We start from the raw sequence: 144,179 nt of genomic DNA, 5'->3' as shown, positions 1-144,179 counted from the left end.
TTAAGCGCTTGCCTATGAAGCCTACGGATCCTGATTTGAGGCTTGATTCTCCAGGACCCACGTTAGCCAGATGCACAAGGGGGCACACGCATCTGGAGTTCCTTTTTAGTGGCTGGAGGCCCTGGCGCACCCATTCTCTCCCTCTCCCTCTCCCTCTCCCTCTCCCTCTCCCTCTCCCTCTCCCTCTCCCTCTCCCTCTCTCTCTCTCTCTGTGTGTGTGTGTGTGTGTGTGTGTGTGTGTGTGTGTGTGTGTGTCTTTCTCTCTCTATCACACTCAAATAAATAAATAAAAATGAACAAAAAATTTTTTTAAAAAATTCAAAATATGGAAAAGAATGGAGTGTAAGTTTAGAGTTTTCTATTAGTACATTTTCTCCTTTTCAAAAGCATGTTATGGGCTAGAGAGATGGCTTCACACTTAAGGTCCTTGCCTGCAAAGCCTAAGGACCCATGTTTGACTTTACAGACCCCATAGAAACCAGATGCACAAAACTGATGCAAGTGCAAGGTTGCACATGCCCACTAGATTGTACGAGTATCTGGAGTTCAACTGAAGAGGCTGAGGCCCTGGTGCAACAATTGTCTCTGGCTCTCTCTCTGTGTCTCTGTCTCTCTCTCTCTCTCTCTCTGAAAAAGCATGTTATGATCAAAAGACGTCTTTGGCCAGGCATGGTGGCACATACTTTTAATCCCAGCACTCAGGAGGCAGAGGTAGGAGGATTGTCGTGAGTTCAAAGCCACCCTGAGACTCCATAGTGAATTCCAGGTCAGACTGGGCTAGAGTGAGACTCTACCTAGAAAAAAAAAAAAAAAGATGTCTTTGTAACAGTAAAACAAAAATCAACAAGAACTGAACCAAAATAATAAGCAATGAATCAACACACTATTAGAGTAAGTTAATTATTAAGGAAGATTGTAAGAGGAAGAGAGGAATAAAACTAAAAATCTAGGCATGAAATTATTTTGTCATTTCCTTATTTACTAATAATCACATAAAGCATAAAGATTAAAATTCTCAATAATTTTGCTGAAATATTGCTTTGGAACAAAAAGGCAAGAATATGACTATTCTCAAATTACTGATGCCTCTTTATATATCCTCTTTATGTGGTATCTATTTACATAGTCATTTAGTCTCAATGTGAGAGGTAAAAAATAACTACAATTTATTGAAAATGGAATGTTCTTTTCCATAGAGTAGTGGAAAACTCTTTTGATTGGCTCATCTTTCAAACAATCATGATAACAATGTGGAGATAGAACAAGACAGTTCCTGGCTGAAGTTGATCTAGGGCTGACTTGAGCTTTATAAGATTTTGATCCTGTTCAGTCCCCCAAACTGAAAAGCCTACACATGACGTAGGATAGAACCTGCCTCTTGTGGTTACAGATTAATTCTAGTAATGTATAAACATTATGTATTAAAATAACTCTATGCTGAGTATAAATAAATATTGAAATACTCTAAAGCAAAAAAAAAAGATTAAAATTCTCTAATACAGATTGACTAAAGACAAAGCCACCACCCAACTATATGCACTGTACATTATATAAAGAAACCCACTTCAAATCTGGGAACACATATGGACTGTAATCCAAAACAAAGGAAATAATCATGCACATAAAACTGACTTCAAATAAAAAGCATCAAATCTAGAAAATGTCAATTCAGTAAACATAGGTAAGGATACCTAATACATTTCAACCCAGTACCACATCACCCAAATATATAAAGAAAATATTAATAGACCTAACAAAAAGATATACAACAATATAATAATAATTGGTAACTTTACTATTCTAGTTTTAGCATTGTACTGATTGTCTAGACACAAAATCAACAACCGAACAACAGCATTAAATTATTCTTGAGACTTCAAATACCTAATAGACATCTACTTAACATACCATCAGATAGCTGCTGAATACACATTTTTCTCATTAGGACAGGAAACATTGTTTCCAAATATGCCAGAAAACAAGTTTCTATTTTTTTTTTAATCCTGTATCTTTCTGACACAATGCAGTAAGACTGGAAATCAGTAAAAAGGAAAACTTGAAACATTAACATAAAGTACAAGGAAATTAAACAACCTGCTTTTCAACAGCCAACTGATCAAATAAGCAAAGAAACAATTTTGAAAAACCTCTAGGGAAAAATGTCAATAGAAAATCCACATATAAAAATTCTAGGGCTGGAGAGATTGCTTAGTGGTTAAGCGTTTGCCTGTGAAGCCTAAGGACTCTGGTTCAAGGCTCGACTCCCAAGGACCCAAGTTAGCCAGATGCACAAAGGGGCGCACATGTCTGGAGTTCGTTTGCAGTGGCTGGAAGCCCTGGTGTGCTCATTCTCTCTCTCTCTCTCTCTTTCTCTCTCTCTCTCTCTCTCTCTCCCCCCTCTCTCTTTCTCTCTCTCCTTCTCTTTCTCTGTCTGTCACTCTCAAATAAATAAACAAAAATTTTAAAATTCTATTAATTATAACAAAATCAGTACTAAAGGGGGAGTTTATATCAATAATTGCCAAAGTTTAAAAGAGCAGAATTATTCTAAATAAATCATCACTCCTCAGAAAAACTGGAAAAACAAGAACTTACTAAATTAAAATTAGATGAAACGGAATAAAGATAAGAACAGAAATTAAAGACTGAAAATACAGGTCAACAAAATGACATGATAGTAATTAAAAATATGAGCAAAATAGGCTAAGAAGAATGGAGAAGATTCAAACTAAATCAGAGGCAAAAGAGGAGATGAGACTGACATCAAAGAAATGTCAGGAATTGTCACAAGTATTATATATAATTACTGTGGCAGTATGAATTAGGTGTCCCTCATAAACACATTTTGGAGATGAAGCCTTTCTGAAGGATGTGTGCTGGTATGAGTACATTAAGCAGTGTTATAGCCAGCACCTCCTTGTCAGAGTTTGGCTCACTCTCTTGCTGTGGTCCATCAGTTGTGGCTGAGGTGATGTCTCGACTCTTCTCATGGCATGATTTTCCCTGTCATCATGGAACTTCCCTCAAAACTGTAAGCCAAAATAAAACCTTTAGTCCCATTAACTTCTTTTGGTTCAGTGTTTTATCACAGCAAGGAGAAGGTAACTACAACAGAAAATTGGTACCAGAGGAATGACAACTGTCTTATAGAAGCCTGACTGTGTGACTTTGCTCATTGGAAACTGATTTGTGGGAAGACTACAGAAGGATCTGAAACCTCAGTCTAAGAGATGCCTTTCAGTACTCTAAGCATAGCTTGATGGACCATTCTGGCTATAGTTGAAAGACCTAAATGCAGGAAGAACAGCAGACTGAGGTTTGGCTTATGAGGGGAAGAAAGAACTTTGCCCAGACAGGGTTAAAAGAAGACTGGGTAAGAGGCCTGTTGAATTCTATCCATGTTCTAAAAGCTTGTGCAGGGTTGTGGTACATAAAAGTTGACTGTGTGAACAGAAGGATATGGCTGTTGATAGAACCCATTTAGTTGCAACCCTTGGAAAGACTAGACCATTGAGATAGGACCATTGAGATTGACCATTGAGATTGGGCCAGTTGTTATGCATTCAGACAGTAGAAAAAATGCTGACTCTTGAAAGTATGAGGTCTGAATGCTTGTGTGTGTTGCCTAATGACCCAGGTTCAATTCCCCAGTATCCATGTAAGTGAGTTGCACATGTCTGGAGTTTGTTTGCAATGGCTATAGACCCTGGTGTACATTCTCTCTCTCTCTCCTCTCTCCCTGTTTCTCTCTCAAATCAATCAACAAAATGTTTTTTTTTTTTTTTTTTTAAGAAATAATCCTTGGATTGCAACATTTTTTTTGAAATGGTCACTGGGTGATGTGAAGCAGGCTTGTTGTACTCTCTGCATGCAGTATCAATGGAGCCATGTGGATAAACCATGGTTTGCAGTGGAGGACCCAGCCAGGACTATGGAATGGCTGCCAAGAAGAGCTGCTGGTCCAAGATGTATTGTTCTCCAGGCTTTGAGCAGACCCAGATGGAGGGGCAGAATTGAAACTCCAGAGACTTTGTTACTACTTAGAAAAATGTCAAACTTAGAGCTATAAGATTTGAAGTTTGTCATGTTTAGTTTAAATCGTGTATTGTTTCAATCCTTACTTGTTATTTTCAATGCCACATTTTGCAGTATGAAGGTTTACTTTGTCCATTATGTCTTTTTGGTTTTACAGCTCATAATTAGGAGAACTTGGATAATGGGGATGTTTGAACAGGGTTGGCCAGAGATTGGCTCACTGTAACTGCTGCCTCTACCTGCTATAGCAAAGATGGTGTCCAGCCTCTGCTAATGTCATGCCTTCCCCTGCCATCATGGAGCTTCCCTTTGAGACTGAGTCGAAATAAAACCTTTCTTCTTATCAGTTTATTATCTTGGTTTGGTGTTTTGTCCCAACAACTAGAATGTAGATCCAAAAACTGGACACCAACAAATTGGAAAATCTAGGTAAAAGAATTCCTAGAATCCTACACCCTACTATGACTTAATTATTAATAAATAAAAGAAACATCAAAAGTTCATGGGATATAACTCAGTGGTATAATGATTGCCTACAATATGCAAGCCCTTTCTGACTTCCAGCCAAGATGGCGACAGCCTAGCTGTGCTACAAATCCCGGGGAAAGAAAGGCCAGACATTAAGGGTTTTTCTGGGTCTTCTTCTCATTGGGAGGGGACAGAAGGGGGAAAAACAGGGAGTCATGGATACCCTCATGGGTGGGTAGACCAGCCATAACACCAAATAGCTATTGCAGCCCGCAGCACCGGCCCGCACCCTGCTGCTGACACGTGCACTGCTGACACCGACGCCCCACTGCCAACGTGCCCACCTCTGTGCTCCAATCGCACCCTGATCCCTGAGTGCAGAAGCTTAAAGTTCTCTGCACACTTGCCCAAATTACTGTTCAGCGATCCCAGTCACACAACAACTGCCACACAAGCCCAGACTGTGTCTCTCACTTGTGCCAGCTCAGGTACCCATCCCTACCTGTCTGCTGCACCTGCCATCCTACATTCTCCTGTGGTGGGGGAGCACAGCCTTTTCCCGGGTCCCAGTGTTCCCAGCCAGAGTTTGGGCTGTTTCAGGGCTGGTTACCTCAGTCCCCCTCCAAGCTCCAACACAGGCAGCTTTGGCGCATTACCGCATGAGAATTCAGACAACTTTGCTGCACCTGTCAGGTAATAGATAGGCGGCTATGGCAAGTGGGAGCCAAAGCCCAGGCTGCTTGGCAACTGCCCCAGGCTGCCTCAGATTCCCATTGTGCTAGAGCCCAGGCTGATCCACCCACCTATCTGCCCATACACTGTCATGGGCAGACCACAGTGCAAAAGTAATAACATGAAAAATCAAATGCAAGAAAACCCAGTTAGACCACCCAGTCCTACAATGAATGCATCGAACCAAAACATAGAAGAGTTATTAGGATCAGAACATCAAATTGAAGCTATGAGCAATGCAACCCTGACCAACCTACTGCTAGAACTGGCAGGAAAGCTACAAAGGACAGATAATCGTGTGGATGCTACCATCACTAACCTAGAACAAATTGGTAAGAGATTGGAAGGACTTCAAAGAGAGTTAAGAGTTGGAGGAAGGATGAAATAAAGAGGACCTTAAAAATCAGCTGGCCATACTAAATGAATACATAAAGAAATGCAAGGATGAATTCCAAGAATCATCAAGAAAATCAGAAAATGAGGTGAAAGGGGAGCTTGACAGAGCAATGGAAATGTTACATAGAAAAGTAGTAGAAATGCAAACTTAATCAAACAAGTCCAAAACTCTGTAGAGGCTCTCAAGAAGAGAGTCAGCTAAGTGGAGGATAGAAACTCTGACCTGGAAGACAAGATAAAAGAAACAGTTAAAGAGTTCAAAAACTTCAGTAAGTTCAAAAGTTCCTGCAAACAGAACATGATGGAATTGTGGGATACACTTAAACGCCCTAATATCAGAATCATTGGAATACCAGAAAGAGAAATTCAGACCAAAGGCATAGAGAACTTATTTAACAAAATAATTGACCAAACTTCCCCAGTCTCTTAAAAGAAAGGCCCATCAAGACACAAGAAGCCAATATAACTCCACACAGACAGGACCAAAGGAGAAACTCTCCAAGACATATTATCATTAAGACTCTAAACATTGACACCAAAGAGAAAATCATAAAAGCAGCTAGGGGAAAACAGCACACCACTTTCAAAGGTAACCCCTTCAGAATTACTTCAGACATCTCAATGGAAACCCTGAAAGCTAGAAGGGCCTGGAGTGAAACTCTCCAAAGTCTAAGATCCTATGGATTCCAACCCAAACTACTCTACCCGGCAAAAGTCTCCCTCAATAGATGGTGAAAGAAAAACTTTCCATGACAAAACTCAGCTTTAAAATTATATGAACACAAAACCAAACCTACAGAGAGTATTTCAGGAAATTGTGCACAAAGAAGAAACAAATAACCAAACTCAAATGCTTACAAGAAGAAGACCACAACAACCAAACCCAGAGTAGGCATAAAAAACTTCAAAGCCCATGAAAATACCAAAACACAACTACCACCACAATATGGCAGGGATCAAATCAAATCTCACAGTCATTACCCTAAATATTAATGGCATTAATTACCCATCAGGAGACACAAGGTAACAGGATGGATCAAAAAATTAGACCCCTCAATCTATTGCCTTCAAGAAACCCACCTCACCACTAAACAGAGACACCTCCTCAGGGAAAAGGGGTGGAAGACAATATTCCAAGAAAATGGGAAGAAGAAACAAGCAGGTGTAGCTATATTAATATTAGATAAAATAGACTTCAACCCAAAAATAATCAACAAAGATAAAGAAGACTGCTTCCTACTTAACAAGGGAATGACCCATCAAGAGGATATTACCATCATAAATTTGCATGCACCAAACACAGGGGCACAACAGTTCATAAAATGAAACCTGCTTGACAATAAAAGAGAAATAACCACCAACACCATCATATCTGGGGACTTCAATAAACCTTTATCAGTAATAGACAGATCATCCAAACAGAAACTCAACAAGGAAGTAAGAGAGCTCAACAAAACCATAGAGCACTTAGACCTAACGGACATCAACAGAACTTTCCATACCAAATCCACAGACTACACATTCTTCTCAGCATCCCATGGAACATTCCCTAAAATAGATCATATACTGGGTCACAAAGACTGCCTCCACATATTTAGGAAAATTGACATAATTCCCTGCATAATATCAGATCACAATGCTATATTGCTAGAAATCAACAACAAAAGACCCACCAAGAATCCCAACGACACCTGGAAACTGAACAGCACACTTTTAAACAACAAATGGATAGTGGATAAAATAAAAACTGAAATTGCAAAATTTATGACATTGAATGACAATGAGAACACATCATACCAAAACTTATGTGACACAATGAAGGTGGTCCTCAGGGAGAAATTCATAGCACTCAATGCCTTCATAAAAAAGACAGAAAGATACCAAATCAATAACCTAACCATCCACCTAAAGGCACTGGATAAACAAGAAAAATCCAACCCAAAGAGCTCCAGAAGGAAAGAAATAATTAAAATTAGAGCAGAAATTAATGAATTGGAAACCAAGGAAACAATTAACACAATTGACAAAACAAAGGGCTGGTTCTTTGAAAAAATAAACTACATTGACAAACCCCTGGCCAATTTGATCAGGCAAAAAAAAGGAGAAGCTCCAAATTAACAAAATTCAAAATGAAAAAGGAGAGATTGCAACAGACATAAGTGAAATTGGGAGAATCATCAGGACTTATTTCAAAAACCCTACTCCATGAAACTGGATAATGTGGAGGAGATGGATAAATTCCTGGACACATACCATCTATCAAAGCTAAACTCAGAGCAGATCAACCAACTCAATAAGCCCATCACACTCATGGGCATTGAAACAATAAAAAAAACCTTCCCCCAAAAAGAGTCCAGGACCAGATGGCTTCTCAGCTGAATTCTATCAAAACTTCATGGAAGAACTCAAACCAATCTTCCTAAAACTTTGCACACAATTGAATAACAGGGAAAGCTCCCCAAACCCTTTTATGAAGCTAGTATCACCCTAATTCCAAAACCAGGAAGAGATGCCACAAGAAAAGGAAACTACCGACCCATTTCCCTAATGAACTTATATGCTGAACAAAATCCTTGAAAACCAAATCCAACAACACATCAAAAGCATTATCCACGTTGAACAAGTGGGATTTATCCCAGGAACACAAGGGCGGTTCAACATATGGAAATCTGTCAATGTAATACATCATATATACAAGATTAAGCATAAAAACCACATGATCATTTCGATAGATGCATAAAAGGCCTTTGACAAGATACAACATCACTTCATGATCAAAACATTGGAGAGAATTGGCATGGTTGCTTCATATCTTAACACTATAAAGGCAATATGCAAAGCTCTGAAGGCCCAAATAATACTTAATGGAGAGAGACTGTAGGAATTCCCATTAAGATCTGGAACAAGACAGGGTTGTCCTCTCTCACCTCTGCTTTTCAATATAGTATTGGAAGTCCTAGCTCTAGCAATAAAACAGGAGAAGGAAATAAAAGGGATACAATTTGGAAAGGAAGAAGTTAGGTTAGCTCTATTCGCTGATGATATGATTGTATATATGAGAGACCCGAGGTACTCCATCCCCAAACTCCTGAAGATGATTAACTCTTATAGCAATGTAGCAGGATACAAAATCAATGCACAAATTCAGTAGCATTTCTATATGCAAATGACAAAGATACAGAGAAAGAAATAAAGGCCATAGTCCCATTTTCAATAGCAACAAAAAAATAAAATACATTGGAATGACGTTAACCAAGGAAGTGAAAGATCTGTAGAACAAAATTATAAAAACACTCAAAAAGGAAATTGAGGAGGACTTGAGAAAATGGAAAGACCTCCCATTCTCCTGGATGGGCAGAATTAACATGGTGAAGATGACAGTCCTACCAAAGGCAAGGTATAGATTTAATGCAATTCCAATTAAAATCCCTACAGTGTTCTTCAGAGATAGAAAAAATGATCTCAAATTTCATATGGAAAGGCAGAAGGCCTCACATATCCAAACATATCCTCAGCAAAAAAAATACCTCTGGTGGCATCACCATACCTGATCTAAAGCTATATTACAAAGCCATAGTAATAAAATACAGCATGGTACTGGCATGAAAACAGGAGCATAGACCAATGGAATAGATTTGAGGACCCGGGTTTTGGGTCAAGCAACTATAGCTTCTCGATATTTCACAAAGGCCCGAACAATATAGGCTGGAAAAAAGACAGCATCTTCAACAAATGGTGCTGGACAACTGGATAACCATATGCAGGAAACTGAAACTTGATCCACACATTTCACTATGCACTGCACTCAAATCCAAATGGATCAAAGACCTCAATATAAGACCAGAAACTCAAATACTACTGGAAAATAATTTAGGAAGTACTTTCCATGACATAGGAATGGCAAAAGACTTCCTGAACAAAACCCCAAGAGCTCATGAACTTAAACAGTCACTCAACCAATGGGAAAACATGAAGCTGAAGAGATTCTTTACAGACAAGCATACAATAAGCAAAGCCAATAGATTACCCACAGAAAGGGAGAAAATGTTTCCGGGTTATTCAACTGATAGAGACCTAATCTCTAGAATCTACAAAGAACTTAAAAATCTAAACAGTAAGAAGTCAAACACCCCACTCACAAAATGGGGCAAAGAGCTGAACAGGCAGTTCACAGAGGAAGATAAACAAATGGCAAACACACACTTAAGAAAATGTTCATCATCCCTAATCATCAGAAAAATGAAAATTAACACAAATATGAGATTCCATCTTACCCCAATAAGGATAGAAAACATCAAAATACCAAATGAAAATAAATGTTGGCGAGGATGTGGAGAAGTAGGAACACTCATCCACTGTTGGTGGGAATGTAGGATGGTACAACCACTTTGGAAAGCAATATGGAGACTCCTGAAAAAGCTGAGTATAGAGATACCAACAGACCCAGTTATTCCCTTACTGTGCATCTACCCTAAAACCTTCAAACCAAAGGCCAGAGAGATTTGCTCAACCATGTTTGTAGAGGCTCAATTCGTAAGAGCTAAGAGCTGGAATTAATCCAGATGTCCATTACTAGAATGGATAACTAAGATGTGGTATATCTACACAATAGAATTCTACACAGCAGTAAGAAAAAATGATACAAAGAAATTTGAGGAAAAATGGGTGAACCTGGAACAGATCATTCTCAGTGAACTTATCCAATGACAGAAAAAAAAAAATCGCCACATAGTCTCACTCATCTACAGCACCTATCCTGGGTCTACCCGAGATACCTTACATACCTAGTAAGCATCTCATAGACTAGACACTAGGATGGACAGGGATGGGGGGGAGGGCATCGAAGGGGTGGAAAACACTAATCTAGACCCAAATGGCAATGGTACCATAAAAATCTACTTCCTAAAAGGAAGACCAAATGGTTGAACCTTCACCAGGCCCTTACAGGAAACACCTGAACCACAAGACACTGGAGAATGTAGGATCAATTCTAACCTAAACCTTATACATCTTCCCTCCCTCTCTGTCCTTCTCCCCACTCTCCTCTCTAACTCTTGTATATTAGGCATATTTTTCCAAATTTTCTTAGTGGGCACTGACCTGTAACTCCCCGTACCAGCATGGGACTATCATCCACAATGAGCTTTTGATCAGAAAAACCTACAAAGTTTTCTAAAAGAATGACAGATTTTGGTCAGAGTACTTGATGACCCACCAAAGGTTAGTGGTAAGACCCTATTGTTGAAGACACCATATGCAGCTGACACGCAAAATGGAATGACATGGCTGGAAGCCAGGAGAGAGTCAGTCCCCAGACAGTCAGAGTATCTAGTGCCAGAAGGTGCTACATGGGAGACTGGGGGAAATGACCAATCTGTCCAAGCAACTCCTGGTCTAACCTACTTAGCAGCAAATAACCTGTTGTAATGCCCACACAAGTGCAATAGTGGCACACAGCCATGGTGGGGAACCAACTGCTCTTGATTCAGCTAACTGATCCCCTCAGTGGTACAGGGCCCATAGCTGGAGCTGGGAAACAAGTCAGAATCATATCCAAACATAAGCCCTCTCTCCAATATCAAGCTACCATCAATCATGGGCTACAAGAGGGCCTACACCTATTAAACTCTCTATTTAAAAAAAAGCAAAGATTATTTCATTTGTCCTTGAGCTAACTTACTCTCCGTTGGAGAATCTGCTTCTCTTTTTCAGATAGATGCAGATCCTATGGAGAGAGCCACCCCATCATACCTCAAAAGGGCCCCAGCTGAATCTAAGGAAAATTGGCAAAACAAGCAAGGGTGCTGTTTTCCTGATGAACCAGATACCAGCGCAAGGGGGAAGGAGACCAACACAGAGAAAAATCAACTCCTACCAAATCAGAGATCCAGACCCTCAGAGGCCCCCAACACCTCATCATTGAAGCAGACCAAAAATGAACCCAACATGGCTCAGGGAAATTTTGCAGAAGAGGGGGCGGAAAGAATGTCAGAGCCACATGTTGGGTCATGATATGTGGAGACATTTATCATACCAATAACTGTGGGCTAACTCCACAATGCATGATCCATATACCTCAACAAGGAGGGGCCAATGGGGAGGGGATACATCAAAGATGAGCCTAATAATTGTACCAAACTGCCTGTATTTGCTGAGTAGAAAACTAATTTAAAAATGCAATATATATATATATATATATATATATATATATATATATGTATGTATGTATGTATATGTATATATAAACATAAGCCCTTTGATACAATCTTCAGTAATGGAGCACCACCCCCACACACACACCATGAGCATACCACAAATATGCCATGAGAACCAATTGAATTTTTCCTGGAAATTGAAGAAGAAACATTCCAACTTAATTCAATAAGCCCAACTATACCCTAAAATAAAATGCATACAAAGACAACAACAAAGAAATAAAACAGAAAACTGCATACTAATATTCTTGGATGAACAGAATCTCAAAAATCTTGTGTTCAGAAGATGGCTCATAAGTTAAAGGTGCTTGCTTGAAAAACCTAATAGCCTGGGTTTGATTCCTCAGAACCCAAGTAAAACCAGATGCACAAAGTTCATTTACAGTACCAAGAGGCCCTTGTGTGCCCATTCTGTATCCCCCTCTCTCTCTTTGTATGTCTTTCTCTCTCTCTGTTTCTCTATCTGTCTCTAACTCTATGCTTGCAAATAAATAAAAATTACAAAACAAACACTGGCAAAGTAATTCCAACAGCAAGAGCAATTGAGAACAATTAGAGTAGCAAAGGTTGTTTATTATATATAAGTCAGTGGCACACAGCACTAAAAACCAGAAATTACTTGGTCAACTCTATAGAGACAAAGAGAATATTAGATAGAATTCAACATCCTTCTATAGTATGTAAGAAGGAATAGACCTTAACATAATGAAGTCATTTATGATAAACCCACAATTACCATCATACTGAATGGAAAAAGCTGAAAGTTATTTCTCTAAGATATTTGGAACAAGTCAAGAATTCTCATTTTTACAATTTTTACAATTGCTTATTCAACATAGTAACTGGCAATCTAGCCAAAACTAATTTTGTGAAATAAACAATGCACAGTGAAATGGGGGGGGAGTCAAATTGTTATTACTCAAACCTAATTAAGCTAATAAATGAATTCAGCAAATTTGTAAGATATAAAAATCAATGTACAAATGAAGAATGTTGTCATATTCCAACATTAAACCATCTGAACTTGATATTAGGATCTTTTGCAATAGCTACAAAAGTAAAATATCTAGGAATAAATTTAACCAAAGAGGTAAAATATCTGTCTAATGAAACCCATAAAGCATCAGGGAATGAAACTAAATAAGATACACAAAAATAGAAATGTTTTCCCATTTCCATAGACTGATAGAATTATTATTGCTAAAAGTGCTTATACTACCCCAAAAATATTCTAGAGAAGTAGAGGAAACACCAATCAAAACTCAAATGAATTTTTGAGGCAAGCTCAACAGATTGGTCTTTTTATAAGGTTTTTATTTAAAGTTTTATTTATTTATTTGGGAGAGTCAGAGAGAGAAAGAGAGAGAGAGAGAGAGAGAGACAGGCAGACAGAAGAAATTGGCACACCAGGGTCTCCAGCTACTGCAAATGAACTCCAGATGCATGAGCCACCTTGTGCATTTGGCTTATGTGGGCTCTTGGGCTCTGAAGAATGGAACTTGGGTCCTTTGGCTTTGCAGGCAAATGACTTCACCACTAAGCCATCCCTCCAGCTCCCAGACTGCTGTTTTTAATGATATAGATAGATGATTGATAGATAGATAGATAAGCAGACACACAGAAGAAAGAAAGAAAGAATTGGCATGCCAGAGCCTCCAGCTACTATAATTGAACTTCAGATGTATGAACCACCTAGTTTATATGTGCAACCTTGCACATGTGTCACCTTATGTGTTTGGCTTACATGGTATCTGGGAGGTCAAACATTGGTCCTTAGATTTTGTAGCAAGAGCCTTAACCACTAATCTATCTCGCCAGCACAAAACTCAAATGAAAGTTGCACAGAAATATGTCAATTGTCAGTACCATATTGAGCAAAAGGAACAAAGCAGGAAGCAGGAAACTATCTGATTTCAAATATAATATGTTGACTAATGGAACAGAATAGAGCCTACAAATAAACCCATGCATTTACAGCCAACTTCTTTCAATGAAATGGTAAGAACATTACAGAAAGAAAAGTCATTCTTTTCCAGTTAATAATCCTGGGACAATTAGATAGTCACACACAGATGAAAGTATACCTGTATCTCTCACAATTTGGATTAATCAACTTTAAATATATATAAGATGACTGGATAGATGGCTTAGCAGTTAAAGTGCTTGCCTGCAAAGCCTAAAGACCCACATTCAACTCTCCAGATGCCACATATGCCACAGGCACAAAGGTGAGGCAAGTGCATGTTCACACATGTCCACTAGGTGTGCAAGCCTCTGGCATTTGATTGCAGTGACAGAAGCACTAGAACACCAAAAATATAAAAATTTTAAAAAGTAGATGAAAGTTTTGACAATATAAACTTCTAGAAAAGAAGTGGAGAGATTTTTTTTCAGGACATTGGGATGGGCAAGGCTATTTATAGAGTATAAAGCTAAAAAGCATCAAATTAAAAGTTTTTTTTTTTAAAAAGAACAAAGTAATCATCAGAATGAAAAGACAGTTTCCTGAATATGAAAAAAAAAAAAATAGCAACCATATCTCTACCAGGGATTTTTTTTTTTTTTTTGAGGTAGAGTCTTGTTCTAGCCAAGGCTGACCTGGAGTTCACTATGTAGTCTCAAGTGGCCTCAAACTCTCAGCACTACTACCTCTGTCTCCCAAGTGCTGGGATCAAAGTCATGTGCCACCACACCCAGCTCTCTACTAGGGATTTTATAACAAAATTATATGAGAGGCCTAATCTCTACAATCTACTAAGAACTCAAAAACCTAAACAATAAAAAGTCAAACAACCCACTCACAAAATGGGGCAAAGAGCTGAACAGGCAGTTCACAGAGGAAGAAATACAAATGGCAAACACACACTTAAGAAAATGTTCATCATCTCTAATCATCATGGAAATGCAAATTAAAAGAACTATGAGATTCCACCTTACCCCAGTAAGGATAGCAAACATAAAAAATCAAACGAAAATAAATGCTGGCAAGGATGTGGAGAAATAGGAACTCTTATCCACTGTTGGTGGGAATGTAGGATGGTACAACCACTTTGGAAAGCAATGTGGAGACTCCTGAAAAAGCTGAGTATAGAGATACCAACAGACCCAGTTATTCCCTTACTGTGCATCTACCCTAAAACCTTCAAACCACAGGCCAGAGAGATTTGCTCAACCATGTTTGTAGCGGCTCAATTTGTAATAGCTAAGAGCTGGAATCAACCCAGATGCCCATCACTAGAAGAATGGATAACTAAGATGTGGTATATCTACAGAATTAATTCTACACAGCAGTAAGGAGGACAGTCAAAAGCATAGGTTGGATGTATGTCTGTATTTATACACAATTTATACAGAAAATTTCCTATAACAGCCTTTGCTTGAGTTACTGATCCAGTGTGAATCCTTATAAATAAGTACATTAAAAGATAAAAGAGGGAGATGGAGTGATGGCTTGGCAGTTAAGGCACTTGCCTGCAAATCTTAAGGACCCAGGTTTTATTCTCCAGGACCCGCTTAAGCCAGATGCCCAAGGTGGCACATGTGTCTGGAGTTTGTTTGCAGTCGCTAGATGCCCTGATACACCTATTCTCTATCTGCTTCTCTCTCTCTCTCACACACACTCTCTCTCTAATAATCAAATAATATCAAACATTGTTAAAAAGATAAACCAGTGGCTGGGGAATTGGTGCAGTGGTTAAAGGCACTTACTTGCAATTGCCAGCCTATGTTTAATTCCTTAGTACCTATAATAAAACCATATGCACTCCTCCAGTTCGGGCGGGTCAGGGCCAGAAGGGTTCCGAACCGCAGCCCCAGATTCTGATTTCACTCGGGGGCCACAGTCGGGCTGGATGATGAGGAAGGAAGGGGAGGTGGCCTGACCGCCATCTTACTTTTCCTCCAGAGTTGGAGCATGGATTCAATTTGAGTCTATTGAGAGTGAATTGAGCTTGGAAATTTTTCATTTTTGATTCGGGGTAAGAAGCAAGTTGGCGTTAGCAGAGCCCTTCAGAAGGAGAGGGTTTGACTTCATGCTACTTCCCGTGTTTGAAGGACGGCCAAAAGAGAATAATAAAAAACACCCAACAACCCCCAATTCCCACCTGGCATGTTTTACGTAACGTCTTCTCTAGAAAACACCAGGTATCTTAAAAGTCACGCTTGTTTCTCCGTGTGTGCCGAGCTCTGCCCCATGCTGGCAAGGCTTTAGGTCCGAAACAGATGCAGAACCCAAAGGCAGTGCAAAACACAGCCACGGACTTTGCTATGCCTCTGAGCTGTGAAAAATCCAGCAGCTAAATGGAGTCTGAGTAGTTGTTCCATAGAGGCTACTAACAGCTACAACAGCATAACCAGTGCAAGCAGCAATGAGGAGCTTTTAGGTGGAGCAGGTGTGATCATGGACTTCCAGACTTCTGAAGATGACAATTTGTTAGATGGTGGCACAGCAGTTGGAACTCATTATACAATAACAAATGGAGGCAGCATTAACAGTTCTACACATTTACTGGGCCTTTTGGACTAACCAATTCCAGGTGTTGGTACATACAATGATTTTCATACTATTGACTGGGTGCGAGAGAAATGCAAAGACAGAGAAAGGCATAGACGGATCAACAGCAAAAAGAAAGAATCAGCATGGGAAATGACAAAAAGTTTGTATGATGCATGGTCAGGATGGCTTGTGGTAACACTAACAGGACTGGCATCAGGGGCACTAGCCGGCTTAATAGACATTGCTGCTGACTGGATGAATGACCTAAAGGAGGGCATTTGTCTTAGTGCGTTGTGGTACAACCATGAACAGTGCTGTGGGGCATCAAATGAAACAACATTTGAAGAGAGGGATAAGTGTCTACAATGGAAAACATGGGCAGAGCTAATCATAGGTCAAGCAGAGGGCCCTGGGTCTTACATCATGAACTACATAATGTACATCTTCTGAGCTTTGAGTTTTGCCTTTCTTGCTGTATCTCTGGTAAAGGTATTTGCTCCATATACCTGTAGCTCTGGCATTCCCGAGATTAAAACTATTTTGAGTGGATTTATCATCAGAGGCTACCTGGGGAAATGAACTGATTCCTCCTTGGCATTACAAAAAAAGATATCCTCTGTCATATGGCCCAGACGGCAAAGCCAATGAAGCTCTTGCAACCTGGTTTGCAAGTCATACTGGTGGAGTAGAGGAATTGTTTGGAAGGGAAAGGAAAGAGGTAGTTCCCTAACTGGAGCAGCAAATCATATCATGCTTTTCTATACTGGCTACATCATGGCAGATGTGCCATGATGGCGCAGGCCTGAGCCTCTATGGAGTTGACCGGGAGTCCTTAAGCACCTGGCTGTTACTCCAGCATCTCAGAGACACGTTATTATCCCTGTTTCTGGAGGGATTACTTTGAAGTGAGCCATCTACTAAGACTGCTAGGCCTTGCCCTTTTTTTTATCAGCACTGTTCTGTTTAATTCATGAATTGTATAGTTAAGCATTACATTTCTACATTCCAGAAGAGCTTTTCTTTCTTTCCCTCTCTCCTGAGCTGTAACAAAGCCTCTTTAATTGGTGTACCCTTAAGAAGCAGTCCTTTCTAATATTGAGATGTACTGTAATTTTCCTGAGGATTCATCACAAGAAAAGAATGTTTCTTGTTCCATTAACCATAAAGTCCTACCATCAGTAAGGCTTGGAACAGTGCATACAAAGGCTGGCCAAACAGGTAAAATCCTGAAGTGTGAACAAAATCCCCAGCTTATGTGCTGTGTGGTTCAGAACTGAAAACAAACTTCACTTTGAACTGTTTTATTTTTCCTCTCAGATTTTATGGATAATGTGACCTGGTCTTATGCAAATTTTCTATTTCTAAAATTACTACTATGACATACAAGTGCTGTTCAGCATAACTAAGCTGCTGCTGCGTGACAGTGATGAGATGGAAGGATTCCATTAGCTGTGTCTGGTATTAATTGCATGTTACAACACTGGATTTTTTTTTTCCCTTGAAGCTAGATCAGTCCTTTTCTTTCAAGATTTTTAACTGCTGACACTGAAGATGAGGTGTAATTCATAACTTGCACTAAATATATTTGTTTTCTTAAAAATTACCATTCTTATTTATATTTTTATGGATTAAAATTTATAAGATACAGATCAGTTCATATCACACTTAAATAATTTTATCTTTTTAGTATGGTTTTTATAGACTAATTTGACTTACAAATATGGAGGTATGAACAACGTTAATTAACAATGGGAACAAGGGTTTCAGAAAATGTGGCTCCTTCTGTGACCAGTGTGCGCATAAATATACCTTCTTCAGATCTCTCACTGCCATCTCCTTGATTCTGTCTTCTGATCTGTCCATTCTGACCCACAAACAGAAAGCTGAAATCACTTAAATTACTTAGTAGATGAAAACCAAACCTTAGTGCTAGCCTTTTTTTTTGGAAAAATAAAACTAAACAAAATAATGGAAATAATAAAATTATAAACGTAGCAGTTAAAATTCTAGGCTGAGCATCACCTTTGAATGGTGGGTAGTTCCTGTCTGTATTTGATGGTTTGAATAGCTAGAGTGCACCATGTTTGCAGGATGAGGTAAATGCACCACAGAGTATTAAGAGTTCTGGGAAATGCCGGTCCTAATCATGCTGTTAATTCGCTATTGGCAAAGGGAGTTTGCTCAATGGGCTGGCCTAAATATCCTGTGATTATGCATTTTTGATAGGCAAATGAATTTTTTCAGACATTTTTCTGAAACAACTGGCAATGAGCCATTTTTACATTTTGAAAGTGATTTCTTCTCTTCCTAGTTCTTAACCATACCTGGAAGATCACCTCAGATCTGTGTGAACTTGAAGACTTACAAATCATGAAGCCATATTAGAATGATTGAAAGTCAAGCTAAATTTTAGAATTTCTTAGCTGTGCTACAATCTGCCAAAAAAATTAATATTTTTTCCATGGTACTTATTTTGTTTGGCAGATTCTTTTTTTATAACCCCTTAAGTGTACCTTTGGCTGTGCCCAGTGAAATAGTTTAAAATGACAGGTCTGTTTATTCACGTGAGCAGACCTGCAGTGTGCAAGGCACTGCTCCAGTACCAACTCCTCAGTATGGCTTAAGGAGAAACATGTTTCTTTGTAGATAGGTTCATGCACTAAAGCGAACTTAGGTTTTATTGTCCATATTTCCTTTTATTTCAGATTTTGTTTTCATGACTCATCTTGCTTCAGAGACTGACATTTCAGGGGGGATATTCATACATAAATTTTCTTCTTTGTTTTATGTCTATCTCTGATGTGCCTTACTACTAATACTGGAAAAGTGCCGATTTTTGATGCATTCAGAGGTTTTCTTTGGTATTAGCATCTGTTCTAGTTTTCTTTTTCATACATTAAGGTTTATCTGCTTTTCAACTAAATGAAATAGTGGAGACCATGAAATACATGTGCCTCACTAATTGGCAAACTCGTTGACCAATATAATTAGAGTAGCACCTTATTTGAGTACCTTTTTTGAGAAGGTATGATGAGAATGGGCAAGTGTGTCAGCATCTCAAATTCTTATTAATAACTGTTTTCAGTTTTGGTTCATGAAAAATGCTTAGTTTGTTAATCTGTGATGTTGCCTAGAGCTGTATTTATGTTTTTATTTGTACTAGTGTAGTAAAGCTGCATATCATTACAGTAAAAGTGATTACTGTGATGAACTAACCAGAAAATCTATTAAAATCTCGATAACAATGAAAAAAAACATATGCACAATGTGGTGCATGCATCTGGAATTTGTTTGCATTGGCAAGAGGTCCTGCTATGCCCATATATGCTATCTCTCTCTCAAATAAATGAACAAAACTACTTTAAGAAGATAAATCAGTTAAAAAGTGACATGTATACTTTATACATCTATCTACTATATAATATCTATCCATATAGTCAATTGACTTAATTTGAGGAGATGATTTAAGTATCCATATAGGAGTCCTTATGTTATAAAGATGGCGTTTGAGATGGGGAAATGTGTTTACAGTGCTGAATATATGAAATTTCCAGTGCCTTAGCTAAAAATATTTCTCCCTCGAGAATAATATTATCCTGGTTTCTAGGATTACTTGGTGTTTTTTTTTTTTTTCCCAAGTAGAAAACCCCCACTTAAATGCCTTCCAAACTAATTTCACCCATTATACAATATTTTTAAAATATCAAATCAAGGTTGGGCATGCTGGTGCATGCCTTTAATCCCAACACTCAGTAGGCAAAAGTAACAGGTTCATTCTGAGTTCAAGGCCACCCTGAGACTACATAGTGAATTCCGGGCCAGCCTGGGCTAGAGTGAGACTCTACCTCAAAAAACAAATAAAATATCAAATCAACTTTTTAAAATAATTTGTGTTAAAATCCCCATCTTGTGATTGCTTCACAGCAAGGATGATTAGCAGTGAAAACAGAAATGCACATTTTGGATTTTCCTGTTATTCCACAAAACTTCCCCCAGGAATATTTGAAGAGTAAGAAGCGTCAGAAACTAAAACTGCATGGCATTCTCACGTGTACATATATAATACTGCCATGTTGACTATTGAAAGTGGGTCCAATAATACTCTGTAACACACAGCACTGCTTGCAATGGCCAAGTAACAAAAGCAAGCTACACACCCTTAATGAATGAATGGATAAAGAAAATGTGCCATATATACACAAAGAAATAGTATGTCACCTTTAAAAAGAAAAAAAAATATCTGAAGTCTGTCACATTTAAAGCATAAGTAAGCATGGATGATATTATATTAAGGAAAATAAGACATATGAAAATAAATGCTGTATGTTCTCACTTTTTTTATGAGATCTAAAGCAAATAAACTGATAGGAGTATGATGGTAGTTTCCAAACGGTAGAGGGTGGGAAGAATATGAAGTTGTTAGACAAAGGATTCAAAATTACAGTTACACAGAAAGAATAAATAAATGTTTAAAGTAATATATATGTTAACTGATTTAATAATTCACACAATTTGACATTATAAAACTTTGTATGTAATAATAATATAGGATTGTAATTTTAAAAAACAATAACCTAAAAATACTTACCTTAATACTTATTATTATTTGCTTTAAAAAAATCTTTATTTGAGAGCAAAACCAAAAGAGAGAATCAGTTTTGGGGTTCCAGAGCCTCCTGCCACTGTAAGTGAATTCCAGATGCACATTCCAACTTTGTGTATCTGGCTTTCCATGGGTGCTGGGGAATCAAACTCAGGTGTCAGGCTTTGCAAGCAAGTGCCTTTAACCAGTGAGCAATCTCTCCCACCTTATTTGATTTTTAACAAAGGTGCCATGAAAATTCAATAAGGATAAAATGATCTTTACACCAAATAATGCTTAGACAACTTAATATCCACATGCAACATGAGTTTCCATCCCCACCCTATATTATATACAAAAACACATTAAAGTATATCATACACATAAGTGTACAAAGCACAGCTATAAAAGCATTAAGAAAAGGAAAGAAGTGAATCTTCATGACCTTGGCTTAGAAATTAGATAGGACATCAAAAGCACCAGCAGGAAACAATAAACACAGACAAAATGATTCTTTCAAAATTAAAAATTTTTGTACTTCAATAAATATATATTGCCGGGCTCGCCCGGCAGTTAGTGCTGAGGAAGGACCAGGCCCACTGGTTCCTCCTGAGGGGTTGAGGAGGAGGGTGAGTGTGGACAGCCAGGAACACACCACCAAGCCAGGAGTCTAGTCAAAGCAGGGAACGACGGTGGGGATTCTAGGATGAGGAGAGAGGTAAGGGCCAATAGTATACCGCGACTTCTGAAATGATTGGTTCTAAGCCCACGCATGCGGGAATTCCAACCCCTATGTGGAAGTAACAGGCCAGAGGTCATTAGGTGTCTTGCTGAATCATAGCTGGCCAGAGGCAGATTGCCAAACTTTAGCTAGGCTCAGGAAGTTCCACTAGGCCTCACATCCGGGCCTTTCAAGGCCCAACAATGTATCACCAGTATGCATAATAATCAAAGGTGGAAACAAGCCAAATATTCATCAAATGATTAACAAAGAAACAAAATGTAGTTTATCCACAAAACGGAATATTATTTTGGCAATAGAAAAGAATGTTATATTCATGAATGAACTGATGTATAATATAGATGAAACTCAAAAGCACAGAAACTACAGGAAACCAGTATCCAAAGACTAGAAGGTTAAGATTCCTTTAGGATGACATTTTGAGAATCTCTATGTCCACAAAGCCAAAAAGTAAGTTATTGGTTTCACAGGGCTATGGGTGTGAGATCTAATAGGTATAGAGTATATATTTTGGATGAAGAAGTGTCTTATGTTGTTTGGATAGGTGCATAATTCTGTGAATATAATGGATCCAATGAATTGTACATTTTAAGTGGCTGAAGTTTCTGTCATATAAATTATATCTCTATGAAGATGTTTTTTTTTTAAAAAGTCATCATTGTAAAATAATAATTATATTACAGAATGGTTATTATTTATGAAGTAACTTAAAACTTTGCCACATATACTAAGGGGATGACATATTCAGGGACAGGAGCTGTGGAATGGGGCAGAATACTAGAAGTTTCAAATTAATTAAACATGGATATCTCTTAATCAGTTTCATTTAAATTCTTCAGGAGAAAAATACCTATGTTAAATATAAAAAAACACGATATCAATGACAATCTTCCTATAATTTCAATATTGACAACTGGGTAATAAAATCCATGTAAACCCTGATTCTATCAAAATTTTCTGCATTTCAACTTCTCCAACAAAACTATTTCTGTTTCAAAATTCTTTTTCTCCCTACACTCTCATTTCCAAAGAAGCATTGACATTTAAAAATATAATTAACAACTTGTTTGCATTGTAGTGAAGATGGAAATCTTCCAGAAGACCAAAACTTCCAAAGGACAAATCAGCTCTGAAGTATGCAAATAACAAAGCACAAGGTCTGAATTACAAACACAAATATGCCAAATATAACATAAAAAGTAGTGAGAACTATATTTTCCCCAGGCAAATATTGTGGAAGTTATTTTAAAACTTAATTTAATAGTAGAGATTTCCTTTGTTTTGCTCTGCTCTACTATGCATGTTTCTCAGCTGACAAAACAAGGGATTTGAATTTGAGAAGACACAATCCAACCTTTGATTTTAAATTACCGAAATGTTCCTTTCAGGGTATCATCCAAGAGATACAAACATCCCCAAAATGTAATTTTTTATTAATATTTGTTTTATAATGCTCAATTAGTTAAAACAAGGGTAAGTGTAAATACAGAATTAGTGCAAATATTATCTCCAGCATTTAATGAAAACATTTTTTGATTGGTCCAAAGTACCTATTTGTATTATCAAAAGTACCTTGTTTCCCATAGCACTCTCTAGAAAATATCTTTGTCAACAAAACAACTGTATCTTTTGTTTGACTCTAATATATGGCATAAAAAAATGCTAGCACAAAAAGAAAGCTTGGAAAATGCTTTCAAATTTTTTTTTTCTGTTATTTATCTTTTTCTCCTTCCAAAACATCTATAAAAGACACTACTCATTAAAATGACTGTTATTTAGAAACCACAGGAACACATGAATTATGTTTCTAAAAATAGTTTATTTGAAAGCATTGCATCAAGTTTGAATCTCAATAAACAAAGACATGGCTTCATCATATGTTGAATTTGGCAGAGTATAGTCTTGCAAACAGGAATGATAAAGTAATTTAAAGTAAAAGGTGTTTGTTTTTAAAAATAGCATGAAACTAAACTACAATATCTGTGGCAAGTGATTTGGGTCATAGTTTCTTATCCTTTTTCAAAAGTATTCCAACAGTTATCCCTTTGTTTCTGACTTGTGCTTTTTAATGAAATGGAGGACAAATGAAGATTCTTTCTTCTTGGATGAATATGCTCATACAATCTGTGGCTTAATCCCAACAAAATGATTATATATCAGGAAAAGGAAGTACTTATAATTCAGAGTTTCATTAAAGGGGGTGAGATATTAACATCTCATATTGAAAACAAATTTCTGGCAATAAACGCCAAAGCACTGTATAATAAAGTCTGAGCTCCTGGCAATGGACCATTTTCAACTTTACTGCCATCCTAATTTCATAACTTACACATGTCACAAAGGTAAGAAAATTAGAAACACGACTATGTCATAGCTGAGTAGTTGAAGAAGGAATCTGTCAATGGAATGCATTTGTTTGTTGAAAAGTCTTCTAGTCTGATCATTGAATATGAAATGAAGAGCTATATTTAGAAGACTAGAAAATTTGTTGTTCAGTACACATATATATCTTCTACAAAAAAATGGGAATGTTATAATTACCATAGGAAATTAAAATGTTCAGTATATCATACACATTACCTGCAAGTACATTTTAGTAACAGTAACATCACACCTAAAAGGTACACATTCACATTCACTAAAGTTATTTAATGAGGCAATTTTAGAATGAGTCTTTGAACTTTCTCTCTCCTTTTTTCTCTCTCTGTCTCTCTACCCTTTAAATTCTGCAATGCTGGGCTATAGATATGCTGAAGCTGAAATAATAATATCAAAAAGAGGGGTATTTTCTCTGTAAAATCCTTAAAAGCACATAAAATGACTTGGGAGGTAACAATACTATTCAGTATCTGCTTAAAATTTTAAGTTCACTTCCCATTCTCTTCACTATAATGTTCACATTTTTATTATGTATTTATTTTGATTGTTTGCATGCAAGAACACCAACTAATCTATTATTTTAACATTAAACCCATTTTGAAGCCAAGATAATTTTGCTATTTTATAAAAGCAATGAAGATACATTTTTCAAGACGCTGAAAGACAAATCTTTAATGTTCACTCTTGCTGCTTTGCCTGGGCTTCTGCTTCCTGAAATGATAAACAAAACAGATATATTTAAATATCATGAAGCCAAAACCCAGGTGTGTTTGGTTCAAACAAATTAGCTCAAATTACTAACAATATTCAAAAACAAACTAATGATCATCACAAAATGGCTTTAACATACTTAAAAAAATCACCTATGAAATGAAAACTGCTATCGGGAAGCATAGAAGAGAATACTTATTAATAATGGTGGAAATAAATCCATAAAGCAAGTGACTTCTAGTTTATAACTGATATTTAGAAACAAGCATCTTACTTCCTTTTTGGGCAATTTTTCATAAACACTGAGTTTTGAAAACCATTGCTATGCAGTTTACAGTAGTTAGTTTTTTAAAGTAAGGTTTAAACTACTTAGAACATGTGATACTCATTAAAATACTGTGACATTTATGATTCATCAAAGTAGACAGAGAAGACATCAGGCTATTCCTCCTTTGTATATTGGTGGGTATCTCCAGCATAGGACCTCTGGATGGTGTGTGGCTCCCAACATAATGCGACACAAAAAAGAAAGACTTTTTTTTTTCTTCAAGAAAGTTTCTTAAAATAAAGATGAGATGAGTATGGAGTGAGTATGCCAGACCTACCAGTTTCTTCCCCACTTCCCAGTTCCCGGGTCCCGGCAGCCCTGCTGCTGGCTTGGAGCTGCCTAGATTCTGCAGACTTTCTGCAGGAGGAAGCCTAGACCTGCCTCTTGTCCCCAAATCTCAGATTCCCTGCTCCAGAGGGTGCATGCATGGAGTGAGTAAGCCAGTTCCCCACCTCCCAGTTCCCCCAGGTACCTTTTATGTACTTGCAAACTCCAGAATCTGTGCATCTGTTGTTATAACTCCATTGTATAACAAACCAATTCACATTTTAAAAAGAACACCCTCTAAAGATCCTACAAGGACAAAAACTTTCTTCCTGCTCAATAGAATGTTTCCCCAAGATTGGTAAACCATGAAGAAAAAAAAAAACCTCAGAAAACCAAGAGTTGTCCACCAAGGATGCTCACTATAGCATAATGGACATCGCCAATGAAATAATAACAGAAAACAACAGAAATTGAACCCCAAAATGAAAACACAACAACTTATGTGACTCTGATCAAAAGAATTACTGAACTGGAAGCAAAGGATCAAAAAACCAACAAGCATATAAATGAAATTGAGCAGAAACATCTCTTAGAGCACTCAGCTATTGTCACTAGGGTTAACTTAATTGAAGAAAACAAAGACGCCAACAAAGAGTCACAAATGAATAGAAGATGATTTGATTAGAGATTTGCAATGTGGGACTGGGCAGCCTTGTTGGATTTACTTCCATTTGATTTTTTCTTTTTGTGCTGTGGTTTGCCCATCACAGTGTGGGAGTCTTATTTAATTTAGGAGGAAGCTGTGGTCTACCCTTGATGTGCCTTCAGTGATTATTCCCTTTTATGTTTACCTTGATTAGGCTTCTGGTGGCAACAGGGCCTGCCTGCTTAGAGGGGAGTTGTCCATGAGGCTCTGGTGGGGGCCCGAGGACCTGGTGAAGGGGCTTCTTGGTCAGTGCTTTGGCGTTTTGCTGTATGAGACTGCATGATCAGGTGTACTGAGGGCTCTGGTGGGGGAACGAGGACCTGGTGAAGGGGCTTCTTGGTCAGTGCTTCAGTGTTTTGCTGTATGGGACTACATGATCAGGTGTACTAAGGGGACAGGTGGTAGGGGGGAATGGGACAAAGCAGACTGGTGTTTCAGCAGGGTGAGGAAGGGGTCAGGATAGGATTGAATGGTCCTTTGAGAGGTGGTGTGAGGGGATGGAACAGAAGGATCAGTTGGGACCATGTAACAGGGAATGTATAGGACTGTGGGGTCCTGTGACACATTGTGGTGTCGGGGATTGGAATATTGTGGGTAAGGTGACTCAGCATTGCAGTGGGGATAGGTGGTGGTCCCAGTTGCAGAAAGAGGTAGGAAAACTGAGGGAAGGAGGGGGGGATGCAAGCCTGCTGGTCTGGGTCCACATAGCCTACAGAAAGTGCAGGAGGACCTAGTCCATGCTTGGTGGTGAGGTGACTAGGACAGGAGTTTCAGGGTGGTTCTGGTGGTGGGAAAAAAAGAGGGAGGGAGGGGGGAATGCTAGCCTACTGGTTTGGGTCTGAGTAGCCTGCAGGGAGTGCAGGAAGACCTGGTCTGTGCACAGTGGGGCAGCAGCTGGGAAGGTAGTCATGCAGAGGACCTCCCTCCAACTCCTTTTATGAAGCTAGCATCATCCTAATGCCAAAACCAGACAGAGATCCAACAGGAAAAGAAAACTATAGGCCTATATCTCTGATGAACTTAGATGCAACAATCCTAACCAAAATCCTCACAAACTGACTTCAACAACACACCAAAAGCATTATCTGTCCAAGCAACTCATGGTCTAACCTACTTAGCAGCAAATAACCTGTTGTGATGCCCACACAAGTGTAATAGTGGCACACAGCCATGGTGGGAAACCAATTGCTCTTGATTTGACTAACTGATCCCCTCAGTGGTACGGGACCCATAGCTGGAGCTGGAAAACAAGTCAGAACCATATCCAAAAATAAGCACACTCTCCATTATCAAGCTACCACCAAACATGGGCTACAAGAGGGCCTACACCTATTAAATCCTCTATAAAAAAGTAAGTGTTATCTCATTTGTCTGGTGCTAACTTACTCTCCATTGGAGAATCTGCTTCTCTTTTTCTAGATGTAGACCCTAAGGAGAGAGCCACTTCATCATACCTCAAAAGGTCCCTGGCTGAAACTAAGAAAAATTGGCGAAACAAGCAAGCGTGTTGTTTTCTTGGTGAACCGGGTACCAGCACAAGGGTGAGAGATCAACACAGAGAAAAATAAACTCCTACCAAATCAGATATTCAGAGACCCAGAGGCCCCCAACACCTCATCACTGAAGCAGACCAAAAATGGAACATAGCATGGCTCAGGAAAATTTTACAGAAGAGGAGGTGGAAAGAATGTCAGAGCCACATCTTGTGTTATTATATGCAGACATTTATCCTACCCATAATTATGGGCTAACTCCAGAATGAATGACCCATATACCTCAACCAGGAGGGGCCAAGGGGTAGGTAATGGATGAGCCTAATAATGGTACCAAATTGACTGTATTTGCTGAGTACAAAACTAACTAATAATTAATTAATTAATAAAAATTAAGTGAATAAAAAAAAGCATTATCCAACTTGATCAAGCAGTATTCATCCCAGCAATGTAGAGATGATTCATCCCAGGGATGTAGGGATGATTCAACATACAGAAATTGGTCAATATAATACTCCATGTAAATAACCTTAAACACAAAAAACACATGATTATTTCAATAGATGCAGAGAGGGCCTTTAACAGAATACAATATCACTTCATGATAAAAACACTAGAGAGGAGCCAGGTGTGATGGCAAATCTTTAATCCCAGCACATGGTAAGCAGAGGTAGGAAGGTCACCATGAGTTCGAGACCACCCTGAGACTACATAGTGAATTTCAGGTCAGTCTGGGCTAGAGAGAGACCCTAACCCAAACCCCCCCCAAAAAGAGAGGGAATACTGCAGAGAATGGGCATGGACAGTTTATATCTCAACACAATAAAAGCTATATATAAAGCACATAAAGCCCAAATAATACTTAATAGGAAGACTCAGCGAGTTCCTTCCCACTAAGATCAGGAAAAAGACAGGTGTGCCAACTCTCACCAGAGCTGGTCAACATAGTGCTAGAATTCAATTAGTAATAGAAGTAATAAGAGAGGAGACAGAAATAAAAGGGATATATATTAGAAAGGAAAAATTCACATGATCCCTACTTGCAGATGACATGATCCTATGCATACGGGACCCAAAAGTCTCCATCTCAAAACTTCTAAAGGTGATTAATTCCTTCAGCAAAATAGCAGGATACAAAATCAACACACAAAAATTATAGCCTTTCTATATGCAAAGGACAAATATACAGAGAAAGATATCAGCAAGGCTGTCCCACTTTCAATACCCACAAAGACATGAAGTACCTTGGAATACCGCTAACCAACGATGTGAAAGACCTATATAATGAAAACACAAAAACCTTCAAGAAAAAAATTGAGGAGGATTTGAGAAGATGGAGGAGGAGTTGAGAAGATGGATAGACTTTCATGCTCCTGGATAGGTAGAGTGAATTTTGTGAAAATGGCAATTCTACTAAAGGCAATGTACAGATTTAATGCAACACTAATAAAAATTCCTACATCATTCTTCACAGGGAAAGAAAAATGATCTCATAATTCATATGGAATGACAGCAGTCCTCAGATATCAAAACTTATCCTCAGCAAAAGCAACACCACTGGAGGTATGATCTAAAGCTATACTATAAAGCCACTGTTATAAAAGCAGTATGGTACTGGCATAAAAACAGAACTATAGATAAATGTAAGTGAATTAAAGACCTGAACCTTAGGTCGAGTAGCTATAGCTACTTGATCACTGACTTAGATGCCATGCTAATAACGTAGAATGCAGAAAAAAATAGCACCTTCAATGAATGGTGTGGGACAAATTGGAAAACCACATGTACAATGAAACTAGACCTATTCATCTCATTATCCACACAAAATCAACTCCAAATGGATTAAATAACTCAATGTAAGACCTAAAATCCTCCAACTACTGGATGGAAAGAAAAGAAGGAACCCTCCAAGATGTAGGTATGGGAAAGGAATTCCTGAACAATACCCCAGTAGCCCAGGAAATTAAACAACCTCTCAACCAATGGTACCTCATCAGGCTAAAATGCTTTTGCACAGACAAACATACTATAAGCAGAGCCAACAGATTACCCACAGAATGGGAGAAAATATTCACCAGCTATAAAGAGCTATACAGAGGCCTAATATCTAGTAAAGAACTCAAAAAAACTAAATAAAAAATCAAACAACCCACTGAAAAAAATAGGGTACAGAACTCAATTGAGAGTTTTCAGAATAATTAAATACAAATGGATAACACACACTTAAGAAAATATTCAGTATGCCTAGCCATTAGGGCAATGCAAATTAAAACAACTATGATATTCCACCTTACTCCATTAAGGATGTCAATCGTTCAAATATCAAACAAGGTCTGGAGAGATGGCTAAACACTTAAGATGCTTACCTGCAAAGCATAAAGACCCATGTTTGTCTCTCCAGATCCTATGTGAGCCAGATATACAAAGTGACACAATCACAAGGTCCTACATTCATACCAGGTGGCACATTCATCTGGAGTTTGACTGCCATGGCTGGAGGCCCTGCTATTCAAATTCCCTTTCTCTATTGCTCTTGTCATTAATAAAAAATAAATTAATTAATTGAATTAAATAAAATGAAGGTCCCCTGAGTAGACTGTATGCAGGGGGGAATGGAGGTATATATAGAGAGTAAGTAGGCAAGGCCCCTGTTTCCTGGCTCCTCATAGCATCCATGTCTGGGTTCCCTGCTTGGACTGTGTGCAGGCAGGTGCAGCGGTCTGGAATGAGTAGGTCAGACCCCTGGCTCCCCCTGGCTCCTCCCAGTGCCCTGGTCTAGGTTCCCTGCACAAACTGTGGCCAAAAGTAACTGCAGTGTGGAGGGAGCAGGCTATACTCCTGTTTCCTGGCTCTTCCCAGTGGCTTGTGTGGATGGTGTGCGGGCTGGAGCAGCAGGAGCATCAATGTGGAATGAGTACGCCAGACCCCTGTCTCCTGGATCCTCCCAGTCCTCTGGTCCAGGTAGGTCTTATTGTTCCTTGCTTGGGAAGTCCTGTTTCCTGAGTGAGCTGTGGAATCAGGCCTTTTCCTCTGGTATCCTTACTGGCCACTGGATACCAACATTCCTGTTCACCCAAGTCAGAGGGTACACAGGCCAAAGGATAAAAACTTGCTTCTTCCTCAATAAAATAAATAGTCTCCCTAAAATGGTTAGACAACAATGCAAAAAAGCCAATGAAAGTCAAAATCTAAGGGCCCTCACCAAAGATGCATAGGCCTACAAAGGAAGCCTCCAATGATATCATAGAGAGGTCAACAGAAATTTAATGCCAATAAGAAAACATGACAACCAATGAGACCCTGATCAAGACTCACTGAACTGGAAGCAAACCATCAGAGGATCAACAATTGTATCAATGAAATAGAACAGAATCATCTCTTAGAATGCTCAGCTTTGACAGTAGGCTTAAATTAATGGAAGAAAATGTCAGAACCCTCTAAAGATATATGAATAAATTAAAGGTGAGTCAAGAAATGGAAGATCTCAACAACCAGTTGATGCTCAGCTTTGGCAGTAGGCTTAATTTAATGTAAGAAAATGTTAGAACCCTTTAAAGATATATGAATAAATTAAAGGTGAGTTAAGAAATGGAAGATCTCAACAACCACTTGAATAAGCTTAACGAAGAGTTGATCAAATGCAAGAATGAAACTCCAGGAATCAACAAGAAAATCAGAACTCAAATTAAAATTTTACATCCAAAAAGAGATGGAGACAATGCAAAATAACACAACAGAAAACAAATATCAAATAGAAATTACCAAAACCTGTCTAGAACCACTCACCAATAGTTACTCATGTGGAAGATAGAATCTCTGACCTGGAAGACAAGACAGAAGAAATTGATAAGGAGGCCAAAAACTTTGCTAACTTTAAAAAAATCAAGTGAATAGAATAGAAGGGAACTGTGGGATACCCTCAAATGACCAAACATGGGGATCATGGGTAAACCAGAAGGAGAGGAATTCCAAGCCAGAGACAAATAAAACATACTCAACAAAATTGTTGAAGAAAAATTTCCCAATCTCTCAAAAGAGGCTCATCATCCAGATACAAGAAGCCCACAGAACACCAAACAAACACAGTACCAAAGGAGAAACTTTCCAAGACACATCATAGTTAAAACTCTCAACAATGAAACAAAAGAGTGTTAAAAACAGCAAGAGAGAATCAACTCACAACATACAAAGGCAATTGTCCATGGAAACCCTGAAATCCAGAAGGGTCTAGAATGGGACACTTTAAAGTCTGGAAAACTATGGCTTCCAACACAAGCTACTCTATCTAGCAAAAGTATCCCTCATAATAGATCTCAAGAGCCAACAAGAGGATCACAATAACCAAAATATACCAGGTTTAAAATAGTATAAAACACAAGAAAGCACCAAACACCAAAAACACCTCATCATGCCAGGGATTAATTCAAACCTTACAGAAATAACCATAAATATTATTGGACTTAACTCACCCATCAAAAAACACAGGTTATCAGGGTGGATCAAAAAATTGGACCCCTCTGGACACATCCTCAGGGTGAAAGGTTGGAAAACAATATTCCAAACAAATGGAAATAAAAAAGCAAGTGAGTATTGCTATATTAAAATCTGGTAACATAGACTTCAAACCAAATATAATCACAAAGGACAAAGAATGCCACTTTTTATTCATCAAGGGAAAGGTCCAACATGAGCACATCAGAATCATAAACAATATGCACCAAACACAGAGGCACCATAGTGTATAAAACAAAATCTACTCAACAATAAAATAGAAATTAAACACCAACACCATTATAATTGGAAACTTCAATACTCCATGATCATCAGAGAAAGATCATCCAAGCAGAAAATCAATAGGGAAATAATAGTGCTCAACACATCATAGATCAACTAGACCTAACAGATATCTACAGAACTTTCCACCCAACTCTACAAAATACACACTTTTCTCAGCAGCCCACAAAACATTCTCTAAAATTGAACATATATTAGGCCATATAGCATGTCCCCATAAAGTCAGGAAATGAAGTAACTCTCTGCATCATGTCAGATCACAATGCTTTAAAGCTAGAAATTAACACGTCAAGAATTCCAAAGGTTCCTGGAAACTAAAAAACACACTTTTAAACAATAAATGGGTCATGGAAAAAACAGAAAAAGAAATTGTGAAATTACTAGAACTGAACGATAATGAAAACACAAACTACCCAAACTTATGGGACACAAAGAAGGCAGTCCTAAGGGAAAAATTCATAGCCCTACATGTCTTCATTACAAAGATAGAGAGATTCCAAATTAATATCTTGACTATAGGCACTGGAAAAACAAGAAGAAATCAACCCAAAGAGCTCCAAATGGAAGTAAAAAAAAAAAATCAAGATTAGAGCAGAAATTAATGAATTGGAAACTAATAAAAAAATTAAAAATAAATGAAATGAGGCATTGGATCTTTGAAAAAAAAATAAACAAGATTGACAACCCCTTGGCCAATTTGATCAAGCAAAAAAAAGAGAAGTCTCAAATTAACAAGATCAGAAATGAAAAAGGAGAGATTACAACAACAGACATCAATAAAATTGGAAGAATCATCAGGGCATACTTCCAATCCCTCTACTTCACAAAATTAAATAATCAGGAAAAAATGTATGAATTCCTAAACACATATCACATACCAAAACTAAACTCAGAAAGTATTAATCTTCTAAAGAAATCTATCACATCCATGGAGATTGAAAAGCTAATCAAAAATGTCCCCAAAAGAAAAGTCCAGGACTGGATGACTTCTCAGCTGAATTCTATCAAGCCTTCACTGAAGAACTGACACCAATATTTCTCAAACTATTCCGCATAATCAGAGACCATGGAATCCTCCTTGAATCCTTTTCTAAAGCAAGCATCACCCTAATATCAGACAGAAAAGCAACAAGGAAATAAAACTATAGGCCTATATCCCTAATGAACTTAGAAGCAAAGGTCCTGAACAAGATCCTTGCAAATTGAATTCAACAACACATCAAAGCCATTATCCATCTTGATCAAGTAGGCTTCATCCCAGGGATGCAGGGATGGTTCAACATATGGAAATCGGTCAATGTAATACACCACACAGATAAACTTAACCGTAAGAAATATAATCTTCTCAATTTATGCAGAGGAGGCCTTTGACAAAATGCAATACCACTTCATGATGAAAACACTGCAAAGAATAGGCATGGAGGGTTTATATCTCAACACAATAAAGGCTATATATGAAGCTCCTAAAGCCCCAATAATACTTAATGAGGAAAAACTCAAAGGAGTTCTCACTGAGATCAGGAACAAGACAGGGCTGCCCACTCTCACCACTGCTCTTCAACAAAGCACTAGAAGTACTAGCTCGAGCATATCCAGAGGCACTGCCCCCCAACAAAGACTAACTGCTGCTAATGATGAATATCAGAAATCCCACTGAGGATGCCCCTCTCAGTGAAATGGAGGATGGGAGGAGGGAAATGATGGAACCGAGTTGAAAGAAAGAACTGAATGTAGTAAGAACTATAGATTATGACATTTGGCTTCTGAGAGTGAGAAATAGCTTTGCCTAGACTGGGCTAGAAGCAGTTTGTGTGAGAGGTTTGCGGTTATGCCCATGTCCTGAGAATTTCTGCAGGATTTCTTTGTGTAGAAATGAATGGATATGAGCAGGGGATATGACACAGAAATGAAATCTTTCAGCCAAAACTGCTGCCTGTTCAGCTGCAATTGTATGAGAGATTAGAACCATTGAGATTGGGCCAGCTGACCTGCACTGGAGCAACAGCAAGAATGTACACACTTTTGAAGTGGCCTGAATGCTAAAGGAGGGTCCTGTTCTTCAAACTCTGATTTATTCCCCCCTGGATTAAACTGGCATCCTATCTGGTATTGTGACATATAAGAAATACAGGAAAGAGGGCTGGAGGGATGGCTTGACAGTTAACATGTTTGCCTGCAAAGCCAAAGGACCCAGGTTTGATTCCCCAGGACCCAAGTTAGCCAGATGCACAAGGGGGCACACATATCTGGAGTTCGTTTGCAGTGGCTGGAAGCCCTGGCATGCCCATTCTCTCTCTGTACCTCTCTCTCTCTTCCTCCTTCTCTGTCAGTTAAATAATAAAACATTTACAAAAAAAAAGAAATGCAGGAAATAGAGGGTCATTGAATTTGCACCATGATCCTGTGTTTTGGAAATGGTACTGGGCAGTGAGAAGCAGGATTGCCTGCATGGAGACCCAATGGAGCCATGAGGCTGAACCATGGGTTGCAGTGGAGATGCTGCTATCATGAAATAGCTGTTAAGGAGTGCTGCCAGCCCCAGATGAAGTTTTCCAGGACTGTCAGTTGCCTAGCTGGTGGGGCAGAATTGGAACTCCACAGAATTGTTACTGGTTGGAACTGTGAGACTTGGAGATTTTTCACTGACTAGAGTTGTTGAACTTGGATCTAGAGTTTGATGTTTTCCCTGTTTAAATCTTGTATTGGTTGAATACTTCTTTGCTATGCCCAATGCCATCTTTTGCTGTGTGAATGTTTATTCTGTGCCATTATGGGTTTTGGGGGTGTTGCAGTCTGGTTCGCATTGCTGGTAGAAATCACCCAACCAAGAGTAGCTTCTGGGAAAAAGAGGTTTATTTTGGCTTAAAGGCTCGAGGGGAAGCTTCACGATGGCAGGGGAAAGCGATGGCATGAGCAGAGGGTGGACATCACCCCCTGGCCAACATAAGATGGACCACAGCAACAGGAGGGTGTGCCAAACACTGGCATGGGGAAACTGGCTATAAAGCCCATAAGCCCGCCCCCAACAATACACTCCCTCCAGGAGGCGTTAATTCCCAAATATCCATCAGCTGGGGAGCTAGCATTCAGAACACCTACGTTTATGGGGGACACCTGAATCAAACCACCACATTCCGCCCCTGGCCCCCATAAACTGATATCCATACATGGTGTAAAATACAATGCATTCAGTTTGACTTTAAAAGTCCCCATAGTTTTTATCAATCTCAATGATGTTCATACATCCCCATAGTTCAAGATCTTTTAACTGAGCCATAATACCAAAATATAACCTCAAAAAAACCCAGAATGGCACAGAATAAATATTCACACTGCAATAGATGGCACTGGGCATAGCAAAGAAACATTCAACCAGTACAAGATTTAAAATAACCAGGGCAAACATCAAACTCTATAGCTTCAAGTCCAGCAACTCTAGCCAGTGACAAGTTTTCAAGTCCGATAATTCTAACCAGCCACAAGTCTCTGGCATTCCAGTTCCGCCCCTCCAGCTAGGCTACTCACAGTCCTGGGAAACTTCATCGGGGCCGGCAGCTCCTCGGCAGCCATCTCATGGTCCCGGCATCTCCACTGGGTCTCCACTGCAAGCCACGGTTCATCTTCATGGCCCCATGGGGTCTCTATGCAGGCAACGAGCAAACCTGCTTCACACTGCCCATGGCCATTTCCAAAACACAAGACCGTGTTGCAAACTCAATGACCCTCTTTCCAGCATTTCTTATACTCCACAATACCAGGTAGGATGCCAATTTGTTAATCCAGGGGGGGATTAAAGCAGACTTTGAAGAACAGGACACTCCTTGAGCACTCAGACCCCTTCAAAGAGTTGACATTCTTCTTGTTGCCCTAGCGCAGGTCAGCTAGCCCAGTCTCAAAAGTTGTAATCTCTCAGTTGCAGCTAAACGGGCAGCAGTTCACCCAAAGATTTTCCTTTCTGTGCCATATCCCTCTGCACACACCAGTTCATTTCTACGCTAAGCAACCCTGCACAACTTCTCAGGACATGGGCACAAGAGCAAGCTTCTCACACAAACTGCTAGCCCAGTCCAGGCACAGCTCTTTCTCACCCTCATAAGCCAAACCTCACAGTCCATAGTTCTTACTGCCTTCAGGTCTTTCAGCTCTGACCAGGATAGACCACCAAGCTGTACTTACAGCACTGCAAGGCATCTCTTAGGCCAAGGTTTCAACTCCTTCCACATTCCTCTTGAAAATCAGCTTCAAAAGGCCGAAGCCACACAGTCAGGTGTCTAGCAGCAACCCCACTCCTCGGTACCACTTTACTGTTGCAGTCCGGTTCGCATTGCTGGTAGAAATCACCCAACCAAGAGTAGCTTCTGGGAAAAAGAGGTTTATTTTGGCTTACAGGCTCGAGGGGAAGCTTCACGATGGCAGGGGAAAGCGATGGCATGAGCAGAGGGTGGACATCACCCCCTGGCCAACATAAGATGGACCACAGCAACAGGAGGGTGTGCCAAACACTGGCATGGGGAAACTGGCTATAAAGCCTATAAGCCCGCCCCCAACAATACACTCCCTCCAGGAGGCATTAATTCCCAAATATCCATCAGCTGGGGAGCTATCATTCAGAACACCTAAGTTTATGGGGGACACCTGAATCAAACCACCACAGGGGGGATGTTTTTTTGGTATTATGGCTCAGTTAAAAGACCTTGGATTATGGAGGTGTTTGAACATCATTAGGAGTGAAAAAAAAACTATGGGGACTTTTAAAGTTGGATGAATGCAGTGCAATTTACCTCATGTAAGGTTGTCAGTTTATGGGGGCCAGGGGCAGAATGTGGTGGTTTGATTAATGTGAATACTAGGTTTGTAGCTGATGAAAGTTTGGGAAATAAAGCATCCTGGAGGCAGTATATTGTAAGGGGTAGGCTTATAGTTATTATAGCCAAAGTCCCCTTGCCAGTGTTTGGCACATTCTCCTTTTGTTATTGTCCACCTGACATTGGCCCAGGGTTGATGTCCATCCTCTGCTCATGTCATCATTTCCCCCTGCCATCATGTAGCTTCTCCTCAAGTCTGTAAACCAAAATAAACACTTTTGTCCCATAAGCTGCTCTTGGGTCAGGTGATTTCTGCCAGCAATGTGAACTTGACTGCAACAGATGGCTTACCAGTTAAGGCAGTTACCTGCAAAGCCAAAGGACCCAGGTTCAATTACCCAGGACACATGTAAGCCAGATGTACAAGGTAGTGAAGGCATCTGGAGTTTGTTTGCAGTGACTGAAGGCCCTGTTGTGCCCAGTTTCTCTCTCTTTCTTTGTCTTTCCCTTTTTCCCTCCCTCCCTCTTTCTCTCAAATAAATAAATAAATAATAAAATATATATATACATTGCAAAAAAATAGAATGGGGGTTGGAGAGATGGCTTAGTGATTAAGGCACTTGCCTATGAAGCCTAAGGACTCAGGTTTGATTCCCCAGTACCCAGATAAAGCCAGATGCACATGGTGTGCATGCACCTGGAGTTTGTTTGCAGTGGCTAGATGCCCTTGCACACCCCCCCCTCTCTCTCCCTTTCTTTCTTTTTCTCCCTCTTTAATAAATAAAAATAAATATTTTTAAAGATCTGGAAAAATACAACAGAATATTAAAAAAAATGACCGAGTCTAAGGGTCCAAACATTCAAACTATCACACCCCCTTTCATCAATCCATACTTATTATATAGTTTTGAATTCCAAACATCTTGTTAACCCAATGTATTAGTTCTCCTTAGTCAAATCCTTAATAATATCGATTGTTACTTTACTCCATTGCTAACCCAGGCTTCAACAATAACAAGGGCAAAACTATTCTTACCAAACTGACTATTTCTACATATTTCTAAAATATATTTGTTATATATTTAACCTGAGTTAGGCTCTTACCTTCTTCCATTCATGATTATATCATACTCCTTTGCCTTGTTTGCAACAAGTGAATGCTTTCAATGCTCCTCAAATTTCTCATGTTCCAAAATTTCCCTCATTCTCAATAAGTAACTTTTCTTTCTATGTCAAACTAGTAGTAGAATACTTCCAGTCAATAAGTATGCCTAACTTTCCTGCACATTAAGTTTTCTATTTGTAATCCTTCTCTCCTCATTCATTCTACTTCAGAAGATCATATATCTTTTTCATATCCATGACTAACTCCCCCTCTCACTGAGTCACTTCTGTTTCCTCCACAGCTTTGTTTAAGTTCCCATTACTCTAGTTATAAGCTTCAAAGATAACTTTAACCCCTTTGAGTTCCTTAGATGCACAAGTATCTCTTAATTGTTAAGTTTTATAATGTGATCTTTATGCAACCTAAACTCAGCTTTCCCTTTCCTAGCTATTTCACTTAGAGCCTACTCAGTTACTTCTGTAGATCCTTAAAAGAGTCTATAAAAAATCTGCTGTCTATATCCTATCTCATTTCTCTAATGTTTCACAATGCTTGCAACTGCCAAATTCAGATTCTCCAGACACAGATAAGCTGAGAATAGTAATATCTGCCTGAAATCTTAGTACTAGGGAGGTTGATTCTGGAGGATCAGAATTTTAAGGTTATCCTCTGCTATATAGAGAGGTCTAGCTAACTTGAGCTAGAAGAAATCTTGTTATCACAATTTCTCAAGCTTAGAAAAAGAGCAAGAGATTGGAAACATTGTTTAACATGAAATCAAATGCTAAGAGCATAAGACAAATGAGTATAGTAAAGGAAGATATTTTGATTAAGCCAGCTTGAATGTACAAGATCCAATGATTAAAAAAAATACAGAAAGGAAAACAAAGGTCTGATAGCATCCATAGTTGTGGGACATTTCACTAAACAGTAAATTTATTTTTTTCTTTCTTTCTTTATATGGTCTTCCCTGGTGAAAATGTCATGTGAAAAATTAATTTGTCTTGGCAAGGAAAAAATACCAGATTTAGACTGCAATTTAGTGTCCAATCCTGTAATTCATATGTTCTTAGTTGAATAGTTGACTCTATCATTTCTCACACAATGGTCACAAATGCTGCTAAGGAGAGTTCCATGGATTAAGACATCTGCTCTCCATGTAGAACTGTGCAATTCAATAGAAACTTTTAAGTTGCTAGTCATTGTTTGTGAACAGAAAATGATAAATTTGCTGCCTGAAGAAGCTTGAGCCCTCTAGGGATTAAGTTCATGCAGAACAGAAATTTTACTTGAAATTCTGTCTTTAATATAATCTGAATATTTAATAAAGGTAGAAATCCTAGTGATGAAAAAAATGCAGCAGCAATAAGATGGTCAAGAAAGTAGAAAGAATCATACCTTTGACCCAGGTGGTGCTGTCAAGCCTAAAAAGGCATAAACTGCATTGTTTTCCCTGGCTTCAAAGAAGGCATCATAGTCCTTGGTGAAAAGAAGAAGAGAAAAGTTAGCAATCTCCAACCCAACAAAAGAAATAAAAGTTATTTGTTCACAGTGATATGACTGATTGACAGTATCAGATACTCCCTTGGGGGAGATGGACTAACTTTCACAGTGGTGGAATTCTGGAAAGAGCTAGCAAGACAAGACTTCCAAGAGCACATATCTGTAATCTCAATTTGGGAGGCTGAGGAAGAAGGATCACAGGACAGATTAGGTTACCTAGTAAAGGAAGAGGGGAGAGAGGGAGAAGATGGGAGAATTTCCTTCAAGCTTCTAGCAAGCACAGCAAAAAAACACCCCCCCCAAAAAAAACTCAGCAGTACAAGAATTCAAAGTAAGAAATTCTGTCTCAAATGAGGTAAGAGGGCAGAAGACTGACTTAATAGGTATTCTCTGACTGTCATACATTTCCCATAAAACAAATACACACATACATACACACACACACACACATACTATACACACAGAAATAAATAATAAAATAGGTCTATTATTTATACATGGCCTTAATTTGTCTTATAATGGAATATACAGGGAGAAGTTTGTCATTTTGATGGATTTATTAAAGGTGAAGTTCCTATGATTTGCTGGTTTCTCTAGAAAGTGCCTTGCCATGAGATTATCAATTACAGGGTTCTTTCCAACTTCTTAGTGTGGATAAAGAAGACAAATGACCATACACATACAGATTTGGAAGTCAGTTTGAAAGAAGTTGGTATGTTTGGGGCAATCTGTTTCAATAAATAAGAATGAGGGCAGAAGATACAGCAAACCAGTTAAAGGTACTTACTTTCAAGTCAGTGGGACTTCAAACCCCCAGCATGCACGTAAAGCCACACACAAAGTGGCGCACATGTCTAATTGTAAAATGCATTTGGCAATAAGAGGCAGGGCCAAGAGACCCCAAAGCTCAGAAAGCCAGCCAAACTGGCTTTCCCAGAAAAAAAAAAAAGTGAGACCTTGTCTTATAAAAAGATGTAGGGCTGGAGATATCGCTCAGTGGTTAAAGGCATTTGCTTACAAAGGTTCCATTCTCCAGTACCCCACATAAACACAGATATACTAACTGACAAACTTATCTAAAGTTCATGTTTGCAGAAACAAGAAGCCATTGTGTGCCCATTCTCTCTCCCTCTCTCTCCTTCCCTCAGTCCCTCCCTCTCTCTCTCTCTCTCTTATAAATTAAATTACAAAAAAGTAGAAAGAAAGGACGATCACCCCAAAGTTGTCCTCTGACCTCCACACATGTGTCATGGCATACACATAAACTCCCCCCCAAATAATAACTTTTATAAAATGATTTTTTTTCTTACCCCACGGTACTGGCTTTCATTGAAAATCTGAGGTGGCAGGGGATACCCTGTGGCTGGTCGACTATCTTCAGGCACATTTTCTCTCATCCACTTGCGATTCTCTTCATTGGCTGCAATGTCTTTTTCTTCAAATCCTATTTTATTAGCTTCTAGGAAACCAAGCACATCTTGCTGTTTCTTCTTAATCTAGGACCCAAAGTACAGGAGACCACATTGCTAAGCAAATGAATTTTGTTGTTTTTTGGTTTTCAAATTCAACAAAGTCAGAGCTTATGAGGTTTTGGCCCTTAGGTCCTATTTTCCTATAAAATTTTTATTTATTTACTATTTTTAGTTAGCATATGAAGTGTTAGGTATCATCATGATATTTTTAATGCAGCGTAGCTGATTCTCTTCCCCACTCATCTCCCATGTCTCTAGTATCCCCTCTGGCTTTCTGTTTATATCACAGGTATAATTTTTCCTACTCCATCCCCATTCATTGTATTATTTTATTATCCTGCTTGGTTGCCTTTCTAGCTTTGCAGTATTGAACCATCCTTGCTATCCTTTGTATACAAGTATACAGACATTACAACCTAAGATCCACATATGAAAGAACATGTGGCTTTGAAACCACCTTGAGACTACACAGTGAATTCCAGGGCGAAAGCAAGACCCTACCTCAAAAAATCAAACAAACAAAAAGAATATTTTCCTTAAATAAAACCGTCAACATACCTACCACAAAGCACTTCATCAAGGTAGGGATTTTATCTTGTTTTACAACTGCCCTCAGTCATACTGACACTTTAATGAATACTGGCGGAGGTTTTAACTTCAAAATGCTCAAATTTGAAATGATGGGGATTGCACTTAATAATTCTTTTTGTTTATGTAGGGTCTAACTCTAGCCCAAGCTGACCTAGAACTCACTCTATAATCTGAGGCTGGCCTCAAGCTCACAGTAATCAACCTACCTCAGCCTCTCAAGTGCTGGGAATAATGGCATGTAACACCATGCCCAACTTTTACTCAGTACTTCTTGGATGCTTCATGAATAAACACAAAGCATTTTACTAAGTTCTTTAAAATGTCCTTTTAGGTGGGGAGATTGCTCAGTGGTTAAGGTGCTTGCTTGCAAAGCCTAAGGACCTGAGTTCAATTCCCCAGTACCCATGTAATGCCAGAAATACAAGGTGGGACGTGTATCTAGAATTTGTTTGCTATAGCTAGAGGCCATTGAAGCACCCCTTCTCTCTTTCTATCAGGCTGTTTCTCTCTATCTCCCTCAAATAAATAAGATAATTAATTTTAAGAAGTCCTTTTTAAACAGCTGCACAAACCTCCTTCCCCCAAAAGCCTGGTGTGGTGGCACACACCTTTAATACCAGCACTTGGAAGGCAGAGGTAGTAGGATTGCTAAGAGTGTGAGGCCACCCTGAGACTGCATAGTGAATTCCAGGTCAGCCTGGGCTAAAGTGAAACACTACCTCAAAAAAAGGGGGGGCTGGAGAGATGACTTAGTGGTTAAAGCACTTGTCTGCAAAGCCTAAGGACACATGTTTGATTCTCCAGTACCCAACTAAGCCAGATGCACAAGGTGGCACATGTTATCTGGAGTTCATCTGCAGTGGCTAAAGAGGCCCTGGCATGCCCATTCTGCCTCCCTCCCTCCCTCTCCCTCTCCCTCTCCCTCTCTCTCTCATTTACCTCTTTCTCTTTCTCAAAAAAATAAATATTTTAAAATATTTATTTTTATTTATTAGAGAGAGAGGGACTGGGTACAACAGGGCCTCTGGCTACTGCAAACGAACTCCAGATGTATGTGCTAACAATGTGCATCTGTCTTATGTGGGACCTGAAGAATCGAACCTGGGTCCTTAGAATTCATAGGCAAGTGCCTTAACTGCTAAGCCAGCTCACCAGCCCTAAAATATTTTTTAAAGCTGCAATATAGCTTTCTAATATTATAACCAACTTGGAAAAATTAGACGTGGGCATATTTAAAAGCTCAATTGCAGCATGGTACTGAAATGAGCAGCAAAGACAAACATAGTGAGATGATTAAGTGAGACAGACTCAGCACATGGCAAAGCCAATGAGGGAAGGAAGAGCCAGCACTTACTGCTTTTAGCAGTACCACTTAGGCTAAACTTGATAATGACAGTGCAAAGGCTTTATTGCAAGTAATTTGTAGTTTTAGTGAAAGCTTGTGCTCAGGAAGTATTTATAAAACTGACCAGCTATGAAAACAAAGCAGACATAGGTGACAACATACTGTACTAAAATAATGAAGGCACAGTGTTAACAAAACAACTTGGGAATATTTTAAATTTATGTTCAAAAATTTTACTACCAAATTTCTATAAACAACTGTATAGTTATATAGATTTTTGTCTTTTTTTTAGACAGGTTGTAACTTGAGAGCAGTCAACTTCTTCAAGGAGAAATTCAGATATGTAGACTCTAAATAGTTCAGTTTATTTCAATGTTATTCGAGACAGGTCACTCTGCTTTTTAGAAAAATAATAAGACAGTCTTTGTCTAGCCTGTGCCCAAGGATTTAACATTGCAGTGGGAAAAAAGTAAACAAATAGCATTTAAAGATGACTTTTCTGTTTTGCTTTTGTAATCTATTCACAACACATAGATCAAAGGAAAATGAAATTTTGACACCTCAGTTATCCTGGGTGACCTTGGCCCAGGGCATTATAGCTACTTGAGTAGTGTTCTGATAACCAGAAAGATCACAAAGATCCATTAACATTTTCAAATGAAATATGTCAGGAGTCCTTAAGTGACTGGTACCTAATATGAATCTAATGGTACAGCACACAGATAAGAGATGCTTACTTTTAGCTTTTTACAATATTTTAATTTTAACTTTTAGATGAACTCATGATAGAACTTATGATCTATTTGCCTCGGGCAACCAAGTGCCTGGATTATAGGCATGTGCCTCTATACATGGCTTGGTTCACAGTATTTTCAAATATAATTTGGTCATAATCACCCATGTAAAACATGTAATTCATATCTGCTTTCCAACAAAGCAATATGAGTTAATATGACTATTAACAATTTAAGGGGTGGGAGGAGTGTTAGTCAAAATGTGAGATGTTATGAATAAGCTACATGGAAACCTACTTCAGGGGCTGGAGAGATGGCTTAGCAGTTAAGGCACTTGCCTGAAAGCCTAGTGACCTGAGTCTGATTCCCCAGAATCCATGTAAAGCCAGATGCACAAAGTAGCACATGCATTTGGAGGTTGCATGCAGTGGCTGGAAGGCATAACATGCCCATTGTCTATCTTTTCTCTATCTCTCTCTGCTTACAAATTTTTTTTTAATCCAAGTAAAGGAGAGTTTGGGCAGAATTATAGAGATTAATAATGTGTCCAGAGGAGCCATAGATTGTTAATAGAAAAATTTTAGTTAGCCAGGGTACTCCTGATGACCCCAAAACATTACAAGTTATTGTTAAGGCTCTTGCCCACCAGAAGTAGATAGTAAGACCCTATTGATGAAAACTCATGCTTTGGCTATAGGTCACTGAGAAATCAAGCTGAAGCTAAGGTAAAAGCCTTCTCCCTGTTGAGTAGCTGTCAGTATGCTGCAAAGAGCACACAACCTTTGGGAGGAAGAAAGTCATCAATGGTCTTAACTAACAGTGGACCCTGCATGCTTTACAGTTCTCCAGCCAGGCCAAATGTACCAACTGCTCTCTGTAGCTGTCTGGATTTGAGGCCTGCTCCATGGGAGGAAATTCCTTCCTGGTACTGAAAACCTAATGAAAAGCCTATGGCTTGACCATCTTCCCCAGCCCTACATGAACTTTTTTTTTTTTTTTTTTTTTGGTTTTCCGAGGTAGGGTTTCACTCTAGCCCAGGCTGACCTGGAATTCACTATGGAGTCTCAGGGTGGCCTCAAACTCACGGTGATCCTCTTACCTCTGCCTCCCAAGTGCTGGGATTAAAGGCGTGCGCCACCACACCCAGCTTACATGAACATTTTTATGTAAGCTTTCCACTGATGCATTTTTTTTATTTCTCTTGGTTATATATGTAAGAATAGAATTGTTTGGTATATATGTTACCATAACAGGAGTTATCAAAATGATTTGCACAGTGACTGAATCTCCCCACAATTCCATTCTTAATGTAGTCTGCTTTCAGTCAATTTTAAGGAATGTCTCCTTTCTATAAGATTGCAAAGACTTGCAGGTATTTTCTTCTTTCATGCTGTATGTTTAGGTTTGTGACACACTTGCAGTTAACTATTATGTATGATTTCAGTCATGGATCCAAGTTTTTATCTGTTGACTGTAGAAGTTATTCTGGCAATATTTATTGAACAGATTATTCTTTTTTCCACTGGGGTAACTTTGTGCATGTATCAAAGATTCAGTTGTCTACTTTTTAGCATTGGATTTAATGGTAATTCGTCATCCATTATATAACACAATGTTCCAGCATTGGGGATATATATCGTAAGTGTTCTTTAGTTCCAAAGACTGGAGATGAAATACTGCTAACTTAAAAATAATACAATATGGCATACAAAATGATATAATAGAATTAAAGGAAAAACTGAAACATAAGGTGTTTGTTACCCTGAATGGTAAGCAGTAGTTTCCCAGAGGACAATGAGACTGCACTGACAAAGAAGGAAATGGTGACAGGCAAGTGTCTGCTAGAGCAGCGCACCCTATGTTTCTAAACCTGCATTCAGGATAAACAGTTAGAAATGGGCAGCATGTAGTGGTAAATTAATAGATATTAAAAAGTATCTACATGGAGGATGGAGAGATGGCTTATCTGTGAAGACTAAGAACATTTGTTTGAATGTCCAGGTCCCATATAACCAAACACAAAAATAATGAGAGCATGCAATGTTGCACACGCACACAAGGGGCTGCACGCATATGGAGTTCATTGACAGTGGCTGAAAGGCCCTGGCGTGCCCATTCTCAATCTCTCTTTCTCTCTCTCTCTCTCTGCCTCTTTCTCAAAAATAAAATAATAATAAAAAGTGTTTTACAAAACATGTATATGGGGTTGATATTGTATATGTGTAAGTACAATGATTGTGATGGGGAGGTAATATGATGGAGAATGGAATTTCAAAGGGAAGTGTGGGGGGGGAAGGAATTACCATGGGATATTTTTTGATAATCATGGAAAATGCTAATAAAAATTTAAAAGAAAAAAAAAGCCTATGGCTTGAGAGGTCATAATACATAGTGGGAAAACTACTAGTATGGTTTGGCTAAATTGATATATTATGCTCACCAAACTGTCTTCTAAGTACTTATGTTTATGCCCTTATATTAATGCTACTTTCACTTTTCGTTAGAGGAGCTTTTCTTTTTAGATGTCAGTGTCCACTGTGGTGACTCAAAACTCACCAATGTGCTGAGAAGTGACAGTGGAGTGTTCAGTACTAAGTCAGACATCTCTATCACACTCTCCAAGGCTCAGGAACCATTGGTGAACAGGTGGGTGAAAGAACATAAGAGCTAAAGGAAGAGGAATGCTTTCAATACTGTCTTCCAGATACAATATGGACTAGATTTCACATTACCACAGTGGCTGATGCCACCTAGACAGGTCCCACATAATAGGAGGAAAAAATGATGGCATCAAAATAGAACAGAGACTAGTTGGGAAGAATGGTTTCAGTGGGGGAGGGTTGGAAGGGGATAAAGGAGAGTTGTAAGAGGGTTTATGATCACAGTATATTGTCTATATTTACAAAAGTTGTCAATTAAAAGTTCAAAGAAAAAAAGGCCAGGTGTTGTGGCATATGCCTTTAATCCCAGCACTTGGGAGGCAGAGGTAGGAGGATCACCCTGAGATCGAGGCAACCCTGAGACTACATACTACATAGTAGTAGTAAAGGAGGTACAGTTATGCCCAGTGTCTGGGTTAAAAAGGCTTTCTTGATTATCATGTGGATTCTGAATTACATTATTTCTCTGGTCTTTTTATATGTTTTTACTACATACTAAGTGTACAAGGGGATTTCATGTGCCATTTATTACATACATAATGTACTTTGTTAATAATCCTCTTTCTCTCTGTTGTTCCTATCTCCACCCATCTCTTCTTTTCCTTCCCCAACCCTAGTAGTCCATTCTTTTAGTTTCATGTCATCCTCCCCTTCATTTCCACATATGATGACAAATACACAATACTTTTCTTTGTCGAACTGGCTTATTTAACATAACATGAAAACACTAGTTCCATCCATTTTCCTATAAGTGACATAATTTCCAATTTATGGCTGAACAAGCCTCTGTTTAAAATGTTAAATAACATATTTAATTATCTATTCATCCACTGATGGACACATAGGTTGATTACATATATTGGCAATTAGGTGTGCAGGTATTTCTACAGCAAGTTAACTTTGATTTTTTTTTTCATACTGTCATTTGATATTCGGAACTCATAGTTGTCCATACTTTTCCCCCAGAGGCAGAATGAACTCTAAACCATTTATTAAACCTTTTTGATATTGCTACAGTTATAGATCCAGAAGGCTGTCAAGTAAAAAGCACTCTGAATATCATCCTACCTACCAACCAACCCTAAAATGCAATTCTTCTCTTACACCTGAAACCCTGCAATTACTGATTAACAGCTGATGTCTTAATAGAAAGGGCAGGTTGGATACTGGGGATGGGGTAGGACAATCTGGAAAAGCAGTAGAGGAACACCATGAATCTTCTGTCTCTTTAGGATTTGCCTAGAGTTGTCCCTATAAGCATTCTAAATGTCATGTGAGGTAGGGACAGGAAAAGCCTCTTCACAGGAGATATTTCTGCAGTTGGTATAGCTACTGGTAAGTTGCATGTGCTCTGGTAAATAACCCCCACCCATGTTCATGTAGGTATATCTGATTAAACTCAGTGGGATACACATACATACATACATACACACACACAAAGAGAGAGAGAGAGGGGGGGGATACACAAGTAAAAAGACTAGTTGGGAAGAAGGGGTTCAGTGTAAGGGGGAGGGGAAGGTGGACAGCAGACAGTAATGGGACGATACATGTATAAACATTGTCAAAAATTAAGTGAAATTAAAAATAAGTTAAAAGCCAGGCATGGTGGCATACACCTTTAATCCTAGGAGGCAGAGGTAGGAGGATTGCTGTTAGTTCAGTGTAGCCTGAGCCTACATAGTGAATTCCAGGTCAGTCTGGGCTAGAGCAAGACCCTACCTCAAAAAAAAAAAAAAAAAAAGTAAAGTAAAAAGAACAGAGAAAAAGGAAAAGCCTCTCATGCAATGCCAAGAGGCAATTTCTAACCCTTACTATATGTGAGTACTTAGTCAACCTTTGCACAAAATGAAGATTTTTGTTCAAGGAGATAGGCAGACTGTTGCTATGCCTCTCTCCACTGATGTCATTCTGACCTATTCATCCAGGCCTATCTTCCCTGTAAAGTCCTCAATGGCCACTCTACCCTCTCTCCCTATGCCTTCCAGCAGTCTATCACCAGCTTGGAGCAGTCCTACCTTGTGGCTTGTGGAGTAATCCATCGGGGATAAGGCCCCAATTGTGTGCCTGAAATTATGTGTAGAATTGACCCTTTATATAATATATTTTTCTGGTATATATATAACTATAATTAAGTTTGCCTTATAAGATGTACACAATAAAGTACAAACAACAATAATCAGTAATAAAAAATAACAATTACAATAGACTGCCATAAAAGGTATATGACTACACTTTCTCAAGCTACTCAGAGTTATTAGTGCACACAGCATGGATATGCTGTATCAAGAGATGACTCACATCCTGGGTAAGATGAATAGAATGGATTGAAATTTCATTGTGTTACTCTGAATGACAACTTAAAACTTATTTATTACTTTTGGATGTATTAATGTATTTGTATTCCATTTCACCACAAGTCACTGAAATCATGGGAAATGAAAGCATGAAATCAGAGGACTACTGGTAATAATGCATACTAATCTTTTCACTTGTCAAAAAACAATTCTTAGGCTGGAGAGAGGCTTAGCAGTTAAGGTACTTGCCTGTGAAGCCTAAGAATGAATGTTCAAATCTCCAGGCCCCACATAGCCAGATGCACAATGACAAAAGCATGCAATGTCACACATACACACAAGGGGGCACACACATCTGAAGTTTCATCACAGCTGCTGAAAGGCCCAAGTGTGCCATTCTCTCTCTCTCTCTTTCTCTCTCTCTCTCTCTCTCAAAAAAAAAAAAAAAGGTAAAAGCCATTCTTTTGGTTAACTGATAAAGCACCTGGATGTAGAGGCCATATCTTTAGCTTTTGTTCGCCATACAATGTTAACTTATAGGACTGGAAACTTAAGATACTAAATTCTGAATGATCCTATTTTAAATTCATCAAAACCAAGCTACTTGCTTTAAGTTTTTAATTTAATTCTGGCATATTCTTAGATGCACAGAGATAGAGTTCCCATATATCTGTCACCCCGTTTCCCCTATTATTGACACCTTACCTTAAAATACTTCATCTGTCATTAAGAAACTAACATTGGTACAATGCTTTCAACTATACCCCAGCTTTTCCACTAATGACATTTTTCTGTTCCCCTTCAAGAAACCACATTACATTTAGTCATCATGTATCCTTAGGTTCTTTTGGTCTGTGACAGTTTCTCAGATTTTCTTGTTTTCCATGACCTTGGCAGTTTTGAGACGTACTGGTCAGATATTTCATAATGCCTTTCAAGTCAGATTTTTCTTTTTTTCAATGATCAAAGTAGGGCTGTGGATTCTACAAACAGATATTATAAAGGATAAGTATGGGCTTCAGAGATGACATAGTGGGTAAGGCACTTACCTGCGAAGCCAGGTTTGATTCCCCAATATTCACATAAGACAGATGCACAAGGGGGTGCAAGCATCTGGAGCTTGTTTGCAATGGTTAGAGGCCCTGGCATGCCCATTCTCTATCTGACTCTTCCCCCCCCCTCCCTCCCTCCCTCTCTCTCTCTCTCAAATAAATAAACTAAAATATTAAAAATTTAAGGATAAATACCTATCCTATTACATCATATCAGAAAACATAGGAACATGACTTATTAATAGCCATATAACCTTGATTACTTGGGGGAAAGGAACACTTGCCAGGTTTCTTTATTATATGCGTTCCTTTCCACCCTACATATTTTGTTGAAGTAAGTAGAAGTAAGTCATTTTTCCTTTCCATGCTATACTTGGAAATAAGTCAGTAAGTCCAGCCTACACTCATGCAAAATGTTTCTTTTTTTAAAAAAAAAAAAAAAAAAAAAAAAAAAAAACTCCAACTTCATACTGGGTATCTGGCAGTTCTTTTTTCCCACAAAGACTGTGGGTAATTTGATAAAAGTTAGGTGCCTATATTCAGCAACCTAGAAGAGCATATTAAAAAGTGATGTAATCCATCCTTGGTGATAACTGGAATGGGTTTTTCATAATTAAATTTTTATTTGGTATTATGTATTCAAAAATTTCCCTGGATTAAACATTTCAAATATCATATTAAACTGATTCTTAAAAATGGATTAAAGAAAAATGTCTATTGAAGTTTAGTTGTGCCTCAATCTCAGATATTCCTGCTACACCATATATATATAATTTTTTTTTTTTTTTTGGTTTTTGGAGGTAGGGTCTCACTCTAGCCCAGGCTGACCTGGAATTCACTATGTAGTCTCAGGGTGGCCTCAAACTCTCGGTGATCCTCCTACCTCTGCCTCCCAAGGGCTGGTATTAAAGGCATGCACCATCATGCCTGGCTCTTGCTACTCTTAAAGTACTAAAATTTGTGGAATAAATACACTATCATATGTTCCTTATATACTAACATACATCCACTTATTAAATATTTGTATACAGGGAGATACTGGTAATGGTTAGTCTTTGCAAACAGATTTTTCCTCCATCCCTACATTCTTGAACTAACAAATCCTAGAACAAAACTGGTCAAAAGATAGAACCTTTAGAAATCTCCAGAGCTCTACAGAGTAAATAAATTTTTACATATCCCATGACAGGGAGATAGAAGCTGTTCTAAGAAAAACACAGAAAGAGTGAAGGCCAAAAGATCTTAGAACTTCTGTGGCCTGATGTGGCTCAGTGGATAAAGCACATGTGGCTCAATCCCGAGGACAGGAGTTTGATACTCAGAATCCTTGTTAAAAAAAAAAAAAAAAAAAAAAAACAACCTGAAGTTCTGGCAGGCTTTTGTAATAACAGCACACTGAGTGTGAGAAGGAGGGTGCAGCAGGGGAAATTCCTGGAAGCTCCTGGGAGCACTGAAAAATACAATAGCTGAGTGAGTTCCAGAAAAAAAAAAAACAGATCAAGTAAGATGGACTTGGAAGCTGTCCTCTGACCTTCTAATGTGTGCCCGGCCATTCAGGCATGCAAAAATGAGAGTACACACACCCCCGCACGTGCGCACACGCACACACACATACACACACAAGGGGGGGGAGATAAGGAAGGAAGGAAGGAGGAAGGGAGGGAGGGAGGGAGGGACAGAGGGAGTAAAGAAAGAAAAGAAGGAAGACAGAGAGAAAGGAAGGAAGGAAGGAAGGAAGGAGGGAGGGAGGGAGGGAGGGAGGGAGGGAGGGAGGGAGGGAGGGAGAAGATGAAAGAGAAAGAAGAAAGAAAGAAAAGAAGAAAAGAGAAAAAGAAAGAAGGAATGCAGACTGTCTGGAGAGATTGCTCAGAGGTTAAGGAACTTGCCTGCAAAGTCTAGCAACCAGGGTTTGTTGGGCCTTGAGAGGCCAGGACGTGAGGCCTAGTGGAACTTCCTTGGCCTAACTGCCTCAGCCCAGCTATGACTCAGCAGGGGGCCAAATGGCCTCTGGCCTGCTACTTCCACACAGGAAATTAGAATTCCTTCCCATTGGCACTTAGAACTCAGCAGGGGGCTAAATGGCCTCTGGCCTGCCACTTCCGCACAGGAAGTTAGAGTCCCCACTGGTGCCTGCTTAGAACCAATCATCTCAGAGGTCTCAGTATGTTATTGGCCTTTACATCTCACCCCACCCTAAAGTCTCCGCCTTCGTTCTCAACATTATATAAACACCCGCCTGTAACAATAAAGTGAGTTCAGGTTTCTGGGTCTTCAGACGCTCATCATCCAACCTCAACCCCTAGGGAGGAACCAGCAGGCCTGGTTCTTCCCTCGGCACTACCTGAGCCGGAAGGAGCCCAGCAAGGGTTTGATTCTCCAGTACCCACATAAAGCCAGATGCACAAAATGGCACATGAATCTGGAGTTCATTTTCAGTGGCAGGAGGCCCTGGCATGCACCTTCTCTCTTTCTCCCCCCTCCTTGCAATTAAATAAAATGAAAGAAAAAGAGAGAGGGGGGTGAAGGGAGTGAGGGAAGGGAAGGGAGGGGGGAGGGAGGGAGGAAGAAAGGAGTTTCTGGTCTCACCACATCTATGGGCTCACCCAGATTAGAGAAACACTTTGAGCTATGAGATGGTGCTCTGTATTTACTCCCAAATTCACGAGATTATCAAGTTGCAGCTGTATTTTATTGTACTCGTAAGTAACCAATTGCTATAGTTTGCATTTTAATATATTATTTTATTATATTTACTTGCATGTATATTATTATTATTAATATGCAATTAACATTAATACACAATATAAAGGAGGAATACTGACTTCTATGTTGTGTATTATACTACTAAGGGTCTAAAGAGATTAAGAAAATTTACTGAAATTCACAAAACTAGTAGATAGCAAAACTACAATTCAAATTTACATACTCCTCAGTTACAATTCCTCAGCTGTGCATTTCATTTCATTTCCCAGTCTTACTTCATCCTACTTTGCACAATGGCCTGTACATGTAGTTTTGGGTACTTAAGAGGCTGAGGCAGCAAAGTAGCTGAGTAGCACAATAACACCCTATCTCAAAAAAGTATGATATTATCAATCTTGTATGTGTTCTTGCTATATAAGCTAATTCTGAATTCAATAAATAGAATTTTACTTATTTTACCATCCTGAGTATGTAAACAAATGACTCCATTTTCAAGCCAGGCAGTGGTGGTGCACACCTTTAATCCCAGCACTTGGGAAGCAGAGGTAGGAGGATTGCCAAGAGGTCAAGGCCACCCTGAGACCACATAGTGAAATTCCAGGTGAGCCTGGACTATAGTGAAACCTTACCTCAAGAAAACAAATTTTAAAAAAATCAATTTTCAGAGCATATGAAGGAAAAAAGAAATAGTATACCCAATTTTCCTCTAGGGTCCTCTGCTGGTAGAAAAAGGATTAAGTATTTGACCCTTATCTAGTCATGTTACAGTCTATCAGTCCATCAAGGATGGAGCTCTTCAAAGAACATATGCTTATAGCAGTTTTCATTAAATAAGAAGAATATAGCTCCTTGGGAGCTTGGGAATAATCTTTGTGAATAAAGTTCCTGCCCCATTGGCATGAAGACCTGGGTTTGATCCTCAGTTCCCACATAAAATGTCAGGTCTGGTGACAAGTGTTTATAATCCCATGGCTAGGGAAGTGGAGACTAGCAAAACCAGCTGATGTAGTGAGCTACAGAGAAATTAAAGAGCCCATCTCAAAAACACTTGCAAGGACTGGCTAAGTGATGGATCCATGAATAAAAGTACTTGTTTGCAAATCCTGTTGACCTGGGTTCAATCCCCCAGTACTCATGTAAAGCCAGATGAACAAATTGGCTTTCTCAGTCTCTCACTCTTGCTGTCTCTCTCTCTTCCTCTCTCTTTCTCTCTCTCCCTTCCTCCTAGCAATAAATAAATATTTTTTAAAAGAAGTGGAGGGCATACGAGCTTGTTCTCTGTCCTCCAAATATACATGTACGTTCATCAGCACCTGCACACACAAGAATATATACACATACTCAGGCACATGCAAAAAATAAACAGAATGCAGCTTTGCAATATAACAGACCTGAAGGTCACTATTACTACATTAGTAGAAGTAAAAATTCAATAATGGGATCATTTATGGCCTGAAGGAAATTGTAAATTATAATTCTACAGTTATAAATTTCAAAGGAATACATTAATTTAAATGATTAGCTCTAATCACCTCTGAATCAAAAGTCTGGCCTAATTCTGCTTCAGAGAAGTAAGCATATTAGGGTTAGCATAATAAGGGGGAAGGAAGAGACATGTTGAATATGCTTGCAGTAGGCTGCAGAATATTGCATGTGTCAGGTCCCTCTCTGCATTACACCACATGTAATCTCATTGTAAAATATAATGTGGTAATTATTATGTATTAAGTGCTTCCTGTGAACTAAGCACTGTGCTAAGCTCTTTACATGCTTATTTTACTTAATTCTCACAATGATCTTATGAAGCTGCTGCTATTATTTCCATTCCAGATGCACCGACAAAGACACTAATGCTTGGATGGATTAAGGAAACTTCCAAATCACATACTTGCCCAATCTCTGTCAGAGAGTAGAAAGAACCACTTAAAACTAAGTATACACAACAATAAAGTAATGTATTGCCATGCTTGAATTCTCATGCTAATTAGACTGTCAACTTTCTTAATCTTTCTTGAGCACAGATGTGGTTTATAGTACTTTGAAAGCCTGGCAGAAAGCACAAGTAAGCAAACCTGTGGATTATGTAAATAAATTGTGTCACTGCTGCTGCTGTGCCTTGCTGAGCATCAAACTCTGCCTGAGGCATGCTAGGCAAACACAGAGTCACATGCCCAGCCCTCTTGTTTACTTTTTTTGAAGACAGTCCCAGTCAGTATATAACCTAAACTGGCCTCCAACTCATGATTCTCCTGCCTCAGTCTCCCAAGTGTTAGAATTACAGACATGCCCCACCATGTCCCTCTAAAGGATTTTACGAACAGAGGAGGCAGCTTTGTCTGAGGTTCCATGATAATGAAATGAACAAACAAGCCAAAAACAGAAAAAGCCTTCTGGATTTTTTTTAATTTGCTAAGAAAGTTATATGAAGAAGATATGATTCATATTTGTTACACTGATTTTACAAAAAATATGTTATCTCTACTTGAAATCTTTTAACTACACAAATAAAAGTATTAAATTAAGATCATTACTGCATGCTTCCACAGTAGTGTGTGTTGTGACAGGTGACTACAGAAAATGTCTACTCAGAGGAAAATAAGGTTAACCAATCTCTTGGGCTATTCTTGCAGCTTGGGAAGTGTCATTTAAAACAAAACTGTGGGGGGGGGCTCTTTTGAAACAAAAACAAATCACACTGTTAGAAGTACCAAAGCTTAGTTATCATGATAGTGTTAGTCTAATGTATGTGGACTTTACATTTCAAAACCTTAAGAATAAAGTTTCACTAAGACTTTCAAAATAAACCATTTCATCTGTGTCCCCCACCTTTCTGCCTTAATCACTGTCATTATCAACTCAGTACAGTGAATTTCCATATAGACCTTAATCCACTGTCATAATAGAATCAAGGGATCTGAATGGTTATGAGGAGCAATAGAAAGTATAAAACATGATTTTTATAGTCAGTAATGATGTTCTTCAACCCCTGACCTTCTCTATGTAACAAATTCCAACAATAAGGAAACTTAACTAGACAAACCCTTTCCTAAAGCCACACTTTCTGCAAATGCTGGAGAACTTCTAATTCTGGTCAAAGTCACCAGGCAGCCTTCCCATATAAGGATAAGTAAAAACACAAATCTTCAAACAGGCTGAAGTAAGGTCACAGGGCAGGCATATGAGATCCAAATATGGTAGCTAAATTCTTCAGCTCACAAGATGCTTTTTATTTTTTTAAAGAAGTCTGTAACCACCAACTATATCAGTTTTTGAATCACAAGAAAAGCATAAGCTCACTAGTGTAACTGGATGACAGATATGAACCAGTCTACGTGGGACTACAATTAGCTGACCATTTTCTTCATTTCATTTTCTATTATGAAATGTGGTGCTGATCCAACTGCAGAGTCTTGTAGCTGAATAAATAGATTCATTGAGTCTATCCCTGTAAGAAGGAAATACAGATTTCCCAAGTGTTTCATGAGGATAGCTCTGCCATGCTGTAGGAAAGCTGCGCTGGTTAGGAAAAATGATCACAGATATGATATAATTTGAATAAGTCCTACAGAATCCATGCAATCCTCTTTAAATATAAGGTAGAACTGTTTCCTGAAAGCTATCACATAGCTATGAAGAGAAGGCAATCCCCATATCACTTTCTAACAAAACCCCAGAATTAATAACACAAGAGAAGCCATGCTTGGTGCTGCACGCCTTTAATCCCAACACTCAGGCAGCAGAGGTAGGAGGATCACCATGATTTTGAGGACACCCTGAGACTACATAGTTAGTTACAGGTCAGCCTGGGCCAGAGTGAGACCATACCTGGTGGGGGGGGGGTTGGGAAGAGCATAAAGAGATTCTTGGTCTAGTCACTTCCCTTTCAGATTGCTCTTTTAAAAGTAAATAATTCAAAAAAGGTCAGAACTATATGCAAGAAAAAGCTGTGTGACATTTTGATATGCTTTCTTGTTTGTTTATCAACAGTAGGGATTTGAAATTTGCCTACACAATGGGAAATTGCTCATTGATTAAAGCCACTCACTACTTTAAAGTTTCCTTTTCCACTTGCTGAAATATTTGGGAGTTGGTTGATCAAAACAAGCACGTACTATATAAATACAGTTATAAGATTAAAACAGAAAATCTCTAGAAAATCATATATTTTTTCTCATTCCAAGGGTCAGAAGGAGAAACCAGATATATATTTTAAAAAAGACTAGCAGGAATTCAAACACTATTAATACTTCGTATGGGCTGGAGAAATGGCTTAGTGGCTTAGGTGCCTGCCTGAGAAGCCTAAGGACCCAGATTCAATTCCACAGAACCTACATAAGCCAGTGGCACGTGTGTCTGGAATTAGTTTGCAATGGCTGCAGGCCCTAGCAAGCCAATTATCTCCCTCCCTCCCTCTCTCTCTCTCTCTCTCTCTCTCTCTTTCCCCCGCCCCTCCCTCTCTCTTGTAAATAAATAAATGTTTTTAAAGACTTCTTAGGGATAACAGGAATTGAAAACATAGAACCTTGCTCATTATATCAACAGATTTATGTTGGTATCATTCCATTATGGGAAATAATAACCCCCTAAACTTTACCAGTATTTTTCTACTGCATTATAGAACTTAAAAAATACACATATATTTGAGCTCTTGCTAGCAGTAGCATGTTATAGAGGAAAGGTGGTGGGTTGTGGAAACTATGGAAGATACACTGTACACTGTCATGGATGGGTTGCTTCCCAAAAAACTCTACCTCTGAACAATCAGTTCCTTATATAATCTCTGCACTTGGAGTGTGTGTTAGGATTTGTTACTGGATTATATTGAAGAGAACATGGCAAAGGTGATGAGAAGTTATTCTATTGATGTTATGTAGACAAAGTTTTCTTTAGAACATTCACACTACACTCTCTCCTTATAACTATAAAGAAGCAAACTGCCACAAGTTCTAGAGCCTCAAGAAAATGAATTATATCAATAATCACATGACCATGAAAGTGGATTCAGTCATAAGGGAGCTTCCAGATTAGAAATCAGCTTTAGTGTACACTTTCAGTGTAGTTTTGCAATGAATTCAGGTAAGTTATTCAAGGACTGTTGACCAAAAGACACTGAAATATAATAAATCTGTGCTGTTTCCAGTAAATATATATATATATATATATTTTATATATATATATATACACACACACATACATATATATACACACACATATATACACACGTACATACATACATACATATGTATATATATACATATGTATATGCATATATATGTATATATACATATATGTACATATATATACACACACACATATATATATATATATATATACACACACATATATATATACACATATAGTTACTATACTTCACAGAAATCCATCACAGAACCAACCTGACTTGAGATTGAATCCGACATCTTCCACTTATAATGTGTGTCTGAGCAAGGCAATTAACCTGAGTCTCAAATTCTTCATCTATTCATTAAGAGTACTAATAGCCCCCATGTCTCAGAAATGTTGCACAGAAAATTATAGACAAGAGAAGCTATGTGCCTATCACATTGTCTACTAGGAAACAGGTAGGCTATGGACACTATAAGCTCTCATGTCTTCAACCTTGTGTATTTGCTAATCACATTGTTCAGTGTCTGATATCATTGGTGATCCTCAACAGATGGTGAAGAAAAAAAAAAAACAAAGAAAAATCTACTGCTGCAAATATACACAGAGAATTAGATATACAATAAGTGAGAGAGAACCACTGCTCTCAAGGTACTAAAAAGTAATGAATGTCATGACAGTGCATAAACCAAAGTACAGAGAAATCTTTCTGGAACTTTGTGGTAGTGCAGGGATGTAGATGAAGAATCAGACGTTTTAATCAAACATAATACTGATGTGTACAATTCTGTTAAATCTTTCTATACTGATGATATCAGTATCAGTAAAACTACACATGAAGATGAAAATATGTTGAGAGAAATAAATGTAGTCACAAAGAAGCCATTATAAAGGAAGTGATATGTAATACATTTAGATGATCCCCATTTTCATAAAGCCTAGTGACTTTCCTCACTCATATTAAGGAGCTCTGAGAAACAGAAGGAACTACTTGGTACTCTCAGTAAGTATCTAAAGGACCATTAGGAAAATAAATTTCTCCTTGTAAAACACAGGAAGATGCAACTACTCCATAACAGAAAAACTGTACAAGTACTACGCTCAGAAATTACATCCTAATTACAGTCCAGAACAGGCTACTTGTAAAATAGACTACCAGAAACTTGACTGGTAGATCAATATTCTCAAACAATACATTGCTTGAGCCCCAAAGTAAATTGCCCCCTGAAATGTAATCTACCAACATTGAAAATGTTAATTTTTTTCTAAATTGGCTACATTATGTTGTATCTATTTAATTATTCCAAAAACAGAAGGATTGTCACTCTAGGCATGTAGTAAGTAGGAAGCAGTAAGACAATTTACTAACCTAAGTCTATCTGAACACCAATCTTAAACCCAAAGCCTACCCATTTAATTACTTAGCATGCATTTGCTGTAAATATCCAATATTTGGGGTAGGGAAGACAGCTCCACAATTCAAAGCACTTGCTTGCTAAGCCTGCCAGGCTGAGTTCAATTTCCTAGTACCCCGTAAAGGCAGATGTACAACATGACTATTGCACATGTGTCTGGAGTTCATTTGCAGTGGTAAGATGCCCTGGCATGCCAACATTCTCACTATATCAAATAAATAAATAAATATTTCACAAACCTAACATTTATTTCTAGAAAGAGAAGACAGAAAATAGTGTGAAACAATTAAAAGTTAGGAAGTCATTGACTTATGCTCTCAAAATTCCCCAACCATGCTATGAATAAGACCAATAATAAATACACAAAGGTATATGCACTATCTCAAAAATGTAGTTTCTGGCCTGGAGAGATTGGTCAGTAGTTAAGGTGCTTGACTGCAATGCTTAGCAACTGGAGTTCACTTCCCCAGTACCTACCCACATGAAGCCAGATGAACAGTGATGCATGCGACTGGAGTTTTGCAGTTGCTAGAGACCCTAGTGTACCCATCCCCCCACCACTGTCATCTGTCTGTCTGCATCCCATTCTATCTGTGCTTGAAAATAATAAATAAATAAATAGAAATGCAGTTCCTAAATATATTCTGTTGGGAGGAAATTTTCACTGTCCTTTAACTTTTTTCAAGAGGAAAGGAGGCCTTTTTATGCATGTCCTGCTACATTTTTTTGTTGCCAAGCAAAATGCCTTCTTGCTGCTACCAAATTTTATCTCAATATAAGAAACATATCTTGGGCTGGAGAGATAGCTTAGCGGTTAAGCGCTTGCCTGTGAAGCCTAAGGACCCCGGTTCAAGGCTCAGTTCCCCAGGTCCCACGTTATCCAGATGCACAAGGGTGCGCACGCGTCTGGAGTTCGTTTGCAGAGGCTGGAAGCCCTGGCATGCCCATTCTCTCTCTCTCTCCCTCTATCTGTCTTTCTCTCTGTGTCTGTCGCTTCAAATAAATTAATTAATTAAAAAAAGAAACATATCCGAAGGTAATAACGTTTGTCAAACTCCAGAGTAGTATTGTAGAGGAAAGAGGGGAAAAAAGAGACAAAACAGAAAAAAAAAAAAGTCATGTAGATTTGACCATTTGTATCAATCATGTCAGTAGATAATCTCAACCTATCTCTCACTTGGAAACAAACCATCAAATGTAGAAAAGAATAATAATCCTTTGACATACTTATCAAATTCCTGGAAATGGTACAGAATGTACCAACTGTACATGTTTTGTTGTCAATTTTTGAAACAGAATTTCATTAAATAGCCTTGGCAGGCCTGGAACTTGCTATGCAGCCCAGGCCAGCCTTGTATTCACAGCCATCCTGCATCAGGAACTGCCTTAGTGCTGAGATTGATGGTGTGCACTACTACTCAACTCAAGGTCCTTTATTCAATTTATGTACACTTAAAATTATCATTTTATTAAGTAACTAAATAAATGATATCAAATCTTTTTATGTACTTTAAAACTGGGTAATATTCACAAATAATTCTTTCAGAATTTTTAGAATACATAATCAACTGCCAAAACAACAGAAACCCTGTCAAATTACAAATCATGCCATGGGCTGGAGAGATGGCTTAGCAGTTAAGCGCTTGCCTGTGAAGCCTGAGGACCCTGGTTCGAGGCTCAATTCTCCAGGACCCACGTTAGCCAGATGCACAAGGGGGCGTACACGTCTGGAGTTCGTTTGCAGTGGCTGGAGGCCCTGGGGCGCCCATTCTCTCCCTCCCTCTCCCTCTCCCTCTCCCTCTCCCTCTCCCTCTCCCTCTCCCTCTCCCTCTCTTTCTACCTCTTCCTCTCTCTGTCTGTTGCTCTGAAATAAATAAAGAAAAATAAAGAAAAAAAAAAGAAGAGATCTAAGTCACTTAAAAAATAAAAATAAAAAGCATACCATATGAATTTCAAATAATTGAGATCATAAGCATGCTTTATTTTTGCATAGTGGAAAATTAAAAGTAGCTGCCTTATTAAAGACGCATCCTCAGGTACAGTCCATTCAAGGTAAAGGAGTTCAAGTGTCTTTACACAAGCTTAAAACATTGTACTTTGTTTCATTTTGAGAAATTTTAAGAACTCTCCCTAAAAGCAAACATAAATAAAAGTTTAATAATAAATTTGTTTATTGCAGTGCTTCTTCAAAACATTACAGGCTTGTTTGAGAAATAATTCGTGTTCAAGTTACACACATGAGTGAAAAGAAAAAAGTACTTAAACCCTTCTGGGGAAATAACTTGCTAAACACATACAAGTTAATGCCATGTCTCTATTATAATCTTCATACCTCAAGAGCTGCTCATTACTGCAGAAAAAACATTCTGTATAAAAAAAAAATCATGTCTTTTCAGAGTACGTTAGAGTACTGTTTTTCCCTCCTGGATAATTGGTAGGTGATGAGATTTCATTACAAAGAAAATTAAACACTTTTCCTTGTAATTAACCATAACAGCTCAGAAAATTCTGTATCCTGGTGATAACAAATTAATTTGCCACAGGAAAAAAGAACTATTCTGAAGCCTTAGCTGAACACTGTGCTCCAGATGACATTCCAGAGAACACTGTGAATGTACTTTCAGACTCGAGCCAATAAAGCACATTCCAAACTGTCCAACTAAGAACAAACTGCCATATATCACATAGTAAACTAGGACCAGAACCAAATGGCACAGTAAGTAAACTAGTACATTAAAATTACTGAACCAAAAAGAATCTGGACATAAAATTCTGAATTTTTGTGCAATTTTATTGCTGACAGTTATTTGGACTATGGCTGTCAAAAACAACAACAAGGCTAGCAATAAATACTGGTGTCAAGTAAGCCTGTCACAGTTTTAAGAATGCTGCAAGAAACCATGAAACACTTGATACCCAGAATTAGTCAGAGTATTAGCATTTTCTTGGACCCTGTTCTAAAGAGTAACAAAAGAGCCAGACTAAGGAATTTGTATTTTTTATTATTAAATTATTATCTTTATTGAGGGAAGTACAGAGCCAAGGAGAGAAAGAATATCCCATATAGAGGGCCTAAAAAAAAAAAAAACCACACACACACACACACACACACACACACACACACACACAGAAAGAACAGAGACAAAAGAAATTCAAGGAGCTCCTACCATGTGGGGAACTGAAGGGGATGAAGAACCCATGTGGAAAGTCAGGGCTATGGGGACCTCCTGGCTGGGCCTGGACCTAGCCAGGCCAGGCGCAGCCAAGGAAAAAACTCACCCACAACTGGAAGTTCCAAGTCCCAAGGTAGTCAGAGCGAATCTGTATTATTATTATTATTAATATTGTTTTGGTTTTTTCAAGGCAGGGTCTCACTTTAGCTCAGGCTGACCTGGAATTCACTATGTTGTCGCAGGGTGGCTCGAACCCACAGCAAACCTCCTACCTCTGCCTCCCGAGTTCTGGGATTAAGGGCGTGCACCAGTGAATCTGTATTTTTTATAATGGGCAACAAGCAAACTTGGACTTACAGAGGTGCAGCATTTTTCAAAATTTGTGTCTTTAAAAGGATAACACAGGGCTGGAGAGATGGCTTAGCGGTTAAGCACTTGCCTGTGAAGCCTAAGGACCCTGGTTCGAGGCTCGGTTCCCCAGGTCCCACGTTAGCCAGATGCACAAGGGGGCGCACGCGTCTGGAGTTCGTTTGCAAAGGCTGGAAGCCCTGGCGCGCCCATTCTCTCTCTGTCTTTCTCTCTGTGTCTGTCGCTCTCAAATAAAAAAAAAATTTCAAAAAAGGATAACACAGAAGTCAGTGGCTCTACTTACAAGATGTAAAAAGGCAAAAGTACAATACAAGATTCTGTGTCAACACCTACCACTTACAAACTATTTTGACAATAATACTGTTTCTATTTCTTGCCTTACAGGTTTCCCAAAGGGCTGCTAATCTGAGCATCAACTGGAGTCTTGGGTGATGAATGCCTGTAATTTTACCACCTAGTTGAACAAAAACATTGTGGGGGTTAATTTGTATAACAATTCTATTAAAAATATGAATTCGGCCAGATGTGGTGGCACACGCCTTTAATCCCAGCACTTAGGAAGCAGAGGTAGGAGGATTGCCAAGAGTTCAAGGCCATCCTGAGACTACATAGTTAATTCCAGGTCAGCCTGAGATAGAGTGAGACCCTACCTTGAAAAACAAGAAGAAAAAAAAAAATGAAGTCAGGGCTAGAGATGGCTTAGTGGTTAAGGTACTTGCCTGTGAAGCCCAAGGACCCATGTTTGACTCACCAGGTTCCCCATAAGTCAGAAACACAACGTGACCCAAGTGTGGAAGGCTACGCATGGGCACAAGGTGGCACATGTGTCTGGAGTTTGATTGCAGCAGTTGGAGGCCCTGGCATGCCAATTCTCTCTCTCTCCCTCTCTCATAAGAAAAAGGCCAGTCTATTGGGCTTGCCTCAGAAAAAAAATATTAGGTCAGGAACATTTCAAGAATTCACCAAGAATACTGAACTCTTCTACCTCTAGGTATGATAATGCATTCACTAAACAATCCTTCATGAGGTGAACTGTTTATGTGTGAAGTCAATTCTTGTGAGTGATGGTATACCTTTAACGTTTCTGACTACAAGGCCAAATCTTTTTATGTATGCCAAAAGACAAAAAGTAAATCATGACCTCATTTGAAAGTCTAGACAACCTGCAAAACATTTATTCCTCTCTATAAACATGCTTCTGCCTTAGGCATTTTGATCCTGATTCAGGAGAGATTTGTTGTAATACACATAATTCCATTCAAGTTTCAAAAAGAAAAAAACAACTGGCAAATTATCCGAACAGAATCCTTAATGAAAGTAAAGCACAGGGGCTTTAAAGTAAAGCATAGGGGAAGCAACTCTGTGGTAAAACACTAAGCGTAGCATGTTCAAGTTCATGGGATCAAATTCTAGTGCAACAAAAAAAGAAAGCATAGCTGGGCATAGTAACAAATGCCTTTAATCTCAGCATTTGGGAAGTAGAGGTAGAACTCACTGTGAGTTCGAGGCCACTCTGAGACTACATAGTGAACTCCAGGTCAGGGTGGGCTAGAGTGAGACCCTACATCGAAAAACCAAAGAAAGAAAGAAAGAAGAATGGAAGTAGGGAGGGGAGAGAAAAAAACAATTAAAAAGGTAGCACAAAGAATTTAAGAGCCAAAGGATAGGAAGGACTGTTTGTGGACAGGATTTAGCCATTACTTCATAACATCATAGCAGCTGTCATTACCTCCACAAGACATCCATGATATTGAGCTCATCAATTTTTTGATGTGGATGATGGAGGCAGGCCAAAAAAGCTAATTAAAATAGAAGTGGGACTGTTGGAAACAAGGGGTTCAATGGAAAGATAGAGGGGGAGGGGGACAAAAGAAGGTATTGGGTGGGGATAATGCTTAAACTACATTATGTTCAAGTAAGAAAATTGTTAAATAAGTAAGAAAATAAAGCACAGGAAAAAAGACCATGTCAAGTATTAGTGCTGAAATATTATGTAAGTAGAACTATAATTTAGTTTAGTTTACTTTAGTTTGATTTAATCAATAATGAGGCTAAGCAACCAAGTATGATGGCTCATACCCTATATACCTAGCACTAGGGAGAGTGAGGTAGGAATTCTATGAATTTTTTGAAGACAACCTGGCTACAGAGATCCAGGTCAGCCTAAACTAGAGGGACACAGTGCCTCAAAAAACAAACACAGACTTCCGGTTAAGATGGCGGCGTAGGTACCACGCCAAAACAGCCTGGGGGGGGGGGAAGACCAAAAAAAACTCAGCAAAATACACACTTTTACTAAAAAGTGAGGTGTATAGGAAGTTGAGGCGGCAGCGGAGAAGTAGAAGAGTTCCAGAGCATCCAGAGCCTGCACAGCCGGGAACAGCGGCTCCGGGGCGGCTCAGCTACCCGCCGCAACCGCGGAGCGGCAGAAAAACCGCCGGTCTCTCGGCTCGAGCCGCAGGACAAGCCAGGTGCGGGATTTGCCCCTCACACCGCGCTCTCCGCAACTCGGGAAACGTGAGGGGAGAGCGGCAGCGAGCAACGGAGGGAGGAGCAGACCGCGAAGTAAAAGCACACGTGGAGAAACGATACAACCAGAACAGCGCGGCTCCCTCCCCTCCCCTGCCGCCTGAACCCAGCTCCAGCGAACACAGCAGCGGCCCGGGACCCGACCACGCCAACTTGGGCTGACGGCGGGACCCAAGCAGGAGCAGAATTTGGCAGCAACTTCAGCGGCTCCAGCACCGGTACCAGTGGCCCCAGCAGCAGCGGACCCAGGAGAGCAGCGGCTTCGGGGTGAGCAGCAGCGGTGGACACGACAACGGCAGCTTCAGCAGTGGTGGGGGCTCCGGCGGTGACACCTACAACAGCTGCAGAGGCGGCGGCAGCGACTCAGTTTGCCCCGTAGGAAAAGCAAGTGCCCAGCTCCAGAAATCAGAACAGCAGCCCGACGACCCAGGCAGCAACTTGACTGAGACCACAATCACCCAAGGTAACTGGGATTGCACCAGGGAAGGGTCTCACCTGGTCACAAGCTGACTTGGATACCTCAACAGACCAGAAATCTAAACCTCTTTGTTGATAGAGGATCTGGTCATTATAATAACTACTCTTGCATACATACTCGGGGCTGTTTTTGATGGAATGGGTACAGTGTTTAGCTAAATTTTAGAATCTACCAGTATATTATTCCACTCAGCCTGCTTGAATACTCCTATAGCAGGGAAACTCAACCCCTAAGAACATCTTTGTAGATACTCTGAGAGTCTTAAGAGCCACACCTAATACCTTAAGGTCCTACCCTGAAAATATTTTACACCAAATCAATTGATACAGCTAAGAATACACAGCTAGCTAGAAAATCCAAGCATTAACTTAATCCAAGATGCAAAAATATATACATTATAACACAAGAAACACTAAAAAGCAAGACGATATAAATCCACCTAAAAGTATTAATGCATCAGAAATGTCCTCCAGTGAGAAAGAGTTAGAGGAAATGCCTGAGAAAGAGTTCAAAAGAATAATTATAAATATGTTCAAAGAGGTCAAAGAACACATGAAAACAATCAAAGAAGAAATCAAAGAGGAAATCAAAGAGGAAATCAAAGGAATCAAAGAAGAGGCAGGACACCAATTTAATGAAATAAAGAAGGCAATACAAGACATAAATAGAGAAATAGAAATAATAAAGAAAAACCAGTCAGAATTACTAGCAATGAAGAACACAGTTAATGAAATAAAAAACTCTGTAGAAAATCTCACCAGTAGGATGGATGAGGGAGAGGACAGAATATCTAAGCTAGAAGATCAGGTGGCAGACCTAATGCAGTCCAACAAAGAGAAAGACAAACTTATAGAAAAGTATGAGTGGGAATTTCAAGATATTCGGGACACTATGAAAAGATCCAATATAAGAATTCAGGGCATAGTAGAAGGAGAAGAATTCCACTCCAGAGGCATAGTAGGCATCTTCAACAAAATCATAGAGGAAAATTTTCCCCAAATTGGGAAAGAGGTGCCAATACAGATACAGGAAGCCTTTAGAACCCCAGCCAGACAAAACCCAGAAAGAAACTCTCCTCGCCACATTATACTCAAACTTCCAAACACACAAACCAAAGAAAAAATATTGAAAGCAGTTAGAGAGAAAAATCAAGTTACCTACAAAAGCAAGCCCATCAGGATTACAGCAGATTATTCAACACAAACTTTTAAAGCCAGAAGGGCCTGGAGTGATATATTCCAAGTTCTGAAAGATAACAACTGTCAACCAAGGTTACTTTATCCTGCAAAGTTATCCATCCAAATAGATGGAGAAATAAAGACATTCCATGACAAAAGCAGGTTAAAGGAATATCTGAAGACAAAACCAGCTCTACAGAAAATACTTGATAGAATCCTCCATGCTGAACAAAAGGAAAAGCACACATATAAGGAACCTAGAAAAAACCAGCCATACTCAAATACCAGTTAACAGAAGAGAGCACAGGTAGAACCAGTAACACACACACACACACACAAAAATGGAAAACATAAATACATACCTTTCAATAATATCTCTTAATATCAACGGTCTCAATGCCCCAACGAAAAGACATAGATTTGCAGACTGGGTTAAAAAGCAGGATCCTACAATTTGTTGTCTTCAAGAAACTCACCTTTCTACAAAGGATAGACATTATCTTAGGGTGAAAGGTTGGAAGACGGTGTTTCAAGCAAATGGGCCTAGAAAACAAGCAGGGGTTGCTATCCTAATATCAGACAGGGTGGACTTTAGTCCGAAGTTAGTCAAAAAAGATAAGGAAGGTCACTTTATATTGATTAAGGGCACACTCCAACAGGAGGACATTACAATCCTAAACATATATGCACCTAACATGGGGGCTCCCAAATTCGTCAAACAAACACTATTAGAACTAAAGTCACAGATAACACCAAACACGGTGGTGGTGGGTGACTTTAACACCCCACTCTCATCAATAGACAGGTCATCCAGGGAAAGAATAAACAGAGAGGCATCTGGACTAAATGAGGTCATAGAAGATATGGACCTAACAGATATATACAGGACATTTCATCCAAAGGCTGCAGAATATACATTCTTTTCAGCAGCACATGGAACATTCTCTAAAATAGACCATATATTAGGACACAAAGCAAATCTTAACAAATTCAGGAAAATTGAAATAATTCCTTGCATTCTATCTGACCACAATGGAATTAAACTACAAATCAGTAGCAAGAAAGGCTATAGAGCATACACAAAATCATGGAAGCTAAACAATACACTACTAAATGATGAGTGGGTCAATGAAGAAATCAAAAAGGAAATCAAAAAATTTATAGAGTCAAATGATAATGAGAACACAACATGCCAAAATCTCTGGGACACAATGAAGGCAGTTCTAAGAGGTAAATTTATAGTCTTAAGTGCCTATATTAAGAAATTAGAAAGGTCGCAAGTAAACGACCTAATGCTTCGCCTTAAAGCCTTGGAAAAAGAAGAACAAGGCAAACCAAAAAGTAGTAGACGGGAAGAAATAATAAAGATTAGGGCAGAAATTAATGAAATAGAAACAAAAAGAACAATCCAAAGAATTAATGAAACAAAGAGTTGGTTCTTTGAAAGGATAAACAAGATTGATAAACCCTTAGCAAATCTGACCAAAAGAAAGAGAGAAGAGACACAAATTAATAAAATCAGAGATGAACAAGGTAACATCACAACAGATTCCAGAGAAATTCAAAAAATTATAGGGACATACTATAAAAGCATATACTCCACAAAGTATGAAAATCTGAAAGAAATGGATGATTTCCTTGATCTATATGACCTACCTAAATTAAATCAAAATGAGATTAATCACTTAAATAGACCTATAACAAACATGGAGATCCGAGCAGTTATCAATAATCTCCCAACTAAAAAAAGCCCAGGCCCGGATGGATTCACTGCTGAATTTTACCAGACTTTTAAGGAAGAGCTAACACCATTGCTTCTTAAGCTTTTCCAGGAAATAGAAAAAGAAGGAATCCTACCAAACTCCTTCTATGAGGCCAGCATCACCCTGATACCAAAACCAGGCAAAGATAGAACAAAAAAAGAAAATTACAGACCAATCTCCCTCATGAACATAGATGCAAAAATTCTCAACAAAATATTGGCAAACAGAATACAAGAGTATATCAAAAAGATCATTCACCCTGACCAAGTAGGCTTTATCCCAGAGATGCAGGGATGGTTCAACATACGCAAATCTATAAATGTAATACATTACATAAATGGGTTGAAGGACAAAAATCACATGATCATCTCATTAGATGCAGAGAAAGCATTTGACAAAATCCAACATCCCTTCATGATAAAAGTCCTACAGAGACTGGGAATAGAAGGAACATATCTCAATATAATAAAGGCTATTTATGACAAGCCTACAGCCAACATATTACTAAATGGGGAAAAACTGGAAGCTTTTCCACTAAAATCAGGAACAAGACAAGGGTGTCCACTGTCTCCACTTCTATTTAATATAGTTTTGGAAGTCTTAGCCATAGCAATAAGGCAAGAGACACACATAAAAGGGATACAAATTGGAAAGGAAGAAATCAAGTTATCACTATTTGCAGATGACATGATTCTATACATAAAGGACCCTAAAGACTCTACTAGCAAGCTGTTAGAGCTAATCAAAACCTACAGCAATGTAGCAGGATACAAAATAAATACACAGAAATCAGTAGCCTTCATATATGCTAACAACAAACACACAGAGGATAAAATCAGAGAATCACTCCCATTCACAATTGCATCAAAAAAAATAAAATACCTTGGAATAAACCTAACTAAGGAAGTAAAGAATCTATACAATGAGAACTTTAAGACACTCAAGCGAGAAATTGCAGAAGACACTAGAAAGTGGAGAAACATCCCTTGTTCCTGGCTTGGAAGAATCAATATCGTGAAAATGGCAATCTTACCTAAAGCAATCTACACATTTAATGCAATCCCTATCAAAATTCCAAAGGCTTTCTTCATGGAAATAGAAAAAACAATCCAAAAATTCATTTGGAATCATAAAAAACCTCGAATATCTAAAATAATACTGAGCAACAAACAAGAGGCTGGTGGTATCACCATACCTGATTTTAACCTATACTACAGAGCCATAGTAACAAAAACAGCATGGTACTGGCACAAAAACAGACATGTAGATCAGTGGAACAGAATAGAGGACCCAGATGTAAGCCCAAGTAGCTATAGCCACCTGATATTCGATAAAAATGCCAAAAATACTCATTGGAGAAGAGACAGCCTCTTCAGCAAATGGTGTTTTGAAAACTGGATAAATATCTGCAGAAGGATGAAAATAGATTCTTCTCTCTCGCCATGCACAAGAATTAAGTCCAAATGGATTAAAGACCTTAACATCAGACCGGAAACTTTGAAACTGCTAGAGGAAAAAGTTGGGGAAACCCTCCAACATATTGGTCTTGGCAAAGACTTTCTAAATACAACCCCAATTGCTCAGGCAATAAAACCACAGATTAACCACTGGGACCTAATGAAATTACAAAGATTTTGCACCACAAAGGACACAGTGAAAAAAGCAAAGAGGCAACCTACAGAATGGGAAAAAATCTTCGCCAGCTATATATCTGATAAAGGATTAATATCTAGGATATACAAAGAACTCAAAAAGATAACTAATAAGGAATCAAACAGGCCAATCAAAAAATGGGCTAAGGAGCTAAATAGAGAGTTCTCAAAGGAAGAAATACGAATGGCATATAAGCACCTAAAAAAATGTTCTACGTCACTAGTCATCAGGGAAATGCAGATTAAAACTACATTGAGATTCCATCTCACTCCTGTCAGATTGGCCACCATCATGAAAACAAATGATCATAAATGTTGGCGGGGATGTGGAAAAAAAGGAACCCTTCTGCACTGCTGGTGGGAATGCAATCTGGTCCAGCCATTGTGGAAAACAGTGTGGAGGTTCCTAAAGCAGCTAGAGATTGATCTACCATATGACCCAGCTATAGCACTCCTAGGCATATATCCAAAGGATTCATCTCATTTCCTTAGAAGTACATGCTCAACCATGTTTATTGCTGCTCAATTTATAATAGCTGGGAAATGGAACCAGCCTAGATGTCCCTCAACAGATGAGTGGATAATGAAGATGTGGTACATTTATACAATGGAGTTCTACTCAGCGGTAAAGAAAAATGAAGTTATGAAATTTGCAGAAAAATGGATGGACCTGGAAAGTATTATACTAAGTCAGGTAACCCAGGCCCAGAAAGCCAAGCGCCACATGTTCTCCCTCATATGGGGATCCTAGCTACAGATGACTGGGCTTCTGTGTGAGAATGAAAATACTTAGTAGCAGAGGCCAGTAAGTTGAAAAGGAGACATAAAGGGTGGAGAAAGGAAGGGAGGAGGATACTTAATAGGTTGATATTGTATATATGTAATTACAATGATTGTAATGGGGAGGTAATATGATTGAGAATGGAATTTCAAACGGGAAAGTGTGGGGGTGGGGAGGGAGGGAATTACCATGGGATATATTTTATAATCATGGAAAATGTTAATAAAAATTAAAAAAAAAAAAAAAAAAAAAAAAAAAAAAAAAAAAAAAAAAAAACAAACACACACTGCTCATGGTGGTGCACACCTTTAATGCCAGCATTTGAGAGGCAGAGGTAGGAAGATCACCATGAGTTTGAGGCCACCCTGAGACTACAGAGTAAATTCCAGGTCAGCCTGGGCTAGAGTGAGTGAGACCCTACCTCAAAAGACCAAAAAGCAAAATCAAAAATCAAAAACAAAAATAAACACCCACACACCTAAAGAATAATTTGGAAAAACATTGCAGGAGTTAAAAATGGTCATTTTATATTATGGTTTTTAACAGTGTTCAACTGCTCACTGCAAATGTGCCCCAAAGCATTTTTTTTAATTTCTTTTTATTTTATCTTATTTTTTCTCAATTTTTAAACATTTTCCATGATTATAAAAACTGTCCCATGGTAATACTCTCCCGACCCCCTTTTCCCCTTCGAAATTCGATTCTCCATCACATCCCCTCCCCATCTCAATCAGTCTCTCTTTTATTTTGATGCCATGATCTTTTCCTCCTCTTAGGATGGTCTTGTGTAGGTAGTGTCAGGCACTGTGAGGTCTTGGATATCCAGGCCATTTTATGTCTGGAGGGAGCACGTTGTAAGGAGTCCTATCCTTCCTTTGGCTATTAAATTCTTTCCGCCACCTCTTCCACATTAGACCCTGAGCCTTGGAACATGTGATCGAGATGTTACTCAGTACTCTAGTCACTTCTTTCCAGCACCATGATACCTTCTGAATCGTCCCAAGGTCACTGCCATCTGAAAAGAGAAGATTCTCTACCAAAAGTGAGAGTAGCATTAACATAAGGGTATGGATATTAAGAGAAGTGCTTAATGGGCAGTTTGATAAGTATAGTATATACACTTATTGAGCAGCAATAAAAATGGTTGAGCACGTACTTCTAAGGAAATGAGATGAGTCCTTAGGATATATGCCTAGGAGTATGATAGCTGGGTCAAATGGTAAATCAATCTTTAGCTGTTTTAGGAACCTCCACACTGATTTCCACAATGGCTGGACCAGACTGCATTCCCACCAACAGTGTAGAAGGGTTCCTCTTTTTCCATATCCACGCCAGCATTTATGATCATTTGTTTTCATGACAGTAGCCAATCTGACAGGAGTGAGATGGAATCTCAATGTAGTTTTAATCTGTATTTCCCTAATGACTAGGGACGTAGAACATTTTTTTAGATACGCCATCTTTATTTCTTCTTTTGAGAACTCTCTATTTAGCTCCATACCCCATTTTTAATTGGATTGTTTGATTTGTTATTATTTAACTTGTTGAGTTCTTTGTATATCCTAGATATTAATCCTCTATCAGATACATAGCTGGCAAAGATTTTTTTCCCATTCTGTAGGTTGCCTCTTTGCTTTTTTCACTGTGTCCTTTGCAGTACAAAATCTCTGTAATTTCATGAGGTCCCAGTGGTTAATCTGTGGTTTTATTGCCTGAGCAATTGGGGTTGTATTCAGAAAGTCTTTGCCAAGACCAATAGGTTGAAGGGTTTCCCCTACTTTATCTTCTAGCAGTTTTAGAGTTTCCGGTCTGATGTTAAGGTCTTTAATCCATTTGGACTTAATTCTTGTGCATGGAGAGAGAGAAGAATCGATTTTCATCCTTCTACAGATATATATCCAGTTTTCCCAACACCATTTGCCGAAGAGGCTGTCTCTTCTCCAATGAGTATTTTGGGCACTTTTATCGAGTATCAGGTGGCTATAGCTACCTGGACTTACATCTGGGTCCTCTATTCTGTTCCACTGATCTACATGTCTGTTTTTGTGCCAGTACCATGCTTTTTTTGTTACTATGGCTCTGCAGTATAGGTTAAAATCAGGTATGGTGATAATACCAGCCTTATTTTTGTTGCTCAGTATTATTTTACATATTCGAGGTTTCATTGTGATTCCAAATGCATTTTTGGATTGTTTTTTCTATTTCCATGAAGAATGCCTTAGGAATTTTGATGGGGTTTGCATTAAATGTGTAGATTGCTTTTGGTAAGCTTGCCATTTCCACAATATTGATTCTTCCAATCCAGGAACAAGGGATGTTTTTCCACTAGTGTCTTCTGTAATTTCTTGCTTGAGTATTTTAAAGTTTTCACTGTAGAGATCCTTTACTTTCTTGGTTAGGTTTATTCCAAGGTACTTTATTTTCTTTGATGCAATTGTGAGTGGGAGTGATTCTCTGATTTCATCCTCTGTGTGTTTGTTGTTAGCATATATGAAGGCTACTGATTAATGTGTATTTATTTTGTATCCTGCTACATGGATGTAGGTATTTATCAGGTCTAACAGTTTCCTCTAGAGTCTTTAGGGTCCTTTATATCAAGAATCATGTCACCTACAAATAATGATAACTTGTTCTCTTCCTTTCCAATTGGTATCCCTTTTATGTGTGACTTTTGCCTTTTTGCTATGGATAAGACATCCAGAACTATATTAAATAAAAGTGGGGACAGTGGACACCCTTGTCTTGTTCCTGATTTTAGTGGAAAAGCTTCCAGTTTTTCCCCATTTGTCATAAATAGCCTTTATTAGATTGAGATATGTTCCTTCTATTCCTAGTAAATATAGGACTTTTATCATGAAGGCATGTTGGATTTTGTCAAATGTTTTCTCTGCATCTAATGAGATGATCATGTGATTTTTGTCCTTCAGTCCATTTATATATTACATTTATGGATTTGTATATATTGAACCATCTCTGCATCTCTGGGATAAAGCCTACTTGGTCAGGGTGAATGATGTTTCTGATATATTCTTGCATTCTGTTTGCCAATATTTTGTTGAGAATTTTGAATCTATGTTCATGAGAGTGATTGGTCCATAACTTTCCTTTTTTGTTCTTTCTTTGCCTGGTTTGGGTATCAGGGTGATACTGGCTTCACAGAAGGAGTTTGGTAGAATTTCTTCTTTTTCTATTTTATGGAAAAGCTTAAGAAGCCATGGTGTTAGCTCTCTCCTGAAGGTCAGGGAATATTCGGCAGTGAATCCATCTGGGCCTGGGCTTTTTTGAGTTGGGAGATTTTTGATAACTATTAGGATCTCCATGCTTGTTATAGGTCTATTTAAGTGATTAATCTCATCTTGATTTAATTTAGGCATTTCATATAAATCAAGGAAATCATCCATTTCTTTCAGATTTTCATACTTAGTGGAGTATATGCTTTTATAGTATGTCCCTATGATTTTTTGAATTTCTCTGGCATCAGTTGTGATGTTACCTTTTTCATCTCTAATTTTATTAATTTGTGTCTCTTCTCTCTTTCTTTTGGTCAGATTTGCTAAGGGTTTATCAATCTTGTTTATCCTTTCAAAGAACCAACACCAGAGGTTGTCCTCTGGCCTACACACACACACACACACACACACACACACACAAAGATGAGTAATTTAAAAAAAAAAAACAACTTGAAAGCAAACAAAGAAGAAAGAAAACCATCCCTGGGGGTGGTGGCACATGTCTATGATACCAGCACTCAAGAAGGTGAAACAGGAGAATTTTGAGTTCAAGATGGACCTGGATTACATAGTAATATCCTGTGTCAAAAAGGCCAAGGGGCTGGGGATAATGCTCATTTAGACTTCAATTGCCAAAGCCTGTGTATTCAGTCCTAAGTATTAAAAAAAATGAACCTAAACAGTAGTTTATTAAATAGTGCACTGAATGGAAGATAAAACAGTTCAGCAAGTGATGGGCTAGGAAAAACACATGTCTCAACAGGATATTCCAAAACACTGAAGCAATTAAGTTGTGTCTGCCAAATGAGGAAGTACAAACGCAAATAGTTTCTAATTTTGGTGCACCCCAGGCTTACCAGTTCCAACTCATGCTTGTATTTTTTTTTTTTTTAAATATTTTATTTTTTTATTTATTTGAGAGAGAGACAGAGAACGAATGGACACACCAGGGCCTCTAGCCACTGCAAACAAACTCCAGATGCATGTGCCACCATGTGCATCTGGATTTAGGGGGTACTGGGGAATTGACCCTGGGTCCTTAGGCTTTGCAGGCAAGCGTCTTAACCACTAAGCCATCTCTCCATCCCACATACTTTTGTTGTTTTTTTTTCTTGTTTTTACTAGCATTTATAGTGACTGATTTCAGTTCTTACTAGAATGGCAATGCCGAAGCATATAGAACCTGGCTCTGCTATTAGGGCATAGAAGACCTTGGAAAATTTAAAATAACTACTCTAAAAGTGAGTTTCTAATATATATATATATATATATATATATATATATATATATATATATATATATTCAATAGAAGGACTTTCTGCCCTCATTACTCTTCTCCTACCCATTCTTCAAACTAAAGCCAAAGTCTCATTGCTAGCCACAAACAAATATATTTAAAAAAATTGTTGGGCTTGAGAGATGGCTCAGTGGCTAAGAGCACTTTCTCTTTAAGCATGAGGGTCTGAGGAGGCCGGAGAGATTGGTTCAATCCTTAGGACACACATAAACAGCTGGGCATGGCCATGTGTCTGTAACCAAAGTCACATAAGGGACCAGAGACATAAGAATCTAGACACTATGGAACTCATGAAAAAAATGGCAAGCTATGGGATCAGTTAGAGACTCTAGCTCAAAAATAAGCAAGGGTGATGTTTTCCTGTGAACTGGATACCAGCACAAAGGGGAAGGAGATCAACGCAGAGAAAAATCAACTCCTACCAAATCAGAGAGCCAGAGCCTCAGAGGCCCCCAACACCTCAGCACTGAAGCAGACCAAAAATGAACCCAACATGGCTCAGGGAAATCTTGCGGAAGAGGGGGCGGAAAGAATGTCAGAGTTACATGTTGGGTCATGATTTTCAGAGACATTTATCATACTAATAACTGGGGGCTAACTCCACAATGCACGACCCATTTTCAATAATAAGGAGGGTCTAATGGGAGGTGGTAGATCACAGATGAGCCTAAATAATGGTACCAAACTGCCTGTATTTACTGAAAAGAAAACTAATAAATTAAATTAAAAAAAAAAAAGAATGGGCAGAAGAATCATACAGCTGGACAAAAACCTACACTCTTGCCAGCACAGAGGAGCTCACCCTGCCACAAGCAAGCACATGGGGTAATGCATGCGTGCATGCACACATACACACACACACACATACATGCAACAAACAAAGTAAATTGCCTTAGGATATTCTGTACTGTGTTAATAGAATATCACAGACTAAGTAATTTATGAACAAACTCAAATCTATTACTGTTCTGCAGAACAGAAAGGGCAAAATCAAAACACTAGCACCTGGTGAGCTGTGCATTGTCATTTCTGTGCAGAAGAAAGAAAGGAGATGGGAGGAGAGGACACAGACAAGAAGATAGACAGAAAGGGGCTGAATTCATCCTTTGTAAGGAACCCTCACTCCTGCCAGAATAAGCCCATTGCCCCAGCAATAACTGCATTAATCCATTCACGAGGGTGGAGACCTTGTGGCCTTTATAAAGGTTCTACTTCTGAGAACTGTCACAACAGCAATTAAGTTTCAATATGAATTTAGGAAACAGCAAATACTCAAACAATAGCAGAAATTTTAAAATAAAAACTTAAAGCAAAACTATACAAGGAACAGAATTATAAAATTTTGAATAAAGATCATAAAAAATTAGTAAAAACATGGTCTGACAAAGCCAGCATTAGAATGAGCTGAGAGGTGAGTCATACAATAACATAATTCTATCCTGCTTTATAAACATATTGAGGATTTGACCTTGTATGCCTACAGAAGAATGAAAGACTTGGTCACATTTCACAATACAAAGTGTTCATTAAAACATACAGCTGGAGCATAACAAAAAAAGCAAGCTGATTCACGGAACAGGTGCTTTCACAAAGAAAAGACTTATTTGGCAAGCAACGGAACAGGAGAGAGATGACAGAAAGAGGAGGCATGAGGCGGGAGAGCTGGATATGTATGCAGAAAGTCTGAATTTTATAACAGCAATAGTCCACAGTGTCGAGTGGCAAAAACATTGTTATGAGAAAGGCTGCCAAGTCACAGCCATGTTATTTTCTCTATCATGATCATTATCCTCATTATTCTTTACTGAGTGCTTACTGTGGGCCACAAATCACAGGAAGCTTACCCTTATTGAATCATCACAACAATGCTGTGATATATAACAGTATGTGATCCACATTTTATTAATTGAGCTTTAGAAGGACTTAAATAATTTGTGTATGATGCTGCATCTAGTGAAATATTTAAGGGACAATATGTATTTATTGAGAGATACTAGTAATAATAACAAAAACAAGAGTAATATCAAAACTATTGTATAGTTACTGTTTTCACACTGTGCTAAGCAGTCATGACATTTCATGTCACATTTAAAATATTTTATTTAGATATTTGAGATAGAGATATTATTGGTGTGCCAAGCCCCCTTGCCACTGCAAACAAACTCCAGATACATGCACCACTTTGAGCACCTGGTTTTACATGAACACTGGGGAATGAACCCAGACCACAGGCCTTGCAAGCAAGTGCCTTTAACCACTAAGCCATTTTTCAAGTCCTCATTTTACTTAAGAGTGAGGTGCTCTCTTCATTTTTACTGAGGTTTAGTGGAGAAGGCAACAAACAAATATAGAGAGAAATATACATACATGTATACGTATATGTAAAATATTTAGCATTTCCTATAAGCCAAGGAGTAAGCTAAATACCTTATGTATAATCTTGTTTCCCTTCATTGGATAGAGCCTAGTGAATATTGCTGCCAGAGCCTTTACCTAAAGCTGTCACTTCCACCACAAAAATTTGCTAGTAGATTTGCATCAATCTTTTTATGCTGCTTTTCAAAGACATTACCACTATCAACTATATAGGCCAATAAAGGCAAGATGAGTAGAACTGAAGAAGACTTGGAATTAAAATGCAAAACCTACTGGGTCTGGTAGCTCAAGCCTGTAAGCACACCTACTCTAGAAACTGAAGCAGGAGGCTCACAAGTTCACAGCCTGCCTGTGATATAGGACAAGATCAAGGATAGCCTGAACAACTAAGCAATACTTTGTTTCTAAATAAATATATAAGAATTGAAGGGCTGGGGATTGTTCAGCAGTTAAAGGTGCTTGCTAGCAAAGCTGTGGGCCTGAGTTTGATTCCCCAGACCTACATAAGACAAGATGGAGAATGACACACCTGTCTGTGATTCCAAAATACCTTCTTCAATGGGAGGTGTGTATCCAGAACCTGGAAGCTTGTCCAATACAATAGCAAAAGTGGTTGACCTTGTCTCAAAGATGAAAAACACATCAAGATTGTCCTCTGTCCTCTTTATGTATGTCTTAACAGATACATCCACATACATACACATTATACACATCCACACATACGTGCACACATAAATAAAATAGATGATACATACATATATACATATACACACAGACACAGACACACACACACACACACACACACACACAAACACACCAGGGGTATAGCTCAATGGTGGAGCCCTGACATGTGTGAGGCCCAAAATGTACCAACACAGCATAAAATAAAATAAAATGTTAAAAAAAATCCAAAACAAACTGATTACATGATTTTTTTCACTCTGTAACTCCAAATATGTTATTTTTATACACTGAAGGACAATTACCTTTTCTCAACTACCAAATGGTTTAGCCAAGTATTCAATTTTGGCACTACCTGAGACTCTGTAAGTATAGAGATGCAGATTCAAAACATTTGCTCCACTTAAATGTCAGCCCAAAGTAGAATCCCCTTGTGAAGTACACTTCTGCCTTATCAAGAACAAATTCAGAAGTTTCTGGGATCAGTCATTATCAATACAACTCATAAAACTGATGAAAATGATCTACTTCCTATTATCATTTTCTATAATGGATAGAAACAGCCAGGTGAATAGGTACAGAAAGGTAAGTCTAGATAAGTACCAGACACAAGAGCCTTCTGTATCTGTGGCATCAGGGTACTGCAGTCTCCTGGCATGTAGATGCATTAAACTCAGAAGATTCCAGAACTAAGTCACATAGGGCTTTCTGAGACCAGCCTCCATCTAGATAATATACAATCATACCTCAACTCCCTAAGCATCACATTATTAGCAAAAACTCACAGTAATTAAAAGACACACCCCTCTATATTCTTATCGCTCAGGAGATAACAAATGTTTAGGAGCTTTGAGCCAGAAACCCGACAAAAAAATTAAAAGTGTGTGTGTGTGTGTGTGTGTGTGTGTGTGTGTGTGTGTGAGAGAGAGAGAGAGAGAGAGAGAGAGAGAGAGAGAGAGAGAGAGGAAGGAGAGAGACAGAGAAAAGGGGGTAGATTCTGAAACCAAGTAAATTATTTTGGAAACTGTTAGCACACATTAATTTTGTAAAAATTGTACATTCTATTTTGAATATAACTACATTTAACTTTTTAGCAAAACTTTGGCTAGTTCATCAAAAATTTGGTCATTACCATTTAACAGAAAATGACTCAGAATTAACTAAATACTACTATTAAAACATGTGTGCCGGGGGCTGGACAGACTTAACTTAGCGGTTAAGTGCATGAAGCCTAAGGACCCCCATTCAAGGCTCAATTCCCCAAGGACCCACGTTAGCCAGATGCACAAGGGAGCGTGCGTCTGGAGTTCCTTTGCAGTGGCTGGAAGACTTGGCGCACCCATTCTCTCTCTCTCTCCCCCCCTTCTTTCTCTGTCTGTTGATCTCAAATAAATAAATAAAAATAAAACAACAACAACAACAAAAAAAAAAAACATGTGCAGCGGGTGTGGCGGTGCACGCCTTTAATCCCAGCACTTGGGAGGCAGAGGTAGGTAGATTGTTGTGAGTTCGAGGCCACCCTGAGATTACATAGTGAATTCCAGGTCAGCCTGGGTTAGAGTGAGACACTACCTCGAAAGTCAAAAAAAAAAAAAAAAAACAAGAAAGAAAGAAAAGAAAAGAAAAATAAAACATGTGAACCTACATCTACATGAAAAATTCCCATGGGCAATTTAACATGACTTTGTTTACTTCTCCCCGAACAGTAACAGAACATCAACTAATGAGTGGTTTTTCCCCTCAGTTCATCACATTAACATGTTCTAAATACCACCAACTCAGTGGCCTAATTAGGAATTCCAACATGTCAAAAATCTGGGATAAAGTAACTACAGAATAAACACAGGATACCTTTAAATTTACAGAAGAAGCGAGGGAAACTCAGTTTTCCCTGACTTAAAATTAAAATTCAAACATAGGAATTCACAGGTTTTCCTACTGTGTCAAGAATCAGCTGGTATCAAACATTACAGATAATAAAAGAACTGAGGGACTGTGTGTGGATAGCAAGGGTACTATCAGCACTTTAAAGTGGTAAATTTTAGAGCTTGTAAAGTTTACAACTGGGCTCTCAAGGTTCTATTCATCTCTCCTGTGATATCAACTCCAATCTTCTTGCATATTTTCAGTGTGTTTCAATCGCACAAGGAATCACTGGTATTCCTCAAATATGCCAACACATTTCCTCTCATACACTTTTTCAGCTGCTATTTTGTTGCCTGAAATACTCTTTTCCTTTGCATGTTTTTTCACCTGTTCCTTCTTTCAATTTCACCTCTACAGAATGACTTCCCAAGCTACATTATCTAAAGTAAACCTCTTATGTTCTCCCACTATTGTCCTATTCCTTTGCAACACTTATTACAAGTTGGAATTAAATATCTATTTATTCATTTACTTATTATAATGGCTATGTTTTACATTGGAACGTAAGCTTAACAAAAGGCTTTATCAATCTTGTTTACTGAGGAATCCCCAGGGCTTAGCACAAAAGCAAGCACACATAAAATGCTTAAAATATACTTGCTGTCTATGACAAGAATTTCATGGAATAAGCAGGGTAGTTGTGAGCATTCTCATTTTCAAGTTGAAGTCATAGAGGTTAGCAGAAACTAGGGGTACTATGAATCATGGACTTGAAAATTAACCACTAAACTTCCTACTCCCAGTCTACTGTTCTTCCTACCACATCACATGGCTAAAATATCCCAAATTACTAGTAACACCTCTTATCATATAATCACTGACACATTTTTCCAAAGTTTCTGAAAACAAATTCAAGTTAGTAGATATGAATAGAGATCATATAAAAAATAAGAGTTATATATCTGTCTATGTTATTTTCAAAAGACGGATGCAGTTAGATTCTCAAACTATCTGGGTCTGGTGGCACACACTTATTATAATCCTTAGATTTGGAAGGCTAAGGCAGAATTATCTCAAGTTTGAGCCCACCTTGTGCTACACAGTGAGACCCTGGCTCAGGAAGAAAAAACACACCAAACATCCATAAGAGCTAATCTTATGACTGTTAGCTTCCATTTCATAACTCATAAACTAGAGTTCATGCTATGGCAACAAGGTATTTGTGTCAGAAAACCAAATGTCCCTATTTTGGGAAATTGAGGTTAAATAATACACCTAAAACATATGAATAAAGTAATGTAGAATTATTATTCATTATAGATTAAAATGGACCATTCTTCTGTGAAATTTATTAGTAACAATTACCATTAGGAGGCAGAAGTAGGTGGCTCGCCATGCATTCGAGGCCACCCTGAGACTACATAGTGAGTTCCAGGTCAGCCTGTACTAGAGTGAGACCCTACCTCAAAAAAACAAACAAAAAAAGTAGCCCAACTGTTCTCTTCTACATACTTTCACCCCATATGCCCTTACCCTCCTGGGTTTATTTCAGAGCAGACAGCCTGACTTGCAAAAAAAAAATATATATATATATATATATGTATATGTATATATTATATATATGCACACATATATACATGTATATGTGTATGTATATAATATATATACATATATATGTATATATATATATTTTATATATACACATATATATACACACACACGTACATATAATTTAAGTAATTATAAGTACAATTATTATTATTTATACTTTAGAAAGTAAATGCAATTGTTTTTAAAGACTTATTTAACATTTAAAACACAAGACAAATTCCTTTAGGTTATGAAGCTATTAATGGTCCCAATTGATAGTCTGTTCAAGAATTTTTGCATATTCTTCACATAGACTTCAACCCCAAGGTTTTACAAGTAAGGAGAAAGGCTTTCTGTTTTGAAATAGACTGCACAGACTAAGGGCAAGTATGATAGGAAGTATGCAGAGGAGAATGTGTTGGTTGTTTTAAGTAGATAAACAAAAATGGAGCTCCTAAATGGGAGTGGCTCCAGGGCTCTCCTTCATATCAAAAGAAAATGCACTTTTAAACACCTGAAATAATTGAAAAATAACAATCCTGATTGTTGGTTATTTTCTATTGTCTCTCCATTTTTCACAATAACATTCTTTTGTAAAGCCAAAAATATTTACTTCACGTACAACTTTACAAGTTTCTTAACAAGCTTGCAATCTGTATTGCAGGCAATATTAAAACCAACCTCACTTAGAGGAACAAAAGTGCTAACAGAGGGCTGGAAAGATGGCTTAGCGGTTAAGCGCTTGCCTGTGAAGCCTAAGGACCCCGGTTCGAGGCTCGGTTCCCCAGGTCCCACGTTAGCCAGATGCACAAGGGGGCGCATGCGTCTGGAGTTCGTTTGCAGAGGCTGGAAGCCCTGGCGCGCCCATTCTCTCTCTCTCCCTCTCTCTGTCTTTCTCTCTGTGTCTATCGCTCTCAAATAAATAAATAAAAATTTTTTAAAAAAAGTGCTAACAGATTAAAGTGTCCAAGGACACTTGAGTTATCTATAGCATATAGATAGAGAACTGCTATTATGGTCCTTATAGCAACATAAAGCAAATTACCACAAACCATGGGGCTTAAAACATAGCAAACTAACTGTAACCTTTCATTCTCCCTCAGCAGAAAGATCTGTGCCATGAGAGCGAAATAGAGGAAGAAACAAATGCACGGACTGAAGGGCAAATGGAGAAAGATGAGGCAGAGGTCTAAATGAGTGGCAAGTGTACCCAAGGGAGTAGGAATGAGGAGTGCTGCAGGCTAGGAATGGCATGTGCTGGGACCTCATGCCCAAGACGACAAGTTTGTGTCGCTGCATCTGGAGCTTCTACCACGAGCGTCAGGAGCAGGGTTAAGCATGGGCCTGGCTTACAACCTACACGTCCAGGTTGATAGATGATGCTTTGATCTGGACCTCTGGCAATCTGGATTGGTTCTATTCTCATTTGTGACCAAGAGTAACTCATGTACAATGAACCACCTCTTTCGCTGTCTCAGCTAGAGAATCAAAACCAAAAATAAAATAAATAATAAAGAAACAGTTTCTAAAACTGGGCATTTTGGCACACACCTTTAATCCCAGCACTTGGGAGACAGAGGGAGGAGTATCACTGTGAGTTCGAGGCCACCCTCAGACTACATAGTGAATTCCAGGTCAGCCTGGATTAGAGCAAGACCCTACCTCGAGAACAAACAAACACAACATAGTTTCTATTCCCTTACAGCTCTAGAGGTCACAGTTTGAAATTAGGCTGACAGGACAAAATCCAGGTGGGTTGCATTTCTGCTTCATTCTGACAACTCTGGTGGAAATGGAATTTTTATTTATTTTTTACCTTTTCTGGTTTGTAGCAGTTAACTCTACTCCTTATCTCATGACCCCTTCTTTACATCAATCCAATCCCTTACCTCCATAGTCACATCACATACTTCCTTTCTGTCAATAAATTCCCCTCTGCCTTTGTTATATGGACTTTTTGGTTACATTTAGAACTACACAGATAATCCAGGGAAAGCTTCTCATCTTAAAATATTTAATAAAACCTTCAAAGTTTCTTTTTCCATATAAGGTATATTCATAGATTTCAAAAATTAGGACATATGTATTGATTCATCTTAGCTAAAGAATAACACTGAATCTATTCCAGTTCATGATTTACCCACTAAACTAAGTCAGTAGTCCATAGCTCTATGATTGCTGTTCGTTGTTACTGATTGCATGTGTGACCCTGGGTTCTCAATGAAGAAATGATGCATGAGGCTGGGAAGATGGCTCTGGCAGTAAAAATCCCTAGCATTCATGTAAAAACTAGGTATGAGCCTGGTGTGGTGGCACACTCCTTTAATCCCAGCACTTGGGAGGAAGAGGTAAGAGGATCACTGTGAATTTGAGGCTACCCGGAGACCACATAGTGAATTCCAGGACAGCCTGGGCTAGAGTGAGATCCTACCTCAAAAAATCAAATGAAATAAAATAAAAAACATGAATTAAGAAAGTAATATTTAAAAGCTGTACGGTTCAAGATATAGAGTAGCTCATGCTTCCTGGCACTTAGGAGGCTGAAGCTGGAGAACTATGGGTTACACAGTGAGTTCCAGCATGTCTGGACAACAAAGTTAAGACCTTGTCTCAAAAAAAAGTGGCCCTTAGCGTACACCTTTAATCCCAGAACTTGGGAGGCAGAGGGAGGAGGACTGCCAAGAGTTTGAATCTCCCCTGAAACTAAATGGTGATTTCCAGGTCAGCCTAGAGCAAAACTCTACCTCGGGAAAAAAAAAAAAAAAAAGAAAAAGAAAGACAGGAAGGTTCAATTCCTCAATAACTACATAAAGCCAGATGCACAAAGTAACAAATGCATCTGCAGTTTGTTTGCAGCGGCAAGAGGCCTGACCTATCCATTGTTTCTTTCTCTTTCTGCCTATCTCTCCTTGCAAAGAAAGAAGGCCTGTAAATTAGATTGTTCCATTTTACCTAAAAGCAAGATTCTTTGGGTGTAGAATTATCCTTTTACAAGTACAATTAATTATTTCCACATAGAAGTTCACACTAATATTGCTCAGTCTATTAAGGTAGCAACATCATCAAAACGAGTTAAACAATTCATCAGCAACAAGCATTTCACAAACATTTCTTCACTATTAGTGATGGATACTGCATATAATGACACAGTATCTTCAGTGTTGAACAATTTTAATACGCTGACTGGAATGTAATCACAAAAGATAAACTGTCCTTCCTTTTTGAAAGGTATAGACCATATGCATGCATGACTTCTGCTTGAAAACACTGTTCCTCTAAGAGGTTGTTGCTCTTTCCTAGGGAGGTTCCTGGCTTTCTCTACAAATCTCTTTTTCCTGTAGGGGACGATGTGGTGCTTTCGCGTTTCCTGTTTCCTTAAGAGCTTGTGCTTTCTAGGACACTCAAGCTTATCTCAGGCATGCAGTTAGCCCCAAGGATGCACCACACACTTTCTCTATTCAGCTTTTCTTCTTACCCGGCTTCTAATCACCTACCAGGTGTCCTACTAGCTAAGGCTCGAGCTTTCTTTGGACGCTGAGGAGACGCACCCGATGGACCTGGAGGAGGCTGTTCTCCTTACAGCGAGGCCAACCACCGGGCTCAGGGAGCGAGGCAGCCACCACCCCTGTCCTCCTCACCACACGCTGCAGCCCTTGGGCATCAGCAGCCAGGCCCACGGAGACCACCTCAGGGAAACCATCACCCTGCCTGCCGCTGGAGACGGACACACACTGCACTACTGCCACACAGACAGCTTGCTGGACAGCTATTTCATGGCAGCCCCACTGCCCTCCAAGTTCAGCCGTGACTTGGAGGCCCAGCTGCTCCCCAAGTTCACCCAAGACTTGGAGGGCCCACTGTTCCTCAAGTTCAGCTGCAACTTGGAGGCCCAGGTACGCCCCATGTCCAGCCCAGACTTGGAGGCCCTGGTGCTCCCCAAGTTCTGCCGTGACTTGGAAGGTCTGCTGGTCCCCAAGTTCAGCCGCAACTTGGAGGCCCAGCTGTCCAGCCCAGATTTGGAGGCCTTGCTGCTCCCAGAGTTTGAACACAACTAGGAGGGCCTGTTGCTCCCTAAGTTCAACCATGATTTGGAGGCCCAGCTGCTCCCCAAGTCCAGCCACAACTTGGAGAGCCAAGTAGTCCCCGAGTCCAGCCATGATTTGGAGTGCCAGATGTTCTTCTAGTTCAGCCATGACTTGGAGGGCCAGATGCTCCCAGAGTTCAGCCATGATTTGAAGGACCAGGTACTCCTGGAGTTTATCCAAAACTTGGAGGGCCAGTTGCTCCCTGAGTCCAGCCACAACTTGGAGGGCCAGATGCTCCTGGAGTTCAGCCACCACTTGGAGGGCCATCTATTCCTTAAGTCCAGCCACAACTTTCAGGGCCAGGTACTCCCCAAGCTCAGCTGCAACTTGGAGGTCCAGGTACTCCCTGAGTCCAGCCAAAACTTGCAGGGCCAGATGCCCCCCAGCTCAGCTATGATTTGGAGGTCCAGTTACTCCTTGAGTCCAGCCACAACTTGCAGGGCCAGGTGCTCCCCAAGCTCAGTCATGACTTGGAGGGCCAGGTCATCCTCCCTGTCATCAACAAAGACTACTTCTTTGGCAAGAAGGACTCCTGGTCCACCTTCACATCTTCATCAGTCTACAGCAAGTACAACCTCTTCACTGGGATGCTCAGAGGTGAGGACACCAGGACCAGTGTCATGGTAGGAGGTTGTAGTGGCAGCTTTGACCTTCAAAGCAAGTGGGAGGAAGAGCTGGTGCCAAGCAAAATCGAAGAGGGATAGCCCTCCCTTACCATGCTGTTCTCTAGCAGTAAAGGAGATGAGGGGACAGTGGACAAAAAGCTACTCAAAGCTCACCTCCTGACTATTCAGAGTACCTGACAAGGAAGAAAATGCCTCCTGAAGGAATACCTGTCCTTGATCTGTCCAATCCCCAACACCTGGCAGAATTTGCCTAAATGAAGTCCAAAAAACCCAATGAAGATTATTTACAAGCAATACTGTCTTCGTAAAGAGTGCACTAAGATGTTCACAGATAATGATGCAATGAGAAAATATCTGCACATCCACAGTCCCTGACTCCATATCTGCAAGCTCTTTGACAACGTGTTGAGAGCTCAAAACTAAAACAACATCAGCTGATTCATACTGGAGAGAAGCCTTACTAGTGCAGCCATGAAAGCTATGGGAAATGATTTTCCCTAGAATTCAATCTGCACAAATGTGTGTGGCTCCATACTGGAGAAAAACCCCATGCATGCCCTTTCACCACCTGTAGTAAAAGGTTCTTTCAATTAACTAACATGAAAACTCATATCTTAACACATGTAAAGAAGAACAAGTGATGATAGAAGATCATTCTATTCAAACCTGGGTAAGTATCTTATAGCAGTTAATGTACAAAAATATAACATACTTCTTATTTACATATTGTTTCTTGAAGTTACTTTAAATATCTTCTACATATATAATGATCATGTTTTAATAGAATAGTGAAAATTTAAAGTTTTTCAAAAGTAAATTTTGTTTAACGATAATGTTGTTGAGATACCTTATGTTACACAGTGACAATGTTTTTATGAAGCCTGGTTGCAATGGGAGAATAATTTCTCCAACACAATTAATACAGTATGGCTAAGATGCTCTATTTGGTTGTTCATAGTGTTATGGGGAACAACTTACGAACCTCACATAGAAAGATAGCTCCTTATACAACTAGGTTTAAAATGTGACTTTTTACATTCTTATAAATATGAAGTTCATTTATTGTTTACATTTTTAAAATTTTAGTATGATTCTGGTGGTTTGGTTTAAATGTGATCATTTGAATGTGAATGCATTCCCCCCCCCCATAACTTCATGGATTTTTGATTATGGCTAATATTCCTACTTGTCTCCAGCAGCCTGCTGGAGGAGATGTCACTGGGGGTGTATCTTGTAGTCCAGCTCTAAGGTGTGTTCAGAGCAGTTTGAGCTCTGACTGTTCATATTTGCTGGCTGGTTGCTGGTATCTTTCTGCTATAAATCTACGGTAGTTACCCAGCTTCCACTGTAATGGAAATTCCCCTAGATTCTAAAAGCCTGAAATAAACCCTTTCCTCCCATAGGCTGCTTCAGATTGGATGTTTGTTCCAGAAAGGAGAAGGTAACTATAACAATGTTCCAAATGTTTTATTTATTCTTTTAAGAAAATGCTTAGGAATTTAGTTTTTTCTTAGATATTGATATTCATAAAAGTGTTTCTAAAAAATAAAGTTTAATAACATATGTATTTTATTGCCAAAATTTAAAGGTTTTACTGTCTCAATTTTGGTTGTATTTCTTGATGTTAACACATTTTGCATACCTATGTTTTAGCTATATTGAATCATAAAGTATTGAATGTTGGATGACTTAACATCATCCTTCAAACTGAGCCTATTTTATTTTTCATTAGTACTACCAAGCACTGTTGATTATAATTTCTTTGAACAGTTAAAATAATGCTCAGTTGCTGAGTATACTGGATAAATATTAACACCTGATATGTACATCTTATATAATAAAATTAAAAAAATAAAAGATGTAACTTTTTTACGCAGGGTTACACTGCAGCCCAGGATAACCTAGAATTCACCCTGTAACTCAGGATGACTTCAAATTCATAGGGATCCTCCGGCTTTAACCTTCCCACTTCAACCTTCCAAGTGTTAGGATGAAAGGAGTGAGCTATCACATCCAGCAAAAGTCCTTATGACCTTGGTTTCTCCAGAAGTGATGCATGACAAAAGTCAGACAATAAGCCAGAATCTGGAAAAAAAATGTTTTGACATGGATTCTAGGGATCAAACTCAGGTTCTCATACTTGTACACCAAGCACTCTTATCAACTGGGCCACCTAACCAGCTCACCCATGCCCCATTCTTGAATAAGCTTTAAATCTGTGACATTGGAAAATCCCAGTGCCAGTAATGAGACACCCCCATCTCTGATGAGTGGTTGGCCAGAGAGGCCCCTGAGGCCCCCCAAAACAGAAGTTATCACCAATTCTCTTGGTTACCTACCATAACAAGACAGTCAGACCCTATTGCTGAAGAAACTACATGCTATATCTGCATGGCACTGAGAGATCAAGATAGAACTGAGCTATAAGCTATCTCCCTGCTGGCTAGTTGCCATAGAGCTGAAAAAGTGATATGTTGGCTTATAGAGGGACAGTTATCAACAGCTTTAACTAGAAGTAGATCCCGCAAGCTACACAACCAATCAGTCAGGCAAGGTGTGCGCACTGGTGCAATAATGGCATATAAGTTGTGGGGGTAACCAACCGCTCACTGCTTGGATTTGAGGCCCACTTCTTGGGAAGGAATTCATGTCTGCTATCAAAAAATAAGTCAAAAGCCTATGGCTTAGAAGGTTATAGGCCCAAAAGGAAAAATACTGTTTTTTAGTTAATAACAATGGATAAGATTTATTTGTTATGGCCATCAAATTGCCTTCTAAATGTACATGTTTATGTCAATTGATCAGTGCTGTTCTCCCTTTTGGTGAGAAAAGCTTCAATTTGCAGATGAATGGGGGAAACCCAAGACTTGTCAAGGTGATGAGAACAAGTGACAGCTTAGTACTACAACAGTGAATGAGACTTCACTATCACACCAGCCAAGGTTCAGGAAACACTGCAGAGGAGATAGAAAAAAGGAATATTAGTGCTACTCTCACTGCTTGTCAGAGAAGCTTCACTTTACATATGGCTATGGATAATGGGGAGGCTCAAACACTCATCAAATTACTGGGAAGAAAAGGCTATGAATAGCTCAGCAATACATGTGACTTCTCTATTGTGCCTGCCACATAATGCAAAAGAGAACTATAATAACTTCATTCAGATTTTAAAGATTGTATATTATTAAATTATTGTTTCATAATACAAATTTTCCTGTTTTTATAGAAACATAATGATTTAGTTATCAAAACAAAGCCTTTGAATATTTCCTATAGTCATTCTTTAGCATGTTCAGTATATTAGAGTATTATTGGATTATATTGGGTTAGAATATATGATTTTTAAAATTGCTGCTTGGGTTGATGATTTGAGTTTCATAATAAAATTGTGAAGTGAATTATGACTTGAGATAAGGCCAAAAGTTTAAAAATTTTTGAAATTTCCTTAAAAGTGATCTTACTGTTGTGTACATATTGAGGTGAAGTGATGTTCTCAATACCAAAAATTAAAAAAAATATATTAATATACTTTTAACAATGTTGAAGATGTTCTATATCTTACAGTATCAAATATTCAGTGACAATTTAGTTCCTCCTATAAAAGTAAATGAACATATTAGTATGCATATTTGCTTTTGTCTTTAATAAATGATAAATTTTAATGTATGTGAAAAATATATTTAAAATAAAATCCTTTGTGACTTATTACCAGTAAATGTTTCAGCATTTTTTTCTTTTTTAATGAATAAAACAGACTTATTAAGTACATTGAAATGGGCAGTGGGCAGTAACAGTACTGCTCTTATCCTAACTGTCTGACATTTTATATATCCAGAATCATTTAGAAACTCAAAAATCTTTATATCTCACAATGAATTTGGAAATGAGAATGTCACAGCATCCTGATAGTTGATTTTCTGGAACTGCCAATCCTATATAACCTTCTTAGCATCTTTTTCCTTACCTAATTTTCAGTACTAGGGACTGAATTTAAGGTCCTATATAAGCACTCTGCCACTAAACTGCCTTCCCTCTTTTTACTTGTTATATTTCTTATGAAAAAGGGTCTCACTATTTAGCTCTCACTGGCCTGGAACTCAGCTATATAATACCATATTGAGCTTGAAGTTGCTTTAACACTCCTGCCTCTACTCTCTAACATCCACAGTGCTAGAATTGCAGGCATATGCCACCATACCTGGCTTTCTGCTTTTGCTTTTGATAGAGAATCACCAAGTTAAACAGAATGGACTTTGATTTTTAAATCCTCCTTCCTAAGCCTCATGAGTAGGTGGTATCACAGGCCTATGCTATCAAGCATGCTTGCACTGTGCATTCTTACAAGAGCATAGAAAAAAAACCATCGCAAAAGATAAGGAGGAACTGGGGAAAGAGAGACCAACATACACAGAGAGATAGAGGGTAAGAGGAAGTATACAATTTCTTTCCCATGAAAATAAAAATTTACTTGAAATGAAAAAAAAATTAATGGAACAGTGTATTGTGCTAATATTAGGATTTCCAAACCAAACAAGGAAATGTTGTCTTGAAGCCTCCCCCAAGAATGACTAAAACACATGCAAAATTATAATTTATAAAGAGATGTTGGAAAATCATCCTGTCTTAACAGCTCTATCTAATTACTTGAGGGTGTTAATTATAGATTCCTTTCTTTTAAAATAACTTAAAGTAGTTACAATAACTCATATTTTCTGAAACCTAGCATGCTTAGTGTTGTAGGTACCTTATCTTTTCTGGGACATAGCACCAAACCAAAAGCATCTGTCTTGGAAAGGTTTTTATTTTGTTTTACAGTCTCAAAGGGAAGCTTCATAATGGCAAGATAAAGCATGGCATAATCAGAGTCTGCACACCACTTGTAGCAATTTGAATGGATGTCCCCCAATAGGTTCAGGTGTTTTATTCAAGCTGTAATTTGGATATCCAGCTTCCTGGCTGGATGAGGTGTCACTGGGGAAGGATCTGAATTCCAGCCTAAAATATGCAAATTGCCTGAGTTCGGCCTGTGTTCCTGGAGTGTGCTTGCTTGTGATTCTGGTAGTGGCATTTCCCTCTGTGTGTTTGGTCCTGTAAAAGCAGGCCAGCTTCTACTGCCATTATGGAACTTCTCCTCCATCTATCTGTAAGCTTCAATAAACCCCTTCCTCCCATAACTTGTGCTTGGTTTGAAAGTTCATCCCAATGACCCAGTAATGTGAGGCTGACTGTGACATCAACTGCCACAGCAGATGGAAAACAGCACGAGGAGAATAAGGCAATCTCTAGCAAGGGGGAGCTGGTTATAACACTCCTAAGCCTGCCCCCAACAACAAACTTCCACAAGCAGTAAGGCTCTGACTTAAAATCCCAGCAGCTGGGGACTAAACAATCAGAATACATGAGTTTATGGGGGATATTTGATTCAAGCCACCACATTCCTCCCCTGGCTTCCATAAACTGATGACCATCTGTTGCAGTCAGGTTCACATTGTTGGCAGAAAACATCCAACCAAGAGCATCATGTAAGAACAAAAAAGCATTATTTTGTCTTACAGACTCGAGGGTAAGCTCCATGATATCAGGATAAAATGACGACATGAGCAGAGGGGTGGACATCATTTCCTAGGCAATATCAGATAGACAACAGCAACAGGAGAGTGTGCCAAACACTGGCAAAAGCAAGCTGGTAATAACACCTATAAGCCTACCCCTAACAATACACTGCCTCTAGGAGGCTTTAATCCCCAAATTGTCATCAGCTGGGGACATGAAATTCAGAACACCAAAGTTTATGGGGATACCTGAATCAAACCACCACATTCTGTCCCTGACCCGCATAAATTGATAAACATGCATGATGTAAAATGCAATGCATTCAGTTCAACTTTAAAAGTCCCCACAGTTTTTATAAATCCTTAGGATGTTCAAACATACCCCTAATCCAAGGTGTTTTAACTGAGCCATAATAACAAAAAGAATCCCCCCAAAACCTGTAACGTACAGGATAAACACTCACATTGCAAAATATGGCATTGGGAATAGCAAAGAAATTTTCAACCAATACATGATTTAAAATAACCAAGGCAAACATCAAACTCTGTATTTCCAAGTCCAACAACTCTAGTTAGCGAAAAGTCTTCAAGTCTGTTAATTTAGTCACTGACAGGTCTCTGGAGATCCAATTCTGCCCCTCCAGCTAGGCTACTCACAGACCCAGAAAGCTTCATTTGGTGCTGGCAGCTCTCCTTGGCAGCCATCCCACATTCCAGGCATCTCCATTAGGTATCCACTGCAACCTATGGTTCATCCTCATGACTCCATTAGGTATCCATGCAGGTAATCCAACCAGCCTGCTTCACACTGCCCATGGCCATTTCGAAAGTATAAGCTCTTGTTGCAAATTCAATGATGCTCTCTTCCTGAATTAGTTATACTCCATAATACCAGGTGGGGTACCAATTTGTTAATCCAGGGGGAAATAAGGCACACTTTGGATAACAGGACCCTCTTTCAACATTCAGTCCCCTTCAAAAGACTATGTTCTTTCTAATGTCCCAATGTAGGTCAGCTGGCCCAATCTCAATGGTTCTAATCTCTCATACAATTGCAACAGAATGGGCAGCTACATTTTTCTGTTCTATAGCCCTCTGCTCCCATCTGTTTGTTTCTATGCAAATTAACCCTGTACAAGTTCTTAGGACACGGGCATAAAAACAAGCCTCTCACACAAACTGCTTCTAGCCCAGTCCAGGCAATGCTCTTTCTTACCCTAAGCCAAACCTCACAGTGCTTAGTTATTACTGCATTCAGGTCTTTTAACTCAGAGCAGAATAGTCCAGCTAGCTGTACTTACAACATTGCAAGGTGTCTCTTAGGCCGAGGTTTCAAATCCTTTCACATTCCTCTTGAAAAGCAGTTTCAAATGCCAAAAGCCACATAGTCAGGTGTTTAGTAGCAATAACACCGCTTCTTGGTACTAACTTTACTGTTGCAGGGAGGTTCACAATGCTAGCAGAAAACAAACACCCGACCAAGAGCAGCTTGTGGGGGGTAAAACAGGTTTATTTTAGCTTACAGATTTGAAGGGAAGCTCCATGATGGCAGAGGAAAATGATGGCATGAGGGTGCACATCACCTCCTAGGAAACATCAGATGGACAAAAGCAACAGGAGAGTGTGCCAAACAATGGCAAGTGGAAGTTGACTATAATACCCATAGCCAACCCCAAGATTACACTGCCTCCAGGAAGGTTTAATTCCCAAATTGCTATCAGCTGGGAACATGGCATTCAAAATACCTGAGTTTATTCAGGACACCTGAATCAAACCACCACACCATCCAAGATATAAATGATGTGCATGTAGTCAAATTTAAAGGTCCCCATAGTTTTTATCAATTCTTACACTGTTCAAACATCTCCTGGCCCAAGGTCTCTTAAATATGAGCCTATAAAACCCATACCAAATAATGGCATAGAGGAAATATTCATACTGCAAAAGGTAACACTGCAAGGAAAGATTGAATTAATTCAAGATCTAAAACAAGTAGGGAAAATATCAAAGTTTGAAATTCAAAGTCTAACATCTATCTCTAAGCAGCGATAAAGTCTCTGAGGTTCCAATTCCATCACTCCAGCCAGACTGCTCAAAACCTCAGAAAACTCCATCCCAAGCCAGCAGCTCTACTTGGCAACCATCTCATAGTCCTGACATTTCCAAATTCCTGGAGTCTCCACTGCAACACATTACATTCTCATTGTTCCATTTGATCTCTACACAGGAACTCCAACAACCCTGCCGCATATCATGCAATGGTCAAAAAAAACAAAAAAACCTGCATTGCAAATCCAATGACCTATTTGTTCCTATATTTGCTGAACTCCCATAATACCAGATAGACAACCAAACTTGCTAAGCCAGAGATGGGTATAAAACAAACTTGAAGACCAAGAAAACACTTTCTGAATACTAGCTTTAGGCTCCCTGCTTTCAAGAGAGAGCATGTTTCCTGCTGTTCCAGTACAGAACAGTTGGCCCAATTTCAATGCAATTGAAACATGCTGCTATCTCTAGTACAAAATACTCATTTCTTTCTGCTTATATCAGCCAATGCCATCTAAATTCAAAACCCTGTTCAAGTTAACATGGCACAGGCATAATGCAGCAAGTCTCTCACACAAACTGCTTCTAGCCTACACAATCCATTGTTCTTTCAGAATTTAGGTCTGTCTGACCAGAATGGGCAATCAAACTCTGCTTCTAGTACTTCAAGCCAAGATTACAAAGCCTTCACATTCCTCCCACGAATCAGTTTCAAAAGGCAAAAAGTCACAGATTCAGGTTTCTAGAAGTAAGGCTCTCTCTTCACTGGTTCCAATTTTTCTGTTGTGGGTACCTTCTCATTGCTGGGACAAAGCACCTGAACAAAAGCAGCTGTCTTGGAAATATTTTTATTTTTCCCTACAGTATCAGTGGGAAGCATCATAAACAGAGGCCAGACATCACCTCTTCCACAACCAGTGAAAATCAGCAGCAGTAGAGTGAGCCAATCTCGACGAGGAAGGGAGAGCTTGATATAACACTCCTAACCCTAACCCCAATAATACATTTCCTCCAGCAACAATGCTCCACCTCACAAAATTTTACCACCTTTGTGCCAAGCACTCAGAATACATGAGTTTATAGGGACTATCCAGTTAATATTTGAGAAACATGTTTAAGGCCATTTCTTTTAGTATATAAGAGAAGGAATGGGCTGGTCAAGATGGTGACCACCTAACTGTGCCACACCTCCCCAGAAAAGAAAAGAAAAAAGCCTTAAAGAGTTCACTGGGTCTTTTAGGGGAGAGCAATCTCAAATAAATCACCAGTGGGAGGGCAGAGAGAGTAAAAAAAAAGGAATCACTGATGCTCATGGGTAGCCCACCAGTCCCCCAATCCTTCTAAGCAGCCTCCATAGCCATAGTCCCAGCCTCAAAATACTCCCACACTTACTGTAGAAAAAGGGACCCAGACCAGCATAGTCCCACTTGCCTTACTGGACAGGGGTGATCCCCCTGCTACCCCAACCCACCTGTGACCTTGGGCAGGCTCCACCCACTGGCTTGCTTGGGCTCAGGCTTGCTCTGTCCATCTGCCCACCACACATGCGCCACCCATCTGCTCATGCAAGCTTAGCATGCTCTGCCCATTTGCCCAATTAATGCTCCAGCAGCCCGCCCATCCAAGGGTGAGGTCAGGCCCATTCCACCTGCCCACGCGAGATCAGGGTCACTCTGCCAGTCTACCCACGACAGCTCAGACCCAATCCCCCATCTACCGCACCAGCTGCCCATCCATCTGTCTGCCGCCAGTGCCCCACTGCGCACGAGCTCAGGCTGCTTTGGTGCTTCAGTGTCCCACCGAGTGCGAGCTCTGGCTGCTTCGGTGCCCCACCGGTCAAGAGCACAGGCTGCTTTGGCATCCCTGCCAAGTGCCAGCTCAGGTTGCTTTGGCATTCCCCTAGTGAGAGCTCAGGCTGCTACAGCATCTGGCCTCAGGCTGCTTCAGCTTCCTGCTGTACATGAGCTCAGGCTGACCCCCCCACCCATGTGTTAGCTCAGGACCACTCTGCCCCTCTGCTTGCTTGCCGCCTAGCCTAGGCCAGCTCCCCCAAGAGGCACCACTGCCCCCACCCATCGAGACCACAGTCCTACTCTCCCCACCAATACACTGTGATGGGCAGATCACAGTGCAAAAGATATAACATGAAGAATCAAATGCAAGTAAATCCAGTTAGATCACCCAGCCCTACAATGAACATCTCTAATCAAAACATAGAAGAGTCATTAAGATCATAACACCAAAATGAAGCTATGAACAATGCAAGCCTGGCCAAGCTACTGGTAGAACATGCAGAAAAGCAACAAAGGACTGATAATCATGTGGATGCTGCCATCAATAGACTAGACCTAACAGATAAGAAAATGTAAGGAGTACAAAGACAGTTAAAAGATATGAAGGACAGTAAAAACAGAAAGAGGACCTTAGAAATCAGCTGGTGATTCTAAATGAAGACATAAAAAATACAAGGATGAATTCTAAGAAGCAGCAAAAAATCAGAAAGTGATGTGAAAAGGGAGCTTGACACAGGGATGGAAATTATACATAGAAGAGTAGTAGAAAATGCAAACCTAACTGAACAAGCCCAAAACTCTTTAAAAGCTCTCAAGAATAGTCAGCCATGTGGAGGATAGTAACTCCAATCTGAATGACAAAACAGAAGAAACAGTGAGAGTTCAAAAGTTTCAATAAGTTCAACAATTTCTGTGAACAGAACATGAGGGAACTGTGGGATACCATTAAACGTCCTAATATCCATTTCATGGGAATACCAGAAGGGGAAGAAATTCAGACCAAAGGCATGGAGAACTTATTTAACAAAATAATTGAAGAAAACTCCCCAGTCTCTCAAAAGACAGGTCCATTAAGATACAAGAACTTAACAGAACTCAAAACAGATTGGACCAAATGCAAAACTTTCCAAGACATATTGTCATTAAAACTCTAAACATTGGCACCAAAGAGAAAATCCTAAAAGCAGCTAGGGAAAAACAGTATATCACTTTTAAAGGTAACCCCATCAGAATTACTTCAGACTTCTCAATGGAAACCCTGAAAGCCAGAAAGGCCTGAAATGGAACACTGCAAAGTCTAAGAACCTATGGCTTCCAACCCAAATGACTTTACCCAGCAAAATTATCTCTCAAAATAGATGGTGAAAGAAAAACTTTCCATGACAAAACTCAGCTTTAAAATTATATGAACTCAAAACCAAACTACAGAATATTTCAGGAAATTCTCCACACAGAGGAATAAAATAATCAACCTCAAATGCCTACAAGAAGCAGATCACAATGCCCAAACTCAGAAAAGGCACAAAAAACTTCAAAGTCCATAAAAACAGCAAAACACATATACCAACACAATATGGCAGGAAGCAAATCAAACCTCACAGTCATTACCCTAAATATCAATGGCCTTAATTCACCCATCAAGAGACACAAGCTAACAGAATGGATCAGAAAATTAGACCCCTCAATCTGTTGTCTTCAAGAAAGCTACCTCACCACTAAAGACAGATACCTGCTCAGGGTGAAAGGGTGGAAAACAGTATTCCAAGCAAATGGGAATAAGAAACAAGCAGGTGTACCTATATTAGTATCAGATAAAATAGACTTCAAACTAAAAATAATTTAAAAAGACAAAGAAGGCCACTTCCTACTTATCAAGGGAATGATCCACCAAGAGGATATCACAATCATAAAGCTTTATACACCAAACCCAGGGGAACCACACTTCAGAAAACAAAACCTACTTGACAATAAAACAGAAATAACCACCAAAACCATCATAGTTGGGGACTTAAATACACCATTATTAGTAATGGACAGATAATCCAAACAGAAACTCAATAGGAAAGCAAGAGCGCTCAACAGGGAAAACTCCCTAACTCCTTCTATGAAGCTAGTATCACCCTAATTCCAAAACCAGCCAGAGATGCCACAAGAAAAGAAAAATACTGGCCTATTTCACTGACAAACGTAGACACAAAGATCCTGAACAAAATACTCACAAACTGAATCCAACAACACATCAAATGCATTTGGAATGATTTTACCAGATCACTTTTGTCAGACATTTAGATGTTGTGAGCACCACAAGAGCATCTTCTCAGCAAAAATTAACAGCTGGTTCTATTTTTTTTTTTTTTTTGGTTTTTCATGGTAAGAGTCTCACTCTAGCCCAGGCTGACCTGGAATTCACTATGGAGTCTCAAGGTGGACTCGAACTCACGACAATCCTCCTACCTCTGCCTCCCAAGTGCTGGGATTAAAGGCATGCGCCACCATGTATAAAGTTGATTTTTTTTTTAAAAAAAAAAAAAGCAATATTCAACTTGATCAAATTGGATTCATCCCAGGAATGCAGGGGTGGTTCAACATATGGAAATCTGTCAACATAATACACCACATAAAGAAGGTTAAACACAAAAAACCCATGATCATTTCGATAGATGGAGAAAAGGCCTTTAACAAAATACAACATCACTTCATGATCAAAACATTGGAGAAAATTGGCATGGTTGGTTCATATCTTAACATAATAAAGGCAATATACAAAGCTCTTAAGGCCAAATAAGACTTAATGGAGAGAGACTGAAGAAATTCCCATTGAGATCAAGAACAAGACAGGGTTGTCCACTCTCACCTCTGCTCTTTAATATAGTTCTGGAAGTCCTAGCTCAAGCAATAAGACAGGAGAAGGAAATAAAATGGATTCAATTTGGAAAAGAAGAAGTTAAATTAGCTGTATGCGCTGATGACATGATTGTATATGTAAGCGACCTGAGACCCTCCATTCCAAAACTCTTGAAGGTGATTAACTCCTATAGCAAAGTAGCAGGATACAAAATCAATGCACAAAAATCAGTAGCCTTTCTATATCCAAATAACAAAGATACAGAGAAAGAAATAAGGGACATGTTCCCATTTTCAATAGCAACAAAAAAATGAAATACAAAAACCTTCAAGGTCCATGAAAACACCAAACCACATACGCCAACACAATGTGGCAGGGATCAAATCAAACCTCACAGTCATTACCCTAAATATCAATGGCCTTAATTCACTTATCAAGAGACACAAGCTAACAGGATAGATCAGAAAATTAGATCCAAGGAAATGAAAGATCTATACAATGAAAACATAAAAACATTCAAAACAGAAATTGAGGAAGACTTGAGAAAGTGGAAAGACCAGCCATGCTCCTGGATAGGGAGAATTAACATTGTAAAGATGGCAATCCTACCAAACGCAATATACAGATTTAAAGCAATTCTAATTAAAATCCCAACATTGTTCTTCACAGAGATATAAAAAATGATCTCAAAGTTCATATGGAAAGGCAAAAGACCTCGGATATCCAAGCATATCCTCAGCAAAAGAAATACCTCTGTATCACCATACCTGATCAAAAGCTTTATGACAAAGCCATTGTAATAAAAACAGCATGGTACTGGCATAAAAACAGGAGTATAGACCAATGAAATAGAATTGAGGACCCAGACTTTGGGTCAAGCAACTACAGCTACTTGATATTTGATAAATGCCCTAACAATATAGACTGGAAAAAAAAGACAGCATCTTCAACAAATGGTGCTGAACAAACTGGATAACCATATGCAGGAAATTGAAACTTGATCCACACATCTCACCATGCACAAAACTCAAGTCCAAATGGATCAAAGACCTCAATATAAGACCAGAAACTCTGATAGTACTGGAAGAAAAATAAAGGAGGAACTTTCCATGATATAGGAATGGAAAAAAAGACTTCCTGAACAAAATCCCAGTAGCACAGGTTCTTAAACAGTCATTCAACCAATGGGATCACATGAAGCTGAAGAGTTTCTTCACAGACAAGCATACAATAAGCAAAGCCAATAGATTACCCACAGAATGGGAGAAAATATTTGCTAGATATCCAACCGACAGAGGCTTAATCTCAACAATCTACAAAGAACTCAAAAACCTAAACAATAAAAAGTCAAACAACCCACTCACAAAATGGGGCAAATAGGTGGACAGACAGTTCACAGAGGAAGAAATACAAATAGCACACACACATTTAAGAAAATGTTCATTATCCCTAATCATCAGGGAAATACAAATTAAAACACTATGAGATTCCACCTTACCCCAGTAAGGATAGCAAACATTAAAAACTCAAATGAAAATAAATGCTGGTGGGGATGTGGAAAAATAGGAACCCTCATCCATTGTTGGTGGGAATGTAAGATGGCACAACCACTTTGGAAAGCAATATGGAGACTCCTAAAAAAACTGACTATAGAGTTAACAACAAACCCAGTTATCCCCTAACTGGGCATGTACCCTAAAACCTTCATGCCTCAGTCCAGAGAGATTTGCTCAACCATGTTTATAGTGGCTCAATTAGTAATAGCTAAGAGCTGGAATCCATCCAGATGTCCATCACTAGAATATTGGATATCTACGATGTGGTGTATCTACACAATACAATTATACACAGCAGTAAGAAAAAAATACACAATGAAATTTGAAGTAAACTGGTTGAACCTAGAACAGGTCATTCTCAGTGAAATCACCAAATCACAGAAAGATAACTGGTGCATAGTCTCACTCATCTATGGAACCTAACCTGAATCTACCCAAGATGTTGATATACCCAGCAAGCATCTCAAGAACCAGACAATAGGGTGGGTGGGGAGGGCAAGGAAGAGTGTGGGAGACACAAATCTGGACCCAAACGGCAATGGTACCATAAAATTGTACATCCTAAAAGGCAGACCATATGGTTGAACCTTCACCAGGTCCTTAAAGGGAACACCTGAGTAACAAGGCACTGGAGAGAATACAAATAAGGCTGACCTTAATCTTCTAGAGCTTCTCTCTCTGTCTCTTCTCTCTAACTCTTTTATATTACTTATCTTTTTCTTCCTTCTTTTAGTTGGCACTGACTTGTAACTCCCAGTACCAGCAGGTGGCTATCACCTACAATGAGCTTTTGATTAGAGAGACCTACAAGGTTTCCTAAAAGAATGACATATTTCTGTCAGAGTACTTGATGACCCACCAAATGTTAGTGGTAAGACCCTACTGCTCGAAGACACCTTATGTGGTTGACACAAGGGTGAAGGAGATCAACAAAGAGAATAATCAACTCAGAGATACAGAGATACAGAGGCTCCCTACACGTCATCACTGAAGCAGACCAAAAATGAACCCCACATGGCTCAGGGAAATTTTGCAGAAGAGGGGGCAGAAAGAATTTCAGAGCCACACGTTGGGTCATGATATGCAGAGACATTTCCTCCTACCCATAATTGTGCTCTAACTCCACAATGCATGACCCACATACCTCAACAAGGAGGGGCCGAGGGGAGGGGTAGGACATGGAGGAGGCTAACAATGGTACTAACTTGACCGTATTCACTAAGTACAAATCTAATTAATAAAAAAGTGAAATTTTTTTTAAATTTTTTTTTAAAAAGAAGAAGGAATGGGGCAACATAGAATATAAATCATTTTCTTGAGGTGCTTTAATCCCCAAACTACACAAGTATCCTTTATTAGTGCACTGATGAGAGGAAAACTTTCTAACAAATTATAAAAAATATATAAATATATAAAATATATAACATAATATAGAAATATTAAAATAATACTAAATTACATTTATTTTTATAAATTATAATAATAACATTTATAATACTAATAATATATTTAATAAAATAATACTAAAATAATAAAATATATAAAAAATATAAAAGTTTAACTACCTTAAAAATTCACAGGCTCAGGCTGGAGAGACTGCTTAGCAGTTAAGGCATTTGCCTGCAAAACCAAAGGACCCAGGTTTGATTCCCCAGTATGCACCCAGATGCATAAGGTGGTGCATGCATCTGGAGTTCATTTCCAGTGGCTGGATGCCCAGGTAAGCCCATTCTCTCTCTCTCTTTCTCTCTCTCAAATAAATAAATAAAAATAAAATGTTTTTTAAAATAAAATAAAAATTCACAGCCTCAGGCTGGAGAGATGATTCAGCAGTTAAAGGTGCTTGCTTATAAAGGACCATGCCCTGTGTTTGATTCCCCAACACCTGCATAAAGCCAGGTGCAAAAGTGACACATGCATTTGGAGTTTGTTTGCAGTGATAAGTAGCCCTGGAGTGCCCATTTTGTGCCCATTTTCTCTTTCTTTTTTTTTTCTCTTTTTCTTTCTCTCTCTTTCCTTACATATAAATAAAAATATTTTTTTTAAAAACTCATAGCCTCCAGTTCAGAGTGGTAAAGTAGCTGTTGTCTCTACAACAGCAAGCAATTTAGTTCAAAATTTTAGGAGATAGCTCGCTTGTTTAAAAAGAAAAATGCCAAGCATCAGGACCTGAGATTTGGAGCTCCAGAATTCCATGTAAACAGGCCAAGGGTGGTGATGCACACCAGTAATTCTAGCACAGGGAAGGCAGAAACAGTCTGGCCTTGTGAGCTCCAAACCAATGACAGACCCTGTGCTTTTTTGAATTAGGTGTCCCTCATAAACCCAAGTGTTTTAAATGCTTGGTTCCTTGCCAATGGGAGTTTGGTAGATGGAGCCTTGCTGGAGAATGTGTGTCAAGATGGATAGACCTTGAGGTTTATTTGCGCTTAGCTTCCCAGTGTTAATTCGGCTCGCTCTACTGCTGCTATTGTCTACCTGATGTTGACAGGTAGGTAATATCAAGTCTCTTCTTATGCCACACTTCCCCCTTTCCTATGGAGCTTCACCTTGAGACTGTAAGCCAAATAAAAATAATTAAAAATAAAAAAAAACTTTCCCTTAGGCATGTTGGCACACATCTTTATCCCAGCCCTCTGGAGGCTGAGGTAGGAGAATGGCCATGAGTTCAAAGCCAACCTTGGCTACTGAGTGAGTTCCAAGTCCGCCTGAGCTAAAATGAGACCCTGCTTCAAAAAAGAAAAAAAAAAAACAAAAACAAAAAAAAACATACAACCATACAATCAAAACCTTTTCTCCCATCAGCTCTTTGGGGCAAGTGCTTTATTCCAGCAACAAGAAGGTAACTACAACAGACTCTGTCTCAAAAAAGGTAGATGCTATTCCTGAGGATTGCACCTTGGGTTGTCCTCTGTCCTCCACATGTATGCACACACCCATTTCCACATGGACATCTGAACACACAAGAACATCCACACATATATACTGTTGCAGTCAGGTTCACATTGCTGGCAGTAATCACACAACAAAGAGCAGCTTATGGGGAAAATCAGGGTTTATTTTGGCTTACAGACTCGACAGGATGCTCCATGATGGCAGGGGAAAATGATGGCATGATCAGAGGGTGGACAACAGGAATAGGAGAGTATGCCAAACAATGACAAGGGCAAACTGGCTATAACACCAATAAGCCCACCCCAAACAATAAATACACTGCCTCCAACAGGTATTAATTCCCAAATCTCCATCATCTGGGAACCTAGCATTCAGAACACCTAAGTTTATGGGGGACACCTGAATCAAACCACCACACACATACACACGTGCATTAAAAATTAAAGAAAACCTTTTTTTGCCCTAGAAACTGAATCTTTTAAAGGCATTACACTGGATTTTAGTAATGTCATGTGATTTTCTCCACTAATAACCCTTTCAATTATGCCCAATGTTTAAGCTTCAGGGAATTACAGATTTTGAAATATTTAAAATATTGATTTTGAAACTTACTTCTTTCCGTAAGTTGTAAGCCTCATGAAATAACCATCATACTGGAACATTCTTTCATTCTATGGTCTTATAGCACAACTGATTAATAGGCATGAACAATATTGACAACATGTTCTAGAAAAACGGACATGGAAGAAAGCTGATAAAAACCATTAGATTCATTTTACACTTTCCACAACAAGACAGATTATAAACTCTTAGGAGAAAAAGAACCTCATGGCAAGAAAGATGGCTCAGCAGTCAAAGGTACTTGCTTGCAAAGCCTGGTGGCCCAGGTTTGATTCCTCAGTACCCAAAGTACTCACAAAATGTTGTCCATGCATCTGAAGTTTGAAGTCACAGGAGAGGACCTTGGTACACCCATTCATTCATTCTCTCTCACATAAATAAACAAATACCTAAATAAACTTTGAATCTATAGAGATGCACATTTTTAAGTAGTGGATGGCTACTTGGGAAATACATGTTGAACTGGTAACAGGTAAATCTGTACGTAATGCATAGTGCTTTACTTTCTGTTTCCAGCTGTAAGAATATGATTTCTCTTCCTAACACAAAAATGGTAAAATATCCTTTACTAGTCATACAGCTTTTTATAGTCTTAGTTCCAGAGTCTAGGCAAACAAGGAATAGAAAACGGTACTCCAGTATATTACCAAAGAATGTCTTGTGTTTCCTTTTTTGGAGAGATAATGAAGAGAAAATTGATTACAATCTTTCTGGGACAGCTCACAAGCAGTCATTAGGTGGATAGGTTGGATGACTTCCCAAGACACTTCTTGTAGATACATGCTTCCAAGTTGATGCTGACAAAAATGGAAGAAGCCAGGACCAAGGATATTAGCACATGTCTGTAATCCCATCATTTGGGACATACAGGTAGGAGGGTCAGAAGTTAAAGGGTAGCCCCAGCTAGATAGCAAGTTCAAGACCAGCCTGGGATAAAGCACACCTTATTGCTAAAAAAGAGCCTGAAATCCATTTATACAAGGGAAATAAAACATTCAATTATACGGCTTAGGTTTATTTAGTCCAATTTGAATTTTATAATGCTATGTTAAAAGTAGAACCTTTATACTATAAGAAAACTTATTCACAATAACAACTAAATCGTGATGCTTAATTGAGTCTCATTTTTCTCAGAGTTGAAATAGTTGTGCTGAGTTGAATTAAAAACATGTTGGAGAGAGGGAAACAGAGAGGAGCTAAAATATCTTTAGTTATCTAATTATGTTGTGGAAACCTAAGAAAATACAATTATTTCAGCCTTTTTCATACAGTTGGCAGCCAACTATAGACAATCATATTGGAAATTCTGGCTCAACATATAATCTTTATTAAATTTAGCAATGGCATAAAGAAAATACAAAAAAATTAAATGGAAATTCAAAACCATGAACTAAACTTCAAACCAAACTGTTGGCAATCCTGTAATTCCTAGAAAAGCAAAGGACCAGGGAGAGCAAAGACAAAAGACAGTGTAAGAAACAAAGTAGTTAATGAATGCACCTCAGATGTTTATAAGACATAAGTTTTACACAAACTATCAAAGCAAGCTAATGCCAAGGTGAAGACATTATACGTCTAGAAGGCATTTTTCAGACAATGAAAGCTTAGTGTGTTCTTCCCCTGCCCCACCCTTGCCTGGAGAATCCCAAAAAGTAATGGAAATTGCTAGGCAGAGAAACCACAACTTTTTTAAATATTTATTTATTTATTTTTATTTGACAGAGAGAGAGAATGGGCATGCCAGGGCCTCCAGCCAGTGCAAATGAACTCCAGACGCATGCACCCCCTGTGTGCATCTGCCTAACGTGGGTCCTGGGAAATCAAACCCGGGTCCTTTGGCTTTGCAGGCAAATGCCTTAACTGCTAAGCCATCCCTCCAGCCCAGAAACCACAAATCTTTCGACTTGTCAACACAGCTACACTTGGTTTTAATCAGAACTACATAATCACCATGCCTCTGAAAAATGTTCAAGTATAGAAGAAATTGCAAGTTATGCTTAGGAGTTACTTCCCACAACCCTCTAATGAACTGGCAGGAAAACTGGGTGCTGTGGTTTAAATGTAAATAAAAACATAAAGGTTCAATTGAAGTTATAAAATTATAAGTGCATTTAGAATAACTATTCAGAGACTATTATTTGGGTGACTAGAAAAGGATGGAAAAATATATTTGAACATCTGTTGGGGAGCAAACCATCAACTAGTGTGACAAAGCTTTAGCAACATACCAGCAAGATAGTCCCAAATGCTCCTCTTTCTTTGAGCCCCACACATGCTTCCTTATTTGCAAACCATGGAAGCTAGCCTTCCAAACTGATACCCCCTTAATTTTTCATTCTGGTTCATGGAAAAGGCTGAGAAACGCATATTTCGGGCCCTTTCTTGCTCTTGAGTATCTAGGTGCATAATCTAGCCCAATGGCTGCTATAAATATTTTCACAATGAATGTGTAATTTGGGGATGGATGTGAAAGGGAAAAAAAAGTCCATACCACATATCAGATACAGTGTCTACTCTGTGCTTGGTTCTTCATTTGCATGTTGCTGCCAGTTGTGTGTATGGCTTTGCATGTGTGTACATACCATCAACATAGCTCCTTGCAGAAGTATGCTGTCCAAAAATCGTAAACATCAGCTTGTTGATCTCCTGAACCTTACATTCTTTGTAGCCTTCTGAAGTGTAAACTAGCATTAGGAATGAGAAAAGGGGTAAAAGATTGGATTGAAAAGAATGATTTAATGGTTATAATTTCTTAATATAATAACTCATCTCACAAAAAGAAGTTTTACTTGTAAAACATTACTTATTTGCTTTCAGATTTTCAGGGCTGGACATAGAATCCAAGAATATGCCAGACAAACATTCTGCTACATGTCTATATCCCCTCCCAGAAAACGTTTTTTGTTTTGTTTTCTTTTTCAAGATAGGGTCTCACTCTAGCCCAGGATGACCTGGAACTCACTCTGTAGTCTCAGGACGACCTCGAACTTACGGCGATCCTCCTACCTCGACCTCCTGAGTGCTGGGATGAAAGGTGTGTGCCACCACACCTAGTGAGAACATATTTTTAAAAAACCAAATTGTTTTCTTTTAAATGTTTTCATTTCCTTGAGAGAGAAAGACAGAGGGAGGGAGGGAGAGTAATGGGCACACTAGGACTTTTTTTTTTTTTTATTTGAGAGTGACAGACAGAGAGAGAAAGAGGCAGATAGATAGAGAGAGAATGGGCACGCCAGGGCCTCCAACCACTGAAAACGAACTCCAGATGCGTACGCCTCCTTGTGCATCTGGCTAATGTGGGTCCTGGGGAATGAAGCCTCAAACCGGGGTCCTTAGGCTTCATAGGCAAGCGCTTAACCGCTAAGCCATTTCTCCAGCCCCACACTAGGACTTCTTGCCACTGCAAACAAACTCCAGATGCATGTGGCATGTTGGGCATGCAGCTTTTCATAGGTACGAGGAATTAGAACCTGAGTTGGCAGGCTTTGCAAGCAAGCACCTTTAACTGCTGAACCCTCTCCGCAGGCCATCAAATTGGTTTTTACAAAAGTTTATCAAGTAGAGATAATAGAAATTGCCCCATTACTCATTCTTTCTAGAAGAACTGTGGCTTTCCTGATCATTTTCTTACAAAAACAATTTAAATTTTGTGAGTAAAAATAAAGATTCTGGCTACATGGTTAACGTAGGTAAGTTAAATAAGTATTTATTTGTTTATTTATTTATTTACTTACTTATATGAGACAGCGAGAGGAAGAGAAAAGGAATGGGCACACCTCTAGCCACTGCAAACAAACTCCAGACACATGTGCCACCTTGGGCATCTGGCTCACGTGGGACCTGGAGAAATGAACCTGGATCCTTGGGCTTTGCAGGCAAGGTACTTAACCACCAAGACATCTCTCCAATCCAAAATATTTATTTATTTTTTTTTTTGTTATTTGAAACAAGGTCTCATTATATTGCCCTGGATGACCTGGTGCCCACGTGAAGCCCAAGATTGTGGAAGTACCCCTGTCATAGCCTCCAAAGTGCCGAGATTATATCTGGTTTTAATGTTTTTCTGGGCTGGAGAAATGGCTTAGTGGTTAAGGCATTTGCCTGCAAAGCCAAAGGAACCCGGTTCAATTCTTCAGGACCCATGTGAGCCAGATGCAAAAGGGGGCGCATGCATCTGGAGTTCATTTGTTGTGGCTGGAAGCCATGGTGCACCCATTCATTCATTCATATTCTCTCTCTTTCTCTCTCTCAAATAAATAAGTAAATAAAATATATTTAAAATTTAAATATTTGCAACATTTTTTCTCCTTTCTATCAAATTACCCAAGGATTAGTCTATACACATCTCTTCAATGCTAAGGCAAGCACTCTTCTGCTAGGCTAAATATCCAACTCCTGTACTTTTTCTTAATCCTTCCAATCAAGTTATTGCATTTGTCATGCCTTTGAAACTGCTAATTCCAAGATCATTAAGAATTTTCTTATGTGGAATTCAATGACTTTTATCAAGTTTCACAATTCCTGCTTGAGTTATTAAACAACGCTCACCCTCTCTGAAAACTCTTCCCTATTCTAGTTTTCTGATCTTCCTTGATGAATCTTTCTCTGTTTCCTGTTCCTTTCCTGTGGTCCTAAATATGAACTTTCAATAACGCTCTACCCATCTATCCTTGTCCTTAGCCTTCATTGCTTTCTGTAATTACCCCTTCTGAGTGAGCTCATCCCTTTCCACAGTTTCAAGTAACCAAATATGAATGACTCCCACACTTACTACTTTCTAGTCATTATTGTTACCAAACTCTAGTTATAGATTTCCAATTGATGACCTGGATGTACATGACTTTCAATGTGCCATATATGCATGCATCACCAAATATTTAGAAACCTATTCTGGACAGTAAAAAGTGGAGAAGGTAGACAAATAATTGTTCATGGCTCTGTTGAAATTTAAAACAGTTCTTAAAGTATGACTTTACAAACTGTCTTTAACATTTGACAGGCCCACCCATAGGGGAAAAGGAAATAAACTTAAAAATATTGATCTGTCTGGGTGGGGTGATGCACACCTTTAGTCCTAGCACTCAAGAGGCAAAGGTAGGAGGATCACTGTGAATTCAAGGCCAGCCTCGGAATACTTAGAGAATTCCAGGTCAGCTTGGGGTAGAACAAAACCATACTTCAAAAAATAAATAAGTTGATCTGGCCTCAAAAACTGTTTTATTAGATCCATCAAACTTTTTTATATGATTTGAAACAATTATAGTAGAAGCAATTTCTACAGCTTGAGAAAATGTTTAGTGTTATTATAAGTTAGATGTCATCTCTTATCATATGCTTTTATACAGAATGACTCCTAACTGGGCTGGGAAGATGGCTCAGTGGTTAAAGATGCTTGCATGAAAAGCTGGCTGGTCCAAGTTTAATGCACAAAGTGGTACATGTGTCAGGAGTTTGTCTGTAGCAGCAAGAGGTCCTGGCATGCCCATGTTCATCTCCTTCCTTTTCTGTCTGTCTGTCTCTCTCTCCCCTCCTCTCCCCTCCCCTCCCCTCCCCTCCCCTCCCCTTCCCTCCCCTCCCCTCCCCTCCCCTCCCCTCCCCTTCCCTTCCCTTCCCTTCCCTTCCCTTCCTTTCCCTTCCTGCCCCCAGATAAACAGAAATATTTTTAAAAGAATGACTCACAATTACTCATGAAATATAAATTTCTATTGTACACACGCATACACACACACATATGCCTGACATGGTGGTTCACACATGTAATACCAGAACTTAGGAGGTGGAGACAGAAGATCAGTAGTTCAAGGTCAGTTTTGTTTACATAGTGAGCTAGAGGCCAGCCTGAGGTATATAAGACCTGTCTCTAGAAAAAAAAATTAAAAAACTAACATTTCAATTTCAAATAGTATTAATAAAACATGACATTAAATGATAGTCCTTCCTTTTGCAAGAGTGGGTACACACAAAATTGAAGTAACAGTTACCTCACTACTGGGATATTATTTTGGTTCTTTTCCTTTGTTTTAGAGCAATTCATGTTTTAATAGTTCAATGAGTCCAATTTGATTCATTTCTCACCAGAAATATGTATGTGCTAAAACTATTGTTCCAATAATCCCTATTTAGATGTTATCTCTTTAAGTATTATGTTTACATAGTATTTTATTTAAATTAACCTCAAAGCAAAATGATAAGAGTTTCTTACTTAACCATACTATGCAAAGGAAAAGAAAATCAAATCCATCTCCCTAAAGGAATGATTTCAAACTTTACTGGATACTGATATGTAGTAAATACACATGGATAGGCATAAATTATTTAGATAAGACTGTGTTATCTTTTTGGGTTTTCATGAAATGTAAATTCACTATCTTTAAAGCATGCAATGCTGTGTGACTGACAGGACCTCTTACCCTAAGCCACTGAAATTTACACAATGTAAAGTATGAAGTTTAGTTCTTAAAATAAACTTTTTATAGAGTTAAATTAAATCCTAAATATCATATACACTTTTCTCTGAAATTCCCCCTACAGAACTTTGACATAGCAGCTACAATACACTAAACAAAGCTCATTCTTTAATGTCAACTTGAATATCAAATCATAAATCCTAATCTGATAATCTGATTAGACAACATAAATACAAAGCTTTGTCACAGTTTCTTCATATTTTTAGATAAGCATTTTTACACAACAGCCTTTTCTTAAATAAATAAAAAAAAAAAAACTGTCCCATGAATTCAAAGTCTGGAGTAAGTTTGGCCTTCTTCTGGGTCTTTTCACACTCCTGCTTCTTTGCTTTTCAACTCTTAGGTATTTATCTTAGCACCTACCACCAATAACTCTGATTAGCTCCTCAAAATTGCTTAGATAATTTAAATGAAAGATATTAATTCTTGGTTTTTAAATAGAAATTCATTAGAAAAGCTTAATCATATCTATTGTCCCTTTTGAGAAGTTCAAAATAAATTTAGTTTGGGCTGGGAAGATGGTTTAATGGTTAAAGGCCTATATAAAGCCAGAGGCAAAATAGTGGCACATGCATGGGGTGTTTGGGCATGTCTAGCACTCGCGTGTTCATTTGCAGTAGCAATAGACCCTGAAATATGCCCTCCCAAACATAAACATGAACACAGGCAAATAAATAGATATTTTTTAATGTTAATACAAAGGACCCGTTATGTGTAATTTCTGAAAATATGAGAACACATTTCCTAACATTCAGTAATGAATTCTCTATCAAAACATTTGTAGACACTTTCTTCCATGAATCTTCATTTTACATAACTCATATTCTGCTTGTGAGAATGGAAGACAAAGAAAGTGACCTACTTCTTTTATCACATCGGCAACAGACAATAATATACCTCACTTTTAAAGTTACTTGCTCTACCTTAAAAACCCTTCTAAAACAACTTATCTAATTTTTTATGTTGATTTGCATTAGGTAGATTTTATCATATTGAAATAAAACTACATACTCAACATTCTAACAGTATAGACTATTATCTCATTAGATTTGCTGCTCTGAATAATTCTATATTCTCTACTTCATATAATACACTATTAGAATTCTCTTTGGTACTGTTGTAGGGCAAATAATTGTGAAATACTTTCCTGATTTTCCAAGTATATAATTAAAGTAATATTGCAACAACTTATAAATTAGTTTCAGAACCTCACTCATGTAAAAACTATATATTGTATCAGTAGGTTAGACTAACACAAAGGTTAAGGAGCATTATAGCTTGAGTTTAGAGAAAACTGGAGAGGGGTGCTTTTATAGCTCTGTGAAATCTTGCTAGTTCTGCCTTCTGAAAAGTGGGAACAGTAAGGTTGAGAGTGGTGTGACAGGTTCCTAATCTGTACAATGAAGATGCTAAGACTAAATAATGGCAAATTCAAGACCACGCTAGGCCAAGAAGTATGACTCTATCTAAAAAAAAAAAAAAATACACAGGGAGTTGGAGAGATGGCTTAGTTGTTAAGGAGCTTGCCTGCAAAGCCTAAGGACCTAGGTCCAACTCCCCAGAACCCACATAAGCTGGTGGCACATGAGTCTGGAGTCCAGTTGCAGTGGCGACAGGTACTGGTGTGCCCATCCTCATATTCTTTCTCTTTCTCTTTCACTAAATAAATAAAATTATTTTAAAAATACATAAACAGAGCTGGGGAGATAGCTCAGTGGTAAAAGGTCCTTGCTTGCTAAGGCTGACAGCTCAGGATCCACTCGCCAGTACCCATGTAAAGCCAGATGCACAAAGTGGTGCATGCATCTGCAGTTAGTTTATAAAGGCAAAAGGTCCTAACATGCATTCTCTCACATGTGCTCATGCACACGCGTGCGCGCTCTCTCTCTCTCTCTCTCTCTCTCTCTCTCTCTCTCTCTCTCTCTCTCTCTCTCTCTGTATCACTTACTCTCTCAAATAAATTACAGTAAAACAAAAAAAATGGGGATTATAATATTATTACTTCACTGAATTTTCACAAGAGTTAAACAATAAGATACATGTAATGTTCTTGCTTTTATGCCAGGCATATTATAAGCATTTGATGAATGAGAGCCCTTAAAATTACTGTCAGGATTTTTGTTTTCTTTGTTTTATTTGGACCAAAACTTGGGAGGGCTTCACCTATGTTAGGCAAGCACTCTCACCACTAAACTGCATCCTTAGACACCTTTAATATAACTACCAGGTAAAGCTGACAAATATTTTGCATTAGAAATAGAATAAGTTGATTTATCATGTTTTTCTTAGAATTAAATAATTTTCTTTTTTTTTCTTTTTTTATTTATTTTTTATTTTTTTTAATTATTTATTTATTTATTTGAGAGCGACAGACACAGAGAGAAAGACAGATAGAGGGGGAGAGAGAGAATGGGCGCGCCAGGGCTTCCAGCCTCTGCAAACGAACTCCAGATGCGTGCGCCCCCTTGTGCATCTGGCTAACGTGGGACCTGGGGAACCGAGCCTCGAACCGGGGTCCTTAGGCTTCACAGGCAAGCGCTTAACCGCTAAGCCATCTCTCCAGCCTATAATTTTCTTTTTTAACATTTTATTTTTATTCACTTGACAGAGAGAGTTTAATATTTTATTTTTATTTATTTGACAGAGAAAGAGGGAGAGAGAGAGAGAAAATGAACCTGCCAGGGCCTCCAGCCACTGCAAATGAACTCCAGACACATGCACTCCCTCATGCATCTAGCTAACGTGCGTCCTGGGGAATAGACCTGGGTCCTTTGGCTTTGTAGGCAATCACCTTAACTGCTAAGCCATCCTTCAGGCCCTGAATTAAGTAATTTTCTATCCTTGTCTTCTAAATCAACTTTAAATTGTTATACTGGAGAAAATAATTTCTAATTTTATACAACTACAATTAAGCACATACTGTTAAAACGTTGAGAAATTTATGATGAAACAAATGTATAAGAAATGGTGTTGAAATAAACAGACAGTATCGTATCCTATAGTAACTGTTACCTGAGAAATACTCTTTGGTGTTTCAAAAGTGAAATTCTATTTGTCTTGACTCATACTTGGAAATCTTCCAACCAGAAATGTTTGGCTTCTATCCAACTCTATAATAGGTTCTTATTTCCACAGAAGACTAAATCAAGGAACTCAAAGGCTAGAGTATCAAACCAGATTTTATAAGTTATAACAATACTGTTTTCCAGTTTAGATTTATAGAATTATAAAAACTAACTTTTCATTATATTGGTGTATAGCCACAAGACAAGCATTTTTTGTGCTTTACTGTGTGTGCATGTGTGTGTGTGCGCGTGTGTGTTTCTTTTACTTTTTTTAGAGACAAGGACTGGCAATGTAGACCAGGCTAATATCAAACTCATTTTACTCCTGCTACAGCTTCTAGAGTACTAGGATTATAAGTGCGCACCAACACACTGGACAAAAACCAATACTTTTCAATGAGGGGAATAAAAGTTCAACACATAGTACAGACCACCGTTTAAAAGAAAGACAAACAGTACTTTAAAAAATGAACTTTGGGAGCTGGGGAGTTCCATCATAAAGTGCTTACAGTGCAAACATAAAGACCCAGTGCTGGGATGGCAGCGATAAGGGGAAACCTGTTCACTGACCTATTAGTCTAACCTAATTGGCAAGACTCTGGCCAATAAAATACCTCATTTCAAAAAAAAAAAAAAAAAGGCACATGGCATTCTTGGGGAATGACACCCAAGGTTGTCCTCTTGCCTCCATATGACATGTGCACATGCATAGACATGTACATACACAAACACACACACACACACACCCCCCACATACAAATGAATTGGAACTTGGTAAGGCAATTATATATATATATATATATATATATATATATATATATATATATATATATATATAAAGATAAGTTAGGGCTGGAGAGTTGTCTCAGTGGTTAAAGATGTTTGCTTGCAAAGCATGATGGCCCAGGTTTGATTCCCCAGTATACACATAAAGCTAGATGCACAAAGTGGCACATACATCTGGAGTTTGTTTGCAGCCAAAGGAGGCTCTGGTGGCCTGTGCCCATATACACACAAATACACACTCCCTATTTCTCCACCCCCCCCAGAAATAAATAATAGCTAGGCTATAAAAGAAAATGATGCTACTAACCTTTCTACTTGTCTCCTATTTTCATCCCTACCTCATGAGAACGTTTCCCTAATTAAGAATTCTCACAGCTCAAACGGTAATTTTATTTCTAATCAGAGGATACAATTTCACTGTACTATAAGCATAATTTCTACACAATACCCGCACACAGAGGATGTGTAAAGAAAAGTGATTAGGGTTCTGAAGGCAAACAACCTGGATTCTAATCCCCATTTCTACCTCCTTGGTCTTGGCCAGCATAGCTATTGCTGCTTCTAGATCTCAGAAATAGTATCTTCAAATTACATAAAATAGATCTAATAGTAGCACTTACATCACAGTGGTATTGCAAGGTTAAATTAAACGTAATAATGGGGCTGGAGAGATGGCTTAGCGGTTAAGCGCTTGCCTGTGAAGCCTGAGGACCCCAGTTCGAGGCTCAATTCCCCAGGACCCAGGTTAGCCAGATGCACAAGGGGGCGCACACGTCTGGAGTTCGTTTGCAGTGGCTGGAGGCCCTGGTGCGCCCATTCTCTCTCTCTTTCTCTCTGCCTCTCTCTCTGTCACTCTCAAATAAATAAATAATAATGAACAAAAATTTTTTTAAAAAATGTAATAATGTCCGCAAAGCATTAAACACAGTGCCTAATGCATGTGCTATATAAACACATGCTAGCTTTTCCTATTACCTCAGTCAGCCATGCTAATACAAAGGCAGTGCAATGACAACCAAAATCTAGCAGCATTCAACAATTTAAATTTCTCATGGCATTTTTAAACATATATTATTTTTTTTTTTTGTTCCGGCAGTCTACAACATTTAAACAACCAAAGATGCAAACTGTAGAGGATGGGCTCAAAACCAATTCTCTTGTTTAAAATTCTTTTGGACTGGCCAAGTGTTAACTGTCAGCTGTATACATTATATTAATAAAAAATCATCATAAACGATCTGCCCTTTTTCTCTAAATGTATTTTTGTTTAATCATGGTCTGGATTGAAGGAAGTAATTAAATTTCAGATCTAAAAGGCCTCTCATCAGGGAGCAAAATAGAATTAAAAGCAAACAGATGGTCAAATAGTGACAGATTCTCTTTTAATCTGTTTGATTTTTTTCAGTAATATATAGAATATAAAAGTAACCCTTGATAATTCAGTTGAAGCAGAAAATATCTCTATAAAATACATAGTTATTGTCCAATAAATATTTTAGAAAAGACATTTGAGAATAGCCACAAAGAGATCATTCATGGCTAGCACATACAGTACTGGAAAGTACTACATGAGTTACTGAGGAAAAAGAGCCACAAACAGAACAAGCAGAGGACCCTGTTATATGAAATCAACCAGCCAGACAATATGTACATACCTGTACAATAGTGACACCCAGCCTAGGTGGTTTACAAATGGTTCTCTGTTTAGCTAAGAGACAGGCTCAGTGGAAAGGAACTTATAGCTGGTACTAGGATCCAAGTCAAAATCCAATAGAGAACCATAGCCTCCAATGAGACGCTCCTATTAGTTTTGGCCAGTAGAGAGTCTACACCCACCAAAATCTTTCTTAATTAACTATGCTTATCTCCTTTAACCTATGCTCTTCTCACTTTCTACTGGAGATTCTGTTTTCATTTACAGAACGCAGCGAAAACTGGGGAGAACCAAAATCTATCAACATGACAAAAAGAAGATACCTGACACCCTAACATCAGATGAGCTACCTCTTGTACATCAGCCAGGGTCCAGGAGACACCACAGAGAAATTGGAGAGTCAAGCAAGAGTGCTGCTCGCACAGCAAGGGTGACAACCTGCACCAGGGTGATGACAATAGACAATGAGGGCTTTCAAAATGTATCAAAGCAGAGCTCCAGAAGTTGCTGAGAGCTTAACATTAAAGTAGACATTTAACACACCCACCAAGGCTCAGGGAACATTGTGGAAGAGGGGACAGAAACATTATGAGAGCCACAGGGTTGGAAGGAATAGCGAGAAGCCGTACCCCTCCACAATGACTACTGCTCTCACAACTCATAATCCATAAACCCATGGTGAATACCAGTAATCACACTGAGGAGGGCTCTCAGTGGAATGGGGACAGGAAGGAGGGGAATGGAACGGACATATGACTTGTCCATACAAAGTGTGCATTTAATAAAAAAGAGTTAGATGATTCAGCCTGAATGCTCCTAGGCTTTTTTTTATTATTTTTTGTCACAGGACATTCTGGGGGGAGGTTGACATTAAGTTGTTATTCTTCCTCCACAAAATAATGTCTAGTCTTTGTGCCAGAAAACAATTCACATTACACTTCTCTTCTATGTTGTTGTTAATTTTTTACTAAATTTCTGGAATATTGTTATTTTTTTATTTGCATGGGGTGGGACACAGCAGGATCTCTTGCTACTGCAAGCCAACAGTGGATGCTTGTGTCACATACATGGGAGTCGGGGAAATTGATCCCAATCTGTTAGGCTTTGCAAAGCAAGTGACTTTAACACAATGAGCCATTTTTCTAGCCTCCACAATATTTTGACAATATATTCTCTCCTATATTCATTTGACTCTTATATTTTTTCAATACACAAAATCACCACTATTTAGATCTGCGTTTCCCAAGCCTCTAATTTCAAGTGAGCTAAATAATTCCAATGTATGTGCCACTATTCTAATGAAGATTAGGAAATCAGCCATTAAATACTGGTTACCAAAATGCAAGCACTGATCCTCAGTATTTGCATCTGTCCCCTGAAGGTTGTAATTCCCCACTGCTTGGAGTTTCCAAAATGCACATCCAGACATTCAGTGAATGGTTTCTCATTTTGATCTTCTGAGGAGTTTATTAATAACTTTAAGTATCATTTAAACAAACTTCAGCAGTTATGACAAGCATGCCAGCATGCATCAAATCAGTATTCAATTCATATATACAAAGAGCAACAAAACATATATTTTAAAAATAAAAAATACAATGTGACTAATGATTCATGATAGCAACAAAACATATATTTTAAAAATAAAAAATACAATGTGACTAATGATTCATGATATGGTGATTCAGAGGGTTCAGTTAATTCATTTGTTTTATAACTTGTACCCCCTTATCAGTAAATTACACATATTTTACATTGAATATATGGACAATCCAAATTACAACTAGGAACTGTATGTAGCAGCTATAGAAGAAACCATTTTATATAGTAATGCATATTTAAAACCTCAGAAACCATCAATCTACAACAATCTTCAAGTTTCTACACCAAAGCACATACAGAACACATGGAAGACAAAATGAAGCTCATTATTGATCAGAATGAAAGAAAATTTGGAAAACTTACAAGCAAATTATAATTTCTATCCTAAAAATACTGATAGCAATTCTGACCAAAGGGCAATGTTGGTTTTTGTTAAAAACTTATTGCATTTATCAATTAAAATAGACATTGGCTTTACCATGCTTTTTACCTTAAATGTACATTCACAAAGCATTACAGTCTCAAAAGAATTTTGTGACATGGAAGCAGGTCAATAACAGGTACAGAAAAATTCTAAGCATAACTGATAGCCCAGAGTGGTGGCACAGACCAATGGCTCAAGCACTTGGAAGAGAAGCAAAAGTATCAGGTGTTCAAGGTCAGCCTAGGTCATATAATGTGACTATCTAGAAAGAAAGAAAGAAAGAAAGAAAGAGAGAGAGAGAGAGGGAGGGAGGGAGGGAGGGAGGGAGGGAGGGAGGGAGGGAGGGAGGGAGGGAGGGAGGGAGGGAGGGAGGGAGGGAAAGAAGGAAGGAAGGAAGGAAGGAAGGAAGGAAGGAAGGAAGGAAGGAAGGAAGGAAGGAAGGAAGGAAGGAAGGAAGGAAGGAAGGAAGGAGAGAGGGAAAGAAAGCAGGCAAGCAGGGAGGGAAGAAGGGAAGAAGGGAAGGAAGGAGGGAGGGAAAGAAAGTAGGAAGAAAGGAGGGAAGGAGGAAGAAAAAACTCTCAAAAAAGAAAAAAGGAAAGAAAGAGTGAAACAAAGCATATATTCAACTAAATTATTAATCAATAAAATATAAACAGGCAAAAAATAACTTCCTATGGACAAATCAATGGTAATTGCACTCCTGACAGATGATTCCCATCAAGGACAGAATTAAAGTTTGAATTTTCATAGCTTCGCCTATAAAAGACCACTCCAAGCTTTGCAAAGTGTGCATGCCTCTTTACCTTCCTGGCCTTCAGCAACTAAGCTATGTATACCACTTACTGACATTTACCTGTTCACAGTTTCCCTCTGCTACACTAGCTCTCTATTTCACTGTTCTCATACATGGACATGCACATGCTCAGACAGTTCTTCAGCCACCTCCAGGACTGAAATCATTCCTAACCTCTAATCCCACGTTCACATTTACTGTCATGCCTGTGAGCTGCTTTGTACCACTATGAACATTTTTTTCAATGTTTAAGCACATGCTTTTGGATGTAGGCAGCTTGCAATGGATTCAAACTCTATTGGTTACAACCTGTGGGACACTGGGAATGTGTCTTAACTTTTCTACATAAGCATTTGATTTTCTGTTTAAAAAAAAAAAAAGATAATCATGGGTGTAAGGGGAGACTCCTCAATGGTTAAAAGTGATTGCTCTGCCAGGTGTGGTGGTGCACGCCTTTAATCCAAGCACTCGGGAGGCAGAGGTAGGAGGATTGCTGTGAGTTCAAGGCCACCTTGAGATTCCATAGTGAATTCCAGGTCAGCCTGGGCTAGTGTGAGACTTTACCTCAAAAAACCAAAAAAAAAAAAAAAATAGTGATTGCTTACAACAGGTTCAAGTAACCAGTGCCTATGTAAATCCAGATACAAAAAGAACCCATAATCTGGGGAGATGGTTCACCAGTTAAACAATTAAAGGAACTTACTTGATGGCCCAGATTCAATTCCCCAGTAAAAAAAAAAAAAAAAAAAAAAAAGCCAGACATACAAAGTGCAGCATGCACTGGCAGTTAGTTTGCAGGAAGCCCTGGAGTATACCCATTCTCATTCATTCATATTCCCTCTCCCTTCCTCTCTCTCATTAATGTTTTCTTAAGATGGCACATGCATCTGGTGTTCCTTTGCAGGGGCTAGAGACCCTGGTGCACATGTGTGTGCACATACATGTAGAAATAAACAAATATATTGGGAAAAGATAATCATGCGATTACTGTCAGAAAAGTAAGGCTGGGCTGGAGAGATGGCTTAGTGGTTAAGGTGTTTGCCTGCAAAGCCAAAGAACCCATGTTCAATTCCCCACAACCCACATAACCCAAATACACAAGGTGGCACATGTGTCTGGAGTTCATTTGTAGTGGCTGAAGGACCTGGCACACCCATTCTATCTCTATCTGCCTCTCTCTCTCTCAAATAAATAAAAAAAATTAATGTAAGACAGTATCTGGAATATTTAAACATTCCTACTGGATATAATTCTACCACCAAGGTACCATTGAAAGACTTGCACTGGGCTGGGGAGATAGCTCAGCAGTTACAGGCACTTGTTTGTAAAGTCTGATGGCATGGGTTCAGTTCCTCAGTACCTACATAAAGCCAAATGTACAAAGTGGTGCATGTGTCTGGAATTCATTTACAGTTTCAGGAGACCCTGACACACCCATACTCACTTTCTCTGTCTGCTGCTTTCTTTCTGTCTCTGTCTCAAATAAATAAATAACAATATTTTTTAAAAGACTTGCTTTGGTTCCAAAACGTTTTTTAATATGTCGTTTATTTATTTATTTGAGAGAGTGAGAGAGAAAATGGAAGAGGCATAGAGAAAGATAATGGGCACACCAGGGCCTCCAGCCACTGCAAAGGAACTCCAAACACATGTGCCCCTTTATGTATCTGGCTTATGTGGGTTCTGGGGAATGGAACCTGGGTCCTTAGGCTTCGCGGGCAAACACCTTAACGGCTAAGTCATTTCCCCAGCCCCATGGTTCCAAAACTTTAGAGAAGCAAGTGTTATTTTCTTTTACTTGGAAAGAGTTAAGATTTACAAGTATAAAAACGTTGGTCTTTTTTTTTTTTAATTGGGATATAAAACACGGGAAGTCTTGAGCTTCAATAAGATAATACTGTCATGCTTACTATCACCAACCTAGCTCCTGCCCAGCTCAATATAGGTTTAATATAGGTTATTGTTTTAGGATCCAGTAGGAAGAATAAGAAAACAGGTCTATATTACCAATCCAAAGGCTAGAGACTTCCTCAAACAACTGCACTTTACAACCTACAGGAATTTTCATTTTGTGTAATTCTTGGGTTATATCAGAACACATGTCCCCAAATTTCTGAATCTTTTGGTAAACACAGCATTTTAGCAATCATAAAGGAAATATTTAACACTGCAAACTTAAAATGCCATTTCTGAAGTAAATAACCATCATATTGTTTAAGTTATAAAGAGTTGTCCTTAATCACACTCACTTTATACTAGTCTTGGATTATTTGAAAAGTACTGCACGATTTTAATAAAACAAGGATGAATTTTAGCATTATGAAGTAAAATATTGACAACAGATTCATAAAATGTTATAATTACTACAATAGCGGTCAAATATTTAATTATGCATGAAAAAATAAAACACAAATACCATAGCTGTCTTTTGAACAGTCTTCAATGATGGGAGTCCAATAAAGGAAATGCTAAAATCTCAATCACTTCTAGGGAACTTAGAAACTTAAGTAACAAAGAGAGAGATGTACAGTTGTTCTTATTTGAAAAGAAATTCTGGAGAGTTTCTTCCTGAATTGACTTCTCCAGAGAAGTAGAAGTGAGCTCAGAAAACAAACAGCAGTATTGATACTGGATGGCCTCCACAGGGAAACAACTGCTTGACAGATTCAGTCTAATCTCTAAATGGGGGCTTGACGATAGTCATTAAGCTCGACATTGAAACTTTACAGTTAACGCAATAGTAACTCAATTTTTACTTTGAAATTGCAGAATTAATGTATATGGAAGATAGTAAGGTAAGAAGCTTATAAAAGAGGTTCAAAGAAATAAAAATCTGTTGCCTGTTTTTCAAACACAATGTTCAGTAACTGCAAGATTAAGTTTTCTATCTTTTGAAACTGTCTAAACACAACCCCACACATACTTACTGGCCACAGAAAATAAAGGTTCCTTCAGTTATTAAGGATTTGGAATTTCATCTCTGATGAAAATCTAAACAATCCAAAACAAGGACATCCTGAGTTCTAGGCTGCTCCAAATATAATCCAACTTCCTGAGTCTACACATTTGCTACTGCCACTGCTGACTACTTTCTGGGGATAAGAATAGTCTCTTTCATTCAACACCAGCATGCACCCAGCTTTCACCTCAGTTTAGCTTATCCTCCCAGATCTACTAAAATTGTTATTCTAAATTAACAATTAGCAACTGAGTCAGGAAAGGGCATATTATCATTTGAAGAGGCAATAACTCTTATTGACACTTCAGAAGGCACTGGTCAGTAGCCCAGTTCTCAAAAGATTTAAAGCAGTTAAGAAATTTTTGTAGTAAAATCTTTTGGAGAAAAAGAAAAAGTCAAAATTAGAGCCAATATGGTTAAAAACGTCTCTCACACATTAAGTAAACGCAAAACAGGAGAAGCAAGGACAGAAAACGTTTGTAACGTCCCCAAGGCCTCTCTCATTTTGTTTAGTTCTACCAGACCTTCAAGTTGAAGTTCTGTCTCTTCTACAAACTCTTAAAATAATTCTATTGCTAGGCTCTCCTTCTCCAGAGAATCCCAGTATCTCAGCAGGGTTCCACTCCATTTCTGTCCCCATCCTTTACAGAAATGCACTTCTTCCCCTTGACTCGGTACTTCGGGCATATTTGTCAAATGTGTCACTGTTGAAACTCACCAGCGTGATTTGACTCTACTTCACCTAACCTTACGTCTCTAAACCATCCTAAATCGGTAGTTTTATTTATCCTTCAGACGTGAGTGGCCAAAGCGTCATAAGGCAAACAAGGCTTAGTTCATGGAAAAACGAAATCGACGCAACAAAGGAAGAAAGGGAAGCAGAGGGGCGAGGCGGGGATTGAGCGCGTTCCACAGAAGAAGCTTCCAGAGGAACTTCTGCAATTTTAACGGTTCTGGGGCACAAGAGGGACGTGTGATTAGAAAAATAACAACAGTGAACTCCCCACTCTCCTTACCGCTGTAGAGCCAGAAGAAGATGCAATGTACACACGGATCACCATCCTGGGCACCACGGCAGGCGCTGCGAGGCAAGACTACTAAGAGGGCTGGCGGAGCAGCTGCAGCAGCGTCTGGAATGGAGCTGGGGGCCTCGGGAGGGTGGGAGCGGACGCTGGGGGAGGGAGGAGGGAGGAAGGAGGAGGGCGCTGGCGGCCCCGCCCCCGCCCCGCCCCGCCCCGCCCCGCCCGCGCTCACGCTCGCGCTCGCGCCCCGCACCGCCCTCCTGGCCCCAACCCCGGAAGGCTGGGGCTCATTTGCATCATTTCCAAATTGTTTTTTTTTTTTTTTTTTTAATACGGAATCTCGAACAGCACCGCGAGATCTGTTGAAACAATTTTTTTGGGACTATTCCTTCTCCAGCAATTGGGGGAGGTGAGAAAGAAAAAAGGGCGGGGAGTACTTGAATTGCTTTAAATTAAAAAAAAAAAAAACATTTCCCCACGGAGACAAGTTTCGTGTGTTATTTCCTGCTCAGGAATGTATGCAAATAAACCAGTCTTCCTTGAAAGAGAAAGCGCTGCGGTGAAATCAGGCACTAGTAAGAAAAACCCAAGTTTTCAAAGCTCTAGATTTAAGTCTATACTGTAGTGATTTTTTTCTGACTAGAGCTGATTGTAGGAATCCGGCTCTGGAATGCTGTGTGAAGGGGAAGACACTAAAGAGAAGTTTTACGTTTCCCTAAGCCAAGAAAAAAAGGCCGACTTAATTTTCCTTTTGTTTCGTGTTTTATTGAAACAGGGGACCATGCTTCCATTGGAATTTCCAATGTTCTGGTTGAAAAACTCAAGAATGGACAAGGAAATTGAAATCATAAAATGTAAATTGAAAATCTCTTGTAACAAATTACTTTGTGCCTGGCTTGGTGGCTCACATCTGTAATCCCAGTACGTGGGAGGCAGAAACAGGAAGTTCACAACTTCGAGGTCACCCTGAACTAATAGTGAGTTCCATGTCAGCCTGTGTAACAGACTAGGGTTCTGTATTTAAAAAAAAAAAAAAAAAAAAAAAGGAAAGGGAAAGAATTTAATATACAGTGAAACAACTTTCTGTAGACAAGTCAAAAGCTCCCTACAAATGAGGAAGACCACCAAATCAGGATGATCTAGCCTCTTTTATCATTTCAAGCAAAAGGACTATTGTGGATTTTGCTTCCCAGACCACATAACAGAAAAATCTTTCTGGTTTTGCTTTTAGTAAAATGGACATCATTTTCTTACACTACAACAGTATACCTTCCATCCTTCCAGTGGTTCATGTTAATTCTCTTTGGACCTATAATCTCTTTTAAAAATGATGAAGAAAATAAACAGCAAAAAACTTTTCTGTTTATTCATCATATTTACAAGATGAAATTAATTATCCCTAGAGAATAGTAGTATTATCAGAGAGACTATTAAGACTTATTTGGACTTTGAAGCATGGGAAAACATGATTTTCTAAGCTTCTTTCTTTTCTGGGGATCGGGTGTGTAGTTCAGTTTTACATCACACAAGATATGAGGTTCATTCACCAACTCTGTACACACACACACACACACACACACACACAAATTAGATATATTAATATTGGAGAAAATGGGAAAATGTCCCCATCCAAAAATTGTTTTATAAATAAAATCTGCTGTTCCTTATTGATAGGTATTTGGAAACATTTGAGGGGGGAACTTTTACCTGTGTTATTATTCTAAATGTTAACATTTCAGATATGATTGGATTTGTTCCTCATTACATTCAAACATCCCTAGAATTGATATTCTACAATAGAATGGTAATTCTAGAATGATTATTGCTGATTCATTTTAATTATTCATAGAAAAATCTCCATAAACTATAGATTATAACATTTAGCTAGAAAGGTTAAGGCCTGAATAAAGTACAGTGAATCAAGGTGATTTCAAATAAGACTTATGGTGTATTTCCATAGAAAATCTTGTCAGTCAAATAGTAATAAACTTCAAAAATTGCAAAAATAAATCTATGCTGTGTGAAGAAAGTTTAAAAAATGAATATGATGGTATACATTGTATTCCCAAGGACTCAGGTAAGAAGATTGCTTGAGGTAAGGAGTTGAGGGTAGTCAGGACATTAGTCAGAAAGAACTTGTATCTTTAAAAACATTAACTGTAGCTCCAGCAGCTTAAAATAATAACTGTTAACATATTACTGTAAGCCTTCCCAGACATAGTTATAAATTGATAGATAAAACAAGTAGGAACAAGGAGTTGAGGGTAATGGCAGGGAGAGAGAGAAGTAATCTATTTTTAAAATATTTTTATTTTTATTTATTTATTTGACAGAGAAAGGGAGAGAGAGAGAGAATGGGCACTCCAGGGCCTCCAGCCACTGCAAATGAATTCCAGATGCATGCCCCCTTGTGCTTCTGGCTAACGTGGGTTCCGGGGAATCAAACCTGGGTCCTTTTTCTTTGCAGGCATGTGCCTTAACCGCTAAGCCATTCCTCCAGCACAGTAATGTATTTTTAAATTATGAAGTGCTATGTTATTTAGAAAAAAAATAAACTGTTGCATGTCAGGAAGTATTATTTTGAATGATTTTACATGATTCCATTTTATAGACATACCAAAAGCTGTGTAAACAATTCCCTCTTATTAAGTGCATTATTTTCAGTTTTTCTAGGTTGTGATAATGCTGTAGTGCATATCTATTCACCATTGTCTGCATCTATATTAATTTCTTTTTCTTTATTAATTTCTTATTACTGTAGAAAATTAGCTCTGATTATCTTATATTTCAAATAAGTTTATTTTTTTGTTTCCCTTCCCACTGTCTCCCCTTCCCTTTGTGCTCTCCCTGCTCTAGTTTCCTTTCCACATCCATACTACATAGTTCTATCGCCTCTTTTTTCTCTTGTGCTATTCTGTCTCAATTCACAGTCTGTAAGCTCTCACATCTCCTTATTTTCTTATATAGAAACATTAAAAGTTAGGATTCTCATATGAGAGAGAAAATGCAATTTCTGCCTTTCTGGGCCTGTGTTAATTCATGTAGTATAAATTTTTCAACTTCCATCCATTTTCCTGCAAATTTCAAAACTGTGCTTTTATTTACAGCTGAAAAAAATTACATGGTGTATATTACCACATTTTCATTATCCAGACTTCAATTGATGGACAGATAGGCTAATTCCATTTCCTAGCTATTGTGTATAGAGCTAGTTTCTTAGGACTAAATTCCTTAATGTGGAGTTGATATCACACTGAATATGCACTCCAGCCTATAGTTATAGTACGATAATGCAGGCCAAATATTGACCTTGACCAAGGTAAAAGACAATATTGATTTCATTGAAGAACTAGTAGATGCTACATCAATCATAATTGGCTTGTGGAGGTTTATGCTAAGGCCTATGATGCTGATTGTAAAGACTAGCCTGATGACAATTCTTACCTTCCAAAAACATCCTATGATTTACCTCTGTAAGACTCAACAATTCTGTGCTTTTCTGAGGTACAGGGTGCTATTTCCCTACCCTAAACTTTTAAAAAATATTTTAATTGACTTTTTCTGTTTGCTTTTTTTGAGGTAGGTTCTTACTCTGGCCCAAGCTGATCTGGAATTCACTAAGTAGTCTCAGGGTGGCCTTGAACTCATGGTGATGCTCCTACCTCTGCCTCCCAAGTGCTAGGATTAAATGCACATGCCTGGCAGAATTGACAATTTTTATACATATGCATAAATACATTTTGATCATAATTCCATTCTATTACATAACTTTCTTTTCTTTCTTCTTCCCCTTCGTCTCCTTTTTGCTGAGCCTTTTCTTCTATCTACATACTCTTCTATTTTTTATTAATTATAAACTTTGCGTTATGGAAAAATCATGTGTTGATTCGATTCCCCTCCTCCCTGCCCACATTCCACCAAGAGGTAGGGTTGATGTTCACCATGGGGTTACAGGTTATGAGTTATGAGAGTAGCAATTAGACATGGGGTGGTGATTGGATACTCCTTCACACCTTGTAGCTCTTATAATTGTTCTTCTCCCTCTTCTACAATATTCCCTGAGCCTTGACAAGTGGGTTATAAGTCTACTTTAGTGTTAAGCTCTCATCAACTTCTGGATTTCGGCTTTGATATGCTTTTTAAAGCCCTCCTGGGTCTCTTTTTTTGGCTTTATTTTATTATTATAATTCTTTTGTATTGCCATTCATATTTTCTTTCTTTCTTTTTTTTTTTGGTTTTTTGAGGTAGGGTCTCACTGTGGTCCAGGCTGACCTGGAATTAACTCTGTAGTCTCAGGGTGGCCTTGAACTCACGGCGATCCTCCTACCTCAGCCTCCCGAGTGCTGGGATTAAAGGCGTGCGCCACCACGCCCGGCCCCATTCATATTTTCAAGGACAATAATCATGAACCACTTCCTGCTGCTGATAATTAAATACGAGATTTAATAGTAATAGAGTCAGTGTTCCCAATGACAACTAACATACACTTGGCCCTAAAGGTCATGCTTACTCAAGACTCTAGTGGTCTTACAGCTGATATACCCCGGATCTTGGGCGTGCCCACTGTGTGGACTACATGGGGACACTGGCTAGTGCTTTGATAAGTTTTGACTGTACTCAGTATGTATTGCCATCTCCCTAACTCACCAATTTCTCTGTGGTTACACACGGACCCTGGCTGATACACAAGAAGTGGCTCATCTCATGATATGGAGTGAGCTATCTTTCTTGTCATGTTGATGGACTTTGGTTCTCCCAGTTTTTGCTGCCTTCTGTAAAAGAGAATACAGATTCTTCAATGGAGATTGAGATCAGAATGGGCCAAAGTGGGTAGTTATAGCTAATTAAGAGAGATTTTTTGGTGGGTGCGTTGTCTCTTTTAGCCAAAGACCAGTGGGAGCTTCTCACTGGAATCATGACCCTCATCTCCCTATATAGGGATATTGGATGAGCTGCTGAGCTGGAGGGTAGGAGATAGTTTCAATGACCTTGATATACACCAGTTCAATTGGGGAGTACAACATGTGCTCAGGTAAACAGAGAATAAGAAAACATCAAGACTGAAAATCTCCATATGGGGAGTTTCCATCTAGAAGCTCAATTATCCATGCTGCATAAGGGTTAGACAGATGGCAGAGAATAATAACTAGAAAGGATATCCTTCAGGCTTTAAACTCCTTCATATGTCTTCTCAAACCATTCTACTGCACTAGCCTCAGATTCCACTTCACAGTTAGATAAATTTCCTTGTATTTTCAAACTTTTCTCTCAATATTCTTCCATTCCACTTTCTAAACTGATCATTGTCTCTTCAGGTCAGCACTTTCCCTTCTCAAATAGGCACCTCTTATGCTTTCATGTCATACTCAGGATTCAAAGTCTCTAGGACACACACATATACACACATACACACACATGGGGGTTGGGGAGAGACAGATTGAGAGAGAGAGAGAGAGGGAGGGTGGGAGAGAAAGAGAGGAAAGCTTAATATCACCACTAAGGAGGTGGAGGTAGGAAGATTGCTCTGAGTTTGAGGCCAGTCTGAGAATATAGAGTGAAATCCAGATCAGCTTTGGGCTAGAAGTGAGGCTCTACCTTGAAAAAAAAATCTCCAAACCCCGGGGCAGAAACAAGTCTAAATAATCATCTATTTCCTGTAGTTACAATATACTGATTTTATTAAAAATTTATTTATTTATTTATTTATTTAAGAGAAAGACAGAAAGAGGGAGAGAGGAAGAGAGAGAGAGAGAATGGGAGCAGCAGGGAGCCCTGATATTGCTAATGTAGTCCAGAAGCATGTATCACTGTGCTTATGGCTTTACCTGGGTACTGGGGAATAAAACCCAGGCCATCACTTTGCAAGCAAGTGCCTTTAACTACTGAACCACCGATCCAGGCCACAATCTACTCATTTTTTTGCCTCCATAATTCATCACTTCCTTACTTAATTCTTTGATATTTTAAAGAAGATTTGGTTTTGAAATAAAATCTTTACAAGGAGAGTTTTTCCAGATAATCTAGTCCACCACTTCTAGAAGCAGAACATTTATATTTAAACTTTTGAGAGAGTAAAACTATCATTTACCACATAAGGCAAAAGACTACAAAATTACAATTAAAATTTTACTTCATAAAAATATTTCATTTTAAAAAATAATTAATTAATTAAAATATTTTATTTATTTGTTTGGTTATTTATTTATCTATTTGAGAGAAAAAATGGGAATATCAGGATCTCTAGCCACTGCAAATAAACTACAGATGCATACACCAACTTGTATATCTTGCTTTATGTGGGTACTGGGGAATTGAATCTTTGTCCTTTGGCTTTGTAGGCAAGAGCCTTAACTGTTAAGCCATCTTTCCTGACCATGTTTAATTTTTTTAATAGCTACAAAAAATACCACGTCAACTGTGTTAGCTCTTAAAATTTTTATTAATAAAAATTTCATCCAAACATAGTTTTTTCAGGAACGTATAATGACTGTGCAGAAATCACTAACAACCATAGTTTAATAAATTGCTTATGAATGAATATTTTTTAGTTTAAAAGTGAATATTTAAGTATTAATAACATAAATATTTAACTTTTATATTTAAGCACAATTGTGGGTTGGTACACTGTGGAAAGGTTTTCTCAAAATAAAAATGGTGTTAGTGGCCTCCAAAGATGCTTGATTGTTGGATGAACTATGAACAATATCAATCAGAAATAATTTGATGTCAATAAAAAGCCTGATAGAAAGATAGGAGACCAGGCATACAACATGCTGACATCAACACAAAAATATCTAAATTACACACACAAATTTTCTGTACGTAACATCCTGAATGACTTCCTCTTGTTCCTGCTAATGATCAGTAACGAGGCAATATTGACAGTGGAGATAATGTAGATTAACATCACATATTGATATTAGTAGTTTTTAGCCTGTATCAGCAACAGATTATGAAGTAAAACAGTAGAAAGCAACTTTAGAACTATGGGCCACAAAGTATCTTGGGTTCAGAGTTCTGATCACATCCGGACTGCGGCTCATTGGTATGACCACTAGAGGGTGCCACGGATCCATAAAACTGGTCCTGGGTTTAGTAAAACTTTTGGAGACTTTTTTTTAACCAGACCCGAAAAATATTCCATCAAAGAGATAGACTGTCATTTCATCCATTGTCCAAAAGAAGTTGTAATAAAGCTCTCAGCAAACAGTAGAACTTCAAGCAAGACCAACGTCTGTTTTCAAGTATCTTAAAACTTGGGCAAAGGAGGGGGGTGGTAAGTGCATGAAAGAGCTATTTGGCCCAGTCTTCTTTCATTAAGTCTCACTGATTCCACAAAAGAAGTGTGTAAATCAGTTATCTTAAGAGATAAAATAAGGTTATGTTGTGAGTCTAACCATTAGAATATGAATGCCTACTCCCAAAGGCAAACATTTTTCCTTATACTTTTCCTGGACTGGAACATACAAAACCAGAGCCAAACGTTTTCACCCTTTCCTAGTACCCTGAAGGTACTTTTCATTGCTTTATGCCTAAATTCACAGTCTTCCCCTACTAAGAGGTAATTCTTCTTCTAGTAGATTCTAGCTAACTAGCAAAGATCATTTTAGGATTTATTTTCTGGGGCTTCTGCTTCAGTGAATCAATAGTTGGAACCTCTTCCAATGACTCCAACCCCAGCCCTGTTTTTCTTAATGAAGTTATCACATAGATTGCAATATTATTCTTTTAGCCTTGCAAGAGATAAAAGGTTCTTGAAAGCACAGATTGAGTCCTTTTCATTTTTAAATCTATTCTTCATGTCTCTGAACATTTTCTATACCATGCTTTAGATTTTTATTTAATTATGTTATTGTTGTCATTATTTGTTTCACTGGATATTATGTTAAAGCAGTGGTTCCCAACCCCAGCTGACATGAAAATTACTGAGGAAGCTTTTAAAAAAATGAAAAAAAAAAAAAGATACTCTGACATGGAGACCAAGCGTTAGTGCTGCTTGAAACTCCCAAATGTTGAGAAGAGTGCTAAGTTAAGAAATGGAGACTGGAGAGATGGCTGAGCAGTTAAGGCACTTGCCTACAGTGCCTAATGCCCCAGGTTTGATTCCCCAGTACCCACGTAAAGTCAGATACACAAAGTAGCACATGCATATGGAGATCCTTTGCAGTGACTGGAGACCCTGGTGTGCCCATTCTCTCTTTCTCTCTATTTCTTCTTGCTGGCAAAAAATTAGAAAGAAACTTTAAAAAGAGAAATAGGTAAATTAAATAATGGTAACCCACTGAATTTTAGTCAACTGAAAATATTTTTAGTTTGCTTTGCTTAGATTTGCACTGAGATGGGATTTTATGCCACAGTTGATATGGTGTGCTCTTTCAGAAACTGAACCTGCCTTTCAGGAGTTTAGAAGCTGTGACTGCAGCTCATTATTTAAGTTTAAAAGATTGGAGTAGGGCTGAGGAAATGGATTAGCAGTTAAGGCGTTTGCCTAAGAAGCCCAAGGATCCAAGTTTGATTCCCCAGGACCCACATCAGCCAGATGCACAAGGGGGCACATGCGTCTGGAGTTCATTCACAGTGGCTGGACACCCTCGAACTCCCATTCTCTCTATATATCTGTCTCTTCCTCTCTCAAATAAATAATTTTAAAAAAGACTGGAGGAATGATATTGCCACTACATTCTTGGTTGACTTTGAAGGGTTGTATAGTAGTCTAAAGAACACATTTAAATAAAACAAAATTCTAAAATAAGCTTTTATTAAAGTAAGATCATGTTTGAGAACAATTGAGGAATTATGAAAAGAGGCCTTCAAAAAGTGGACTACTTTGAGATATCACACACACACACACACACACACACACACACACACATCATGATTTATGAAATTATAAACCAAAAAAGCTCCTAAAAGGTCATTCAATCTTGATCCTTAGAAAAATATCAGGGAAATAGTTCAAGAGATTGGCATAAGCAATGTGCATTTTTTTTCATGTATCTATTGCAACTTGAGTATTTTCTTTTGCTTAAGAGGCAGACATGCTGGCATATAGCTATAATCTCAGAACCTAGGAAGCTGAAATAAGTAGATTTGAGTTCAATACCAGCCTAGGCTACACTAGACTGACACCATCCTGGCCTATATAGATAACCCTGTCTAAAAACACCATAAACGAATGAAGGAATGAACAACTAAATAAATAAATGGAGTGGAGAAGAATATTGGTTTAGAACTTTTCCATTTCACCATCTCTATTTCTTAAAGAAATCTTCTGACCTTACATGTTTCACACAATTTCTTCCAGCCTAAGGCTGCCTTTGTACTTTCTAATGATGTCATTTTATGCATGTTTTAAAAAGTTAATGTGTTTTATTTGACATATTTATATAGTGTGTGTATATGTGTGTGTGTGTGTGTGTGTGTGTGTGTGTATATATATATATATATATATATATATATATATATATGAATGAATCATTACATTTATTGTTAATTCTTTAGTGAACTGTTTAAGAAGATTGACAACATGATGATTCTAATACTCATTTATAAAAACAATTTTGGTGCTTTCACTTTCTAGTGTAAAATCACTTTGAATTGTTTTGTGTTTGTGTATAAATTATCAGATATATGTAATTTTATTTACTTATTTAAAATAAGCATATAGTTATTCTATCACTAATAAATAAAAATAAAACAAACTATATTTTCCCACTGCTTTGCAATAACTGCATCAAAGATTAAATAATAATGCATGCATAGGTCCATTTCTGGCCTCTCTATTCCACTTGTCTGTCTACCATTTTCAGTCTATCTTAGTTACTATAGATTTAAATAGCTTAAAGTCTGATACAAGCCAATCATGGTGATGCACACCTTTAATCTCCGCATTTAGGCATTTAGGAGACAGAGATAAGAGGATTGCTGTGAGTTCAAGGCCAGACTGGAGATGCATAGTGAGTTCAGGTTGGCCTTGGTGAAAGTGAGACCTTGCCTTGGAAAAAAAAAAAAAAACAACAAAACTTAATCTGGTACAGAAAGTTCTTCTACTACCTTGATCTTCAATTGTCTTGTTCATACCCTTTGTATTTTCTTTTTATTTACTTATTTATTTTTATGTTTCAAAACCTTTTATTGACAGTGTCCCTAAGTATAGACAATAAAACCATGATATTTCTCTCCCTTCACTCTTATTGCCCCCTCTATATTTTCTTTTGCAAGGTTAGAATGTAGAACTACAATAGAAATACAATTGATTTTTTTCTTAGTAACTTGCATTAGCAATTCTTCTAAATTTTCATGTCAATATTAATAATGAATAACACATTCTTTTGCCTTTTTCTATTCATACACTTATATTTTCCATGAAAAGTGGAAGTTCTATTTTTTTAATTTATTTTTATTTATTTATTTGACAGAAAGGGAGAAAGGGAGGGAGGGAGGGAGGGAGGGAGAGAGAGAGAGAGAGAGAGAGAGAGAGAGAGAGAGAGAAAGAGGACGTGCCAGGTCTCCAGCCGCTGCAAATGAACTCCAGACACTTGTGCCCCCTTGTGCTTCTGGTTTATGTGGGTCCTGGGAATTGAACCTGGTTCCTTTGGCTTTGCAAATGCCTTAACTGCTAAGCCATCCTTCCAGCCTGGCAGTTCTTTTTTTTTTATTATTTCTAATCTTTTTATTTTTCACTTCCTCCAAAACATTCATTTCTTTCCTACTACTATGTATTAAAGAACTCCAAAGTTTAGTGGCATGAAAGAACAATTTTATTATATTTCATACTGTGGATCAAGGATTCAGCCCCAGCACCATGTTGCTAATATAACTGGAGTCTCAGCTAGAAGGCCTTGAAAACTGGAAGTCACTTAATGAATGGAGGCTGAAACCACCTGGAGGCTTTTCTATTTTTGTGTGATGTGCATGTTGAGATGTTTCAAAGTCAGCTCAGCTGTAGACACACACAAGAATACCTGCATGTGCTTTCACTGTGTGACCTAGCCTTTGTAGTGACATGACAGCCTCTGAGAGTTGGGCTTCTTTTACTTCAACTAATAACACTGCAAACAAGAAACAAATCATGTCACCACTATGGTCTTACCTCGAAAGTTCTTCAAAGAGCTATACTCCACAAATAAGAAAAGCATGACTTCAAAACATCCCCAATGTACCTCTAAGGTAATTACAGATGGAAGCTGAGATTCTGTGGGAAGTGAAGCCGACAAAACATGAGAAATATTTGCCGAAATCCAAAGTAATCAAGGACTGTGCTGAGTTGTTATAATAATATTTTGTATATACAACTAAAATATAGGTAGAACTAAAATAATTTACAAAATTTAAAAATTACTTGTATAATTAAAAAATCCTTCCCAGGAAGTAAAATATAAGATCAGATGATTTCATTGGAAAAATTTACAAAACACTTAAGACATAAATAAAAACAATTTGACACATATTCTTCTAGACCATAGAAGAAAAAGGATACAACCCTATCAGTTCTAAGGCCAGTTTTGTATAGACCTCAAACTCTAATAAGTATGGTATGAAAAAAGAGTAACATTCTTGAAAAGTAGAAGCAAAATTGCTAAAAAAAAAAAAAAAGTACCACTAAAATTTAGTAGTATATAAAAATGGCAATTCAGTTTTTACCATTTTCTTTTTAATTTGAGACAGGGAATTATGTATCTCAGACTTATGTAGCTGGAAGGCAACCTTGATCTTGACCCCATCTCCTGAGTTCTAGGATTTCAGGCTTGTGCCGCCCCACCCAGTTTATGTGGTGCTGGGATCACACTCCAGGCTTAGTTCATGTCAGGCAAGCATTCTTCCAACTGAGCTATATCCCCATCCCCCAAAGTGAAGTTCTTTACATATGATCAAGTAATGACATTCTAACTCATAAGGAGGAAACTGCACAACAATTACTAATCTCAAAAGAGGACTATAATCTCCTTCGCCCATTGCATTTGCGTTTTGAGTTGCCAAGGAAAACACATTGCAATAAACTACTGAATGGAGTAACATTTTAATTACAAATACAAAGAAAGAGTATGATCTGCTTCTGTGGTGTGTATCTGTGTATTATTTTCCCGATTCACTGTGACTACTACATCTTTACCAACCAAAGCAGGACATTTGGCTAAGCATGAACCTCTTGCACTGCTGTGAAAGTTCTCTGCCCCGGTGTGCCCCTCTCTAGATGAAATAGTATACTAAAAGCTGGAGCTTCACTGATGGTCATTGATGCAGGCACTTATCAGAACAAGGAACACTCACTGTGATTTTAATAGAGAAGGGATTTCTCACACAAGATAATAAGCCTAACACTATCCACATTAACATTTTGTATCTATGGATAAGGAAATGTTCTGCTCTCAAGGCCCATTTTTATTACATTAATAGGGATCAAAAAGACTGTTGGCACCTCGATGTGGTAGCTCTCACATAAAGTCTCAGTACTTGGGAGGCTGAAGCATTAAGATGGCCATTGCTCTTAGGAGCAAGCTCATCACTGAAACACACTTAAAACACACCCACCACAGCTCAGGGAATTTTGCAGAAGAGGAGACAGAAAGATTATAAGAGCCACAGGCTGAGACATACCCAGAGGCATTCCCTCCCCCCCAAAAATAACTGACTGCTGCTCCCACAACACATAACCCACAACCTCATGAGGAATACCAGCAGCCCCAATGAGAAGGGTCCCCAGTGGAATGGGAGAAGGTAGGAGGAAAAAGATGGTACCAACACATGATGTATCCATACCAAGTTTGTTCTTAATAAAAAATAAAATAAAAAGATTTCCATTGCTTCAAGGCCAACCTGGGCTACACAATGAGGTGAGGTCTAGTTTGGTCTACAGAGTGAGAGCCTGTTTTGAAAACATCCCCTTTCTCACCTGCCTGCCACCACCACCATTTATTGGTTCTGTTCACAGCCTCTGTAGCAGACAGATTCAGGTTCGCTGAGATGAACTTCCAGACCAGGCACAGTTATGGAGGAAGGGATATTTATTGAAGCTTACAGATCCAGGGGAAGTTCCATAATGGCAGAAGAAGCTGGCCTGCCTTCACAAGCCCAAACAGAGAGAGAGAAGCACAAGCCTAAAAGTCAAAATCCACAGCACACTTCAGGAACTCCTGCTAGGCACACTTTGCATATCTTTAGATTGAAATCTGAAACCCACCACCACACATTCAGATATACCCAGTGACATTGCCTCCAGCCAGGTGGCAAACTACAAACAAATAAACAACTGAATATATTGGGGGCCATCTATTCTATTCAAACCACCACAGCCTCCATGACAGAAGTTTCTTTATGACAAGAGAAGAGGTTAATGTAGAGATGCACAGCTGACAAAAATGCCTAGAATAAGCAGTTAATGTTTGCACTGCCCTACTCTTGACATCTAAACCACCCTCTCCAAGGAACAGGGATCAATGTAGAAGAGAGAGCAGAAGGAGTGTAAAAACAGGAGTATGGAGAGTGTGCTGCAAAGCTGTCTTCTGAGTGCAGCAAGGTCATTACACTTATGAAATCACAACAGATGTGGTTTTCTGAGCAAGATGGACCTGCCAATATTTCACCCAGGATAGGGGAGGGCCTCATGAGTCCTCCACATATCCCAAAGTAGCTAATGGCAAGCTTATGCTCACTGTGAAAGGAAGAGTCCCATCCTTCAGTGGCATAGCCAGTGGTGAGTTGCCCATTCCCCAGTAAATAGCCAACCACCAATGATCATATAAACCACTCTAAATATATTTAGTGGGTCAAAAAAAAAAAGACATTAAAGAAGGATTAGGACTAAATGGGAAGAAAAGGGGTTTTATTGAAGGGGAAAGGAATGAGAGTGGCTAATTGGGGGAAACGGGATCAAAATGCATTGTATACATGTATGAAAGTGTCAAAGATTTATAAAAAGAAAAGAAAAGACTGCATTTAAGTGAGAGACTGCCTTTCCCTGAACTAAGAATTTACAGTTCGTTCAATATGTAAATATATAAGTATATATACATATAGATGTATAGAGAGAATGTATAATGATAGGTGGAAGAAATATAATTTTTAATGGTAAACAATATTCATGAAAGAAAATATAAAAGTTCCTGGGTAAACTAACTTCAACTGATAATTTGCCAAGATGGCTAATTACAAAATTAATATGTAAATTGAATTGCATTCTAACATATTTGCAACAGATTCAAGAAGTTTAAAAACTATATACCATTAAAGATAGAAGATTTTTGAGGCAGAGTCTTATTCTCACCCAGGATGACCTGGAACTCACTCTCTAGCCCTAGGCTGGCATCAAACTCATGGTGATCCTTCTACCTCAAACTCCCTAGTTCTGGGACTAAAGATGTGTGCCACCACACCTAGCTCATCAAAACAAGTTTGAAGAAGAGAAGCAAAGTTGAAGAACTGGCAGTACTCAGTTTAAAAAATTACTAAAATTACAGCAAGCAAGACAATTGTATTGGTGAAAGAACAGACAGCATGATGGGCTAGAATAAATAGCTGAGAAACAAATGTGGTCAAATGACCTTCGACCAATGAGTGAAGAAATATCTAGACACAGACCATATATACTTGACAAAAAGAAACTCAAAACTAACCACAAACCTAAATGGAACACACAAAAATAAAGGCAGGCATAAGGCATGCCTGTGACCCTAGCACATGGGAGACTGAGATGGAAGAAGGAATGCTGTGAGTTAAAGCCAGCCTGGGAAACATGAAAGATCTTGTCTCAGTAAATCAATAAACACAAAACTATAAAAGTACTAGAAGCTTACCCAGGGGAAATGTAGTTCCTGGAGGATTAGGTGATGACCTTTTAGCTGCAACATGGAAGGAACAATCTATGGAAGAAAACAATTGATACATTAAACATAATGTTAAAAGATGCTATCAAGAGAGAGAGGGACTGGAGAGATGGCTTAGTGATTAAGGTACTTGCCTTAGAATCCTAAGGACCAAGGTTCGATTACCCAGTACCCATGTAAACCAGATCCTCAAAGTGCTGCAGGTGTCTGGAGTTAATTTGCAGTGGCTGGAGGCCCTAGCATGCCCATTCTCTCTATCTCTCTCTTTCTTAAATAAATGAAACATTTTTTAAAAACTATAAAAAAGAAAGGGCTGCAGAGAGGACTTGTGAGTGAGTATGTGCTGTGACACACAAGGTCCTGAGTTCAATCTCCAGTGCCCAAATAAAAAGGACTGGTGAGAAAACAGGAGGATTGTTGGAGTTCAGTGGTCAGTCAGACTAACTGAAAAAGATTCAGTGAAAGAGTTATCTCCAGGTAGTAAGGCAGAAGAGTGATAGGCCTCTTCATATGTGTGTCTGTGTTCACATGTGCACACACACACATGCATGCATGTGCACACATACACACACACACACACACACGCACACACATGCATGCACCAAAGGAAAAAAGATAAATCATGGGGCTAGGGAGATGTTTCAGTGAGCAAAGTGCTTGCTGCCTCCAATAAGGTGGAAGGCAGAGACCAACACTTGGGATTGTCCTTTGACCTCCACACTCACACTTACAAACACATACCCATATATCCATCATACATATGCACAAGTAAAATTAAACATGGGGATCTTGAAGACAAAAGAATCCACAGATTGACATCAAACAATAAGTCACAAAATTATTTCCAATTTAAACATAATCCAAAGACTTTAACAGACCACTAAAGATCTGTGATGTCAAATAACTGTATGAAAGCATGTGCTACATCATATGTTATCAGACAGAAATTAAAATGAGATACTATTAGACACATTTTATAATGATCAAATTCCAGAACACTAGAAAAAACTGTATGAGCCAGTAGCTGTCGGGACTGTGACTTGTATACCAGAGTTTCATTGGGAGACAGCTGGTTTCTTATAAAAGTAAATATCATTGTATCACATGATCCAGAAATTGTGCTCTGCTACTTACTCGAATTTATATCCATGGAAGCCTGCAAGTGAATGCTTATCGCAGTTTTGTAAATAATTTATAGCACCAGGAAACAACCAGGATGTCCTTCAGTATGGTAATGAACAGACTATGTATGATATACCTGAAAATGGAATATTACTCATCACCAAAAAGAGCTGAGCAAGATAACCCTAAACAGACATGAAGAAAACTTAAATGTATCTCAGTAAGTGAAAGAAGACAGTTTGAAAAAGTTACATCCATGTGATACCAACTTCTGTGATTTTTCTTGGGAAGACATTAACAAACATCTACTTGCCCCAGATGGGGTCCAACATAGACCAAAGGAATGATTCCATCAAAATCTGGTTTAGTGACTTAGTTAGTTCATTGAGTGCAGGGTTACTTAAAGAAATATGTATGACTCAAAGGAACTGCATCACCATACAGCCTAATGCAGTATACGTGAGGATTCATGAAAACCACATCCCTGGAGCTCCTTATGCAACCTGCAGGCAGTTCTACTATCAGTCTCCTTTACCCAGTGATTTTTCCCTCCATTTTTCCCTCCCCTTTTCTCTCCCTCTCTCCCTCTCTCTCTCTCTCTCTCTCTCTCTCTCTCTCTCTCTCTCTCTCTCTCTCTCTGTGTGTGTGTGTGTGTGTGTGTGTGTGTGTGTGTGTGTGTGTGTGTGTTTCAAGGCAGGGTCCAGCCCAGACTGACCTAGAGCTAGACCTCATTCTATAATCCCAGCCCGTACTTGGACTCACCTTGTCCTCCTACCTCAGCCCCCAGAGTGCTGGGATTTAATGTGTGCTTCACTACACCAGGCCCTAGCTATTTTTATTGACAACCTCCATACATGTAGACAATATATCAGGATTATAATCCATTCCCACAACCCTACCTTTTCCCTCCTCCATTAAATTACTTCTTCTTTCTAATTCGTATCTCTTCTATTTTGATATCATCACTTTTTCCTTCCTATTATGTAGTCTTGTGTAGATAGCATCATCCAGCTTTCTTTTTGTTGTTGTTTTCCTCTTTTTTTTATTAGTTATGTACATAGTGTATACAGTCTTGTTGGTACAATCGTTAGCGTCCTGCCTGCCCCCCCCAAGGGAACCTCCTCTTGGAGGAATGTGGGTCGTGCATTGTGGGGGTAGCAATCAGTTATGGGAAAGAGGCAATATCTCTGTACATAATCCCCAGTGATTTTTACTGTGAATTATGTGATCTTAGGCACTTCCTGAGACAAGTTCTGCTTACTTTCTGAGTCTTAGTGAGCCTCCCTTCTGGAGGGAATGCTTCAGTTGGAAGAAAATGGCTACACAACACATCTGCAAGGCATTCTGGGAAAGGAAACTATGAGAGCAATAGACTAGTGCTTTACAGGGATTAAAGGAGAAAGAATTCTAAAAGAACTACAAAGGATTTTTAGGGGGCAAAACTTCCCCATATAGTACTATAAATTTATATATGAATTATAAATTTGTCTATACCCTACCAAGAGTAGAGTCTAAAGACATGCCCAAATTTTTGACAATGATATTTCAGTGAGAGTTTATGAATTGTTTAAAATAAATACCACTGTGGTGTGGGCTACTGATAATGGGCGAGGCTATGGATGTGGAGCAAAAAGGGGAAACTATAAACTTCTGCTCAATTTTTCTGTAAATAAACTCTCCTCCTCCAAAATAAAGCATGGAAAAACAAAAAAGTGGGCAACAACTTGGATCTTATTTGTTCTCCAAAGGCCTATGTATTAAGGGATGAATAGCTATGGGGCTATTGAGAAGTGGTGGAATCTTTAGGAAGTGAGGGCCTACTGGAAAGAAGTGGCATGATAGGCATATAACTGAAGGAGCTGCTACTGGGACTCTAATTCCTTCGGGCCTCTCCTTGTCTCCTGGCTGCCATGGGGAGCAGCTTCCTCTGTCTTCTGCTCCTACCATCGTGCACTGCTTCCTCACAGGCCTAAAAGCAAAGAGTTAAACAAACATGGACTGAAACTTCCAAAACTGCAGTGCAGAACAAATCTTGTTTCTTTTTTGTTTGTTTGTTTGTTTGTTTTGGAGGTAGGGTTTCACTTTAGCTCAGGCTGACCTGGAATCCACTATGTACTCTCAGGGTGGCCTCGAATTGGTGTTGATCCTCCTACTTCTGCCTCCCAGTGCTGGGATTAAAGGCATGCATCACCACACCCGGCTCAAATCTTTATTCTTTATAAATTGGATATCTCTATTATTTTGTTACTGTTATGTAAAGCTTAACAAAACAATAACAAATAGCTAATAATATACATATTTCTTGGTTTAGGCTGTGGTCCCATAATTGTTTATATATTATGACAAATCTTTAAGATACATTATCTATACTTTGTATACTATATTACATATGTTATATACTATAATAAAATTATTTAAAATCTACAGAGAACTATGAAAATATGGATGACTCTTGACAGTGAAAATAGTGTCAAAAGATAAAATGATATGAAACCCTCTTTCATTAAGTTAATAATGCCTAAGATTCTACATACATATGCTTATAGATATACTGGAATGGAATAAAGGTAAGTAAAACCAGAAACCAAGGTTGAGGAAACTTGGAATTTCATATAAGTGACTTGGAAGAATAGAATGGCAGGAGGCAATGTGTTGATGTTGAGCTAATACTAAAGATTAGGTTTCCTTTTAGGTTTACAGGCCCTTATTGCATTGTAAAAATTGATTTACTAAATGTATCACTAAAATGCAACCAAAGGCTTAGTGATTATAAAGACAGTTGCTTGAAAAGCCTGCCAGCCTGGGCTAAAATAAAGCCAAATGCACAGCAAAGTGGCATATGTATGTGGAGTTTGTTTGCAGTGGCAAGAAGCCCGGGTGTGCATGTTTTTTTCACTCTCCTCCCAAATACCTCCATGTATAAGAATAATGAAGAGAAAATATTATAGAAAATTATTTCAATGACAGAAAGGAGAAGAAGGGAAAGGTAGGAGGTTATGGGGGAGATACACTCAAAGTATATTTATATACCTCTATGAAAGTGTCTTTATGCAATGTATCACTATGTATCATGGACATATACCAATGAAATCCCTAAAAAGTGATTATAATGAAGCTAACTCTGTGCATCTGAGATCCAAGATTTAAGAAATAATTTAAAATTTTGGGAGTGGTTGGATAGATAGCTCATCAGTTAAAAGTGCAATGCCTGATGGCCCAGATTCCAGTCTCCAGCCACCCATGTAAAGCCAGAAGCACAAAATGGCACATTCATCTGGAGTTTGTTTCAGTAGCAGGAGGTCGTGGTGCATGCCCATTCTTCCCCTCTCTCTCTCTCTCTCTTTCTCCCTTTTTCTCAATAAATAAATAATTTTGTTGTTGTTGTTTGGTTTCAGGGTCTCACATGGCCCAAGCTGGCTCTTTAACTTTCTAGAGTTGAGATTGGGTTTAAACTCCTGAGCCTCTTGCCTCCACTTCCCAACTGTTGTGACTAGAGGCTTCTGCCACCATGACAGGCTGAAAAATAAGTTACAATGAAAAACAGTTTATATCAATCTTATACCAATTTTATCTGTATGTATGTACTCACATGCTACATGATCCAATAAAACACAAATACTGATATTATGAAAGGGTAAATTTTAGAAATTTTTGAAATTAATGCTTTTATTTATACAATGGAAGGCTATAGACCATTTCACAAAGTTTATTGGATACCATAGCAGCCTGGAACAGTTGCATGTGCATCCATTATTTTATTTAACTTCCTAACAGCCAGTTTGGCTAAGCTAGCTAGGCAGCTTGCTCTGGGGGACCATTGTCTCCTTTTCCCAAATGCTAGGATTTCAGGCAGGCTGTTGTGTCCACCTGCCATTAACACAGGTGCTAGGTATCCTCATTCATGCTTACAGAGGCATCAACCCTGCCTCTAATACTATATTTAAATCACTATAGCATCCTTCTTCCCTGAAGAGTAAGATCTTATTTTCTTTCTTAATACATCAAAATACCTAAAGTCACAGTTGCTCAAAAATATTTATTGAACAAATGACTGAATAAATAAATGTATTTCAGTGGGTCTAAAGAACCTTCACAAATTTAAAGCATTTATTATCTATAAGAAAATATCTCTATCAGTCTTGAAACTTTGTATTACTTAATACTATTCTAACCATGACAGTTTATGGAAGTCTGTACAAATCCCCCTAATGTGTTTCAAAATGTGAAGTGTAAACAAGAAGAGATTATAAAAAATATTTCTACATGCTGTTGAATAAATGATTGCATGATGTGTGAGGTCTCCACTGAGAAATGCATCTGTGCAATGAAAAAAGATGGATCGTTTTGGCTCTATTTTCCACTAATGAGACTATAATTTTGCTAGAAAGTCATAATCTTAGATATTAAAGTAATGGTAACATTTCCTTTCTTAAAAATAACTGTAGAAAAGATACTTCTAGATTTTCAGGTCTCTCAATTCATCATATTAATTTAACATCAAATATATTGTCACAGGGTTATGATGTCAAAAGAAAGAAAAAGGGCTAGAGAGATGGGCAGTTAAATGCTTGCCTATGAAGCTGAAGGACCCTGGTTTGAGGTTCCATTCCCCAGTATGCATGTAAGCCAGATGCGCAAGGTGGCACATGCATCTGGAGTTCATTTGCAGTGGCTGGAGGCCCTGGTGCACTCATTCTCTCTCTCTCTCCCTCTCTCTTTGTATATATATGTATATATAAATGTATGTATGTATATCTGCCTCTTTGTCTCTCTCAAATAAATAAATAAATAAAAACAAAAAATAATAATAAAAGAAATCCAAGCAAACAATTCCAATATATAATATAACCAGTTATACACTTTCATTCTTTTGTCCCTGCTCCTGTTTCCTCCTTAGAGGCCTCCTCAGTGGGGTTATGGTATTCACTGTGGGGTCATGAAGGCCTCAGTCAGACCCTCTGGGGTAGCTGACTGTGCCTCAGGGTGTTCATACCCATTCTGTGACTGTTACATTTCCACCGTCTCTTCTGCTTTGTTCCCTGAGCCATGGCAAGTCTGTTGGCAGTCTGATTTAGTGTTGAGCTCTCTGTAGCCACTAGGTTTCTGCTTTGATGGCTTTTTTTTTTGAGGTAGGGTATCACTCTAGCTCAGGCTAACCTGGAATTCACTCTGTAGCCTCAGGGTGGCCTTGAACTCTCGGCGATCCTCTTACCTCTGCTTCCCGAGTGCTGGGATTAATGGCATGCTTTTGATGTTTTTTTTTTTAATTTTTATTTTTATTAACATTTTCCATGATTATAAAATATATCCCATGGTAATTCCCTCCCTCCCC

General features: G+C 38.6%; 1 protein-coding gene across 1 annotated transcript; it reads right to left on the bottom strand.

The window, feature by feature from the left end:
* Positions 1–23,464: 23,464 nt before the first annotated feature.
* On the bottom strand, positions 23,465–123,041 carry Sh3bgrl (SH3 domain binding glutamate rich protein like). The gene is made up of 4 exons (XM_004669606.2): positions 122,898–123,041; positions 41,067–41,252; positions 39,652–39,732; positions 23,465–24,755 (listed from the first exon to the last, which is right to left on the bottom strand). Exons 1-4 carry the CDS (start codon positions 122,940–122,942, stop codon positions 24,723–24,725), a joined length of 345 nt encoding a protein of 114 aa, XP_004669663.2. The 5' UTR covers positions 122,943–123,041; the 3' UTR covers positions 23,465–24,722.
* Positions 123,042–144,179: the final 21,138 nt, after the last annotated feature.

Source organism: Jaculus jaculus, chromosome X (genome assembly GCF_020740685.1).
Source record: "Jaculus jaculus isolate mJacJac1 chromosome X, mJacJac1.mat.Y.cur, whole genome shotgun sequence".
In the NCBI taxonomy this organism is placed as follows: Eukaryota; Metazoa; Chordata; class Mammalia; order Rodentia; family Dipodidae; genus Jaculus; species Jaculus jaculus.
Note: the sequence above shows the minus strand (reverse complement) of the source record. Positions and strands in the feature narration are given on the sequence as shown.

What these genes read in the sequence shown, in the direction of transcription:
- Sh3bgrl (XM_004669606.2), bottom strand. Translation starts at nt 122,942, where the DNA reads ATGGTGATCCGTGTGTACATTGCATCTTCTTCTGGCTCTACAGCG. An exon ending in ATGAAAGCCAGTACCGTGGG is followed by an intron (nt 39,733 to 41,066) that starts GTAAGAAAAAAA and finishes CTTTTCACCAAG; the next exon opens with GACTATGATGCCTTCTTTGA. An exon ending in CAGCACCACCTGGGTCAAAG is followed by an intron (nt 24,756 to 39,651) that starts GTATGATTCTTT and finishes TTATCATTTCAG; the next exon opens with GAAGCAGAAGCCCAGGCAAA.